The sequence below is a fragment of the Lagopus muta genome, chromosome 3 (genome assembly GCF_023343835.1).
Source record: "Lagopus muta isolate bLagMut1 chromosome 3, bLagMut1 primary, whole genome shotgun sequence".
NCBI lineage: Eukaryota > Metazoa > Chordata > Aves > Galliformes > Phasianidae > Lagopus > Lagopus muta.
This window is the reverse complement of record NC_064435.1, coordinates 64,070,874-64,215,052: the sequence shown is the minus strand read 5'-3', so window position 1 is coordinate 64,215,052 and position 144,179 is coordinate 64,070,874. Positions and strand designations below refer to the sequence as shown.

The following is a 144,179-nucleotide window of genomic DNA, read 5'->3' as shown; positions in this document are numbered from 1 at the left end:
CTTGATGCTTGAGTCTAGCTATCTTTCCAGAAGATCTGTGGCCATTTATCCTTTTCCACAAGCAAGAATACTGAGGGAATACAAGCCAGTTCTACTCTCCTAATTCAGGATTTCCTGAAACAGTGAAGTTTTGTGATGAAGAAATTTTTGGATTTGCCTTCACACAGCATCACTCAATGAAAGACTCTAAGAAATGTCATCAGAACAAGATAAAAATATCAGACAGTTTAAGCTGGATGCAAACAATTTCTTATTACTCACGTATTTTGTTGCAGTAATATGTACCCTAAGTACAACAGATTAATCAGTTCATATCTTTGACAATCCCAGTTTTTCTCAACATTTGTATTTTGTTCCCAACTTTAGTCTCTCTTTCCAGATTCTCAGATTACTCGTTTTAACTCCAAGTCATCATTTCCTCACACTTCATAGCAGGGAAATAAGTACAGAATTGAACCTATGTATTTCTTCTAAGTGTCCATGAATTCATCTCTGCTCTAATTACTTCACAAATGACATCTGGAGTCATCATTCAGTGCAACTGGAATTAAAGCACTGAACAACAAAAGTCTATTAACTATCAAAATAATTATGTCTTTATTTTATGGATAGTTCTGAACAAGGAATTCATGGCTTTTCCAAGACCAAGAGAAAAACAGTGGCAGGGACAGAAATAAAACCCATCTTTCAGATTCCCTTTCCAGTATTATAAAAAGAAGAAAATTCTACTGGAAAAAAAAAAAAAAAAAATGCCCACAACTTACCTTTCAGAGAGCTTGTTTTGACAAGGGATTTGGAAGGAATGTAGAAATAAGAAACTTTTCTGACAGCACTCCTTCACAGAAATGTTGTTTTATTGTTGACAACATTTAAATGAATATTTCCCAAACAAATCTTTCGACATAAAAGCAGCACTGCATAATTGACTGTGAAGCTCCGATTTATGGTAATACTCGCAAAGCATCTGTTTCTCAGAAGAAATTCAAAGATCTTCAACCCAGTCAAATAAAGACCCTTCGAGATGAGTGCTACCTATACCACCTAGTAGCCTATATATATATATATATATATATATATATATATATATATATATATATATATATTCTGATTATACAGGTATTTCATGCTACAATTAAATCGCGATTTCCCTCCTGAAGGGTTCCCAGCTCATTCACTTTGCCTGACCTGGTGGGTCCCACAGCACACCGCATTCATATATTTATTTATTTTTAAGCCCATTCACCCAAAGGCCAAAATTCCACTGACCTGTCCGTCAGTCTCAGGGTCTTTTCTGATAGAGAAGAAACAAAGCAAAAAAAAAAAAAAAAAAAAAAAAAAAAAAAAAAAAAAAAAAAAATCTTCAGCTTGATCTCAACACTAAAAATAAGCCACTAAAATAAGTATTTCAGTTTAATCAGGTCCTAAGTGTATGAAGGTACCCAGTAGGGCTGTTTGGGTTTCATATGGTTTGATTTGACAAAAATAAAATAAAAGGGGGGGGAGGAGGGCATGTGCAAATATCCAGTTATTTATCCTCTATACTTCTGAAGCAGATCAGGTCATTTCTCCCTCCTATAGAGGATGGTGAGAGGACAAATACATTCCCTTTCAGAACTGCAAATTTCTGTAGCTTTCTCAACAGCAACAGCTATCAGGAATTTGACTATCTTGACAGTTGCAGAGAAACAAGAAAAACAGAATGCAGTTTTAAAACACAGTTAAATTGGACCCATTTATTTCAAAATGGAACTTAGCCCCAGGATACAAGAGCAATCCAGAAGTATCTCAGAGAGCAGGATAACAGATAATCTCCAAGACAAGAGAGTTTCACTCAGCTCCCAGAGATCTCTACAAGGTATGACTGCTTTCCACGGTGTCCTTCCAATGATATGGAAATCATCTAAACAGAACACAAAGATGGGAATAACAACAAATGCCTAAGTATCAAGATATTGGACTCCAGATCTTTTTGTCAAATGCCTCAGATCCATCTAAAAGGATCTTAACTTGAAATGTCATTCATTTAATTCATCTCCAAAATAACCCCTACAGCTCTCCTAGGCTAGTTTCCTCCTTCCCTTCCAGCATAACAGACATATTTGCAATCACGACAGAGCTGCATATATATTAGTTAAGCACAAATGTTTATAGCAAGAAGCAAGTCATCCCTTTGCTTGAGGAATGAGCTATGAAAAAATTGTTGGGAAATGACAGTACTGCCAAAATATAGGTCTCTGCACTATAGCTGCATTTGTTATTTCAGAATATACAAACCACATCAGCAAGTTTCAAAAAGCAGAAGCCGCCTTGGCACAAGGTAGTTTTCCCTACTTGCGTGCAGGTACGCTTTCAAGGAAAAGAGATTTGGTGGCAGGGAAATGGATAATAAAAAGCACAAATGCTATCTTCTTCCCCAGCAGCAAGCAAAGTCAAACAGAATCGGGGACAATGAGCAGACTCCTGGGAATGTCATAGGGCACCTTATCAAATCTTGCAGCCTACAATGAAAGCAATAGAAACTGAGGCTAACTATACTTTCTGGAGCTACAAGCAACACAACCCATGGTCCTGACTTCCATACAACAGGTATCTGTGTGGCTGTCAAAAAATTAGCTCCAAAACTTTGCTGGGCACAGATCTCAGCTCCACAATCAGCTATCCTTTCTCTTATTCCAAAACAAAACCAGTGCCTGAAACTCTCAGGCATTTTTATGTGGCTCGGAATAGTGTTGAAAAATTACAGAGCTGGTCAAATATCCAGATAGGAGATCAGTGTAATGCCTCATAAAAACACACCATTACAACTATGGAAGTTCTCCTCAGTGGCTTGCACAACTGAGACTGAGGGCATAATATCAGAACAAAGGGTCTCATTCTTTTCTTTCTGAGGAAATTTTTGTAAGCAAAAAAAAAAAAAAAAAGGTGACCAGTAATGCTTTCTAGTGCAGTGTCTCTGTTAGGTTAGCACATTACCCACAGCAAAGGGAACGCCCGGAATGCCTACAGAACTGCAAGTATTTTTAGCCCTCTTTTAAAAAGCCATTACAATCTTTTCTACTATTCTCTGAAACACAGTTAGTATAGCAATAACAAAACTATCATAAAACCATAGGATAAAATACCTTAGCCTTAAGGGTTGAATTGCATTTTCAGTATTTTTATTTAGAAAGAAAAACAACACTGAGTCAAACCAAAGTTACACTATGGTTTCTATAATGAGATTTCCTTAGCAATCAAAGCCATGAAGCAAAGGTCACCACACTGATATTTCATGAAAGCCTGCATTTAAGGCATTTTGAATACTGTAAAATATATCTGCATTTGTACAAAAGTCTCCCCCAAAACTCCTAATGACACTGTCAGCAGGAGATGGTCAGTCAGTGTTTCTAAGATCTGTGCAATGGTCAAAGCAAATAAAATATGTTGGAAAGCTGAGCCCAAGGGCACTCTCTGAAATGTAGTTTCAATACATCAATATGTACTTTTTCTGTACTATTACTCACATAATCACCAGCACTTTTTCACCATAAGCCTGTTGTTCAGAATTGTTCAAAAATGTCACCGTACTGGTCATTGATGTCAGTTGCTCAAGAGTGATTTATCCAAGTGTTTGGCTGAACAGGTCATCATCCAAATGGTATATAATAAATCAGAAAGCACTTGACAATACTGCTGTTACAATAAGTATCTGAATGCTGGTGTTGCCAAATATGAAAGTTACCAGGCATTTCCGTAACAAAGTCCCATTTTCAGTTACTTGCATCTTTGTCCATCTGTTCAAGATGAAGCTTCCATGCTAGAATTCTGAATTACTTTTGCACCAATTTTTATTTTAACAGTATTTTTTAGCCAGCACAGCTTACCTGTTGCAAGAGCAGGCTGATGTACAAAACATACTCTATCTGTTAAGAAGAATGATGAGAATGCAGGCTGCGAGAAACGAACACTCATGTTTTTGAGAAACCTTCGCAACCTTTGGTGAAGACAGGCTGCACTTAAGGTTGTAAAACACACACCTAGATTAGTTCAAGGGTACAGCTTTAGAAGAACTGCTAGTACTACTGTTTGTTGGATATTATAAGCACAGAATCTGTGTTTACTAATTAAAACAAAAACCCCATGGAATCCTCCAGACAGCTGAGGTATCAAACAGGAGAAAGAATGGAGAGTTTTTAAGAACCCACCGCTAAAACAGAAGCACCATTTAGGCTGACTAATGTAGCAGTTCTGGGCATATTACCAATCCCAAAGATCTTTATATAAACTGACGATCAGCTACAGTCCAAGCGCAAAGTTCATTAGTTTACATCTCAGAAAATAACAGGTGAGTACCTCTGGGAATCAAAGGCTACACCCTAACAAACCTACAACAGCAGGGGAAGTAACTGACAATCTCTGGGAGCTTGGAAGTTGTTTTTTTTTGTTTGTTTGTTTGTTCTTTGTTTTAATCACATGTCAGCTAAAAGTGTTAAAAGTCTACTAGCAGCACTGCTCAGGCACACAAGCATTTCCTTTCCCAACTGCACCAACATCAAAACTGCCATCCCTCACGCAACTACACACGATGATGATAGTGAAGACTTCATCCACCATTAAAAAGAAACAAATATGAGGATGAGATGCAGAAAGGAGCCATCCTCATTCCTCTAGAAAAGTCTGTAACCTAGATACTTAAAAATATTTATTTAAACCATCTTAACGTGATGAATAGCCTCAGACAGCTTACACACCAACATATCGAGAGAAGCCAGCGAACTGTGGCAGGTATGAATGACTCATGCCTGAATTCAGAACTAAACACAAGCTCTGGCACTGTACGGTGTTCACACTGTCATTCACATGCTTAGAAACTGGTTACTTTGAGCAGAGAAGGCTTTTTGTAAACAAACATTAGTGCAAAGACTCAAAACCAGGGAAACACACACTCCAAACATACAAGAAGAACATTATTTGTTGCACTTATGGAATGCAGAATAAATGTGCAACATCTTAAACAGCATGTTAAACAGCAGCAACTGGGAGGGTACTCAAACTGAGGAGATGGTGAGTTGAACACCAACAGAAAGACAAAGACTCCAAAAATAAAAGCAACAATTAAAAAAAAATCAGCACAGTGCCTCTGCAGGTACCAGATCCTGAGGTTGTTTTTAAATAAGAAATTTGGACCAAAAATCATCTGTCTTCCATTCCCTCTACGGAAAACACCAGTGAGCTCACATTTTGGATCAATTGATTAAATGTGCTTCTCCATGTCTAGTAAGAGCACAGATAATTTACAGCAAAACAGAGAGAAAATTCTATACCAGCAGTGAACATGCTTTAGGGTTTCCTTCTCCAAGAAAAGAAAAACAACAACAAAAAATAAATCTTCAGCGTCTTTTTTTGCCCAGAACCATTTTGAGTCATTCTCTGTAGAGCAACACGCATGTCTTACACAGGCAGAGCTTTCTATTCCTGGCTTGATTAACAACCAGTGTCTCTCAGTGACTGCTGAGCTGTTGCTCATGCTGGTTTCTTTTTGCTCTCCAGAAACGTGGAGAAACCTACGCTGAAGACAATACTCCACAAGAACCCACTACTTAATTGCCCAGCTAACTCTCAGTAAAATCCCAAGGCCATGACTGTGCAGCACAAGTCAGCAAACACAAACACATAATTATTTAAATACCAAGTACTGCAACTCACACAAGTCTATACTTCATCTACACAGAAAAATATATATATATATTAAGTTTTGTTGTATTTGTGATGCATTTCTAATAGTCAAGAGGGTAACTTACTGATGGGCATATACCAGAGAAGCACAGTTAGAAAGGTATCTCAAGCCTCAGACATTTATCAGAACTATATTTCAACAACTTAACATAATTCAAAATGGATGTATGTGGGTATGCATCAAAAAAATACTTCCTCCCCTCTCCCCCCGCCCCTTCCCAAACAATACAAAGGATTTTTCAAAGCTAAGCAGCCAGGAGAACTGCATTAGCATCAAACGTGTCTTTTTTTAAACCATATGGGATTTCATAACTATTATCACTAAGTAAAAATATTAATTACAACAGGCCTGGGTCCCCCAGCATGGGAAGGACATGGAGCTCTTGGAGCAGATCCGGAGGAGGGTGGCTAAGATGACTGAAAGTAGATGATCATTGTGGTCCTTTTCCAGCCAGGCCATTCTATGATTCTGCATGATTATGATTCTCTATGATTACCACTTATTTTCCTGTGAACACATTAAGACATTACTCTGTTAGATATCAAGTACTGATATTGCTAACGGGACTGCTGACTGTCCAAGATGATCCCACAAACATGTCAAACATTCTTGCTGTTCCAGTCAAAAGCACTTTAGGAAATGATGCTTCAATTAAAATTTAAGAAAAAGATACTTTCAAGGTAAAATTGCATGTTTGAATAGGTAGCTGGAGGCATCAAACTAGTTGCCTGGGGCTTTTGTGTTCCTCACACTTTATCTAGAAATTGAGTGTATGTGCCCAACAACAGATTATCCTCTATGGCTTAATGTGTATGAACAACGCAAGAACAAAAAGCTATCTAGTTTTGTTTGATTTTGTTGTTGATGGGTTGTTGTTTTTTTTTTTTGTTTGTTTGTTTTTGGTTGTTTGTTTTTTTAGCATCAACACTCCACTTCTATTTAAATACAAGAGAGTAACAAAAAAATCCATGCTATACAATGCTTACCTAGCTGCCATATTTTCACCCGACCACAAAGAAGGAAGTCTGCTTTTCAGTGTTTTCATACCAGCAAGATATCAGCATCATCTCAAATACCACACAAGCTTCAATAACAACATTTTACTGTGTGTTACTGCTTATTGCTAAGCTGTTCTGAAGAGATAGCTGCACAGTATCAGTTGTGCTTAATTTCCCACAAAACATTTTCTCCGGGATCCACTGTTCTCTACAACCACTGTTTGAAGATGCACTTGGTTCCCACAGTCATAAAACAGCTTGGCTTGGAAGGGACTCTTGTAGACCATCTAGTTCCATCCCCCTCCCATTAGCCCAGGTTCCCCAGAGCCATCCAACCTGGCCTTGAACACTTCTGGAGATGGAGCATCCACAGCTATTTTTCCCTTCCCTGTTATGTCACTACACTCCCTGGTAAGGAGTTTCTCCCTATCTTTCTCCAAAATGGGCAACCCCAACCATCAGCCTTTCTTCACAGGAGATGTGTTCCAGCCCTCTGATCATATCTGTAGCTCCTCCACTCCAATGAGTCTGCTTTTCTTATAATTAGGGCCCCAGATCTGAACACAGTACAGCTCACTATGATCTCATAAAGAGTAGAGCATGACTATGACCTCCCTTGCCCTGCTGCTCATAGTTATCTTGATGCAGCCAAGGATACTGTCTTTGTATCAAGTGTTTCATCCACTTGTAACCAAGTCCTCTGCAGGGCTGCTCTCAACCCATTTATTCCTATTCCTGTACACAGGTGCAGGACTTTGTACTCGGCCTTCTTGAACTTCATGAAGTTCACACAGGCCCATCTCTCAAGCCCTGTTCCCAGGTCCCTTTGGATAGCATCCCTTCCCTGTGAAAGGACTACACCACTCAGCTTGCTATCCCATACAAACTTGAGGGTGCACTCAATCCCACTGTCCACAACAAGATATTAAAAAGCACTGGTCCCAGTATGAACCCTTTGAGAAATACCCCTAATTACTGATCTCCTACTTTGATTTGGGCTGTTGACTGCTACTCTTTAAGTGCTGTAATTCCTTTAATTCCTTGTCCATCAAACAATCTACCCATTAAATGGATGTCTTTCCTGTTTAGAGACAAGGATGTTATGTGGGTTTAGGGAGTGATGTTTGGATCCACCCCAGCTGACTGAACCATAATGCATTTTTCACAACCTCTGAAAAAACTGCACATTTGTACTTTACCTGGCTGCTAGAAGTACTGCTCTTGTCCTTCCCTATCACAGTTGATGAGGAAGTTGTAGCACTACAAGACTGGCACAAGTAATTGCTTCTGGAACTTCCTTCTACTTTAATGACTTAGATCCCCACGACTTCTTTTATCACCTCAGTCTCTGGAAAGCATCTAGCAGCAGCTATCCAATGAGCACCATCCTAAGTTTCACAGTTCTTCAATTATTTTATGTCAGACACTCTCCCTACTTCACCAGAATCATGCTGGAAATTCAACAATTAGGCCATCTTGAACTACATCAGCTTACTTCCAACCGGATTTTAAAAAAAAAGTCATGTCACATAGCAGTGTCTTTTCTGCAGACTACAGTCTCCATTTGGAGACTATTTAAATGCCTACGAGGATATCTTAGGCAGTCTCTGGCATGAATGGACAGCCTTACCTACACTTTTAGCCAAGCATTATTTTGGGACTGCGGATTTACTTGTATTTTTAGTGCTAAAGACATGAATGTTAATTCACACTAAGAAACCAGCCACCTCATTATGGAGTATTGCTCCTAGTATATAAGGTTTTCACAAGCATCTGAAAGGATAAGCTTATTTTCCACATTTATTGTGTTTCTCACAGCAGAGATTTTCAACTTAGCTTGAAAAAGACAAACAGCACTTACAGACTGCCTCGTGCAAGCAGGAGATAAATAACTTTTCCTATTATTCTTTAATATGTAACTAAAGAGTAAACAATGACTCCAAAAAAAAAAAATAATAAATAAAAAAAATCAATCTGTGAAAAGACAGCATCTCCCATTAACTGCTCTATTAGTATCACATGCCTCTTTCACTATGACTATTTTTTTTTTTTTTTTTCAAACTCTACCTGTAAAAGAAATGCATTTTCCTGCAAGGATGACAGTCTTGAAGAGGAAGAAGTCTTGAAATAAAAACATCTTTATTAAATCCACAGCAGAGGCAAAGTAATTCTCTACGAATTTGGACCTACTGAGGGAAAAGGTTGAGTGGGGAAATAAAAGTGACAGGTGGGTGGTTGGACTGGATGATCTTAGAGTTCTTTTCCAACCTTGGTGGTTCTATGAAAATGAAATGCTGATTAAGAAAACTGTTGGCAACCTGATCACACAACAGAACAGATTATGTGCAAAAGAGCAGAAAATCTTGCATTCTTTCTCAAGCTTCTCAGATAGCCTTCTATGGAAAATAGTTATTACAATATTGCAGTCCTGTATTAACTGAATATTAAGGCAGGACTACAATATTCCAGTGCTGCAAAAACTAAGGCTAATTCTATAAATTCAACTCTGTTTCTTTGAACATGTCTGTTAGAAGGCAGAATAACCATATGACAATGTACTAAAAACACCATCTTCAGTTCTATAAAAATACAGAGCAGCTTTCCCCACATCTAGCCTAATGTAGCAGCCAGCAGTCCCAGGTGTCTGTCAACTCCTGTCATTCTGCCATGCCTCAGTAATGCCAGCAGTGGAGTTCAGCTCTTCTTGCTTTCTAGATTTTCAAACAGATGTGCAGACAATGGCATTCATTTTCTCTTAGCTTCTAGTCTGACACACTCACTTTACCTTTTGTGCTCTGACATTTTACCTCTGTAATCTCCATCTGTTCCTCCCCTACCTCAGCTATCCATGCCTGTCCTCTTTCTTACTAGGCTGAGAAGCATCTTTGTTTTATTAATGTATACGTCTGACTTAAATGCTCCTCAACACCTGTCTGCCTTTCTCAACTCCTAAATTAAACAACTCCTGACTAACAGTCTGTTTCCTCTGCCAGAAGTTGCACCTTGGCTAAGTAAGAATTTGTCATTTAAAATGAATGCAGTTATATTTCAAAATTACAAATATCCAAACACATTATTATTTCATCTGCTGCTCATTTCTTCTACCCCAAATAGTATTTTTATTTAAGGGAAAAAAAAAAAAGAAAAAAAGAAAAAAAAGAGATACGTTAGAGGTCAGCATTAAACAGGAATAGTGATTTTACAGCTGAGTTCGTAATGCAAAGAGTAATTGCCAATTAAAGCTAAAAGGCTTAGAGAAGTATCAGTCCTAAAGAGAGTAAAATCTTGATCAAACAAGTTTAGATAAGACGAACTATGCTGGCATTAGACCACCTCTTCATTGATTAGCTTTCTCCTTTAGAAATGTCCCATTACAGACTCCAGCTCTACAGATAATATGTCCTTTTTCCCCTTGCTCTTCTATTTTGTAGCAGGGCATGCTGAAACATCAAGCTTGTTAAAGACTTCCATAACATACGTCATCATAAGTCGCATTGCTATGATAGGATAGATTTCTGAAACACAAGAAAAATTACCAAGTTTTCTTCGATGAAGCAGCTAGTAATGCAGGGAGTAATAATGTTTCCACATGCAGTTATGACAAGTAATAGCAGTAAAACGAGGCAAAGAGTTTGATTCTGTACATACAAGACACTTCCCAGTACACTACTAAACATAATATCAAAGCATTAAAAAATTGTACTGAATTGCTAAGCACAAAGGCTTCCCTCACATCTCCTATTAACAGAACATGCTATTGTACTGGTCAGTGACAAAGATTGGCACTTTCCTGTTTAGTTAATCAAAAAAATTGTGAACTATGTGTGACAAAATATTTTTACAACTGACAAATGGTTTGGAAAAGGGGACGATTCACTCATCCTACAGAAGACTAAGGGGCAAACAAAATCAAATTGTTCTGAAGACATTCCTTACAAAAGAAAGCATTATGAAGAAGCTACAGAAATCACAATCACTGAAGACAGCAAGTCAGACGTTTCATAGAAACGTATGAGAACTCTGACTAGTGTCATACAAAGAAGGACAGGCAAGAGCTTTACAAGAGTATGAAAAGCCCTATTCAGTAAAGACAAATCATCTGCAACCACTTATGTTATAGTCATACAATCACAGAACAGCATAAGTTGGAAAGGACAGTAAAAGGCCTATCCAGTCTCACTCCCCTGCCGTGGGCAGGGCTGTCCCTCCACCAGCTCAGCTATCCACGGCCCCGTCCAACCTGGCCTGAGTGCCTCGAGGAATGGGGCACCCACAGCTTCTCTGGGCAGCTGTGCCAGTGCCTCACTGCCCTCTGAGTAAAGAGTTCCTTCCTAACATCCAATCTAAATTTATCCTCCTTTAGTTTAAAGCAATTTCTCCCTTGTCCTGTTATTATCTGTCCAGGATTTGCTGACCAGGATGGAAAAAAACACTGATTCTTTTTCTTTTTAGTCAATACTCAACACCCTCGCATACTCAGTGACAAAACTCCAGGTGCTAGCAGATATCTCCTGGAAAATCATCCTAGGGTTAAATAAATGCACTCTTGCCTGTACACCACACCTTTGTGATTGATATCAGCAGTAAAGAAAATACATAACTGTATAGTGCCACTTTTGAATGCAGTATGATAGTTGCTAATTTCAAGCAGGTCTGAGGAACAATTAGAAGTTGCAAATTTTTATCAACCCCTTTCAAAAATTGCAAAATATTAATATCCCTTGATATTCACTAACCTTTGAATTTTGCAACCTTAAACCCTTGACAGTGCAGCCTATAATGTGCCCATACACCTCTGTTAAATGCAGAAGATCCTGGATCAGTGACTGTCAATGGCTCTCACTTAATGTCCCATGAGATATGGGAAAAGGATAACCTCCACGCAGATACCATAACTTGCCTCTCCCTAACAAACTCCCATTCACTATGGCTAAGCTGTAACAGTGGAAGTCAATGAGTGAGGTTTCCAGAGCAAGACTGAAGCTTTTCCCACAGAAGAACAGCACAAGATAAGGGAGGAGCTGATAGAGCATCCTTCCCAAACTGCAGGGATACTAGAGCCAGCGAAGCACTCTTAAGGAAAAATGTAACTACAGAGCATATACAACTGAGTATCTAGCTGTCAGAGCAGGTGAGGCAGTTCAATATGAGACAAGAACAAATAGACTTGGTGCACCAATCTTTTAGATAAAAAAGTCTAATAAAAGAAAACACTCATTTTTCTGTTGCTGGATTGCCACAAGAACCAGTATGTGGCCAGGTATTTGCTTCTAACAAAAACCTCTTTTGTAGAAAATTCTAGGACTGAAGGTACACTAACTTCTGTTATTAAACTAACCAGCAACTCCAGAATCATTCTGACCTCTTAAGTACAAGGGGCTTCTGCACATTTAAACCCAGATCTATGGACAAAGATAAATACCTTTTAGTCTGCAACCCTTAATACACTCAGGAGAGTCAGCCAGACATTTTGAATTGACCTACAGTGCCCCAAAACACCTACCATCTTTAGGAAACACTGACAAGCACAAAATAGAATACTTTTAAAAGACAGCCATAAGCTTTTCCTTGTAAAAATCCTGTGATTCAACTGAATAAAATCACTGAATGCTAGGTACTATTATATATGACCTGTGTAGATGATGCTGTTATATTAATTAATGCTATACTAGAAGTATGGACATCTGCATTAATATCAACTCAGAGAGTTGCTCAGGCACCAGAGACCTCAAGAACTAATCAGTTCACTGTTTTATCAAAGGCAATTAGCTCTGATGAGAGGCAAAGATATTGGCTCCAAGCAATGCTGTGCTAACAACATCTACTGCTTCCAAGACCTGATGGATTATGTCTGCAGAGAACGGTGATGAGCTGTGTGAATATATAAACTTACCCAGGAAGCACTGCATTGTACAGTACCTGGCGTTTAGGCAGACCTCTGAGGATACTCATCTTTATGATTGTAACTCCCTTCAAAGCAACCACCCACCAAACCTGTGCAAAGACACTGACGAGCAGAAGAATGGAGCTGGCTATAGATTAAAGAAATGGTAAGGAGCTACCAAGAGTCCCCATGGGAATAAGGGTTTGTCTGGTCTTACTTTTCCCTTAAAGTTCCTTACATGCACATGTACATGCATATGCCATCCAATGCTCAGATTTAAACCCAATTTATGGATAATGGCTGCCTATTTTTGGAAGAGCTTTCATCTTTTCTCTGTGCTCTATCGATTAAGAGAAAGACATGAACGTGTAACTTTCTCCTCTTTTCTCCTGCTAGTCAGTAGAATCACAGAATTACCAAGGTTGGAAAAGACCTTACAGATCATCCACATCAACTATCCACCTATCACCAATATTTCCCACTAAACCATGTCAGTCGGTACAACATCTAAATGTTTCTTGAGCACCTCCAGCAACGGTGACTCCATCCCCTCCCTGGGCAGCCTGTTCCTGCGCCTAACCACTCTCTCAGAGTAGCATTTCCTAATGTCCAACCTGAATCTCCCCTGGTGCAACTTGAGATCATTCCCTCTAGTCCTATTGCTGGTTACATGGGAGAACAGGCTGACTTCCACCTCACCACAGCCTCCCTTCAGGTCACTGTAGAGAGTGATAAGGTCTCCTCTGAGCCTCCTCTTCTCCAGGCTGAATCTCAGTTCCCTCAGCAGCTCCCCATAAGGCTTGTGCGCCAGACCTATGACAACTTTGTTGCTTTGCTCTGAACATGCTCTAGTGCCTATCATGTAGGGAGAGACCCAAAACTGAGCACAGCACTCGAGGTGGGGCCTCACCAGTGCTGAATACAGAGGGACGATCACTTCTTTGCTCCTGCTGGCAGCACTGTTTCTATTTCTCTATTTAGCAATTCAGAGACCTAAACTAACTGGATCTATTTCTTCTAACTATGATTGCTAGACTGTATTAACAATGAGTCCTTTTATTGATTTACTGTAACTTTAAATAAATAAATAAAACAGAATGAATGTACTGCACATGAATCTTTGCCTGGAGCAGTAGAAGTTAGGATTCAAAACAAATCTAGAAGAACAGTTTTTAAGAAGTGGGAAGACAAATGGACAGGAAAGTGTAAAAACAAGTCTAAGTCTAAGAAGTCCTCTCTTATTTCCAAAACAAAAAAATAACTTTGATTATATACTCCAAAATAATAAGTTACAGATAATAGACTATTTCCTATAAGGTTTCAGGGTTGTTTGTTTGCTTTGTTTTTAAATTAAATTAAACCAGAAGTACAATAAAAGAGCATTTCCTTCGGTCCTCATTCTGCATTCTCCAAAGACTGAAGTGCCAGGTGGCACTGCCTATAAGGTCAGCAGAAGGGAGCAATATGCATATCTCAGGCTTTAGTAAGACATGCATGATTTGATGCCATATGTTGCTCACAAAACAGCTTTCTGAGTACGGTATTAAGTTCCTTCTTACAACCCCAGATTTCAGTGAGAAAAATGTTGGGTGATCCAGAGCTTTAAATAAAGAACCAAAATTGATTATCATTCTGATATATATATTCATGTATATATGTGAATTAATATCTTGACTCACCACTCTGCTCATTTCTTTTCCTTTACCTCCAGCTGCTCTGTGATGCTCTTTTGAACTTCATGCATCCACTCATTTCTGAAAGTGGAACAAGAGTCCTTGGAAATAAAACTCAAAGGCAAAACTTGGCAACTTAACATAATTTTGCAGATTTCTTCAAATAATGTGTAAAGCAAGAAGGAAAGCCAGTGACTTTTGTATTTCTAAAGGCATCACACCTGACACAAAGCCTCAAGCAGGAACCAGGAATCATTTTCCCCTTGATTGTTTCCTCTGATTATAGCCAAGTAATTTGTAAATGTAGCTTGCAAGAAGAGAAAAAATAAAAACGGAAAAGTTCCTTGCAAAAGCACAGAGCTAACGAAAGCTAACATTCCAATTATTTTCACACTCACACCAGCTCACCAAAAACAAAACAAAACAAACAAAAAAAAAAAAAAAAACCCACCTCTGCTACTGAGTACTCCATATTTGAATGGGAACATGCCACATATCTCCTAAAACTCTTGTTATTCGCCTGCATTGGTTCAAAAACCTCAGCTCTGGATACAAAGCAGACAATTACCCTACAGCAGATACTACAGCAGACATGACAGCTAACATAGTTTATTCCAGAAGTTTCTGCCTGCACAGATCTCTTTTACCTTTGATTATGAGTACCTGGTTGAATATTTCAGACTCAGAAATATCTTCAGCTGCTTCCCTAAAAGCAGCCTTAACAATTTATTCTACCACATCTGTCAGCCATACCAACTAGAACTACCATATTTCCTGCACCCAGCCTTGCAATCACATCTGCTGAAAACAGATGGCTGAACTGAAATCCATAGCTTGGTTTCTGAAGACCACCTAAGGAGTTTTCAAATCCACTCAAGAGAGCTATAAGGGTGTGCACACACAGAGGAGCAGTGGTTATGATGATTAACATCTGTCCCCCTGCCTGTTGCAATATTTCCACCACTGTCATTCCCATTGCCGCTATCCCAGCTGACAAACCAGTGAAAGATTCCTTCATCAGAGCCTTTCAGCATAACCTCTGCAGATCAGATACAGACATGAGCATGTAAGCACCCTCACACTGAGAGTTTATACACACAGTACTCGAATGCAAAATTACATGCTTGTAATATAATGCAAGCAAACTGTCTCTGACGCAGGGAACACCTACATGAATGCAGTAACTTGCTATAGCAAGCTTTTTGTTTGTTATTGAATACAAGGTATATTACATAAATATCTTAAGATTGAACACAGAATATTCCCAGATTCCTTCCACTCTATCAGTTAAAAAGCAAATAAAGAGCTGCAGGCCCTGGCACACCATGGGATATCTAGCCCTGCTAGGAAGCCCAACCGGCGTTCCCACAGGATGCTAACATTACCTTGAAAACTGATTCTGAAACAACAGTGCTGCACTTGAACTAATGCCCCCTCTGTCAAGGAGCAAGGAAGGAAAGAATTTCAGCCCCATATTGCCTTTGCCTACCAGGTTTCAGAAAGCCTGGCATGCATAGAAATATATTTTATGGAACAAGATATATAATAATAAAAGTTATCTTGGTTTTGGTGGGGAGAAGGAATTTATTTATTTATTTTAAATAAACACTTTCCATTTAATCCTTTTGGAAGTTGGTTCATCACACAATAGAAGAGCTTACATGGCCTGAAATCTAAGCCAATAGATCCTTAGACTTCCAGTAGAGGATCTATCAAGACTAACAGAAAAAGCAAAAGAGCCTCCTGATGCTGATAGTACATGACTTGTACACTAATTAATCCCTTTTAAAAAAAAATCAATAGAGATGCAAAATATGGCAGCTACTTCAGGAAATAATATTACATTTACAGATAGTATGTACTCACTTGTGCTGTAAGAAACATCCCATAGCCTTGGAAGAAGTCACAAGTATGATAAGATATTTCACTACTATAACAACAGCATAAGTACTGGTCCTACGAGCATGAAGAGCTCCAGATTCTGCTTCACCTGTGGAGTTTGGCTTCTGCTGCTATCAGACAAACTTCAGGCATTTACCTGTTTTTCTGCACCAGGCATCAAGGGATAAGGAATCTCAACTTCATTTAAACCCACTGTGGCACTGGCATGACCCATATTCCCAGGACAGCAATTCCTTCCCAACTTCCTGAACCTCATCCTCCTGCTGCACAGTCTTAGGAGAACTCAAGATAAGCCATAGTGCTGCCCTAGAGGCTTGAGAATGGCACAGATGAGGAAGACGGACAGGAACACCTATGACCTGACCTACCAAAATTACTAAGCTATTCTTTAATCAACACGCACACAGTAGCAGTCTGGCTTTTGATTACATCAGGCAGAGAGTCATAGAGCCAAATCCATATTGCTCCTGGGACACTGCAGGAACACTCCAGATTGGAACTGATTATCTGTACACGCACAGGACCAGCACTCAGTTTGCATCTTGTGATGCATATGCAGATAGGTATGTGCATGACTCCAAACAACACCTTCTAAATGGTTCTAGGTTTAAGTTTCTCAAAATTACAACTTCAATATTCACACATTCACAAGAGAAGTTTTTATTTCCCCCTCCTTAAAGCAACCAAAGATTGCTGGCCCTCGTACTAGAAAATAAAGGCATAAAAACATGACCCAGGTATATCTCAATATTCAAAATAAAAAGGCGAGTAAGAACAACTTGATTACTAAAGTATTCTGATTTATAGCCTGCTGTATCGTGACTAAGTTTTTCAAATACTGTGTTAACTGAGATTTCCAGTGTAATTATAATCAGTTCTTTATCATTTCCAGAGACAGCAATATTCTCCATGCCAACCTCAAAAAGACAGCTTGCATCACAGATAAACTGCATTAGGATACACTGAAAATCATATCACAGCAGCAATACCGCACAGCATACTTGAGGAGGAAGTATTTTCACCCTTACCAGATACCACTAAAAAGTTGCCAAAGAAAGCAAGAAGAGTCTGCTAGTGCCTTCATAGGTCCTTCAACACTGGTACAACTTCAACCATTAAACAGTTTTAACATCCATTTCTGCACAGAAATAAGATTCAAGTAAGCAGCTCCTCTGCTCTGTCCTCACATCTTTCATTTCTCTGTGACTCTCCATCTTCCCCCATCAAATGATAAGAAGCTCCCACAGAAACTTTTTTAGGTGGGTAAATATCAAGCAGAACACAAGTAAAAAAAATCATATGATAAGCAGTCTTACTGTCTGCCAACTTCCCACCTTCGGGGGGAATGTACAGAAATTCATCTGAGTAATATATATTACAGAAGCTTTCACTACCAGAAACAGTGGAATCAGCATTTTATTTTGTTGGTGAGTTTTGTGTTTACTTTATTTTTTCCAGCTTTCAATTTATTCCTGAGAGGAAACCCTACCAAATGGGGACAAGTTATATATCAAAATTGGCAAGCATTACAACAACCAGCTTTTCATATACCTGACTACTTAACGATGCCTATTCGCCAATGGACAGACAGGAAAAAGCTGAGGATAAGTGATTGCTTATTTGCTGCTTATCACCCTTCCTTATCCTTCATTCTTTGTGTTGATGGCTGCTCAGCAGCTGCCCTGGACATAATGCCACAGTGTTTTCATGAATCTGACAAACGAGGATGTGCAGACAGTGTTGCATAGCAGCAGTGTCGAAGCTCCTTGCTCTCCTCTCTCCCACAGGCGATGAACACATCAATCCTCTAACCTACTTTGCTTTTGCTGGTCTGGCAGCTTGAGTTGGTGTGCTCTCAGTAGGCATTACAACAGCACAGGACTTGTTGAATAACCAGAGAATAATAGTCTGGGAACTCACCCAAGCCTCCTATCCCCTTGCCTCAGGGAAGACCAGATAGATATAAACCACTCATGACAGATTTGTCTTACCTGTTCTAATCAGTCTCCAAAAACAGACTCATGGCTTCCCTAGGCAACTAATCTAGCACTGAGCTATTTTTCTCAGTATTTTTTTCCACCTAAGCCTGGGGAAACATCTCATGCTACAGTGTGATCCCTTTGTTTCTCTCCCAGTCCACCACAGACACAGTGGAAAAGAACAGGCTGTTTTCTTTACACATTCCAGTCTTATCCACACAGACTGAACAAAACCTCTAAGTATCCTTTGCTGGTTATACTGTGGACTCTCCACATTTTTCTCTGGGCTCAGGGACCCAAACAGAAGCCTTTCAAATGCTGATTTGTGAGATTATTATTCATGCATTTAGGATGAGAGGTAGTAGCTTTAAGTTGCACCAGGGGATGTTCAGGATTGGATATTAGGAACCATTTATTCTCAGAAAGAGCAACGAGGCACTGGAACAGGTTGTCAAGAGAGGGCATGGAGTCATCATTTCTTGGAGGTGTTAATGTGCATCCTATCCCTCCTATCCACATGCTCAGAGACTGCAGCACCAGAGCTTAAAGGTACAAAAAAAAAAAAAAAAAAAAAAAAAAGCATTTTCTATTGTTTTGAATAGGTTTGGGATAACTTAGAACCAATAAACATGTTCTAGTTCCTCAGCAGCTACAAATACAGCCATCACGCTGAGCGTGTCAATCCAGCATTCCAGTCAGATCCCTCCCCACACTGACGGATGCATTTCTGACGCTTCAGTTGATGCTTCTAAAAAATGCAGAACATAGCTTTGCTGTGTAAGCTCAGTACCAAGTCCCACACTATTACCAACTTTTCTCATGATGGTCAAAATCTCAAATATCTGGGCATGATCAACTCCTGGATTCCAAGGCACCCCCAGAACACATGCCACATGGAGAACAACTCAGTGAAGTGGCAAGGGGACCACAAAACAACTTAAGGACAGAGGAGAGAGCAGCAGCAGAGGAAGACTGTTTCTCTTTCTAGTGCACTTAACATCAGGATTACTTGCTATGGTAATTGCTGTTATGCATTGCTGGCGATAACAGACATAGATCCCAATTATGGCTTCTATGTTTTGCCTGAGTATTTACTGAATGGGATGCACAACATTTGCCTGCTAGGCAATATTTTTGCCTCCTGTAATCTTAAGGATAATTACAATTTTTTAAAACCTGAAGAACTACTGTATGCACATGCAGGTGGACTTAGCTACTTAAAAAAACAGAAGGCTAAAAAAAAAAAAAAAGGAGATGGTTAAAATCACCTCCTATATTAAAGATTACCTAACATCTTCCTTCTTCATTAGGACCCTGCGAGTTCTTCTGTGCAGGGCTTGCTCTCAATGAATTCTTCCCCCAGTTTGTACTCATATCTGGGATTACCTCGACCTGAATGCACCAACAGTTGGGTGGGGCTGAGGTTCTTTCATCACTGCCCAGTGACAGGACAAGGGGCAACGGGCACAGACTGGAACACAGAAAGCTCTATATAAAAAAAAGAGAGAAAAAAGTTCTTTGAGAGAGACAGAGCCCTGAACAGGCTGCCCAGAGAAGTGGTGAAGACTCCTTCTCTGGAGATATTCAATACCTGCCTGGACCCTTTCCTGAATAACCTACTGCAGGGAACTTGCTTTAGTAGGAGGACAAACTCAATCTGCAGAGGTCCTTTTCAACCCGTACAATCCTGTGATTATGTGTCTGCACAGAATTATATGGATACTTGTATGTTTACATATATGTGAAAGTACATACACAGACAGATACATTTATACAACATACACATAATTAAAATTTAAGTGGAAAAAAGCCAGAAGTAAAAATTAAGGGATAGAAACAGAGGAAATCAGCTCTCTAACAGTGCTAGTAACGTCATAACATAACAAATATCAGGCCATAACTAAAGCTGATAACCAAGGAGTTAATGGTAGTAAGGCATTAAAAGATGCACCTAAGTTCTTGTCATATCAAATGGTCCAACTAGAACATAAAATCGTAAGCAAAGGGAACTGCATCAGCTTTAGCAAAACCTCCTGATTTCTGCCTGCTTGGAGTGGAAATAGCTGAAAAGCAAAGTCCCCAACCAGAGGAGCTGAGCAGGAAGCACAGACTGCGGCTTGCTCCTTCCTGCAGCGAGCAAGCTTAAAGAACTTGCACAGAAACAGCTCACAGTTCCTCCAGCAGCTGCTGCTGCTTATATAGCAATTAAAGAAGAATTTTTAGGGATAAAAATAGGGAAAGAACATTCTCAGGCAATGAAAGAAACACGCTGCAGCAACAACACCGCTTCGTCCAGCCAGAACAACCCAGAATAAGCCAACATAAATACTACAGTTCTGATTTTCAGGTATAGGATTTGAAAGCGGACCTTCTAAATTTCACAGCTAGTCTCAGTTTGCTTGTATGGCAACAGCACTCAGAGACTATTATTTAGCTTTGAGAGGAGACAAACAGACATTATTTAAGAAACGAGACAAAACTTCACTACGCTGTATGTACCTAAAAGCATTAAATGTGGCCAAACTGAAATATAACAGAAGTTGGATACAGATTTAAATTTTAAATTTTTATGTTGAATCCTGTCCAACTCTAGGTTAACATTTTACAAGAGAAGCTCTTAAAAGAGGTTTTCAGAACCTTCCTGAAGTAATAAGACATCGGCTGCAGCTTAATCTTTTATTTTATTGCTTAGATCCTCATTATGCTGCATCAAGAAAAGACTCGTGCTTGATTTTAACTGCAGCATGATGAACAAGCTTTCAAAACTCAGAGTCATTCAAAGGCTAATTGTAAAGTCTTATTTGACTCAACAAAAGATGTCTCAAAACACTCCAAAAAACCAAGCTGCCTAAGTAGGGCTTCCTACAACTTTTATAGAACAGGAAAGTGATTCATTGGATGCGCTTTGTGCCTTCCAGTACGCACATTATTCTCAGCTCTTTAGACAGGTGAAACAAGGAAAACTAAAAATGGAGAAGAGAAATGGTAAATACTAATACACATCTTGCACACCAATTTTGTCCCTTGAACTTCACCACTGACCACTACAGAAATGACAAATGTTGTTTTTAATATAACTGTGTAAATGAAGAGAAACTGGGGGAAAAGGGGGCAAAAAAAAAAAAAATAATATTTTTCTAACATAGGTCACAAGGTTTTAGTTTCAATTACATTTCAGAAGATCATTTCAGTTTCTCAGTAACTAAAAAGAACTGTAGCTTAAATGTTAGTTAAAATGGGCCTTTTAAGGTCAGTTCTCCTCCTCTAGAATTAATCCTAATTTCCATCCTGTGAAAAATCACTAGGAAGAAAGTCATTTCCAAACACTTAAGTATATTTATTGCTCTCATTTCCACGCTAATTATGTAGATTAAGGACTAGAATAAAGCAATTTGGTACATATTCCAAGATGAGTGATGTTATTTGCAATCTACTTCAACTGGAAGATTTATACTGGCACCTTGCCTGCAAACTGCAGCAAACTTGCACATACAACAACAACAAAACAGGAAGTGGTTGCTGTCACCTTCCTAGCACAAGGGCACAGCTTATAGGTGGCACCCACCTCAGGGCACACACCCTGAAATCCAAGTTTGCCTGCAAACTTATGGCTCAGGCTTGCGCTGCCAAACACATGCGATCCTCCAGTTCATCCAACACAGCAAATGCTCACAGTGGAAGATCAGGAAGTTTCTGACTGCAGCAAGAGGTGGAACTTGGTTGGCTGGTGAGGGAATTACACATTTCACTATAATCGAAGCAGCAAAGATCTCAGCACCGTCATTATTATCGCAGATGGAAAGGAAATGAAGTGATTTAGTTTATGCCTGAGGGAAAAAAATAATTAATCAGCTCGATACAGGGGAAAAAAAGAAAAGGATCAAATTCAGTTTAGTGAGATTTACTACTTAGAGTAATTACACTTTTGAGAGCTGAACTCCTGTACAGTGAAGGATCTAAAGGAACCTAATGGAGAACTGAGAAAGAGAAGTTCACATTTCTCCTCTAGAAATGCTCAATATGACTTGAGGCCAGAGACACCCCCAAAATAAAGCAAACAGTGAAATATCTCGTACACCAACAGCTTCTGCCTTAGAGACTATGAGTTTCGCCAGTTATGGACTAAGCATAATATCCTCACAAGTCAGCAAATAGCTAAATAATTCATGATAGCATAAGCAGTTGACTCTGTGTCATTGACAAAGTTACACAATTGCAAAGAGGCAGGATGGACACCTTGAATACACATTGTGATTGCAGGATTCAGGCTTAAACAAATCGGGGAAATGGAAAGCCACTTCAAAGCTAAACCTCGGAGGAAGCATTCCTGGGAAAAAAAAAAAGTAATATTTCTACCATACGTCATGGCAGTACAGCCAAGGAAAAAGCAACCAAAGGTCTATAGTCTGTTTGTTCCTGAATGTAGTTGGAGAGAAAAAGTTATTTTGCATTTAACACACAATTCACTTTGAGAACGATCATTTGAGAAAGCATTAATCAGATCTCTTTCTAGGTACACGCAGGCTACCTAACATTTCATGGTCAATTAACGCATTCTAAAAACCAGGAGGTTCAATAGCAGCTGCTCAATTTTAAATTTGCAACCTTTCCCCTCCTTCACCTAACAGTGTTTCAAAGGCATGCCAGTGTTCAGTACAAAAAAAAAAAAAACAACCACAGTGACCATCAGCAGCAGCTTTCTATAAGTGACTGAAAAACAGACTGAGATCAGAATGTCAGAAAGAGACCATTACCATCCTCTGGTCTTACCTTGTGCTCCTTCACGTGATTAAAACCAAGATGGTTTAGGTACTAAATAATCCCTAATTTGAAGATACGACTGTGGAGGAATTACACATTTCACTATAATTAAAGAAGCAGATATCTGGAGAATTTACTGCATCACAAACAAAAGCTACTCTAAACTGAAAATAAAACAACAGATGGTGAGCAAGACATTAAGAAAGCTGCCTCCTTAAGCTAATGAATTTCACTGGAGATTATCAAAATAAGTGGAGTGGAAAGCATGTCAAAAGCTGAGGAAAATGTAACAATAAATCCAGAGTAAAAACTGAGAGTAGAAACCCTCAATACAACCTCAGCTGAGCGTGAATGCAGTCCCTAATGCATGAAAGAAATATCCCATAGCAAATTGTCTACAACATAAACTGACTGTAAACCCTTTCCCACCATAACCTACAGTGTTCAAAAACAAGAGAAGTAAAAGGAAGAAGAAATCAGTTAAGAAAACAAAATCCACACTGGTCCCCATTTAGTCACAAACACTACACACTGCACATTCCCCACACAACCTACCTGGTGATTATTTGCTGTTTTCTAGAAATAAACATCCATTTACATGGTATCTACTTGGCTGGACAAAGACCTCCTTTTACAAGCCAATGGCCAGTTTGGATCCCACTATTAGTGCTAACGGCTTCTGCCAATTAAGTTGAAATGATGAAAATGGAAAGAACACACAAGCAGGCACAAAGTTAAATCCAACTAAAACCATGTTAGCAATAATCTCTGAGCATTTCACATTGTACATAACCATCGTTCATGTGCTGAAGTACATCTTGCAACCTCTGTGTGTCTTCGCTGCATCTTTTCATCCTCAGAGGATCTTGCCCATCTCCATGCCTGCACACAATTTACACTGGGTGGCAACTGCTGAGCTGCTAACCCAACTCAGATAGGAATTCTTAATGTCAAACAATACCTTTTTCTTAGATAACCTTCACTCATAGAAAAATGTGGAAAGAAGTCTCTGTTTAGAAAGTAGTCTCAACCCTTTCCACACACCCGAAAGTCGCAAAGAGAAATGAACAATCAATGGATTATCATCCTTACTTTGTGCTGATAGCAAACCTCAGGCTGGACGTTAGCAGGAAGTTGAGGTGTTGTTTGGCAGTGCACAAGTGTTGTGACATTGTACTTCAAGGACTGCTTTGTATTAGTAAGCTGACATTCATTTCCTACTCTGCCTATATGATGCCCAGTTTTGTAACCTGAGCCTTATTAATGGAACAGGTCAGGTTTGGTCCCTGCTGCCAAAGCAGGAGGATTTGAATGCAACATATTTTTCATTCCTGGCATTTCAGGGAGGTTAGAAACAGACTTTTAATGTTCATCAAGGAATGATGAATGACATTACTCAGAGGCAGCACTGTGATATAAATTAGCCCAATCTATGATCTAGAAGCCAGGCTGTTTCAAATTAGAAATTGTGACTGTTCATATCACAGCTGTGAATGTCTTACAAGCAGGGAACTATATTCCTTTCAGTTATTTCTGATTCCATCCTTACTGGGAAGTAATAGTGAACTTCCTTAGCAACAAGTAACTGCACCTGGGGAGTAATTCAACTCTTCCTGAGGCAGAAAGAGGGATTCAGTCTATTTCACCCAGGCAGCTAAAAGGCATATAAACTTGAGCTATTTCCAAGCTTCTCTTTATAGCAAAAGGAGACAAAAACAAACAAACAAAAAACCCCACATCATAAAAGTTCTAAGAACAATCACTGAATCATGTTACTTTCAAGGTAACATCAGTGATGACACCACCCAGAAACAAAGAGCCATAAAAGATTTCTTGTGCAAATGCTGCCACTTCAGAGCATCTCAGAGGTTTCCAAAGCACTTTTTCCAACTTTGCTTCAAAGATTCCACTTCGATGACAGCACCAGTTGCTCAAAGCAAGTACTACTTAATTTATCATACTATAAATTATTTTAATCAGACCTTGTATATACGCGTGTGTGTATGAAGTACATCAGAGTCAGTGTGGTGGAGTTACCAACCCTTGAGGTGTTCAAGAAAGGGGTAGACATGGCACTGAGGGACATGGTCTGAGTGGTCACAGATGCGGGTTGATGGTTGAACTAGATGACTGTGGTGGTCTTTCCAACCTTAATGATTCTATGAATTGCAAGGGAAAAAAAAAAAAAAAAAAAATGAAAACCAAAAACAAAAACCTCCTTTTCTTGCACTTTGCTTTAATGATGACTTGCTAATTCATAACATACTTTAAAAAGCATATTATGTTTCAATTTGCTTGTTTCAAAATATTTCAAAAACAGTAAGATACAAAGAATGTGCTACATCAGTACTGCATGTAATTCCTTTGAAGTATTTATTTTGCTACTGTTTCTCTGCAACACAGGAATTGTTCACATTACTAGATCTCCTCAACAGTGCAACCACCTTCCTGAGCCAACCTCTAACTGAGAGTGAAAAAATAAATCAGAGACTAAGTATCTTGGACTTCAGAGAAGCAAAGCAGGATACTTTATGTTACCTGAGAACTTTGAGAACAAAACATCTTTAATTCTGCCAGAATATTTTAATGAAACTAAGCAGGCTCCAGACAACTTCTGCCACATTTTCTCCACTGAGAGTATTTTATCTGTAATCTGTAGCATCCCCATTCTTCAGTTAAAGAAGTTAAGAATCAAGCTTTTGTGACGTTTTTCAGGCATTTTTGAGACACACTCCCTATTAGCTTCCATACTCTGGCAACTACATGAGAATTACTTCTCACTTTATGGTGAGAGGGCTGAAAACCACGAATTTAAAGCTTACATATTTGTGAATATATTTTAAAAAAATCACAAATGTACAGAAGTTGGCTATAGATTTTGGCAAGCTTGAAGAAAGAAAAATTAAATGAATTATCCAAAAAATCATACCAGATAGATGTGCAAAGTCCCCAGAGAAACCAGTTCTCCATTCCATTCTGCTCTTTAAAAAAGTTGTCCCAGGACTGGGACTGAATCTTGCTAATTGGAAAAGCTTGAAGTCCCAGCCAAGGGACCAACAGAAGTAGTAGTCTATAAACATGGTGTGTTTTTAGAGGCAACACCTTGAAAAAAATGATTATAACTCTGTTCTTTCCCTGTCACTCACAGACCATTCAAGAAGTTGCAGTTCAAGCTATTATACCACCCACTGGCATAGTTCTACAACACAGTGAGGAGTACATGCTACAGTTTTGCTTACAGGTGCCTCAGCCAGTTTGTAAGCGCTACTTCAAACAGCATGCAACCGGACAGCACAACTATTACAGCTGTATCTTTGAAAGGTTAAAAAGATGTATCGTAGAATCAGTCAGGAATAATGTTATGGAACCGTCACACTAAGCATAATGTTGTGAAGCTGTCACGCTAGAGAAACAAGTGCTTTCCAATCATAAGAATCAGTTGGAACAGACTCTGGTGAAGAATGTTTATCTCACAGATGCCCCACTCCTCTCCTTGTCTATTTTTGCTTCTCCACTAGCTGCAATAAGACCTCAAGAAAACAAAACCACCCAAACCAACCACAGCCTCTAACAACTGAACATTCACTACACTGATGCAGCACAACTTTTGTTCCGACCGTGCTATGTTTAAATAGCTTAAGTGTGAAAACAACTCCCAAATCTTCCTTCCTGTAATAGCGACCAGCAAGCACTGCCTACACAAATAGTTCTCATAGTCACTACCTGTTCAGCCTGGAGAAAAGAAGGCTCCAGGGAGACCTGAGAGTTGCCTCTCAGTAACTAAAGGGGGGCTGTTAAAAAGAAGGGGACAGTCTCTTTAGCATGGTCTGTTGCGACAGGACAAGGGCAAACTAAAGGAGGAGTGATTTCATTCAGACACAAGGAAGAAATTCTTTATGGTAAGGGTCTCTCCTGTTGGAGAGGTTGATAAGCAGGGATTATTGCAGAAAAGAGAGCTTCATTAGATTCTAGCATGCCAGAGTAATTGCGTAATAAAAACCCAAGCTACATCCATTCAAGTATTCATCTTTGGTCCGATAAAACATATTTAGAGATTATGATTTTTAAAACTAGTTTGCTATATTCTGCATATCCCTTGATGCTGCAGCAAAGTTGATAGAATACTTACCAGCTCCAGAAGCCCTACAACTTTACAGCATTTAAGCAGCAGGTTTACATTGGAAACATCTATTTGTTTTAACAATTTTGACAATAACTGCAAAGAGCTACATTGTTGAAATAGCTACTGAAACTGGTCAACTGATTCCCCAGTACACAACATCAATATTCTTTCATAAACCCGAAGAAAGTCAGGGGATTATGTATTAGGAAATGCAATTCAATCTCCTGCCACCATGTTATTAAATAGCTTCAAAAAAGAACAGTGAAACATGGCACACAAAAGCAATTAACCAGTCCACTCTTTCTGAAAAATTAAGTGTTAGAAGTGGAGAAACTGCTCTCAGCACTTCCAAGTTTTTCCCTAATAGAAGTACTAGCATCAAATAAAGATGGTGAGGGTAAAGCATTCCCCATGCTACTGTACAAAACAGAAACAGATTTCTGGGAATTATGCAGCATATTTGAGTGCAGATGTCAGAAGTACCAAGTCACTAGCGTGACCACTAAAGGAGAGAGTGGGAGCAGAAGCATACCTTTGAAGGAGATGAATCACACACTGGAAGCTGTCTCTTATTACCATGTGCTATAAGAGATGTGACTGAACAGCTCCAACTTACATGTTTGACTTTGAAAATCATCTTTCCCTAGCTTGGCAAACGAACAGACAAAGGAGTGGTATGTGTCTTTTCTCAGAGTATCCATGCTTTGTTCTGCTTCTCAGTTACTCTTCAAATAATTTCGGGTGGGATCCATCTGTCTCTATCTGCTTCAAGATTCCCAGGTTGAGCAAAAGTTAAGCACGTGACCAATTAAAAATGAGATATGCAGGTTTAAGCTGTTCACCTTCAAATCCTTCATAGACAGTGCGATAAAAATATTCAACCAGCATATTTCTTAAAACAAAGGCTGTCCTAATACAAAAATGCAAAATCATCACAGGCCAAATCAGAAAAATTAATTTGGCAGATACTGCTTGGTTCTGGCACATAAGAACTAGAAGTCCTATCCAGACACGTGGAGAAGGAGATGTGAATTGTGATGCAGGCCTATTTTCTTCCTACAGGGTGGATGTAAATATTGAAATATTCAATAGATTGTGGAAAAATCTTACACTAAAAATAATGGATGTTGGCAGCAGGAATCCTCCCTGGCTATGGAAGGTTAAATAAAACCAAATTTGGCTCAGTAGCAAGTCTGGATGATGACTGAGAGAGACCAGAGAGCAACAAATCAGATTAAAAGTAGTGGAGGATTTACACAGCTCAAATACAGGTGGGGTAGATAGAACAGCTGGAAATTATCAGTAAAATTTTCAAAAGCACTTTTGAGCAGACACAGCTTCTTCAGTCATTTGCATGCTTACGTGGCCTCCATAAGAAGCAGCAATTTTAGTTAGAGAAGAGGAGCACCAGATAAAGATGTTCCAAATCAGGTGTAACACAGGTGGTACAAAGCACAGCCTACTTTCTCTGTAGATTAGGCAGATTTTTAAAGAGATATTCTTGAGGAATTGCTGCTGGACCTGAATTAATCCAGTGCTAGAAAGTTTTCAGTCACTCAGATAGTTTATCCTCTTTGAATCTTTCAAAAATAAACTGCAGGGACAATTTCTATTGTGTTTATCTGACATATCAAAGAAAAGAGGAGCCCTAAAGAATTTCAAATTCAGTAAGCATGAAGTTATGCAAGCCAGCAAAATAATGCAGAGAATCCCCTCCCGGAACTCAGAAAACCTCTACAAAACAGACATGACTGCTGAAGACTGGAAACAAGACCAAGACAGCAACTGAGCCTGTGGTGTGTCACTGTCTACCCAAGGAGCAGAAACGTCGCAGCACAACAGGATACTTGTGGGTCTGAGCAGCACTGGGGTGCTTACAGAGATACAGAGGCACAGTAATAATTCTGAATGTGTACCTCAATTGGTCATAAGCAGATTCCTGGAGTGCTGGCTGAGGACTGGTGCTGATGAAAAGGATCCATAACTTAACACAGAAAAGTCATATACCCAAGCAGCCTGAGGGCTAGATTTAATAGTTGTGTGCAAACAGATTAGAGATTGGCTTCCAAAGCAGGGCTTCTAGCAGGATACAGTTTGAGAAGGGACTTAGATTAACCCCAGATCACAACACTGCCCAACATGCTGCCCTTCTGCCACCCTTCGCCAGGCCTCTCCTCTGCACAGTCAGGCATTCATCAGGCATTCATCAGGCACGGACCAGCTCATGAGAGAGCTGGCAAACCTGTGATTACAGTCACGTGAAAATTCACTCCCACTGCCATCTGTGATTTGGTTTCTAGTCAAAACAGGGAGATAATTCTGCACACAGCAACATCACTGACACCACTATGAGAAGGGAAGAAGCAAAAACTCACCAATGCAGTGTCAGGGAGGTGAGCCAAGGGTGACCGCGGTGCAGGCAGCAACCTCACCAAGCAGGGCAGCAGGCCCAGAGCGTCTCACTGGGCAGGCCGAGCCAGGTGCTAACAACAGATTGCACCAAGCAGACCCCAGCACAGCCAGGGAGCAAACCAAGCATGCTTCCTGGCAGCCCAGCCAAAGATGAGACAAAAATAAACCAGCTGTACCTGCAGCATAGCTCAGAAGAGGATCGACTCAGCATAGGTACACTGGGGAAACTTCTGGTGGAGGCCACAGGTGAGGCTGGTTAGGGAAATTAATGACTTGTGGTATACTGAGTGCCCTGACAGGGACTTCTGCAGGAAGAGAAGTTCTGATTCAATGTTCGGTTTTGTTTCTCACTACTCAGACCTATTTTAATTAGGAACATTATATGTTGTGTTTTTTTTTCTCAAGTTGAATATTTTGCCTAAGAAAGTGATTTTGCCATCCTCACTCTAGCTCACGAGCTTTCCCATCTCATTTTCTCCTCCATCCTACTGAGGAGGAGGATAAGGGAGCAGTGGGGCAGACGTTTGGCTACTAGCCAAGGCTAACCCAGCACAGCACCAAAAATCAGTCACATAACCATCCCCAAATGCTTTCCAAATTTATCAGCCCTCTTCCCCCGATCCTACAGTTTGTACAAAAAAAGCTGAAAAAAGTTAGTTTATAGATAAACAGATGGTGGGGGAAAAAAAAAAAACACAACGATTCTGAATTCTCATTCCATTGGAAAATGAAAATTAAGTTGAACAAATGCAATCAATATTTTAATAATAATAATAACTAGTTAATGTAATTTAATGAATATATTAATTAGAATAAAATGAGGCAGTAGAACAGTATGTGTGAGCAAACATCTTTCCTCTCAATCTGTGAGTCCTAACTTCTCTCCTGCAAATGAGATATACCTACTCAGTAAGGCAAAGGAAAAAAAAAAAAAAAAAAAGAAAGAAAATAGAGCTAGAATGACTGTCTTTTGAGAAAGGAGAAAGAAGGCGTTGCAGTGAGCTACCTTTAAATTGCCTCCTTTTTTAAAACAGTAAACCAGCAAATAGGAGAGTTGAGGCCAATGCTGAACTGAGCCTGAAGGGATTATTATTGGGGATTATATAATTATTATTATTTTGTTTTTCTTCCACAAGGGAAACCTTAATCGCTTGCTAAGCATGGTTAAATGGGGAAAGTTTCCATCCAGGCACTCTGGGCCACAGTGCAGAAGAGAATAATCAGTCTGTTAAGTCTTGCTGAGTTCTGTTTCTTCCTCCTGTAAGAGATACTGAAACAAACAGGAGGCACAGTTTCTTTTTGCCAGCTGAAGGTCTTGATCACTACAGAAAGGCTCCCCTTGTGCTCTCTCTCTTTTTAATCAAAGATTCTTGCCTTCTTAGTCATACACTAAGAAAGGAGCATGATTTAGGCTGGAAAAACAGCTTCCACTCAGCACTTACTCTGGTATGGTAGGTTGGAAAGAACAGTTGAAACCCCTTCAGGCTGAGGAAGGAATTTATCCTGGTCACACACACTCTCAGTATGTGTTCAAGCCAATTAGGCTGTAATACAAAGGACATGTATAGGTAGAGTGTCACACTACTCCCACTGCTTTAAAAACGATGTGGTCAAATCCGCTTCTTGTGAACGATTCTCTGTAAGCAAGCATTAACTGAAATCTATTTAATCTGATTAAGCTCCTGGAAGTTGGAAGGATGAATGCACACTTTCTGAACCCTTACTACACTCAGGGGACATCAGTGCTAACAGATTCAGTCTGGTAAGAGCAAAGTTCAAACGCAACTCCAAGTCTCTGCAACTACAACAGCAGTAGGGAGCTACTCACATGGAATGATGCTTGAACTCCTAGTTCTCATGGACTGTGCTTGCTTTTGAGGAGGAACTGACCCTCATAATTCATGCTTCTTTAGCACTGAACTGAATGATCCTGGCCAATTTTCAAGCTGAAAAACAGTTTAACTTCTTTGTGTGGTTTATTAACCAACCTCATTTGCAGATTTACTCGAGTATGGCGATTGTTTATCAAATTTCTTATCTGTCATGTACTCATCCTTCTCCTAGGCAGTTTGACTTCTAATGTTCTTTTAAAAAATGCAGAGTCGCAGAGTCCTCAATCAGAAATTAAATTACACCATGTGTGCATTCATGATAAGCAGCACGCCCACCTGCGTGCAAGAAATCCCAGGGTTAAACAAACAATTCCTTTACTGAAAGAAAAGAAGTAACAACAAAAACTTGGCAAGGCCAAATAATAAATCAGATACTTCAGCAGCAGGACTGACCCCATCCTCTTCCTCAACATCTGCAAGTTGCTGCTAGGCCAGCATTAACAGTTCTTTTTTCCTAATTATATCCTATTAACCAGGCTTGAAAGAGTCTAATTGCAGATAGGTCTGTCCCTCCACTCAGTGGAGCCACATTTTGAAGTACTCCCTATCTCAGAAGAATCAATCACAGCTCTGACACTGAGCAGGGCCTTAAGGATGCCAGTTCTTAGTGATGCCAGTAAAGGCAGCAGGCTAAGGTCTTCAAAGTAACGCCAGACCCCTCATGCTATCCTCTGCTTTAATCAAAGCCCCTTCACTTCAGCTTGTCAATCACAGAGAACACCTTCTTTAGGGTCCCAGGCTTTCCCCTATGCAGAACTATCATTGGCTTTCAACTGTGTGTCCCTAAATTGTGGAAAGGTGCACTCCTTTGGTATTCCCAGCAGTTCTGACTCCCACAGCTGCATTTATCCTCTGCTCAAACTCACAACCAGAATGAGACCAGGATGCATATCCTTCCCTCCTGCTTCCTGGTATCCCTTGAAGGAACTCGCTAGCACAGGCAACAAAGGAGCCACATGCCTTCCAAGACCTCTCCCCCAGTCCCATACAGTGTTTATAGGTCTGTCAGTGGTCAACCTTACACATGTTACAGAAGACAGTCCAGGACACTACGTCTAACATGTCTACTGGCTTGGAAAGAAACTTCATCACACACTTCAGCCTGAGGCAAGAGAGCAGTGCCCTCCTCTTTGGTATGTATGGAAATGACAGAGTTGTACCAACCTTATTTTCTGAGTGAAATAAAGTTTTAACAGGAGTGTACTCAATTCTATCAGAATCTTGAAGGGGATCTGGTCCACCCACTCTGTTCCTAAGGTTGCTCCTTCAGTCTGTACTCATCTAGGAATCTCTCTTGCTCTTGCTCATATTCTCAGCCATGTCTCAGGACAAGTTGCTGGTGAACTAAATATCCCTTTTTTCAGTCAGAACTGAGATGTATAAATGTTCCTAGCTTTGCATTTCTTCAATTCAGGTTAACTTCTCAAGCATGCACGATCAAGTCCTCATTGGTTCAGTAAATTTGATATGGAAATCAAGGACTATAAAAACACAGAAATCCTGGGTAACACAAGACAAAAAAACACAGTGCAGACACTGTGATGTCAGTACATATGTCAGTAGGGTTTACTAGCCTGAGATGTGCACTGAATTCTCTCTTAGATCTAGACAAGCCAGGCTTGTCTGCACCACAGACTAATTCACCTCTCTGGTTTCTAACAAGATCTTCAGCTTATACACAGTAGTAGAAGAGACCCTTAGCTAACATGCCAACCAGACAGCCTACCCAAAGAAAATGAAGAGCTCCCTTTAGTACTTATAGGCAAGAAATTCTGGTAACTGAACAGTTAACCCTGATAGTAACTCTCTAACTAAAATTTGGGGGGACTTCTGCATGGCTAAATATGAATATATAGGTTTTTTGCTTTTTTTTCCCCAGGCTTTCCATTTAAAAAAAATAATTCATTATTTGGACAGCGTTCAGCAGAAATGAGTCTCTGTCTTTAATTAAAATTTAACAAAATACACTCCTCATGCTGGTTGTCTGTACTTCCCTAAACAGTCTCTTTATCCTTCCTAATGAAGTAAACAGCACAGCTACAATTTTCAGGAACAACTGAATATTTTTGTTTTTACCACTAAGCATGCCTTCATGTTCGTTTCCTAGGTTGGAACTAATGTCTGCATCAGGAAAACAACACAGCTTTCCTGTAATAAGGTTAGTAATGCCTGTGATTAATTACTTTCAGCTCTTAATGACTTTCAGCATGAGGTTTCTTTTCCTCTTGCTTCCCTGCCTGAAACATTTGAATTTTTTTCTTGTTCATCTTATGTCAAAAATCACCAGTTTGGTTCTTAATTAAAGCATTCAGTTGTTAAGCCAAATTTGTTCCTTGCCAAGGTGGGACTGGATAATGCTGGCCTGTTACTACATCTTTGTAGTCTTTCCATCTCACACCTTCTAAGAAAGAACTCCCTCACTGCAGACCTTCATACTAGCAGATTTTTGTACTAGGGGTGGTTTTCTCATTTTATCACTTGCTCATTTCGTTATTCCAAGTGCATGGTCTAATCTGCTACCTGACACATCTCAATCCTCTATTCAAATCACTTCAAAAAGGATTCTAAGCAGACTATTCAATTAGCATGGCATGAATGAAAAATAAAAATGAAAGTTTTGTGATCTAGTTATATTCCATGACTACCCTCATTGTATTATCTTCAGTTCTGATTTCATCAACAAATCTGTATTCAATCATTCTGGCCAGAAATATTCTTTGTTGCTGTCATCCCTCCATTAGGTAAATATATATAGATATATAGAATGTATTTTTTTTTAATATATATATAAATAAAAAGCAAGGTATTTGATTGTTCATCAGACAAGAGGCTGCCCAAGACAAGCAGCAGCACACCCAGTTGTGAGAAATGACAATGACACAGGGAAGGGGACTTCACATCGATCAGTGTTTATGAAACAAATGAGAGTTAATTCCTCACTTTTCACTGTACTGGCTCTTTTAAATCAGCACAAATGAATCACTCAATAGTCCCTGTCCTAGCCCATGACTTAAGAGTCACTGCCTGGCTTCTAGCTACCCTTAAGAATGCAAGGGACTGAAACACTGCTTGCCAAAATTCAAACAGATGGGTATCATCTCACAAATTATTTCCTTCTTGCAATCAGCAGCCTCAGAAGATGTAGCACACAGACACTCTGACCTGCTTATCACACAGACAGCTGACTGTCATCTTTCAAGGAGGTTATGATGATCTACCAGATTACACTCTGGCATCAAACTGGAATGTGAAGCTTCACATCTAAATGGCTCCTCGCAACACGGGTTGCAATGGGATCACTAGGAAAAATAAAAGCATGCAGAAATTAAAAAAGGAGGAATTTCTCCCAGGACTAACTGAATTTCTTACAAATATTAATCTATAATTAGAAGATATCAATGTGAATACTCAAAACGAAAACAGAAGGGTTCAGTGCAAAACAAGAAAAAATTCTATTAAATGAGTTGGCTCTTTAGAGAACAGACGCAGTGAAGAAATACACGTGAAATGAGGGAGAATTCATTAAACGCCTGAGACAGGAGAGTCGTCAAGTCTGTACTGTGTTTCTGAGGCTTCGTGTACAAGGTGGAAAAAGCCTCAGTTAATATGAAGTACTGCCAGGGCCTTTCGCCAAATACAACAAACAGTGAAGGCAACAGTGGGAAAATCATTCCTCAACAACAGGATATGTGCAAAATGTCCAGGGCATGATACCAAAAAGCTATGTGTGACCAGGAAAACCACAGGAAGTAAAACAATCTACCTTGCTAGATGGTGCTAAATGTCAGCCTTGACAGAAAGTGAGGGAGAATGGTTATCACTTAAGGGCATGAGAAATCACCTGATTGGCTTTCTCCCAGTACAGGGACCCTACATATCCTAGTGAGTTTCTTCATTTTTGACAGTAATAATTCACAGCAAACTGGCAGAAATGCTGCTTAAGGCATTGCAAAGATCAGGATTAGAGGGGTCCAGTACATATACCAAGTCCAAACCACCAATGCTTTTACTAGAAGGGGTGTAGGACCATGCTGGGGAGCACTGAAGGTAGTGAGAAAGTACAAATGTAGAATGGTACTTTGCTGAGATGATAGCAGTAGTGTGATTAACTTATTTCTTCATTTGTTTATTTAAAACACTTATTTGAATGCCATATGTTTGGACAAAAAACAGCTGCATCACAAAAGTCAGAGAGAGGAAAGAAAAAATAATTTGAAAACTTTGTCATTCATGACAAAAATCAATTGGGATTAACTACATGTTTCTCTCAGAATATGTTCTCTCTGTTTCTAACAATACAGAAATGTGCACCATCACATCCAACAGCCATACACTGACTGGGACAATTCACCATCAGTTTGGGGATACAACAGTGTTTAATATACATTCAAGTCATTTTTTACAAGACAGTTTCCTGTCCACTTGAGTTTGAACCCCAAAATGCTACTTAGAAAGCAAGGATGGCAAAACAGTTTTCAAAAGCTCCTGCTGAATATGCGAAGTAATTTTGGCAGGGAGAGGGGGAGAAGTAGCTCATTCCGAGCTCAGTTTCTGCAACAACTTTGAGAAATCACAGCACAGACAAAACCTTGCTCAAAATAATCTTTGTTTTCCCTCACAGTAAGGTTTTGTGATTTCTATGTTACTGACACCCTGAAGTCAGTAAGGCTTTCAGAAATGAGCTGTTAATGTGTTAACATGTAGGCTACTTCTGTGTCTGCTAAATGACAGAATTTGAAATACATATTTGATTTGTCCAGCTGTAGTTCTCTTGCTGGAAACTTTCTCCAATTGCTGCAAAGCAGAGGAAGTTCTCAGACAGTGGTGAAATACCTCTGATTTTTACTAATACTTGCATTCAGAGGGGAGAGGTCACTCTGTAATGATAAAAATGAGCTATCATCTAGGAAGCCAGCTATGCTGGAATTAGAATTCATGCTCATCCTCTCTGGAACAATCTGATGGCTTTTCTTCTCCTTCATTAGCAGAGAGAGGCTGTGAATGTAAGTATGCAACAGTATAATTTAAACAGCAGATCTGAAGAGGAAGGAGGGTGATAAATGCAAGTAACCGTTATAAAAGATGACTGTAAGGAAGACGCCAGCATTGAGTCCTTTCACTCTTAACATATTTCCCTGAAGAAAAACAATACAAAAATTAATGTTGAAAGAATCTGCAGTTACAGAGGGAAAAAAAAAGTGCCTTTTGGAGTATTTGCTCAAATTTTTCTCTGTCCACACCTAAGGGAGACCTGGGAAAATAACAGTAGACTTTTTCCTGTGTAAATCACTTATTTAGAAACCAGCACAATGTGCCTAGTTAGCAGCCACAACAATATTTAGATGCCATCTCTCTTTCTAATGAGAGCTTTTCCATAAGAAAAAAGACATTTCTGAATTAGGTTTTACTGTGAGCTTGAGACATCTCTGATCTCTTTCGGTGTATAGTAGGCTGCTTACTAGGAGTAAAAAAGATTGCTTTCAAATGGAGAGAATAAAAAGAGTCTGTAAGCAGATCTGAACATAAAATGATGAAGTCCAAGAGGGGATGTACCCTTAAGAAATTCTTGAGGGTCTGCTAAAGAGTCAACATACCTGGCCTCCGCAAACCCTTATCCTTGACATTGGTAGGGAGCTCAGATGCTGCTGGCTCCAGTACAGCATTCTGACATTAAGTCTCACTGTCAGCTATGGGGTTCTCACAGAGCCATTAGAATTTGGCACGAAGCTTGCTAAGCACTGCACCAAAGGCCATCCATCAGCTGTCTTATCAGCAAATGGGTCACAGAGGCTTCTCATTTTGGAAAGAAAAGAATAAAATTGAATTTAAAATGTAATCTGCCACAAGGCTTTTGAGGAAACATCTCTGATCTGCAAATCAGAACTAGAAGGATAGCCCTTAAAAGTTCATCTTCTGCTCTGCTTATTCCCTGAGAGGACAAACTTGTATCTCTGTAATGTCACATTGGCGTGTCCCCATCTGTCACCAGTTTTCAACATCAGCAGTCCAGGTTAACTAAAAGGTGACCTTCTGAGCGTTATTTGAATACATGTTTCAGGTGTGAGTATGTGTCATTTTCTCACTGGAAGAATAACTACTTCCTTCAGAAATACCATGGATACAAAGAACTGAAACATCTACAGTAAGAGTTGAATAGTAATATTTGCATATATACATTTTTAGCATGAATTTAGATATCAGTGTGGTGTTGTCACTGAACAGCTACAGCCTTTTCAACTTCATAGTACTTCTCTGACAAGAAACAGGATCATTGTCTGTACTTCACATGCAAAGAGTTATAGCTAAGCATCTGCCCAAGGTCATGCACAGAGCCTGAGTCAGAGCTGAGAACTGAACTCTGAGCACAAAAATATCCTTTGTCTGTTGAGAGAAAACCCAGAAAATTCATTTTTCTAACTCTCAGTGAAAAACAGGTGTTTCGCTGATGTGGATTTGATAGCCCAGTCTACGCCAGGAATTACAATAAGATTCAGATCCAAGGCAGGACAAATCATGTTCTGCCTGCAGTTGTCAAGGCAACAGCAGCCCGAGGTGTTCTAGCTACAGAGGAGCTCAGTAGCTCCAAATCTCTCCCTTCAGGAAGCACTTCTTGGCTGCTTTATGGCCACTCTGTGACATTCTGACTAATCCTGCTGTGAAGAGACTAGATATGCTCAATTTGCCAAAGAATGGCAGCATCGCTTGAAAATAATTCACAGAACTTACAACACAGCTCGAATATCTGGCATGCTGAAGCCAGGAGTTACACATCCATTTGAACAGCAAAACAAAGGATTGCATTTTTTGGCCAAAATAGCCCTCGGCAGGGCCCTGGGTCCCTTCTATGTATGCAGTGCCACAGAAGGTTTGTGGAGGGGGGGGCTGACAGAAAAACTTCCATTTTAGAATTGGTCCCCTCTCAAGTCAAGAGGGATCAGAGACAGATTTCTTGAGAGTATTATTCAGAGGTGAAGGCAGACTAATGAAATGGAGGAATCAAACAGCAGGTAATGGTGCCGGGATACCAAGAACTGCCATTGACTGCATTTTTCTAACTCTATAGCTCTAAAATTGTTACTGTATATTTCAGTACTTTGAAACTGAGTGCTGTGGCCCTGAGATACTTTGAAGTTTTACTCACCTAAAAGTCATGGGACAATTTGTTAGAGCAGGAGACCTTCAGGTAAGGGTGAGGTCATAAATTGGTAGAAGGGCTGCATCACTAGGTGGTGGCTGAGGTACTCTCTGAAGCCTCCAAGTCTTTCTGTTGCACCTGCATCTCCCTGGTACTAGCAATACCCACTGTGACCCAACCCTCAGCACATCTGCTCAGGAGAACCCCCCACAGGTCTGGACCACAGCACTATGCTCACCTTGCAGCAGGATGAAGCAAGACCAGGGCTAACTGTGGCATGACACAAAATCTGCCCCATCCAAACCACATGGGGCATCTACACCACTGATAGGACAGTTCGCAGGAAACAGGTTTTTAATTCATAAAGGTGCTGTAATCTTGGCACCCATACAGTGATACAGGACTCAGATACTACTGCAGAGCAGCAGTGGTGGTCAAGGTGCACTGTTCCCCTAAAGGAAGTATTATTTTTTTTTAATTGGACGGGGGGGGTTGTTATTTTGTTTCTTTTTAAATTCATTTCTACTAGCACAGATAGCAATAAAAAATTAAAAAAAAAAAAATCAGAAAATATCTTTCAGTTCTGTTTGCACTTATTGTCAAGATAGAATCAATTCTTTGAGCTTTGAAATATGGGTTTTCACACAGTCCAAGAAAACATCTCTGTATTCTGTATTTAAAAAGAAATGATTTTTTTTTTCCTATCAGGTTTAGTATTTTTACAGTTTATTTATAAGATGTTAACGATAGGTGAGATTTAAGCTGACAGTGTCTCTTCAAGTTAAGACTAGTTAATTGTACAGTCTAATAAATGTAAACATTCCCACAAACACGAACTTCTTCACATCTGGACTATCTTAACATGGTTCTCTTTAAGAAAAGGTCATCAGATCTCTTTACAAAGCTGATACAGGAACGGAGAGCCATTCAAAAGCTGGAGCACACTTTGAATCTCATTATTATGATGGAAAGGAACTGGCTTTCCAACCAGCATAGTACATACATATACATACACATACTCCCCATCTATTGCCAGTACAATGGCATTATTGCTAGAAATCAAATTCTTAAAATGGAGATACTGAAGAAGGTTAACGGGCAGACAAGCCCAAAAAACGTGGCTTACAATATATAGCGAGAGCATGAGTGATTAGGCAAAGTTGCTAAAATAAAGTGATTTAAATAAGCCTGAAGTGAAACTTTGTGAAAGAGACAGGAGAGTCCCTTTCAGCTGCTTTAACGTTAAAAAACTCTTTCAGTTGACTGCCATTATCACTTGCAACAATAGTATTGCATTCATCTTTCTTCCATGAATCTTTTGAAGGGAATCAATGCCATTTCTCACAGAGGAAGAAATAGAGATTGGTCATGCGAGGCCAGCATCAACAGTGTAAAGATAGCCCAAGCACCTGGTGACCTCACTCTGTGCTGTCTGCCTGGTACACTCCATGCCCCAGGAAAAAGCAAAGAAGGGGCCTGAATAGCTCAGAGGGGTCATCATTCTCTACATCCTGTCACACAGAGCAGAAAAGCTACATTGCCTGTTACTTCTTGCCAGCTAAATATTGAGTCACTGTCCTTTGTTGTTTAGGTATAAACTGTTCAGGTGACAGTGCCCTTTGGCTAGTCCTAGTGTTTTTGCATGCAGAACCTCCATTCCAGCCTAAACCTTACACACAGCTGTCTATATCAGATTGAGCAGTCTATTTTAACTTTCCAAAAATAAGAGCTCACATCCTTTAAAAACATTGACGTTATTTTCACTGCCAAGGTCTTTCCCTGCCTCCTTGACATCTCTTCCTGCATTGGGATGTAGGATGAAATTCCCTGCTCTTTTGAAGGGACTGGAAACAGCTATAATATACAAGGAGAGGAAGGGAAGTTGCTTCTTGCAGCTCTAAAAGAATGTCCTCCAACTGTCTGTAATTTGTCCTCAGAACTGTCCTTGCTCTTTGCTTCCAGTCCCCTCTGGCTTCAGCAGAGCTTTGCTGGAGAACATCCAGTCATTTACAGGAACAAAAAGTTTAAAAATAAAATAGGAGCTTTGATCAAGTAAAAAATTCAGTGAGGAAGGAAAAAGGGAAACACAAGTAATGACAACTCAGGCGGAAAGCAAAGCAAAAAGCAGATTCATTTTGAGCTGACAGACATTTCTATGCCTGCTTGCAAAGCCAAAACCTTCCCTGGTGCTCCTTCTACTCCCGAAATGTCCTGCAATAGCTGTGAAAAATATGTTTTCTTTTCATCTCTGACTCCTCCAAGTTCGAGTATTCTTTGCTTTTTCATTTGCAAAATGTTTTTCTTTTTGTTGTTTTTTTTTGCAGGAGCTTTCAACTGTACTAAATTGTGCATGCACAGACTCACATCAGAAGTATCAGTTCTTTAATTCCTCTTTACTGTCATCCAATTCTCCCTCTCTGCCCATGTATTTACTTACGTCTTATAATGCAGTAGCCATTTCTAGCTGCTGCTAATGGAGAGATACTTCATTATTTTTCTATTATTAAGGAGATAAATAGGCTGATGTGAGAAGTCTGAGTGCCATCCTCGGAATGTTGGATTGTTTTTGTTGGTTTTTTTTTTTTTTTTAAGATGCACCCAATTTTGCATATTTTGGGTGACACACAGTTGCCTCTCCTAGATTCTGACCATTCTAAGTAACTTCTATGCAAACACCTCATTTACATCTGTAGAAAAAAAAAAAAAAAAAAAAACAAAGATGTCTACTCCATACATGTGGTCAGCATCATTCAAAACATCCAAATATTTCAGTGATCGGGGCATACCCTACAATACAGACAGGGCAAAGACCACAGTGGCTCTGGAGAGTGCACTTCAGCCAGCAATCTGGGTATTCATACAGACCTCAATATGTGGATGCTGCTTAAGCCAAAAAATTTGCAAATGAGTTCTGATCACCTCCTTTTGAGCCATTTACTAGATTTATAGAAAGTAACAGTAAAATCACTGCTACATCAGTGAAACGTATAACTGAACAGGAGGAAGATTTCCCTCTAAAGAACTACAAAACTACAAGGCTGGTGTGACTAATTCTTTTGCTTGATAAACTTTCAGATCGTGTTTCACTACTGAAAGGACAAAAAAGCACAAATAATCCAAAATCAACACGTGGCCCTGGAAATGTCCCTGGGAGGACACCCTTTTTTCAGGTTCAAATATATTATTTCACCCGTGGTGATTGTGGGAAAGCAAAACTGTGGCAAAAATATCAATGAAAACAAATGCAGATGGTGGAAACACAGGTGCTTTTGAGCAAAACTGTTTCCATTTTGATAATTACCTTTATATCCAGAAGCAAACTCTTTTTAATCCACATGCCAATTATATCAAAAGAAGTTGCATGCCGGTTTGCTATTCAGTAATTTACAAAAATGTTCAGCAAAAAAGGTTCAGCCAAAATGTTTATTTTTTTAGAGCTATAATCTAGCGGCGTAGATTAATACTTACTATTTAAAAATGTCTGCATACATATGTATATATGGATGAAAAAATCCGTTATGTCTGTAGAACTCTGTTTTATGAAACCAGAAATGACTACTAGATCATTTACTTCAATCTGCTATGCCATAAAAACCTGTCAAGCCTGCTTCAGCCCGACAACTTACATTTTGCTATGGCACATCTTCCAGTGAGGCATCACAGTCTTTACTTGCAAACTTCAAGAACCTGTCAGCTTGTCCCAATAGCTAATCACTCTCCCTGTTTAAAACACGTGCACTGTTTCTCTTATGAGTTTATCTAGCTTTCAGTTCCACTTATCTTTCAGTTTCAGCCTTTCCTTCTCGTTATGATTCTCCTGCAAGATTAAAGGGCCTTTTCAGAACGCATCATTTTCTTCTTGTAAAATCACTTGCAAACTTCACTCACCTGGTTAACTCTCTGCAATAAAGCTCAGCAAATTAAGTTCTAGTGGTCTCCCATTGGAAGGCATACATTATCATTTTTTGGTCTTGCTTTGAGACTCTATGTTTTCAACATAATTCTTGAAGTGTGCACAGGAGAACCATGTACGCCATAACCTTCCATACGCCAGTGAACTCCCATATACCTTACAAGTTATGAAACCAAGACACTGAACTTGGATTAGCCCAAAGAGCAAGAACTCGCATCAGGATATAAGCACATAGATTGCTCACAGACTTAATTCTCATGTCTTATACATGGTTAAAACTCACGACTTTACTATAGCAGCAACCAGGTAATCTGGTACAAAAACTATTTCCAACATTTGATGGATTTGTATTAAGGACAGGAGCAAAGGAACGATGGAACTAGTGTGCATGACTTTCTTCCTCCTTGCTAAGCTGTCCAACAGAAAAGTGCTACTGTTAGTGAGAGACCAGGTGCACTGGGATGGAGTTCAGGATCAGATTAAAAACAGCAGCCGCTCATTCCAGCCTCCAGTAGGTTACCACACACACAGCCTTCCCCCTCGAGCAGTGCAGCTCCCCAGCAGTTCCCCCATATTCCTACCACTCAAAGAAGCTGGAGACATGCTACCCCTTCTCATTCATCTTCGCACTTAGACCTTGCCAGTGTCACTCATCTGTAGCAGCAGACAACTTCAACATGCAATGAGAACAGACCATTTTCAAGTAGATTTCAGTGGCAGTGATTCAAATCTCACCCTTATCTGGACTTACAGCGCAGATAAAGTCTTTGTCTGTTTTTGTCTTTAATTCATAAGAAACATCTTCACCTTGACTTAAAACTCAAATGTCATAAAAATTTCAAGTATAAGCAAGGAATTAATCAATGAGGAAACCCTGAATTTTCCACTGTATATATAAGTAAGGTGGCCACATAATCTCACTGACTGTCATCATAAAATTCAAGATGAACAATGTAAGACAAATGCACCTATACAGGTGAGTTGTATGCAATCCTTTTTAGTAGCTGCATGCGCCCATCTAAGACCCGGCTATATTCACCTACCATTTCTATTCAGATCTGGTGGCTTTCACAGGAAACTGGAGGGCTGCTGAAGGATGCTTTCTTAACTGAGGGGTATCACAGATTTCCTTCACAGTGAGAGTTAGAGGGTTACAAATGCTGCTGCTTTGTGCTGCACTTCAGAATCCTTGAGCAATCACCCCAGAAAACCACACTGCAAATAACAGTGCTCTAATGCTGGAACAGACAGTATGTCCACTCACAACAGCATTGCTCTCTAGTTATCTTACAGAAATGCTCATACTGAATCAAAATCAGTTGACAGCTAAGAACCTGTGTGCCAGTTACAATATATTAAGTTCTCAAGCTGAGCAACTCTAATTCAGTTTTTAAAAGCTCGGCCAAGATTTCATTCCATATCCAACAAAACAAGAATGTACATAGGCATTAGTTTCTCACCACCTTTTTGCTACAGGCATTCACAGCTTGCATCGGTCTTGCTGGCTGCAGTCCAGGAATTGCTCCTACTGCATAACAACCATACAACTCCTTGGAGGGTTGATATTCAATTTTCTTTCAGCCCACTCTGTTGGATTCTTTACTCACAGCTATGTTAATTGTTGTACAAAATCTGGAATGGATCTTTGCTTCCCTAGATGTCTACCCCCTGCATCTCTCCCGGGTACATGCAAAAAACATGACTGAATCCTGCAATTTAGAAAAAGTTATGAAGTGGGTTGTGGTTTGTGTTCCTTTTGTTGTACATTTGTTTTCGGTTTTGTGGAAGTGCATGTGGCAGCGGTGTGAAAGACATTTGTAACGTCATTAGGTACCTCTTCCCTTTAAAGCAAGAGGGTAAGAGCAAAGAATCTCATGAGTTCACTGCCTATAACCCAGGGATGGGAAAAGCATTCCAGGACAATAACACAGTTCTTCGTAAGGCAGGAGAACCTAAGGCAATTCAACCTTCTGCCAAACATGACAAATATTTCCTCATGGGAATTTAGAGAGGAAGAGGAACAACAGAGAAAAAAAATTGTCACTGAAACATGTTAGTCAGCTTCTAAGAATCAAAAGAGAAGTTACAAAGATAACGTCATGACTGTAATGATGTGTTAGAATGCCTCACTTTCAGTTGAAAGTTTCCCATTAAGACCTGACTCCGGAATGTTCAGGCTTCTTTTGTACTTTTGTACTTTCTGTGTACTTGACTGTACAAGTTTGGTATCATTTCTAATTGTCTACAGGGCTTAGTAATCATAATGCTCAATGAAAGAGAACAACAATTTTCAGAAATATGTTTGAAAATACCTTCCCAAATAACTGCTTCCAACATAAGGAGGAAGCCACATCTTCTTACCCAGTTTACACTACAGACATATAAGGACTTTTGCTGTGAGAATGTCTATAAAGACATTCTCTTGGAATTTACATGAATAAGGGCTTGCATCCTATTCTCCAATAGGGTCTCACAGATTTTCTCACAAACATGCCAAGTGTTCTGTGTATAGATGCAGCTCTAGTCACCACACTACACATTTCTAGAAAGACAATCTACTGCTTATGATACAGTGCTGGCAAACTGGCACTTTGAGCCGAGGTTGAGAGACATGCCCTCTACAGGTCCTCACACATCAGTGAGAGACCCTTTTCTCTTACCGTAATTATGTTAGCTCAATAGAGAGAAGACCAGGACAGCTACCCCAGGAAAAAAAGTGCCATGATCTCCTACATCTAATGGCTATGATTATTCAAGTCCATGATTGAATAAGGATAAGTAGGCTTTCCTTTTTACAGTTTTCAACTGCACAATTTCAATATTTTCAAGAAGTAACTGTTTTTGTCCCTAAGCCATGGCTAATCAGCTCAAAATCAACAGTTTGTGCTTTAACCGTTGGCCAGGATTAAACTAAGGATTAAACTTAATTTTGATTTAGGCCATGGGGTGCCATGTGGGTGCAGTAAACTTTCTGTCTTCTAGATTAGCTCATCACTGCACTTTCCAGTAATTAGCAGACTGAGGAACAGGCCAGATCTACATGGATTATGGAAATTAACCTAATTACAACTTCTAAGAAAATTCCTTAAACTTCCCCTCTCAAGAGGGCATGACTGTGCAATTATGTATGAGAGTTTTTACTCTAGTTAACCTTCCACAGAGTTTAGCTTTACATAGAATCACAGAATTGCTCAGGTTGGAAAAGACCTTAAAGATCATCGAGTCCAACCATGACCTAAGTTATACTACCCTAAGTTCAACAGCCCACTGCTAAATCACGTCCCTGTACTATAAAAAAGAAAAAAGAAAAAAAAAACTATTCATGAACCACTCTTTTTTTTTTTTTTTAAGTATAGAGCCAAAATAGCAGGATAATATTACAGAACACAGGCATTGTTACAAATCACAGATGGACTGAAGCAACAGTAAGATGTATACAAACACCAGTTTGATAGCACAGAAATTTCTATATGCTTGGGATCTCCCTCTTCAGGGCAACACCTGAGAAATGTACAGAAAAGCAATTCCATGACCTCCTATAATGCTCACAATGTCAGTATCTTTAGGTATTTTCCCCAGTGGCACCTGCATCAAGACATCTTTTACCAGCATTACATTAATGCTGTTATATAAAGAGGAGCAGACTGTTGTGTTTGTGAGCATTATGTTTAGAGCAAGATGGATATTATCTTCTGATCTGCATACATTTTCACCTTCATATAGACCTGTACAGTAGTTGACTGCCATATTATCCCAGGAGTATTATGTGGTTAGAGTGGTCACAAACAGTTCTGAGACCCCTCTAATCAGTTTTGGACAGGTTCTTGCGAGACTTAATGAGAAACAAAATAGAGAGTTCGTTTTCTTCAGACTCCTCCAAATAAGAGTTCTCACCACACTACCCAAACTTAAGGTAAAGGCAAGGACTGGCATAATGAACCACCCACTACAGGAAAATATCAGGTTTGAGACCATGTGTATGTGCATAAGTCCATGGGACCTGACAAAATTATAGAATGGCTTGGGTTGGAAGGGGCTATATGTTCATCTCGTTCCAGCCTACTGTGATAGGACCACTCACCAGATCAGGCTGCTCAGGGTCCTGTTCAGTTCAATGGGGCCCAGCTGGGGCATTGAACACCTCCAGGAACAGGGCATACACAACTTCTCTGGACAACCTGTTCCTGTGCTTCATCACTGGAAGAGAGATGCATCCAAGGAACCTAAGGGAGATGGCAGATTAAGTTGCTAAATTGTGTCAATCTGATGAAGTTTCAACTAACTGGAAACAGGGAAGTTTAAGCTCTTATTTTTAAAACTAAAAAGGAAGATTTGGAGAACTACATGCAGTCAGTCTCATCTCTGTACCAGGCAAGATCATGGAGCAGATTGTTCTGGAAATTATGCTAAGGCACATAGAAAACAAAAAGGTGATTGATGATAGCCAACACGGCTCCACCAGGGCAAATTGTGCATGACAAAGTTGGTAGCCTTCTGTGACAGGGTTACAGCATTGTTGGATAAGGAAACAAACTGGTGTCATCTACCTGGACTTGTGCAAAGCATTTGATGCTGATCTGCAAAACATCCATGTCCCCAAACTGAAGACAAAAGGATTTGATTGAAGGACCACCTCGTGGATGAAGAACTGTCTGGGTGGTTGCACCCTGTGAGCCGCAGTCAGAGGCTTGATGTCCAGGTGGAAATCAGTGACAAGTGGCATTCCTTAGGGGTCAGTATTCAGACCAGCATTACCTAACAGCTCTCTTTTTGTATGGATAGCGGGATTGAGGGCATCTTCAGCAAGTTTATCAATAACACCAAGCTAAGTTGCACATTTGGCACACTGGAGCAAAGAGGTGCTAACCAGAGGGACTTGCATAGGATTGAGAAATGGACCATGTGAACACAATGAAGTTCAACACAGCCAAGGGCAAGGCCCTGCACCTTATCTGGGGCAAACCCAAACATGAATATAGTCTGGAAATGAATGGATTAAGAATACCCTTGCAGAGAAGGACTTCAGGATGTAAAGCAGCAGTGTGTGCTTGCAATCCAAAACGCCAGAAGTACCCTGGGCTGTATCAAAAGAACCGTAAGGGAAGAGATGCTCCTTATCTACTTTGCCTTCACGTGAACCCACCTGGAATACTGTGTTCAGTTTTGAGGCCTGCATCATAAGAAAGACATGGAACATCTGGAACATGTCCGAGGAAGTTTATCACGGGGCTGAAGCACCTCTCTTACAAATAAAGTCTGAGAAGGTTGGCATTGTTCAGCCTAGAGAAGGTTCTGGGGAGACCTTGTTGCAGCATTTCAGTACTTAAATTAAGCCTATAGGAAAGTTGCAGAGGGACTCTTATCAGGGATTGCACTGTCAGGACAAGGGGTAATTGTTTTAATTTAAGAGAGTATATTTAGATTAGGTATTAGGAAGGAATCCTTTATTTAGACAGTGGTGAGATGCTAGAACATGTTGCCCAGAGAACTTCTGGTTGCCCCTTTCCTAGTGGTTAAAGGACAGGTTAGATAGGGCTTTGAGTAACCTGGTCTAGAGGAAGGTGTCCCTGGACATGGCAGGGGTTTGGAACTAGATGATCTTTAAGATCCTTTTCAACCCTAAATATTCCATGATAGTATGATATGAAAATCAGAAAATACATTGCCTGGTAAAGATACGCATGAGTACAGCAGGTTCACTTTTCCTGTAAAATCACTGTAAATAGCATGATCCATATCTTCATTTTTTTCTCATAGGTTCAACAGGAGACAGATCTCAGCACAGCAAATATATTCATCCTTCTCTCCAGAAAGTAAGATGCAGTTGGAAAAAGAAAAAAGAAAAAAAAAGAAAAGAAATCCACAGATTGTAAAGAAAATTTTCAAGAACTATCACTTTTTTACCCAAATATTTTTCATCATCCCTAACCATGAGTTAGACTGTCTGCCATCTTATCAGTGATCTTTATTCAGTCTGAAGTATTCTAAGGACTCCAGGAATATATGGTTATTGTTTTGCATTTAGCGTGCATTTTTTATCATTTAAGCTTGAAAACAGAGAAGTTCTATTTTGACCTAGAGGTACAATTTGCTTAGAAATGTTGTAACATGTCAAATACAGACAGCTCTCAGGTAGACATGATTTAGAAGTAAAATTAGGTTCATTTTCTCACTTCTTCAAATGAATGTAAGTACATGAGAAAAATGAACATATTTCAATGACTGACTGGCAAGTGGTTCACTAAGAGTTGTTGTAATTTAACTGCAAAAGCTCAAAGTTAACTCAAATTTAGACGCAATAATTGAGAAAGTAAACAGTATTGATTTTAGCTCAGTATCTTCTTTCCATCAAGGACAGAAAGAAGTGAGTCTTGAAACTTCCTGACTGAATCAATTCAGTGGAACTAGCCTTGAAAGATCTCCTTTCAATCACAATCGCATACTGTTAGTGAGAAAATAATACTATAAAACCAAAGCATATTATAGAAAAAGATGGCCATGTAACATATATTTATTTGTGGAAATAAAAAACCAACACATCACTCATGCAAGCACTTTTCAATAATCACATTTCATCAATCTGTCAGTCCTGTCCAGAAGTGTGTCACAAATACCTCTACAAGTAGCACAAAAGTATCGACAGAAACTGTTTCAGACAACTGATGTCACACATGTTAAATCTGCAAGTCTTATAAACAACCTCTTTAATACATGTACATACCTCTAAATATGAGACAATAATTTATATCCAATTGTGACCTCGGGAGGAGGCCAGTGGTGTCACAGAGCATTATTTCTGTGGCAATCAAGGCTTACAGAAAAGTATGTGAGCAATTTTCTTTTTTAAATAAGAAAAGGTCTTGTTCACCAGGGAAAATAACAATTTTCTAGTAGAACTTCTCAGAGGCAAATCAAAACTAATGGTCCCTGATCATTCCAAAATTTTTGTCTAAATAAAATCCTTCCCTAAGCCAGTGAACCAAATAACTAAGAAACATAAAACAGCTTCTGAGTCACCCATTATGTAATGAAACACAAAAAGGTGAATTTGGTAAAGGTGACATGGAGGAGAAATTATTTGGAGTTTCCAGAAGCTTTACATAATGACCCTCAGGAAATATTTATTTGGAAAAGTCAGTTAAACTACTTTTTGTTAGCTCACAGCAGGAACCAAAAGCTGAAGAGTAACAGAAACCAAACAGACAAGCAACCAACTTCCTCAAGTTGAGCAAAAATCAATGGCAAGTCACACCAGGATATTTTCAGAGACAAGTAGCAGCTCATATGTTTATTAGTGAATCACAAAGAACATTAAACCGAGCTTCTGGACAAGATCAGTATTTTCTTGTAATTTATAACAGCTAGAAAGAAGTTCTGAGAAAATAAAATAAAAAAGTATTTGGGAATCCAGCAGAAAAATGGCAGAAAAAAATTGTGATTTTTTTTGTTGTTCTTACTGGTTGTGGTTTTTGTTGTTGATTTCATTTGAAGTAATTTGAGCATCATCAAAAAAATCAGCACTGTTCCCCCACATTTGCATACATTTGGATGGTTTTTGTTTGTTTGTTTTTTACTATCTCCAAGACAAGACTGTGATGGCAATGGTAAATCAGTAAGACAATTTTGTGGCAGCAGATGAAGATATTAGCCTGGAAACTACTGGATAGCTCCAGGTGGACAAGAACACAACCAAAGCAGTGACAGAACCAAGGACATAAGCAATGAAATGGATGCCATGAAATGTATCTACAAGCCTGAAAATAGTGAACTAACATTCATTGAAACAGTGAAACAGACCATTCAACTAAATAGCACAGGTGGACAAGTACTGTCTTTAACACTTCTGGACTCACTGGATCAGACATGTTGGAAGGGCAGCGAATAAAAGAAAAAGATAGAGCCTGAAGAAGTCTCTCAGCTGAAAGAAAAGCTTCTGACAGGGTACAGTACAAGTCTGAATAGCAGTAACAGTATCTGCCTCATGAGCTGCCAGCATTTCTTTCAGCAGGAAATAAGAATGTTGGGGTGGCAAGAAACATGTCAGGGCACTACAAGTAATTGAGGCAGAGATCAGCAAGACAAAGGCAAATCACTACAATTTGGAGTCCTCTGAGCTGCCAGCAAGTTGAGTAACACCAAACGTGACTTGGAGAGGGAGCAGCAGTTGCAGAAATGAACTGAGCCACCCTGTAGATGTATCACCAAAAAGGTCTGGGGAATCTGGTAACAACCCAAGCTGAAAGCTAAGACAGATCTAAGATTCATAAAGATCTCAAGCAACAGCCAGACCTCGTGAATATATAAACAAATAAGAGTAATGCTGTTATTTTTAGAAGCCTACATGGAACACAGAGAAGCACGTGAGCCATGTTTCAATCTGTATACAGTGATTAATTTGAGGTCTGATCATTATAATTCCTGTATTTTATTAACATTAATGTTGCTTGTTATAATACCCATTATTATCACTGTTTAGGAAAGGAATTCACAGGACTGTGCTTAAAGATCCTCTTTGCAGTGACCTGGAAGCAACCACTATATTATACATATTCCCCAGATATATGTAGGTTGCTCCAAAAGTAATGCCTCCTGTTTACTTCCATGGAAACTACAACAGACACAAAGAGCACAATAACACCATTTGATAGAGAAAATTCTCAGCTACAGAACACTATTTTTCAGCATAGCCACCACCTTTAGCTTTGCATTTTCACCATTGATGAAGACAAGCCTTCTTGCCATGCTTGCAAACATCTGCACCAGAGGAGGTGACCCACTACCACTGTCACCACTGCTGAAATACACCACCCACTGCCTCACCATGCTCACATCCATTGGTTGGTCTCCATTAACATTCAGGAAACACTGATGAATATCAGCAGGTACAATTTTTTTCTGCATAGAAGAGTTTAGTGGCAAACTGTAGCTTCATTTGCACCTCAACTCAAATGCCATTTTGACAGACTACCCTTCTTCTGCCATCTCTCATATGATAACAAAATATAACAGAATATTGGCAGGAAGGTTCAGCCTCAACTGCCACATCACCAACATCCATCTCTGATGTTGTGGGTCAACATAATAAAATAGGAGGCATTACGTACAGAGCAGCCCTCATAGATCAAACATGAACGAGAAAGTAGACGGAATGACATATTTGTAAAAAAAAAAAAAAAAAAAAAAAAAAAAGAGGGAACTATTGCCTAGCATTCACCTAAATTCTCCAGATTCAACTAGTCATTGTTATACATACACTCAGTGTTTACACAGCATGCTACCAAAAACAGGAAGATTTATAAATCATAGGGATGCAGGCTACCTCTACACTTGTGAGAAAATTGGAACTAAAATTCATTTCCATTTTCCACCCTCATATCTAGATGCTTTTTCATCAGAAGGCCACAGGGCATTCCCAAGCTAGCCAAGTATCATTATTCTCATTTTGGAGATGAAAACAAACAAACCCTATGCAGAAAATTATTTCATCAGCATCATGTACCAAGGCAATGGCAAAAATGGAAATTAAGTTAGAGGAATCTTGGGAAACCAACACTGTGTCCACAGAGCTATATGCCATGCTGCCAACTTAAGTGCTTTAAATCATCATTAAAGAAACGTTGGATGGTTTTCCATCCCATGCATCATAAAGTTGGATTCTATTTCCAACTGTCATTACCCAGGTTTCCTAGGTCACTTAAAATATACTTTCAAACTTTTTTTTTTCCTGCTGCTGCTGTTTTCAAAGAAACAGCCATTGCAACATAACCACGAAAATGGTTAGCAATACCTTCCTTAGTAACAGAAGGGACACAACTGCTTTGGTTGGATTTTTCTTCATTGAGTGCCTTTTAGCTTGGATCTGTTCTATTCTGTTTCCATGACTATCTGTATTTGTGTCAACTCTATTACAAAGATCTTGTACCTACCAGATTTTTTTCATTATAAGGTCACAAACTCAATCTGTTTCTGTGAACACAAAGAGCAGTTCAAAAACTGTCCAAGGCCTCACCCATTCTGAGCTGCTGCTGCCTCTGTATAGGTGTATCAAGTGACATTTCACAGCATTCCTCAAGGCAACCAAGTCCTTCTCTTGATCAGAAGTGGAAGGTTCAGGCACTGACTGCACTCCGCTGCAGCTATGATCTTGTACGCAAGGACTAACTCAAACTCCCACCTCCTCCCTTGTTCTCCTTTCTCCATTAGCAGGTCTTAAACATTCTGAGTTGCAGGATATAGTAGCTTTTTGATGGGTCTACAGCATCTACCTTTCTCTCCTCAGCAGCAAGGTAGCTGGATCCTTCCCAGGATTTACTGAAATACCACAGTTTATGACAATTTTTGCTTGGGGCTCAGTATTGGCCCTAGCAGCTGATCTCAATGCAGCCAAGCATTTCTGACAATACTATCTCCTGTAGTTTATAACAAAGAAAACCTTTTAACCTACCACATAAAACAGAACTGCAAAATACAAGATTTTTTTTTAGTAAGGTGTTTTCTAGGTAATTGTCAGTTTATGCTGTTGCCTAAGATATAAAGCAGCTGCTTTTCTAACAAGATGGGTGTTTACAACTATCCCAGACACAGTTTGTAAGCTATTCATGCTCAACTCTACTTTTAAAGTTCTTTGACATTTCTTCTTTCCCTCTCTTTAAAGCACAGAACTGTTGAACTGATTCTGAACAAAGAGTTAATCATCACCTATCCTCCCCCCTTCCCTGAGAAATTCAGAAACCTGGAAAAGTTTACATTCATCATCCTGAAACTTGCTCTGAATTTCATTTTACTCATATCTGCATATCACCTACATTAAAAATACAGGTATCATAAAGGATATAAAGCACCTCTGCAAGTTTTGTCTCAGAAGATAACTCCAAAAAAAAAAAAAATCTGGTATGACATTTCTCCATTTATAAATCCTTTGTCTCTTGCCCTGCATCTGCCTCATTTCTGATCTCCACACCTGTTCACCTTCTCTCCCATCTGCCTGGCATGCTGAAAATAATCACACAGTCTCCTACCACTGCTGCCAACATCACTTCGTCCTTTGAATTTCCTTATCAAAGTGCTTTTGCAATGTATCTAGTGTTAGCTCCTCCTTCAAGGCTCTCCAGTTGCACCAAAATGGTATCAAAACTCATCTTCCAGAAATCTTCTTACACTACGTTCAGGTGTTGCTCACCTCTTTCAACCGTGACTCCTTATCTCCCTGCTGCACCCTCATGCAACGCTCCTACCAAAAATCCAGTTTATCTTCCCTCACATCCCACATACTCAGGCTCTTCAGTCATCTCAATTGGGGTGGGTGTGATCACCACACCTGAACACAATCAGTTTGATGTATTTTTGCTTTGCATTCCAAACACAACAGCACACATGTTCAAGAATAGACAATGCATTTATGCAGCCACAGCTATGTTTTGCATTTGTATTAAAATCAATCTGTGAAAAAAACCCACAACTTTTCATGAAAGACATACTGAGTAGTGATTTGCTTTTCTTCCACAAGCACCTCGTAAAAAAATCCATTTAATTCATCCACAAAAGCTTATCAGGAAATGCTTTGGGATAGTGTTTCGCCCCACATTCTCTTTCAGTACAAGGATGGCACAATTCTTAAGAGCAGGACCAAAGCTGAGAAAAGTCCTTTTGTGCACCTGAAGAGCTACTGCACTTCATAGGTTCAGGACCACGGTTTGTTAGCTTTATTTCCCTCATGAGCATGATTTGTCTTAAGAAATCAATACCAGCTCCATCTCCCTTGCTCCTCAAATTGGAACATCAGATCAGATAGCATTTACATAGCTGCTAGCCAGCACAGTATCTCTTAGCACCAGGCAATAATTAGTATTTCATCACTAACCAAAAACTTCTTTAATTCATTGCCTGCACCTTGGATTCCTCCCTTTCCTCAAAGTTGCTGACCCTCATTTGGAAACAAAGTAATTTGTAGGTTCTGTTGTAACACAAGGTTAGTAAATTACTGTGAAAGGATCACTTACATCACTGCAAGATGAGAGGCAGCTTTGGGCTCAACAGCTTGTGTTAATAGAAACCAAAGCAGCCGAGGGAAGAGGAAAGAGATTTGAGAGTTATACAAGTAATAGTATACACATGTGTATATAAATACATATACACACACACACAATAGTTTTCAAAATATGCAGCAGTGGGGAAAAAAATAAAGCAAGAGAATATGGAGCAGAGGAAATTCCATCATTTTATCCGTCCTTCATCAGCCCCATTATATAATATCTAGTGAAGGGGTATTTATTAATTGGCCTTGAAATGTTCTCAAAGAGCTAACACTGAAAATCTCAACACAAATTTCATTATGGAGATGCAACTTCAACAACTCAAAAATAGGAACAAAAGATTTTCCTTTAAATGCACTGATCTACTCCTTCGCTTCAAAACTCTTTCAAATACAGACTCAGGTTACATAGCAGATAGGTTAAGAGAACGTCACGGTCCCTATAGAGAAACAGTGGGGCTGAAGTAGTCATTGGTGAACATTTGATCAGGCAGCACATAACTCAGTTCCACAGTGGCAACCTGCATTCCTACACTGTAAAACACGCAGACCCATCATTACACTGATTCAGAGAAAAGATTACAAATTGGCAGTTGCATGCACCAGCTTGATTCACCAAAATGGAAAAATGCGCAGATGTTTGATCAACACACGGATGTAATTACTGCTTCAGATTTTTCAGCTACAGATGAAGAAATGATTTCACTCCCCACAGTGCTTGCCGAGACAAAAACACAACACCTACAAAACTAGCTGGACACTGCCCTCCAGTTCTTTGCTCATCCAATAAAGACGATTTTATTATTTTGGATAAATGTACTTGATATTAAAAAGTTTTTTTTATTCATTTCACTGCAAAGAATGCATAAATCATCTGAGTCTTGCTGTCCTTATCTGTAGTGAAAGATGGCAACTGAAAACCAAGATAAAATAGCATATGCCAGGTTGGTTCCCATCTCTCCTGCACCTCAGAGCACTCCTTTGTTAAAATACAGGCTGAATTACATCCTTCCTGCAACTGAAATCTCAAGATGATCATATGCTTATACCATAGCAACTCCATGTTGGCTCTCTTTTACTACACAATTTCTAAGAAGCATTGCCTTCTGGCTTCACGGGGAACACTGCAAGTATGATTTAGAAAAGTGAGAATGACTTTTAGAACATGAAGTAGATGCAGTGGTTTCTTAACTTTTCATCTTTTCTGCTGTTAAAACAAAGGTTATAATGGAAAGTTACAGCATGCAATATTTATACTTCTGTGCTTTATCATGCATGCAAAAGATTTCCTTATCTTTTCCAGAGGTGACACCATAGGGTTCAGACATGCAACCAAGTTACCACGGAGTAGATGAGCACTAAAAATAGCTGGTGGGCATGCTTTAATAGCAGGGTGCAAGGTTAAGGCCACTCTGCTGAAGCAACCTTTATTAAATCAACGTCCCTTGCATTTGCCTCGGGCTGAGAGTACACAGAGAGATGTGCAGAAATGTCAGAACTCAGTCCCATACCTCAGTCCTCAGTTTTGACAGTGTGACTGTCAGACAACTGCTTGTTAACTAGAGTCAGAGATCAAGGAAAAAGGCAAATATCTACAAACCTTCCTCTCCCCCTTAGCAAAGCCATCCAAAGGTTAATAGTGGTAGACCACTCAAAAAGACTGCTTCCTATACCGTATCAGCTACCAAGCAGTTCATGTTTTGTGTCCTTTGAGTCTCTTCATTCTTTTGGCCAAAGACAAGCAAGATGGTAGAAGAGAGCAGTAAAAAGTTACAGAAATGCCTGAAAAAAAACAATGAAAACTTGAACAGTTGTCTGTTCTATTTCATATGAAAGTTGTAGTGTAGATTTTCATAATAATATTTTTACAAAGTCCAGAAATAAAAGATGAATCAAATGCATGTCAACTCTGTTAGATGCTGAAGTAAAGCTTTCAAGTGACCTTTACTTTTAAATGTTAATTATGCATCAGAAATCTTCCAAGTTCTGAATTTCTAGTAAGACCAGGCAAATCAATATAAATACTTTCCCTGAGAAATAACAGCCTTCACAACAGCGTTACTCTGTTGATTGGACTGCATAGTAAATGCTGAAATAATCCACTGGAAGTAGTTTCTCCAGTACCGTTGGTTTAGGAGTTAACCAGTAATTGTATCTGATGAGCACACTGCTCCCAGGATTAAACTCTTTGCTCACACTGAAGATCATGAGATTATTATTGTTTATCAAGCGTCAGTGAAGTACAACTGTAATATATGCAGATACAATACATTTGTCCCAAGGGATTTATGGTACACTTTAGAAAGATAATATGGTTTATCACACCACAGTGAGAAATTAGATAATCTCAGTTCAAATCAGAGCTTTTTCTTGGAGTCACTATTTGTTCTAATGATAGAGACCAGTTTCACAAAGCTAGCTTCCAAAAACCAAAAAGAAACCAAAAGAACTAAAAGAAATACCTTTATTTGCCAAGGCTGTCAGTGGACCCCTATTACACAGAAGCTTTTAGAATAAAGAATATTAAATATATAGGAGAGCTGGAAACTCCTAGCTTGTTTAAACTACTACAATAGTTTATTTTAACCCATTCTTTCTTCCAAATCATCTAATTTCAAGCTAAAGATAGGACGTGTAGCAATGTCTTTACATTAAAATACTTCACTTTGAAAAAATTCAAAGTCTATCTGTTGCTTTGGTTGTAGAGTACATTTTTGACTCCAAGACGTTGGTGCCCCTGGCAGCACCATTCTGTTCAGGAAAAACATACTGCAACTGCAAACCAAGGGCAGCCTTTGGTTAAGGTTACCAGCAAGCAGTTGTATTGGCTGGTAGTGCATATTAGACACAATTCTTAAGAGAATTTTTATGACATTACCTGTTAAATTTTAATTTATTGAAGTCTGCTCATATTTCTCAAATATGTACTTCTGTAAATAATCATGTTGATGCAAAACTACACTTGTTCAAACTAATCTTCACACTAATCATATCCCAAGCCTACCTTTGCTTGCAAATAACTCACATAACTACTCATATTTAATTCCTAATTTATTTTATTTTAGTATAGTCTTCCCCAATACTTATTTCAGCTACTATTCCAGGCTGGTTTGAAGAGGTAGTCTCCAATGAATTTTTGGGTCCTTAATAGGCAAGCGTTCCTCCTTACCATTCACTACATTCCAGAATACCACATTTAACTCTTCCTTTACCTGATCACACAGGTAAATCCAAGTCAAAGTCACCAAGATGAATACAGAAAGTTTAGAGTCTTGAAATTGCTACAGAGTTTGCTTTAGACTGCTGTTTAAAGACAAAATTGTATTCAGGTCACCTCTCCTGCAGTCAAAAGCCACTACAGCAGTATCTGCTAAAACTGCCTGAATTGGTGTCAATACTGTTCCCTTGGCTTACAGAAACATTTGTCTGACAGAATCATCATAAACACACACGAAGCCCAACAGTCCCAGAACAATCCTTACAATATTCCTTACCAGAAATGATTTTTCAGAGAAGAAAAAAATATCTATTTTGATTTTTTTTGCTTTCTGAAACAAGAATACTACTAAGAACATACCTCCACATTCCATTTTTGCCTATTACTGAAGGTAACCCTAAATTTGTATTTTAATCTAGCACAACATGCCAGCAATACTTTCTGTTCGTGGATTTTTTTCAGTTCTTTTTCTTCCTCTGAACCAAAAGCTTCCCAATTCTATCTTCCTAAAAGGAACAACCCAAAACTTTTCATAGGAAATTCTATTGGAAGTTTCTTAACCGATTTTGTTTTTTTCCTCAGAGAGGTGAAAATTCCGCACCAACATTTCAGGTAACTGATGAGGAATATTCAAGTGAAAATTACTGGTTTGATATGAACATTGCTTATTTTCTGAAGTGATCAAGTTCTCTATGAGATGATTACCTTTCTAAGGAACTACATGTCCTAGAAAGAACATTATTATTGGTACAGATGTAAACAACAAATAAAAAACACTGCTTTCACATTTTAATTTATCTAGAACTGTTGAATTAACAAATGTACAATTAGAAGAGCGGTGTGGTTAGGATGGTATTAAACGGGTTTATAATTAAAAAGATTATCATGGTGGAAAGAGACAGGTGAAAAATGAAATGCTCACCCATGTCCTAGTCCGACAGCAGAAAACTCCAAAGGAGGGATCTCCAGAAAGAGATCCTGCCCCAGTGGCAGTCAGCCCTTAAATGGGGTCTATGAGAGGTGCAGCCAGGCTCCACCCCTTCTGGTCACACAGCTGAATTGCCTCCACCCGTGCTCCCACAGCTGACTTAGTGCTTGCCTCAGGTGATCAATCAGATCCCATGACTCAGTTGATGTTCTGGAAACCAAAGAAGCACAAAATGGCTTGGGTTGGAAGGAGCCTCAAAGATCATCCATGGGCAGGACTGCCACCTAGCATCTCAGCACCCAGCCAACCTAGCCTTGAGTATCTCCAGCTTCTCTGGGCAACCTGCTCTGGTGCCTTAACACCCTCACTCTAAAAACAATTCTTCCTAATACCCAATCTAAATCTATGCTTTTATTTTAAAGCTGTTACTCTTGTTCTATCACTACATGCCCTGATGAAAAGTCCTTCTCTGGCTTTTCTGTAGCTCTCCTGTAAGTACTAAAGTGCCTTTATAAGATCTCCTTCTCTTCTCCAGGCTGAAGAACCTCAACTCTCTCCAGCTCTTTGACAGCAAGTTAAACTGAAAACTCTTACAAGTTTTTTCTCTCGTTCTCTTCCAGCAGACAGACAGGCATTCTTTGAGCACTACCCATAGGGTATCTCTGGCGAAGATGTGTTTTACATCCATTTTCCCAAATGCTTGTCATTATTAGGGAAATATTATTTGGCTTAGAACTAAAAGCTGAGGACTCTGTCCTAGAATCAGGTTTCTGACAGAGGCCAACAGGGAATTACTCTTTTCTTATAAATCAGACAATTAAGAGGGTTGCATCCAGCATCTGTTTTATCTATCTGTTAGATATTTGAACACCTGCCTTATACCTGAGTAGATTCGGCACTCTTTTCTGACACAACAGGGTAGGTCTCTTTCCTGTTCACTGCTTCCTCCATCTACAAAAGGGAATATAGCTTCCTTTCTCAGATGAATCCCCCTGTAGTAAATCATTAAGAGTGAGCAGCAGTATCTAGCACTTTCTTTATATCAAACTGCCACCAGAGCAGGGTCTTCCTTCTATGCAGGCTTCATATATGGAAGAAGAGTAAACTGAACTTGTATCCCAGAGGAATATTTAAACCAACAGGATAGCATACAAGAGAAAAAGAAAACAAACATGTAACTGATATTGGCTGTCCTTCCCACTAGAATGGCTCTCTTGGGCTAATAGACCAAATACACACACACAGAGTAAGCCTATTTTGAGTACATACACTTAGAGAGAATCCAAGGAGCAATACCGAGTTACAGACTTGGAAGAGCTCAGGTGCACATCTGTTACTGAGCTGCCTGTGTCTGCCAAGCCATTGGGCTTCTAGGCTCATCCAAGAACAAATTTTGGGAAATACAGAGGTATTAAAACCATCAACTCCTACAAATCTTAGCTGCCTCTTAAAATGATCTCAACAGTGAAACCAGGCATAACAATCCTAATTCGCCTTCCAGATCTGACCTTTAGTCTACACCTCTATTCTGAATCTCTTGCTTGAACATAGACCAATGCACACAATTAACAACCTCCATTGCTTTTCAGTACCTTGTGCATGTCAAACAAAGCAAAGGGTCAACTGCAAAGGAAGAAAGAAATGAAAAATAAAAGAAAATTTAAACAATCCAAGGGTTGGAATGAGAGCCCAAAATTTCAAGCATCTGTCGTGACTTTGAGGAAACCCCGCTGCCACAGCACCATCAGAACCACTAACAGAGCCATAGGTGATGTTTTAGCAGGTAAAAGACGAATACAAACTGCAGCAGGCAACAACAGATGTTCAATAGTTCACAACCATCATGAGCATAACACCATCCTAGAGGAGTTACGAGGGTGCCCACTGTGCCACAAAACAGCACAAGCCCAGATCTGGGATGGCAACGTCTGCTCCCAGATGCTGCTCTCTCCTCAGGGCCCACAGCAACAAGGCCGAAGAGAAACATGGCAGTCAGGGAAAGCAAGGCAGATCCTTGCTGTGTCTCCACTGATGGTCTCATCCCTCCTGCAACACATTGGCTCCTTGTTGGCTGGTCCTGCCTAGTTAATTCAGGTAGCAAAACCTGATGGAAAGTCTTTGCCATCCTGCCCTGGTCCCTTCAGCTGGTGTGTTGCTGGGTTTCTTAGCTTTCGTGGATTATGAAAGAAACAATTGTTTTAAAGACAAAAATTATAAGAAGTCTTGATCCAAATACAGGCAAAGAGTTCATGAAAAAAGTCAGCCTCTTCTGAAAAACAGCACCAACACCTCTGTATCACTTAAAGATGCTGCAGCCAGCGACAGTTTACCCTGTTCTTCTTCTGAACTAGATTTCACAGGGAGAAAAAGAAAAGCCAACAGTTTGTTCCAGTAGGATTTTCCCACATGTTAATTAATTTAATAAATTGACAAATTAAGTTGGCAAAGCTATAAGGTCATCCCTGCGCATCCTATGGCACTAGATTAGACTATTCCTTCACTGATGGGCATTTTATACCTGGAGGAGAGATGGACACTACATGTCAAAATATACTGACTCTAGTAGAAAATGAGGGAGCTCCTACACACGCCAGAAAACTTGACAGCATTTTCCAGAACCACAAGCGACAAATGTTCCTGTTAAGGGAGATCAGGGCATGGCATCGCTTTCTTGAAAACAAGACAAAAAAAGCAGAATGTTTTTCACTCAACATCCCAGATGCTTATTTGGAAAACATAAAAGTCAACAAGCTAACATCAAAGTAAAGCCACACAAAGCTGAAAAATATATCTTTCTTCAGCATGACTCATGAACCCATTTCCACTCCTAAATCCTTAGGTATAGTAAAAGGCCTTTTTGCAACCACCATTTTTATGTTACAATAAAAAGATACAATAAAGGACAAAGACCAGTATGATGCAAGGAACTACAGTGAAATCAAAGGTGTTGATCTCACAGTTCCCGAGACAGCAGGCATTTCTGTAGCTTTGCAGGAAACTACAGATGCTTTTAAGTATATGAGGAGGTTTAACTGAACAAAATTACAGTTTTCAGCAAACATTCCCCATACTGGAGCACTCACAGATTTTTGTGCTAAAGGGATTGCTCTAGCTCTTCTTTTCCATCCTATATAACAGAAGCTATATGTATTTTTCATTCAGAAACTCAGTTGCCCTGGACACAGATTTTAGTTCCTCTGTGATAATTAATATCATAATCAGTGTGACTTTTGCATTTGTTAATTAGTGTTAAAACATGTGCTATAATTACAGTCCAAATTTACTTAGAAATAGAGTCTAGCCCTCTGAAATTGCCATTTTTATACTACTTGAAAAGAAGACTCTTTGTATTTTAAATTTAATTTGTTTCCCTGTAGAACATCATCAACCTACTACCAATAACTCCCCTCCCCCTTTGTCATTTTTGCTTATCTCCAAAGATAGTGCTTTTTAATCGCACATTAGAAGGAAAATTTGCCAAGCCTGAATCATTCATTCCTTTTGCTTCGAAACATTTTCTACCAGCTAACATCCTTTTCAATGCATGAGCCTCTGGTGTAGCTCAATTTTCTCCATTCTCCTGTTAGTGTCAGAGACACGCACCCAATATTCTCATTTTTACATATTCAAAGATTGCATTTGTTTTAACTGTCATCCAACACCAGTTGAACCATCAGGTCAACAAAATCCTTTATAGTCAATCAAAATGGAAGTATTTCCAGAGACAAGACTTCTCGTGTGCATGACGGTTCAGACAACAGGAATATCCTTTAATCAAATGACCATTTCAGTTTAACCAATAATATCTTTCTTGTATTTTATTTAATACAATCACTTACAGTCCACCTATTATAAAAGACAAAAATATAACTGTAGAAATAAGCTGATTTGTCCTGGAAGAAAAGAGCACTTTTGTCCTATGGCCATCCCTATGTTGGATTTTTCCCATCTGGGAGAACTTAACCCCAGAATCCTTTCTTCAAATATTTTTTTTTGTTCCTGAGATGAAGAAAGCAATGGCATTTGAAACTGCAAAGGCAACCCCAATATTCTTGTGATGGTACTGAGAAATTTCCATTTAGCTACTTTAAAAAGACCAGTGCAAGGCAGCTCATTCTGACCCCCAAGTTAAATATATTGGAAGTTTCAGTTGCTAGAGGACATTCATTTACTCTCATAAGAGAGCAGAATGCTTTGAAGGCAAGCTTTTTGCTGCCTGCAAGTCAGGGGAGATGGCAAGCAAAGAGAAAAAATTCACTGCTATCTCTGTAGCTTTATTAGGAATCCATAAGCATCAGGTTCACAACTCCTCAGATAAATTCAGCTAGAAAAACATACAAGAGTTCATCAATTTGCAATAATTGGTAATAATCTGAAGAGAAAATTAAAGTTATTTCATCCTTGAGAAAAACATTTATTTAATTTAAATCTCATAAAGAAATTGGACTTATAGCATACAGGCTGCTCCTGGTCAGGATGTATGGAAAAATGGGAGAACAACCACAGCAATGACTTCAGTGGTACAGCAATGGCATCTCCCTATAGCTATCTATTGGTAGTATTTTATAAAGAAAGAAGTTCTTACATGTCAGTTACAGGCCACGGAGAAATACACAATAAAATATTTGACATTGATGGTGTGGAAGATGCTGTCTCAGTTCTTGAAAGTTTACAGCTAAACCACACTTGATGAAAACCAGCAGTTTGGATTTCAAAAAATGGATTAAAAAAAAGAAAAAAAAGGCCCAAATTCTGTAAAATATTAACTGAAAGATTAAATCTATCTAAATAAAACCTGACATTGCTGCCTCCTGATGGTGCTACATACATTTTATGGCCTCTTGTTCAGTAGGAGCAGGAAGCAATGGTTTTTTTTGTCTGTGTGAATTGAAATGAGCTGAAACGAACTGTCAGAACAAAGAAAAACCGTTGGAATGTTTCATGGAAAGATGGTTTTCTGAGGACCCTTCTTTGAGAGGAATCTGAGTGAAAACTTCATTCGATGCAAATCAAATCTACATTTCCCTTCTTTTAGAGATACAAGGGCTGCTCCGAAAGCAATGCCTCCTATTTTATGATGTTGGTCCACAACGTCAAAGGCAGATGTTGGTGGTATGGCAGTAGGGGTTGAACCTTCTTACCAGCATTCCATTACATGTGGTTGCTGTGTGACAGATGGCAGCAGAGGGGCAGTTGACAAAACGGCGTCTGACATGGAAGTGCGTACGAAGTGAAAGTGTGTCAGTGAATTCTGTCACGTGGAAAAAAATGGTACCCACTGACATTCACCAGTGCTTGCTGAACGTTTGTGGAGAACAGTGGATGTGAGCACGGTGAGGTGCTGGGTTGTGTGTTTCAGCAGTGGCGACTGTGACAGTGAGTCAGCTTCACCAGTGTGAATTTTTACTAGTGTGGCATGCAGGCTCTTGCTCATTGCTGATGAAAAGGAATAGCTAACGATGGCAAATATGTTGAAAAATATGGCAAATATGTTGAAAAACAGTGTTCTGTATATGAGAATTTGCTTTATCAAATAGACTTAATTATACTCTTTGTATCTGCTGTAATTTCCAAGGAAATAAGTAGGAGGCATTACTTTTGGAGCAACCCACATATTTTTTGCCAGAACATTTATGACAAAACTTACAACAGAATTCCATATGGTGCTTCAAGAGGGCTACGTGGTGCTTTTTTCCCCACAACACCAATATCTCATTGTCGCCAAATACTGCAGCGTACCTCCAATCCCAATCAGCAAACAAAATAACAGTGATCCTTTAATTATCAATCAATTATTCTACCACTTTTTTTGAGACCTCTCTTTTTGAGAGGTACAACCTGTATGTGGGCACTTCAGGGGACTGCTATGCCTTGCCACTTGCTGGGTACGTGTTGTATTGATATATAGTCTATGAAGCCTTCATGTCATCATTCTGGTAAAAATCTTACCACAGTTCTGGCCAGCAGAGCTGCCGCTGCCTAACTCTGCCAGTGTAAAGTTCAGCTCTAGAGTTATTGAGGACAGTTCTTTTACTGAAAATCAATGTAGTTAGACTTATCTACCTGGATCAAGTCTCCCTTAGGTAATAATCATAAACCAGACTCTTTGTGGCATCTCAGAGAAGAACTATCTAAACTGCAACAGTTCAGTTTCCCTCGTTGGTAAAGCAGAGAAAGAAGAGAATTACATATAAATACTTCTTTGTCATGATATTCCTTGTTAATCTGGTGATCAGTTACTTTCTTTCAGGTTTCCACAGGAAATGCCCTTAGCTTTTCAATTTATAGTCTCAGATCAGGAGCAGCAAATTTAACTCAACATCACAAAGCTGAATGCCGCAAGAAATTCAGACAAGCCAAAATTACCAAAGGATGTCTTTTCTGAACAAAGCTCGACTACATTCACATCCCTGACAATGAAGACAAACGTGTTACTTCTGAGAACTGAGAAACACAAAGATGCAAGATCAGCACCCTCACCTCTCTCCAGTTCTTAGAGCTGTCAGCAACAGCAGTGACACAAAGAAGATGTGCCCAACAGGGTTACATCAAGGTTTTCCAACAAATGTTTTTTCTCATAAAAAAATAAAATAAAATAAAAAACTTACACAAAAGCCTTAAGTCAGCACAGCCAAAACTAAACGGGAGTTTTCCTAAAACTCGTCAGACAACTTCATCTGAAAGATGCATATCAACCATATCACCAAGGTTTTTTTAATCACAGTGTGCTTTCCTCTGCTATTTATCTTCCTTCATAAACAGATGCAGATGTTTGCCTGTCCAATAGCCTGCTTTACTCACCTCAGGCACGAAGATGAGATTCCAGCTGTGTACCAAGAACACAAATGTGTGCAGTGCTCTAGGTGCTCCAGAAACAAGCAAACAAAAACAATAATACAGGTGTTAGTACACACTTGGACCCCAGTGTTCACCTGCATGCACTGCAAGTGCCTTCAACCTCTGAAAACCAGTTACATTGAAGGAATGAAGGAATCATAGAATGGCTTGAGTTGGAACTTGAGGCTTGAGTTGGAACGAACCTCAAGGTTCATCCAGCTCCAACCTCCCTGCCTCATGCAGGTCCACCAACCTCTCCATTTAATGCTAGACCAGGCTGCCCAGTGCCCCATCCAACTTGGCCTTGAACACCTCCAGGGATGGGGCGTCCAGAACTTCTCTGAGCAGCCTGTTTCAGCATCTCACCACTCTCATAGCAAAGAAGATACATATATATATACATATTCAGAACTTTAGGGAACTGCATCCTCAAATATTCGAGGCCCTCACCATGAAAACAGCGGCAGCATTACATTTTCAAAGATTATCTCATGCAAAGAAACAAAGAACCAGTTGCTGTGACACACAGTGTGAACTTCTTTATGAATTTATGTAGGAAAGTAGTTAGCATGGAGTTCTTTCTAATTTGGATGGAGGAAGAGAGCTACTAACTTTTGACACAAAGCTATGGCAAAGGAATTAAACATCGTTCAATCAAAGGGAAGAATAAACTTAATATTTAATATGCAAGCTCAATTATTTTTACAAGTTATGTTAGGATTACATTACATATTTCAGTCACCTTGTGAAATTTTAAATGGCAGCACGAGACACCAGTTCAGTGGTTTCCCAAACTGTTTTCATTCTTTGTACAATCTTCTTTATTACCATTCACTGTGTGCTTGGATTTATGTCAACCAGACGTAAATACTTGAGTCTCTGGGGTATTTTTTTCTCAGAATGATAATTGCTATTTTTACGAGTGGTAAAGCCAAAAGACTGCAACTGCATTGTGAACAAGGGACTTTAATGTTCTCAAGATGGAAAAATAATCTTACCGACTATCAGCTTTCAGCGCTGCTCAATTGAAAAAACGTAACTGCATTGTGTGCATCACTGAAGTCTTCTAAAAAGGTAAGGGTGAGAACAGTTGAAAGTAATCTTCAGAAAAATTTACCAACATTCAGTAAAACTTGTTCAGTAAAGCAATTGCATGGTTTGGCCTCACTCAGCAGGAAGAGGTAATTCTAATGCCAACTTGAACTCAATGTCAACTAGAAGAGAGTTTTGGGGCAAGGGTTAGAAACCAACTGGTAGTAAAAGCAACTCTTTGGAGCTTCTGGAGCTCTAATGGGAGCTTTAGCTCTCATTAACCTATCTGCTGCAGGTGTCCCTGTTCATTGCAGGAGAGTTGGACTAGAAGATCTTTAAAGGTCCCATCCAACTCAAACCATTCCATGAATCCCTAAGAAACAATGGATTCATCTTTGCTAGTAGCAATCAGCTGCTTGCCACAGATTTCCTGCCACTTTTCAATTAAATGTTATCAGTTTAAACTCTTGGACACAGAAGCTTTTATTCCCTCTTCCCCAGCAATTAATGTTTAATGCTAACCAAATTGCAACAAGCAGAACTGAGGAGACAATGGAGGTGGTAAGGCCCTCTGAGGCTCACACACTCAATGCATGACCTCCTCAAGAGTGTAAGGGGAGTTGTAACAAACACTGTGTAGGCAAAGCTGACTCTGTTCTTAAGTTAAAAGACTAATTAAAAAAAATAAAAATAAATAGGGAATCAGTATGGGCCAAATTAACTACAGTATAAATGATTGTACCAGAGAATCTTAACTTGCATTAACAATCCAATTGAATTCTGCAAGAAATACATCTGTAGTTTGAAAATGATGAGAGCTTCTTACAATGAAACCATTACGTTTTAAATGGTTTCTCTGGTCAAGCTCAACATACATTGATAACATATTTCTTTCAGCACTGTTTCAGCTTTTCTATCTACCTGATCATTCTTTCGTATCATCTAGCTTCCCACACCATAGAGTTAGCAAGTCATATTGCACCTACACCTCCTGATGCACCCTGAGGGAATAGCTAAGACTGAGCAAACCAGTCCCTTCACCAGTGCTAAGGGTGCTGAACATGAGAAAAATCAGTCATTTGCTCTTAATCTGTGCACTAAAACTATTTAAAGAAATAGAGAAAAAAAAAAAAAAGTGAAAACAAAGGAGTTCTTTCAGAAGTGCATGAGCTCTGCACGCTGGGCTACAGGTTTGCAGGTGTGTTTGTCTTACTTCCAACTTACCGAATTCTGAGTATCTTGGAAGCCCTGGTTTTCAAACAGAATAAAGTAACATTAAAAAAAAACATTATTACATTGCTAGCAAAAATCGCCCCAAATCCCTGCCCACACTGAAATAAATAACGTTTGACTCCTTCAGAGAACTAAATATCATTCATCTTTCTTTAAAGAGACATTAACTAAAATGGGCTGTGCTGTATGAGTTACTTGAGGGCAATGAGTCTGGCCACAGCACAGTGAGAAGGCTGAGTGGAACATCAGCCATACCTCTTTCTAAACGAAGAGAGCAGTCATGCAAAAAGGATTTGATCACTTTTGCTTTATAGTCAATAGAATGAGCTAAAATTATGCTCAGACACCAACAATCACTGCCGTTTCACAGAGTAAGCCACAATGAAAGTAACTTGAATTACCTTCAGCTGCCGAACGCAAGCTTACACAGGGTCTGGACACATGGTCACACCACTGCAGGCAGCCAAGCCAACCAGTTAGTGCTGAGGCACACGCCTGACAGTGGGAAAAGTGAAGAAGAAAGGGAAGTATGGAAGGGAAGGAAGTGATGTTCAGTGATGCACTGCCATATCTGTGCTCCACCTAAAGCAAGCCTCAGATTTCACCAGATTAACTGCTTTTGTAGACCAAGGGCTCCATCATTAAAATCCAACTCCGTTTCCTTCAACAGCATTTTATTTCAAAATATATTAAACATTTTGTGTTTACAAAGGACTGCAGTGTGAACACAATATTAAGTTAAAAGCTTCTTATACCAGCTACAAAAAAAAAAAACAAAAAAAACCCCCTTTATTAGGAAGAGGACTGGTGCATACAATCAAAATTAACGAAATTAACGAATTAACCTCTGCAGTCTATACGAGCACTTCTTAACCTTAAACCACATTCTGTGTTCCACCACCAACGGACACAGCGATCATTTTTCCAATACTACACATGCAAAAAACAGGCACTGACCAAAACCAACTATGGTAACATTAGTCACAAACATTAGTTCCATTCTGGAATTGTATCATGTGTACATTTACAGACAAATTTGAGTCAACAGACAGAAGTTATTGCTCCAAATCCACCCAAGTTCTGGTTAGAAATGCACACATCAGAACAACCTGCGCTCTGTAACGCAACAGATCTGCTTCTAGATTGCAGCAGGATCTAGCCAGTCTTTGCACACAATGTCACAAGTTCCTCTGGATTTGGTTTGGTGAAATTTACCAAAGAGAAAAAACAAAACTTCCCTACTCTTCTGACCAAAACATCAAACACTAGTTAACTAATGTGTAGGTAAGCATCTTGTATTAGTAAAGAAAGCTTATTTCCAGCCATCACTGAAACATAGTCTTTATTTTTAAAGGTAACAATCTGAACAACTTGTCTGCTTGCAGAATATACCAGCGATGAAAGTGGAAACTGAAAACACTGAACTATCCAGCCAGCCAAACAACATGAAGTTGTTGTTTCACTGATACTTCCTCACAAAGCGTCAGTCTGAGGCTACGACTGGCAGAAAGGAAGGCAAAAATTTGGATGATGTTTTCCCAAAAGCACAGTCTGGATGGCAGTTCTTAAGCTTAATGAAATTCTGTTCCGCGGCTACTTTTTAGCTTTGTGACGCCTCTTACACTTAATCCACAACAAACCATGAGAAGTGACTACGACTTAAGGTTCTCATTGACAGTCAAGAAGCAAAAAGTGAGGCTAGGAAAGTAAATCAGTATTTTTATTCTAAAATCGTGATGCTGAAAATCTTTCAGATATGTATGCGGATGCCTGAACGCTCAAGCTGCATTTATTAGCTAGCAAATGCATCCTGCTGCAAGCAAATATGCCCTGCTTCTGACTCAAACCTACTTCTGGAATTGCTGCATAATTCTATATTCAAAAAGCAACCTCTAACATTAAAACACCAATTATGTTCGTTTGGACTCATCCATACGCAGAGCACAATAAAGATATTTTCACACAGAGGGTGGTGACACACTGGAACAGGTTGCCCAAGGAGGCTGTGGATGCCCCATCCCTGGAGGCATTCAAGGCCAGGTTGCATGCGGCTCTGGGCAGCCTGATCTGGTGGTTGGCCACCCTGCACATAGCAGGGGGTTGAAACTGGATGATCATTGTGGTCCTTTTCAACCCAGGTCATTCTATGATTCTACGATGCACTTACTTGCCAACTAGCTATTCCTTCCTGAATTGGACATGCTATTTCAGCAGGGGCAGGGAATCTACCCCTAAACTGCATATGTGCAAATTCTTCCAGGACCAGTGATCTCTCAGCAATGGCTCACCAGACAGAAGAGCAGTCGTTCCCAACTTCACATCAACTGCAGCAAAACAGTTCTACTTCATCCCACCAGCATCTGCTTGGCTCCCCTCCAACTTCCTTTAAAGTAAACATTAATTCTAGAAAATGGTGCTTGTTTTCACTACATACAGGTACTGCTTTGTTCTCAGATATCTTTAAAAAGACCCCTCTCCCCCTGCCCCCCCAAAAAAGACAATTTCAGTTCAAGTCCGATTATGAGAAAGATTGCTCCTATTTATATAATGGTGCATATAAATATATACATTTTCAAACCCACATGGAATCCCTGAATATGATCAACACTTCTGTCACTGCTTCTGGTTTCAAAATATCAAGCTCGTTTTCCACATTCCAATTGGTTTTTTTTTTTTTTTTTTTTTTTTTTTTTTTTAAATTTTATTTCCAATTTTCTTACTTAAAAGCTATTTTGGAGATTTTGATCATAAAGCACTAAGGGCTTTTAATAAAAAGGACAGATAAATAGCAACAGGTTAAGGACCCAACCTCCACGAGATTTGTTATTAGGTAAATTTAGTTTTGCAGTAGTGTAAACTAGAAATAAGAAGGGAACTGAGCTGCCAAAGCATGCTTCACCAAAAAGTGTAAGACATAAATAGTAATAAAATTGAAATAAAAGCCCCAGATGGGCTTTTATTTCACTTTGAAAGATGATCTGTGTGTATGATTAAGAGGCACCAGGTTTCAATGAAGAGTATTTATTTGGAAAAGTAATCTTTCCATGCCAAGTTGCAAACTGCAAGGAAAACAACTGCATCTTTAGAACGCCTCTTCCATTATGAAACCTAATGAATGCTAACTCCAATTCCAACAGTTTTCAGCACCTTCTGAAGAAAGCCTGGCTGTTTCCAGAAGCGATTTACATACAGGTAGCACTACATATATTGAGAAAATTAAGCTGATACAATAGGAACACAATGTCTGAATAAAAGCAGTTGTGGAGGCACCTTCTACCGCTGATGCAAAGCCACAGAGTCTCTGTAGAATGCTATTTTCCTATCCTTTGTATGGGTCCACAGGGAAGGCAACACTGTACAGAACTCTGCCACTAGTATTTGGCATCAGTAAGTCAGCTCTGCTACTGCTTTTACAGGGGTACTGGGCTTTTGTATATTTGGACTTCCTGAAAAACACTGAACATTACAGCCAAACACCTATTTCAGAAGTCACTGACAGTCGCTATGTTTAATATTGGAAACAGCACCCAACCTTCCCTTCACAATCAATGCTCTTTTTTGTATTTTATTCAGAATTTGGATTTCCTAACTCAATAACCACTGATGGAATACATGAAAGTACATCTTCCTCTCCAAAGTCTTGAAACAAATCCATACATTCCTTGAAATGAGGCAAGCTTCAAGGTACCTTAGTTGAAACAAACTTACATACCACCGTGTACACGAAGATCAGACTTATTCCAATTACGAGACAAATGGGGATAAATTTGATTTCTAAAAGGGCATACTGTATGTACGTATTGCATATTGTACGACTAGAATAATAAACTTTTTATTTATTTATTTATTTTAAGTCGTTTCAAAATAAGCCATTACTGCTCCCAGCTGGTCACAGCGCACAGCCATCAGTGCACAGTGCTGGAAGTCACTGTCTCGTGCTACAGCTGGCAAAACAAGTGTGTGCCAGATTCTCATCCTTTGCAACTTGCTGTATTGTGCTCAATTAAGCCACTACCTACAGTGACCTGAAGCTAACAAGCTGGGCTGTAAATGGGCACACACGAACTTCTGCAAGTGCTGCTGCAGTACAGTAACGTTCAGCTAAGGTAAAGGAAGGAGAGAAAGGGCTAACTTTGGCACTGTGCAAAAACAGTTAAGCAATTATCACCAGCCCTTTGACACTGTGCTCACTTGCAATGAGCCTGATCAGCTAGCAAAGAATGGTAACAAACATTATCAGTGTACTCTGCAATACCATGACACAGTACCACCCAGGTTTATTACTACAAGCATTCCCTTCTGAACTCTAAATCACTGTCTTTGTTCTAAATTGAATACTAACTATACCAAATACACCTAAGTACCCGCCCCTGGAATGGCTGCTTACAGCAAAGCTAAAGAACATCAACTTCTCACCTACAAGGCATTAAGAAAGAGACTGTCACTGCTAAAGTATGCTTTTTAGTGTACATATATATATACATATATATATACATATATATATATATTTAAATATGTCAGAATTCAGTGAATATTTCCTATCCTAAGAAGGTCTCATTGGAGATTTGCTTTACCATTTTCTTTCCCTTTTGGCAGCATACCGTTGCTGAATTACCAAGTCACACAACTTATTTCTATATCAGACACAGCACGTAGCATGAGGCCCTTAAGCTATATTACCTGAGAAAGACTATACTACAGAAAGTTCTCCTTGGCAAGTCCTTGTTGAATTTGAAACAGGAAGCATCGAGTATGAAGATTCATTTCAAAGGAGGACAAGCTAACAGACTGTGTGAGAATTTCATCCTCCCTACAAAATGATTTCTCTTCAAACTGGGAAAGGAACATTTCAAACCTGCAATGCACATCCTCAGCTGATTTCACTAATTTGCCATTGCCGAAGATAACTGAAGAACTGAAAGTTTTAATCTTTGTAGTAGAGACCCTTGTTTGATCTAACACAAATGATCACACACAAATGGGAGGGAGGAGAGGAAAACTTAAAAACAAGCAAACGAAAGATTGCCTTATGACGACTCTCTACAACGACTATGTTGCCTTAGGATTTGAAAAGGTTGTCTCAGAAATAACTGGGATAAAAAATGCTGGCAATTTAAATGTCTTGACCAGTGAGCAAAGAGAAGCAACAGAAAACCAGAAATACATTAAGAATGCATCTTTCTTGCTAGTAATCTTTAAATGCTCACTAGATGAAGTTAGAATGTGAAGAAAGTATTTCAGTGCAAAATTCTGAACAATAACAACAAGAATAAAGAAGTTTCCCAGGTGTCATGGTGGTCTCATTTAAACTGGTTAGAATGCTGCAGGAATATTTAGGGGCAGCCTCAGGTTGTCATCCTCCTCCTTACCCAGCAACAATTACAAAAATGGATCTTAGTAAAGATGAAGCAATCCACAAACCCAAGGAAATTAAAACACGGGATGGTTACATAATTCAAGCAATCACTCTCCATGTTAAGTTAGTTGGAATTGATCTCTCAGAATTTCAAATATTAAATAGGATGCTTCCATACTTCGAAGAACCACCAACCAGCAGTCAAACCACTAACTCAAGCCCAAGCCTGTCCTCCAAATACATACCTGGAAGTCTGCAAGCCCCAAACCAGCACATGTGAAACCTCACGTTTTGGCATAACATTTCATCACTAAAACCACAGTAGCTAAGTTAGAGAATTATGTTGTGTATCAACAGTTGCATTATGGTAAACAGTAAATGCGAGGCATGCCTGTATTCTGCATTAACCTTGTCAATCAAACTGAATTAAATTCAAGAGAAGTTACTAGAAACTGAAAGGTGGTTCTTTGGTTTAGCACGTGCAACTGCTACTTTGTATGAAGAGCCTCAGTGCATTTGTGGAAGCTTTGACCAAAAAAACTGTCTTCGCAAAAGTATAAAGATCCATTGTGTCAAAATATTTCAACCAACAATACAAAAGGCCTTAAACTTCACCAAACTGGCAGTTTCAGCAGAATTACATATGAAAGAAAAACACTGAAGCAGTTTGTTTCTGTGATCGAGGCAATATACCACTTCAAGAATTTAAGAACTCTGCATAAATCACTAAGATATTTGGCCAGAGGCTTACAAGGAGAAAAACAAAAGCAAAAAAACACAGCCCTACAACATAACAAAATCTCTACTCATTCCCTTTCCTCTTTTGAAATACACTATTTGTTTGAAAAGTAAATGCTACTTGGTCACAGCATTTGAAAACTGATATAAAACAATCCCACTCAAGCTCTTTTTATTATTGGAAGATGTGATAACTGTGCGTTACCTTAGGTTTAAAGTATTTAAGGCCTTTAATCAAAGTTAGCTGATACTGTGACCCCACTGGACAGTGAATTGACATCCGAATATCACCAGATCTGACCAGAAATAAGGGCAAGATTTAAACTACTTAAACAAGTCCTATTTCTAAACGACAAAAATTCACATTTCTCAATTTGTTCATCTACTAATTTCAGGAAGATACTAGAAATACTTGTCTTCAACAACACTAATTTTCAGTGCTCATAAAGGGATAACATTTATTTGTTCTTATGAGTTAGAGATGATGGTCAAAACCTCTAAAGAAATACTTCAAGGAGCAGCAAACAATTGCATTCAATCTTCATTTAACAATGAGTGGTTTACACCTCTGTTGCCATCAGATTAACAGAGAATAAATATTTTGGATTTAGCTTTCTTTAAAAATACTACAAATTAATAACACAAATAACCCAATAAATAAAAGCCAAGTAAGTCATTTCAGCAGATAACAACTTCAGTGGATTTATCTCTCCACTTAGCCATTCTTTTTAAGAAGATAGAAGGTCTACAAAGTGGCTGTGGAACTGTTGGCTGGTACACAAAGCCATGGGAAGTTGACATTCTCTCTCAAAGAGGTGAAGTGCACAGTAATGTAAGGCCAGCAGATGTTCGAGGAGCGGTGTCTCCTAACACTCAAACTATGCATCCCTGTGAACTGCCCCGAGCAGAGCAGTAGAGGGGCAAAAGGCCATGGCTGTTGGGAGCTCAAGAAAGACCAAGTGTGATTCTCTCATCTTGAACAGGTGCAGCATAGCTCCTTCATCATTCAGCAGCCATTTTTGTCTCCTTGGGACTTTCTCTAGCTGACCTGCAAAAAAACCAAAAGGACTCAAATTTGTTGAGTGACTTCAAATGTCTCGTTCCCTATGAATTAAACAGGAAAAAGCCAGACATAAAGTTCTGTATGTACTGCCAGAAGCTCTATGTATAGTGCATGTGGAAAGTCTAGGAACATAACATCCACAAGTCAGAGTGCACAGACAGGCTCATTAGTGTTTTTTTCCTAAATTACCCATATGAAAGATGACAACATTATTCATGTGAATGAAGAAAAGGATTATTGCTCACAAGCATATAATCTCTAAGATATATGTATAATGAGCTAACCTCTGTAATTAAACAAAACAGTAGAGACATTACAATGCCTACTGTCATTAATAATTTTACAACATGATTTCCAACTCTAATTAAATATTCAATGAGGAATTTATTCATCCCATCCCTTAACTGTACAGATTAAAAATACATTTCTATATTCCACATTTGGTAACTTCAATAAAGAGATTTATCAAGACCATACTTTAATGGAATAACGGCATGCTTTGTAGTTTCGTGCAGTCACACAAAGTGCAGTATCTGCAGACAGGTCTCTTTCTCAGACCGATAAGCACTATCTGGTATCCATGAATAATAGTTATGAACAGGGAAACAGGGATGGTCAGTTATTTTCTAGCACAAAGGCAGTGCATGTAATACAAAGCTATTATTGATGAATTCTCTTAAGGAGCCTTCTGTAAGAAGCTCAGAGATATTAAACAAACATTTCAAGTTTACTTATTTTACAGTAAATATTTTTCTAGAATAAAAGCTGATCATTCTCTGAATATTTCCACACATGCGTAGGTGTGCAGATGCACAAATATACACAAACTCATGCTTACATTCCCTACACCAATGTGGGCATACGCTGATCCACTTGAAAACTGCAATATGTAACGTAAGACATTCAACGCTTACTGGTAAATCTGTAGTGGACATGCTGCTTGTGATGGAGTGGGCACTGAATTTGTTGGACTAACCAACATGGCACTATATATGTTGGAGGCAACCACAAGTATACAAAGTAGAATTGGTCCTATGATGGCTCCTTCCAGTCCCAGGTAATATGCTCCACCAGCTACTGCAAGACCCGTCAGGTAAGGATGACCACCTCTGGAATTACAGCACAAGCAGAATAAAGTTAAAACAAGAACGACAAACAACAGCACTACTGACTGCGGATCTGAAATGCAGATTAATCACACCGCTTCATTAAGCTTATAAAGCGATCTACTTATAGATACCCACATTCAGACTAAACTGCTGTTTGAATGACTGCATACATGCCCTAAACTGCATCTTGTACGACATTCACACAACACAACAAACATTATCTTCATTAGTTCCACTCCACGTCCCGTGGGCAGACACCTTCCACTACTACATCAGGTTACCCCAGGCACCATCCAGTCTGACTGTGAACACCTTTGGGGATCTGAAGGAGATAACAGCACAAATATTTCCATTCTGAAAATGGGAAGATGATTCCTTATGAAGACTATTCATGCTTCACAGACAAGAACTCTTACATTTCAAGATAGCTAGCAGTATTTACTATGAGCATTCCTCAGCAGAGACATTAATTTATACAATGATCAGAATATTTAGTCTTTTGAACAAAAGGCAGGGTACATCATTTATGAATCATAGAATGGTCTGGGTTGGAAGGGACCTTAAAGATCATCTGCTTCCATAATACTGCCATGTGCAGAGTTGCCACCCACAAGATCATGCATTGGACCTGGTTGCCCAGGGCCTCATCCAACCTGGCTGTGAACATCTCCAGGATGGGGCATTCACAGTTTCTCTGGTCAACCTGTTCCTGCACCTCATCAACTCTGAGTGAAAAATTTTCCCCAAATATCCAATCTGTATTTTCCCTCTCTGGTTATGACCTCATAAGATCATGATAGAATCTGAGCTGGGAGGGACCTCTAAAGGTCCAAATCCCCTGCAATGAACAAGGACACAGACTAGATCAGGTTGCTCAGAGCTCCGTCCAGCCTGACCCTGCATGTCTCCAAGGACCAGGCATCCACACCTTCCTGGAAAACCTGTTCCAGTGCTTCACTATCCTTACTGTAAAAAACTTCTTCCTTATATCCATTCTAAATCTCCCCCGTTTTAATCTGAAAGCATTTTCCATCATCCTATCACAACAGATCCTACTAAAGAGCCTACACTCTTCTTTCTTATGGCCGCTATCAGGTCTTAGAAAGTGATTTACCACATCATACACACCTATTAATCATGTCTTTCTTGGACCAAATTCAACACACTGGAAGTGTCAAGTAGAATACTTTTTGAGAAGACAGACTCGACCTTAACATCTTATACTTCTCCAGCAGAAGACACACAATTAGTTCATAAACCTTTACAAATTTGGAACAATTTTTTCCAACAGTTGCATCACTTCCAAGTTTTTTTCTGGCTAGTTTGCCAATTCAGACCACATATCACCTGATGAAGTAGGACTGCAATATATATTTAATACATTTGGAAAACCTTGCATAACGTAATTATAGTGATTTCAAATAGAATTAACCCAATTTGCAAGACAGCAGATTTATGTAATGGTAAAATACAATTTTTCTCCACTGTTAGAAAATCTATTCTTGCCACATATATTTTCTGAATGGTGAACAGAGCCTGCAACCCTACAGTCAAAAATTTATTTCAATAAGTAGAAGAATTATTGGCTAGTTAAATAGCTATTGGCCTTAAATTTATCTGTGGTTTGTTGTTGAAAACAAATGTAATTTGATTATACTTCACCTGTTAGCTTTCACTCCTGGAAAATAACTATTGCTACAGTCTATGAAAGATTTTTAATATCGATCTCACTATCATGAGGTTCTCTGTTTAGTTTAACTATACTTAAAGTTATAGGAGAAAAAAAAATAATCAAACTTAATGCTGAACTCAAACATTTAATGTTCTTACTCTACGTTAATTTACTACAATACAAATTAACACAAATGTGTTCCAGCACACAGCCGTACCTGGAGCACGAATTACAGCAAAGACTGGATCAGCACTCACAGTCTGTCAGACAAAGTTCTCAATTCACATAGTTTACTACTAGCCTAGCTCCTGATGACCAAGATGGAAGCAGTGACTTTAAAGAGCACATTTTTTTATCTATAATGTACATGGCTGTGTACACGTCTTGCACATATGAACTCTGTTCGTACCTTTGTCGGGCCTGTAGAACTCCAGCATTTTCTCATTTGAATTCCATGAAGGGATTCATGAGGTATTTCAGCAGCATTACGTGTCAGTTGACATTTCAGCAGCATTTCTAGTACTCTAGATGCAACTGCAGATGTTGACTCTCTGTCTCTATAGTTTGGAATTAGCTTTTCTTTATTCAAAGCTGAAATCAGGAAGCATTCCAAACACCTAGCAAGATGCAGCCAAACACCTAGCAAGATTTTTCCAGAAACCTTCTGTGCTTATCTATCAGAACAGGAAAGCAAAACCAAATGCTGTCTCGCTATCAGCCTCTCCCTGCATTCAGATTTTCAACACATTTAAAGATCAATTGATAATCAACAGATCTTTACGCAGGGGTATAGCGGCACAACATGAAAGCTGGCTTCAAAACAATTCTCTGACAGAGAACAAGCTCAAGACATTTGAAACAACAAATCTGACAGAAAAGAGGCCTGCGAAAGTAATGGCACTTAGGCCAGTTTTACTACGAGATGGTACCACTGCATGTGCTTCAAGGCACTGCTCTGCAGCTTCACAGAGGTAAGTTCAAAGGCATCACTGCTAAGCATTTTTACAGTATGTAAACTTAAAAAGTTTTCAATATACTTACCCTGATATATCTGAATAAATGGCTGTATCTACAAAATAGGTTGGCAGCAGGTGAAAAACCAAGAGCAAAATGGCTTTGCATCCCTCTCCTTGCACAAGCCACAAGTCTAGGACTGCAGGGATGGCTGCCCAGTACGTCCCCAGAAATGGAACTGCTCCAAGGATTGCTGCTAATGCTAAAGAACACAGAAGGAGGAGTGAGAAAAAGACCAGGGAAACATACTTCACAAAAATTCTGACTTTTGCCACACCAGTAGTCTCACTTCTATCAGCTGCTGTAAATAAGATACTGAACAGACAGCACATAAGGCTCTTGTTGTTTTATAACTGTGATTAAGGAAAAAGAACCACATTCAGGAAAATGGAACAATTCCCCATACAGAAGAGCCTTACCAGCTGTCAGTCACAGTTACTTCCAATTAAGAAAAAATTAAAGACACCAATCATTTGCATTTCAAGCTTTTACGTAACCACAGACGTAGCAAATGTGGACAAGAAAGTATACACTGAGAAATTCTTAGTGAAGCACTGTAACTTACCAGACCTCAGACATTACGTCTGTTGTACTGTGAGAAACCAAGCGTAAAACCCCTGACTTCAAGTATTTATATCTGCACATCTTTATGCATGCATACAAGTCTCCACCAGGCATACTGCCTTCTGTTTATACAAATGCTCCCTGTAATCTCAAATTACGTAGTACTGCTGTCATCTTAATTAAATCCAATATGAGTGACTACAGTAGAGAAAAAAGTTTTTTTCTTTCTTTTTAGCCTCATTAGCCAGAATACAAAACAAGATTTTGCAAGTTGCCAAAACAAAAGTAATGATTACGTAAGTATGTCTAACAACAGCCAATATCTTCAGGGTAGCTGGAATTTGTGATACAGCTATTGGCTGCATTTCTTGTTTTGTTTTTTGTTTGTAGGTCCCCTTTTTGTTGCTCTGTACATGAAGGTGCAAGTGGCTTGCTGTTTGGGTTTTTTTAGAGGAACAGAGGGAAAACAGGAACAGAGAGATTTTTCAGTGGAAATTGCGCAGCCATTTTCATAGCTAAAATTTGTGGAGGCTGGTAAAACCAGAGGCTGGTAATGCTGTCAGGAAACAGCACTGAGAATAGAAAGCATGCCTCTACTGAGCATTTCCATGATACCAGTACTTGCTCTGTTTAGGTATCCCAGAAACATAGCACATACAAATTATGGAAAGATCCGGATTAAACAGAATGGAAAAAAATTACAACCAGTAAAAGAAACAGAAGTAAAATATTTTTCTGGGGCTATGCTATGAAGACAGAAAAAAGTATGGCTAAGAGATAAGACAGCAATCAGCGACTGATTAATTTGATCTGTGGTAGTTTAATTCAAACTTGGAGGAATCAGTTAATGATCAGGAGCTCTACAGAATCCCTACATATCACACAAAAGTATTAAACTTGTCACAGTACTTCCTACATCTGTTTGAATAATAAACAGGAAATAAAAATGAAGTTACATACTGAATGGGTATAATAAAGATAAAAATTCGGAGCAGCTACTCACTGAGTTCAGATCATATACTGAGTCCACTGACTCGGCTGTCATGGTTAAAAAAAGCAAAAAATAAAAACCAACCCAATTCTGTAGTCAGAAACTACATTGAGACATTTGCACAAATCAGTAACATTACGGTTGCATACACAACTCCAATTCTGATAGCTGCCAGTTTCTGATAGAACGTTCACTAAAAATAACTTCAGGACTAATCCTGTCAGCAGCATTTAATCCTACTGCTCTTGTACAATAAAATTATATAATGCTATGTATAAATAGATTACAATTGTTCAAATTCTTACCAGATGGTATGAAGACTATGTTAATCCCAAATATTGTGTGAGTCAGCCAAGTGTAGAGTCCATAGAACCCAGCCATTTTGAGGGAAGCATCAAATACACCTCTAAAACAATCACAGAAACTCTGTTAACTCTTATTGGCAGTACCATGCTGGGAACAGTGAAGGTATCTTTACGTGCATCTTTAACTATAAGGCGCTCTGATAAACTGCAAAGCCATCAGTGCCATAAATCACACAACTCAAAATGTATACCTTAGGTCTGTCCTATGAAAAGGACAAACATTCATCATATTTATCAATCATGTCATCTGCAGGAGAAAATAAACAAACAAAAAAACAACATACCAGACAGTTTTTTTTTTACTATACAGCCCGGGTTCCTGGGATAAATTCCTTGAAAAAAGTTGCTCAGGAATCAGAGCACATTCTCTAGAAAAAGTAATCTTTTATCTATGAGAAACAGTACAGTTCTATTTATGAGCTACTTTTTCTTTGTCCTTTTCTATTTCTATCTCTCAATTCATTTTCTTTATCTTCTTGTATTTCTATACCTGCTCACTCTCGTTGGAATAAAACAAAGGACCCAGAAGTGGTACAGGCTGCCTAAGCTCTCACTTTCTTACTCATATACACAGTTTTCCACATGGAAATAACCGAGCACTTGGCATTTATTACTGGTCTTGAGCCTCACCATCTTTATATTCCTAGATTTTAGGCTGCTTACTATGTCACACTACTGAAAAGAAAATAAAAAGCCTTGCGATGTAATTAACTCCTGGTGAACTTACATCCAACTTGCTGGCCACAAAATGAAGTATTCCTCTGTTAAGTATCAGCATAGCTTCATGAGACAGCAAGCAGGCAGCTCAGTGCTGTGTCATTTTTACAGCGCTGGCACATTCACTAAAGTGAAATATTCTGTAACCGAAAACTCAAATATCTCACCATTGTATTATGCTCATTTTTCACTCCTATTGAGAAAGACACTGCCTCTCTTGAAAACACTATTCCAGCTTGGATCTAAGTAACTAAAGTCCCTCTGTTATCTCTAAGTTCCTTCCCTCAAAGAAGTCATAAAAGTTACACAGAATCACAGAATGGCTTGAGTTGGAAGGGACCTCAAGGATCATGAATCTCCAACCCCCCTGCTGCAGGCAGGGCCACCAATCTCCATATCAAATACTAGACCAGGCTGCCCAGGGCTGCATCCAACCTGGCCTTGAACCCCTCCGTTGGAGCATCCAACGGGACATCACTGCCCTAGAGGTGTCACACACATCCTTCCTAGCAGCCACAAATGTAGTTGGCTGATGTTAAGTTCCCATCTTACATTTAACACAACAGAAGTGATGAAGTCAGATCATAAGCTAGAAGATTGTCACTGCACCTTGAGCAAAAACAGTCTGCCTGGGAAACAGCCCCTTCTGGAAACAACCACCCCTAAGAACACAATTTCAATCCTTTGTTGAATTGATAAAACCTTCCCTGCTTCCCAACCACCAAATAGAATCTTCTTTTTCAGCCATCAGCAAGAATTCCAAGATTGGCATCTTTGGGCTGTATTCTCATTATTAGCCCCAGGAACAGTGCATAATTTTTTGCAACTCTTTCCCACCTAAAAGCATGCATAGATTCCCAAGTGAATGCTGAACCAAATTACCTTGTTTAAAATTCATCCACTGGAATTTAGGAGTGCATAATAAGCCCTACAAATCCACATGGTCTTAGAATGTGAGATTCTCTTGATAGACTAACAAGAAACAGCTGCTGTCAGCCATTTTCCCAGCAAAAAAAAAAACAAAGGTGGGAAAAGAAAAAGAAAGCCTTAAGCAATTACTTGAAATAACAGACCCAGTACTTGAAGATGATAGAGAAGAAGTGCTTACGCATTTGTGAGGCCTCAGCAAAGACAGCCAGAATACCTCACAGATTGAAAAAGCTTCAATAACATCACAATGGGAAGTTACACACCTATATGCACATATAATCTGCACGTTTTGACTAGTGAAATACTTCACATTTTAGTCATACACGAAGCAAGCTTCTGGTGTAGTAAGAACTATCAAGGAGAGAAAGATCCCAAAACCCAAAACCACAGAAAGAATGCTCAGTGTGAATTTGCACTAAAAACTCACACTTCAGCTGCTCAAAAGTCTGATTTTTCTGTGTTTTCTGTGACATTTATGCTCCTTCAGAGGCTATCAAAAAATGGCTGGATTGTAAGAGCTCAAAAGATGAACAGTTTCAATGGAGCTTTTGGCCATGGAAAACGCAAGGTAGCTGGTGCGATGAAGTGCAAGCTGAGCTGCACTGATCACGAGACTGCAGCAAAAACACTTCTGGCTGCAGTAAGGATACATTTGTTCCCTTATGCTTTTGTCCAGCCAACCTCCACAGCCCTGTCGTCTCTTAAATCTTAGGTCTGTCCCACAGAAACACCTGCCTGATACAAAGAAGGTTGGTTACGACACGATCACTGAAATCCCTCATTGGTGATGCAAAAGTGTATTCTTTTAATACAGTTTTCCACATTCTTCCAAAAGCAAATCAAGCAACCAAAAAGAAAAAAAAGAGGAAAAAAAAAAAAACAAACACCAAAACAAAACAACAAAGCCAGAAAAATTTGTGTTGTCAGAAGAAAATATTAAATCTAAATATTTAATAGCACTGATGAGAACTCAGATATCAGCACACTGTAATTAAATCCTCAAGTAAATCCTTTTCCTTTCAAACAGGAGTTGTGGCACAAATACATTTCAGTTATTAAATATGCTTTAAGGCTGCCCTTGAAGTATCTCCTTATTTTGCCTGTAAAAACATTTCCTGTAAGGTAGAAGAAGAAACAAGGCCTTAACTTCCATGAGCATGGCTCTAAAATACATTTCACCATACAGGACACAATGCAAAGTCCTGACAGATATCTGAAAAACCTTGAAACAATCAGTCACTTCAGGTTTTCCTCCAGAGACCTCAGAAAAAGAGTGGGCAGTCTCTTATTATTCTAATTACAAATAAACAAATAAACAGGAAAATTATCCCAATGGCCCAAAAGAATTGCTGTGAATTTAACCATGTCAAGGAACAGCTACAGAACTATTCAAAACCAATCCAAGACTAAAACTAATTCTGCCTTTCCATCCAGGCACTTTTTCTGAACTTTTCAGTTCAGGCAAGCTTCATTTTTATCTTCAGATAGATTTTATTCAAGTCTAAATTCCATTTCAGACATGGTTTCTGCTGACATAATCATGCAGTTTGTAGGAAAATTTTACACTGTAAATCCACAACCCACAGATGCAGCAGCAGCGAAATAACTGAAAAGTTAATTCCAGACAACAGCTATGGCTGAACCTGATGTCATTCTGCAACCTTCATTAGTTACTGAAGTTTGTAAACCATTCTGCAAAGATGGGAGGAGCTGTGGTAATTTATGGGCACAGATCACAAATCAAAGTGGACCTGAAAAGGTCACCTTAAAAAAAAATGCAGCTGAAACAATGAAAAAAAATAGCATATTTCAGCAGCAAAAATAAAAAAGAGTGCAGTAAATGGAAATCACCAGTAGCTCTATGTATATATCACATATGTATGTATCTATATCACCAGAGCTAATGATTGCAATAGATTACAAGCAAGTCAATATCACATTAATGCAAAAACAGGAAACACTGTATGACCTGCACATACACTAGGATTGTCTTTGAGACACATCTCTAGTACCAATTTTACTTAGCAATGTCCAGGCATCAGCTCTGAGACTGCTGTCCAGACTGACTTACTAATGCTTCAAGAAAAATGCATGGGTGCAATCTACGGTGAAAAGCAGAAAGAATGATGGGCAGTCCAGAACAGATGATCTCTGAGCAAAGATATCACCAGAGAGGAAAATCTGAGGAAAGGACAAAAGATACCAAAGACAGCTGCAATGATGAAGTAAATGCTGCTTCTTCCCCACTGTGGGTTGGACAAGAAGGAGGATATCTGAACTAGAAAAAGAAACGCTTCAGTTAGATGTTGGTTTAAACTTCTTCACGTGTAAGTCAGGGCTGTCCACCTCTGAGCTTTCAACACCAAGCTAGAGTAAGGTGCTAGCTGCTGTGATACGAGGCACAAATCCACATGCCCATATAATATGTCACAGCAGGTCTGCAATGCATGCTCATGGCTGGCAAGAAGTATTTATCTCTAAAAGGCCATAGTATGTATCTCTCCAGCTAGTACAGTATGGCATCTCTCCAGATCCTTGCATCAAACTAATAAACTAAAAAGAGAAGGCATCACTCAGTGCAGAAGACCTGTGAGGTGCCAGCGGTGAAGTGCAAAGTGAGAGGAGACTGCATTTGATTTCATTCTCCTTCTCTATTTCTTTATGCCTGCCTCCTCCCTCAGTTGCAGAAAAAAAGTGGATCCAACCCTGTGGCTCGGGGGAACTCCAAAGTCTCTTCAAGACTCATGTTTTTCACTGCTATCAGGAACACTAAGAATTGCATTTTGAAGACTCTAGAAATTCACATTCATTTGACCTCAGGGTTATGGCAGCTTAAAACGCTGAACAGAACGTTTACAAACAGCGCATTTTCACTATTTTGCATCTGGGATACCTGTGGCATGCGAGTGCCCAACGCTGAATGAATTTATTACCATCTGTACAAAGAGTAACTTCCTGATGAAACTAGGACAGTAAATAAAGAAATTTTGGTTCTTAGCACCTTTGGGCACACACACAGATCCCTTTCATACATAAAAATAATTCTACGTTTCAGAAATCAGAAAATCCAATTACAGTTCACATCTCATACAGGTACTGCATTTGGATGAGCCGCTCCAGCTACAAGAGTTATCATCTGCCAACACCTACTTTACAAGCACTTCAGGCAACTTAGTGTAAGGCACACTTAGACATAGGTGTTTTTATAGAGTTCTGAAAAGTAGGTAAAACTGGGGGGAAAAAATAAATCAGAGGAACATGAGTCACGCTTCACATTATTGAGATTATAAATGAATTAACTTCTGTCAAGTTGTCAGATGCTTCTGCATAATTGGCCTAAACTTTATTTCACCGAAAAACAAAGGAACTGCTTTTAAATTTCACAAGGGAAAATGAGACCAATGTATGGGTTTAGAGGGGGGCAGGCGTAGAAGTTCTCACAGAATTCTGGTCGTTCATTTTTACTGATTTATTGTAAAGTCCACAGCTTTCCCTTTGCTTCTACTGCAGTTTACGTTACATGTACGCTGGTCTCCTAAAATACACAGGTGAATCCAGGTGCACTTCACAGAGCCTACACGTAAGGCCTGTTCTCCATTAGTTACATGTGAACTGGCTCCCATATGAAGATCTCCAAACTTTTCAAACTTCTGCTGCAATAATCCCAGTTTGAAGGAAACAAGATGAAAGCTCCTGGGATGCAGTGCATGCCTCAAGTCTCAACTCAGAGCATTCTCAGTTTTGACCTCTGAATTCCCTTTTCTCCATCTTCCCAGAGCATTGGAGGAAAGAAGAATGCATGGGTTGAAATGATGAAAATCAGACTTTCTAAAAAGGTTACAGAAAGAATTTGGTAACTTCAGAAGACAGCTATGCTAGTTACTATTATAAGGGACTAAAAGTTGGACAGAAGTGGCATTTGCTTAAGAAAAATGTTTGCAAGAATTAGAGTTTCTCTAAATACCTAACAAAACATATGGCAAGCCATAAAATGGTTTACAGTGATTAGAATACCCCAAGTAAAGAATATTAGAAAAAGTCAAATTCATTCTTGAGTGCCAGGACTGAAAGAAGTCTTTTCACAAAATACTCTTAAGCCCATTTTTGTATCTGTTTAAGGGCTCTGCTCTCTTAGGGAGACAAAAAAATCCTCATTATTTTTCAGCTTCAAATTACACATGAAAACAAGTGGCAAGATAGACTCCAGCTGCGAATAAAGCAGAAGTGGCAGTAAGTGTTTTTTTGACAGAGTTTCATTTCTGGAGCAATATAAATGTGCAAATGATTTTCATAGACAACTCTATGAGATGATTTTAACAATTCTGCTGTTGAAATAAATTTCTCCGTAGGAATGATGCAACATAAAAATAAAAAAGGAGAGGAACTGAATCTAATATAGGGGGTTCTAGACATCCCACTAATCAGATAAAGACATACAGTCTTGAACAAAGCATAGGTCCTTCAGCTTAGGTCTTGGGCCACTGGATGGGAAGTATCAAGGGAATTCCTTGTTCTGCTTTGCTTGAGCATGAAGCTTCCACTTCACCCTGAACACTGTCATCTCAGCCCAGGACTTCTCACAGGTTTACGTTTCCTACTTTCTCCCCACCTCCAGGGAGGGGCTGAGCATAGAGCTGTGTGCTACTGAGCCACCTGCTGGGGTTAAAGCACAACAATCCTGGTGGCACTGAATTCTGTCTGTACTTCTTCAGTTCCCCTTTTTAATTCCATCTTTCAGCGCTGCATAGCATACATTCTTAGCAATTTGCTACTGCTCACTTTGTACACTCCTGTCACAACACCATCTACAGCCATTCTGATTTCTGAGAGACTCTTCTGCTGTTCCCATCTAAGAATGGTTTTACAAGGTGACTTCCTCCTCTTATCTTCACAATAAACAATGCAGCATCATTCAACAAAAGCCCACATAAATCTTGTTACCGCTGTGTACTCTTTGCCTACCCCTCACCAGCCCCAGGCCCTCTGAGCACTTCCAAGTCTTGATGCATGCATGAATCAAACTCTTTTCCCACACCCCACCATTTTTTGGCTTATTTGGAGAAGAGGAGGCGCAGGGGAGACCTCATCACTCTCTAGAACTGCCTGAAAGGGGGTTGTATAGAGGTGAGGGTCAGTCTCTTCTCCCAGGTAACAGTCAGGATGAGAGGTAACAGCCTCACAGTTGTGCCACGGGAGGTTCAGGCTGGCTATTAGGAACAGTTTCTCCTCAGAAAGCACAGTGAGGCAGTGGCACAGGCTGCCCAGGAAGGTGGTGGAGTCACCATCCCTGGAGGTGTTAGAGAACAGTGGAATGTGGCACTGAGGGACAGGGTAGGGATGGATTGGTGGCTGGATGAGATGAACTTAAGAGGTATTTTCCAACCTTAACGATTCTATTTCCATCTGCCAGAGTTTTATCCATTTAGCTAGAATTTCAGTTTTTTCCAAGTACTTTCTCATTTCCAGTGGCCCTCGTTAATTGCTTACCTGCACAGGCTTCCTTTAACCTTACTCAAGCCTTTCTTAGCAGTTAGCACTTGCTGGCACTGCACATTGATTACTCACCCCACAACTTGAAAGAATTTAATCATTTTAGACACCTCTTTTAGCTTCAGAAGTTTAATGCATGAGAGAAATGGCCAACTGGACTCAGTATAAAAAGATCAAGATCAGCTCCAGTCTTATATTAAGACACTTCCTTCTAGTCTGCTCTGATTACTACCATTATGAACTTCTGAATCAGAAGCATTAAAGCAAGTATTCTGACTGCTTATGTAGAGAATAAATAATAGATTAACCTAGTAATTCAACCTAAAATGACAATAAAGCAGAAAGGCAAAAGTTAATGTTAAAAAGTGTCAGGAAATCCTGACAATATACAGCAATTTTAATGCTTTCTTCTTTTCTGTATTACAATGAATTTTTAAGCTAAACAGCAGAAATCTGTCCTAGGCTACAATAATACATACTGCAGCCTTAAATGCAGAGATAAAGAACTATTAAATATGCAAGCACGGAAACCTGCAGTACATTACACCAAAAAAATAATTATCATAGTAGCACTTCACTCCTAGAGATGCCTAATAAAAGTTACAACACGCAAGTAATCTGTTTTTTTGTTTGTTTGTTTTTAATTTCTGGTGTGGAAAAAAAGCAGTGTGCATGTATTACTGTATAGTTAAAATCTGATTACTTTGTGCAAGACAAAATTAAAGGATTAATATCTAAGATGCTATGCAGTTACATTATTCTTAAAGGTTGTGTGCAAATGCAAGAGTTTAAACACACACATACACACACAGTAACAGATTCCCTCTGCTTGCTTATAGATATCTTCAGACTTAAATAGACCGGACAGTCACAGAACCACAAACTACAAAAACACATTAAAATAAATATGTTTGGAGCATTCAGAATACACCATCTGGAAAATGGAAGAAGCAAATGTCAGAATGATGACACTGCCCAATACAAAAAAGGAAGCTCTTCAATATCTAGCCAACGTGCTTGAAAATACAGTATTGCAGCCTGCCCAGTCTAGAAAAAAGAACTGCTTTACTTCTAGTATCAGACTGTACATCTACATAATCCCATGAATTACGCCTAAAACACTGTAAAATTTCTACAGATTATGTGATGCGTTCGGCCCAAATTATGTGTGTAAAATAATTTTTTTACAGTTTTGGATGTGTTTTTGGAAATAAAACAAGTAACAGTTAAGCAGGAGCAAAACGATTCCTTTATTTTTTTCCTTTGTGTTTTTCCTTGAATAATTATTTAAAATCGTGTGTATGTAAAAGAACAGACAGCTGTACTTAATGAGAACAAGCATTAGGAACACATAAAAAGGAAATACAAGAAAAGACATGTAATTTATTTTTATTTCTTGCTTATAGGACAATATTTAAGAGTATTCAAAATTGTGGTATGAGTGAGTCAAAACTCTCAGCAGATAAAAACTGCTATCTATCCCAGTAGGATAATCAGATTATAATTACTGTCAGCTTGTTCTACAAACATACAGAAACAGAACAGCATCTCTTCTGGATTTAAAGATAATATCACTTTCCCCCCCCCCAATAACTCAATGGGTTTCCTTTCCTCCATCAATTTTTTGAGAAATCTGTTACTCCCACAGTTTTAGACAAGGAAATCATTTAGTTAAAGCAGAATCATTTTTAGATCTATTCTCATCCCTTGACACACACCGTTAAGTAGAGCTTATTTCAGTAGGATCCTTTTAATGACAAAACAGATTTTTGCAAGAGATACTCCTGTTACTAAGAAACACAGAACGCATGCAGAAATTCAGTCAAAACACAATCAGTTAACAGTTGGCTTTGAAAAATTACTCCGAAAGACATTATTAATGTTGCAATAAAATAAAGACACTTTAGCTTCTCTAAGCATTAGCATAACATGCTGGAAGATTATTGTTTTCTGTGGGAATTGTATCACCATTTCATTTTCTTCATCATTACTGCCTTGATGCCACAGTAAATAAGCCAGGTACTTTTAAACAGTTACTTTTCTTTTTCTCCTCACTTCTGACCACTCTAGATGTTAAGAAATAGAGTCTTAAGGATTTTAAGCTTCTATTTCAGCTATCCAGGTACACAGGTTATCTTCATATCAAATCTCCCTTTGGCTTTTTGGTAAATTTCAATTAAGAATGCGATTACTTCCGGACTGAAATACTTCCTTCTTTAGAAATGCCTGAGATTTTAAGAAAATTTATTGAGTCCATGAAAAAATCTGATCAAATTTGAAGCGCACATGACAGATGAAGAAAATGAAGCAAATAATGATAACCCTTCTCAAATTGAAAACAGTGCTCATCTTCCTAGTAGTACAAACCAAAATTCTACAAACAAGTATTTCAAGACATCACTCAAAATACTGATCTGGGTTTTAGATCATTTTACGATGTAATTTAGGCCCCACCAAAATTGAAAGCTGCAGAAACTTTAAGCTACAGCCATACCCGTGTGCATGCACTCATGTGAAAGTATCGCACACACTAAATTGCACTGAGGCCGTGACAACATGCAACTTAGTAATGTGCAATATCTCCACCAGAGCAAGCAGAATGGGAGCTTCAGGGAAGAAGGGTATGGTGCATTCAGGAAGAGAACGACATGCTGCTCAGGGAAAGGAAAATGGTTCAGGCAAAGGTGTGCATGCTACTACTTAGGAGACCTGTGAATTGGAGAGTTGCTACTTTAAAATAAAGTCCAGACAGAAGCACCACCTCCTTCTTTCAGGGTTGAAGTTTGAAGGACATAATTTTCCTGCTTACATGGGAGCTGGGTGACTTACAAACTAACTTAATTTTACAGAAGCTTTTTGAGGAAAGTAAATCTCACAATCTGTTATGTGCAGGTAATTTCCTCTAAGCCTCAACACAATTCACTGTCAAACACTGAAAACAAAAATATCTAAATCCAATAAACCAGTCTTATTGGGTCTCACATTCCTAAAGTAAATCATGTTCCTAACTCTGACTGAAAGTGCTGCCAACAGAAACAGTGCACAGCAGCCCAGGGAAGGTCCACCCCTCCCCTCTCCCTCAGGGCTCAGGACACAAGGCATGGCACTTTCACGCTCCAAGGAGAGGCAGGAGAAGGGGACAGCAAAAAAGGGCTCAGCAGCACCTTTACAGACCGCTGGAAGACCTTGCACAGACCAGCTGTGCCTCTGTCTCCTGCTCGTGGGTCACCTGGGTGCTTCATCCTCTAGCTTCTGCCAAATAGAGGGAGCTGCAACACTTGCAGAGAGCTGGGTCAGCAGCAGCAGGGTAATGGCAGACACTCCAGAAACACTGCTGCTACCATCTTGTGGTACATGCATCCCAAACACGGGATGAGGAGGGGGATCAAGGACAGAGCACAGCAGCAGAGGTGGAGGGCTGTCCCTGTGCCTGATGGGCAGCCTTCTTCTGTGGCAAGCCAAATAGCACTAAGGAGCCATCCTGGGAAAAGGGCCTTCAGCCCCTCCAACCATCCTCCTCTTCACACAAAGGGCATCTTTCAGGCCACCCAGCACCATTCCCTCCATCACAGTGGACATCACAGAATTTTCCTAATGTCACAGTAGTCACCACTATCCCATCCTTTGTTTCAGATCCTATAAAAACTCTGTGTCTGTCCCACCACTCACTGAGCTTCCAGGCCACAGGCAATTGCCAGTGATGACTGGAACGAAAAGGACTTGGGGCAGCAACTCCTCACTTTTATACGGGAATGAAGAGAAGTGGTTCCTGGAACAAAAGAGATGGAGGAGGCCCACAGTGGAGGAGGAGGAGGATGAAGAGCACACCTTTGATAAATGGCCAGTGTTGTCACCACTGCTGTGGAGCCCATGGAGATGTATCCGCCTCCAGATGAAGAACCAATGGAAGTAGATTGAGCTCCAGATAAAAAAGCAATAGAGGTGAATCTGTGTCCAAAACAGCCAACCTGACACAATACCAGCATGCCAGGGCTCCCTTTGGTGTGCTTACAGAAGCATCATTAAAAGGTTCAGGTGCCCATCACTATACCATCTGCGTGCAGTCTCCAGACAAATTAGCTGGGCCATCCATTAACATCTGCAGGCTTGCCTGCAGGATAGCTTTCTTCCCCATCCCTGTCTCTCATGAAGAGGTAGCATCTCTTCTGCATGGATTCCCAAGAAGGCAGACAGATGTGAATCTGGCTTCCTCTTGGCAGCTCCAACAGTGACAGGAAGCCTCCCTCACACGCCACTATAGGCCTTGGGTCCTGGAGACAGGGGTGTCTCAGCCTGAAGATAAGAAGGCTACCCAGCGGGTGCTTGAAGATGAAGACAAGACACAAAGGCAGTCCTTGCGCCCAAGGAGTAGCCTTTGTCTCTGTCAAGCAAAACAACACAGAGAAACTATCTTCAGGAAAGGGGCACTCAGACTTTCTAACCCTCTTCCTCCTTCCACACAAAGGGCATCTTTCAAGCCACAAAACACCACTCCCAACAGTTATGTCTTGCCATGTGTGGGGGGTCACTGTCACAATGACCACCACCAAACAACTTCTGTTTTGGGCTCTTATCACCTTCATGCCTACAGCTTGTCCAACATTCATGAGCTTCCAGGCCCCTGGCAATAGCTAATGATAGTCAAAACCAAGAGGACTTGGAGTAACGGCTGCCCACTTTTATGTGGGAACAAGAAGTATCCGTGGAACCAAGGAGTTTGAAGAGGACGATGTGGAAGAAGAAGATGAAGAAGAGAGTCACAGAATCAGAGAATCACCAAGGTTAGAAAAGACCTTCAAGATCATCCACAGTCCAAACATCCACCTATCACCAACAGTACTCACTAAACCACGTCCCTCAACACAAAATCCAAACATTCCTTGAACACCTCCAGGGTTGGTGACTCCACCACCTCCCTGGGCAGCCCATTCCAGTGCTTGACCACTCTTTCAGAAAAGTAGTATTTCCTAACATCCAGTCTAAATCTCCCTGAAGCAAGTCTGAGGCCTTCAAGCAACAGCCAGCTCTGTGACCACTACTGTGGAGTCCCTTCATCTCCAGATGAAGAACCAATGGAAGTAGATTGAGCTCCAGATAAAAAAAGCAATAGAGGTGAATCCGTGTCCAAAACAGCCAACCTGACACAATACCAGCATGCCAGGGCTCCCTTTGGTGTGCTCACAGCAACATCACTAAAAGGCTCAGGTGCCCACCACTATATCATCTGTGTGTAGTCCCCAGACAAATGAGCTGGGCTATCCATTAACACCTTGCAGGCTTGCCTGCAGGATAGCCTCCTTTCCCATCCCTATCTCTCATGAAGAGGTAGCATCTCTTCTGCATGGATTCCCAAGAAAGCAGACAAATGTGAACTTGGCCTCCTTTCAGCAGCTGAGTGTGGGAGACAAGAGGGCCCCACTATAGGCCTTGGGTCCTGGAGGTGGGGGTGTCTCAGCTTGAGGATTACGAGGCTATTCAGTGGATGCTTGAAAACAAGGCCACACTCTCTGTGCAGGCACAGAAAGAACAGCAGCAGATCAGTGAAAAAAGTTAGAACTGTTCCTCTGGAGAAGCAGAGGACTTCAAGTCAGGTAGGACGGAGTGCTAGAGTGCAGCATTAAGGTCTGTTCAAGATGATTCATTAGGAATTCTTTCCTAATGGTAATTTCCAGGAAATAGTATTTCCAGGAAATGGTATTTCCAGGTAATGGTAAACAGAACAGAAAATACGCTCTCCTCTCTTACTTGGTACTTTCTGCACCTGGACTCCTGCATCTCCTTTTGGTCTCCTTGGTACAGGAAATATATTGATGCATGTGACATGAGGACTTTCCAGACGGTGAAAGGCTGGGTATGTGGCATACAGGGCATGCTGAAGGAACGCTTTTGATCAGCATGAAGATGATGAGGCTTAGGAGAGGACCTGATTGCTGACTAAAGCTGACTACTGGAAGATGAAGCTTGAGTCTTCTCAGAGGTGCTCTGTTGTGTAAGGACGAGCGGCACCAGGCCCATGCTGGTATGGCAGATGAAGATTCCCAGCTAAATAAAAGGAAAAAAATGTAACCATGAGGTTGCTCAAACACACAACAGGTGCCCAGAGAGGATGTAGAGAATCTGTCCTTCAAGGTGTTCCAACCGGACTGAACAAGTCCTCAAGCAATCTGATTTGACTAGGGTTGCTTTGAGCAGGAGCCTGGACTGGAGACCTCTAAGAGTCTCTCCAACACTGCTTCTGCATTTTATCTCACAGACTTCCCCTATCTTCACAACTTTTGCAAAATTCTTAGAGATGCATCTTTTTGTCTTTCTACCACTTCCACTACTCAAGCAGGAATTTGGTGCTTGAGGCATTGTGGCAGAAACAGACAGATTCACCATCTTGCTCAAAATAAGCAGGAAAGCTGTTCTTAGCCAAATGATACACAGTTCAATCCGTGTCACTGGACAATTATTACTGTTTTTTGCAAATTCATCACCAAAGGAATTAGAAAAGTAATTCTAAAATCTACAGGTACTTAATAGAAAGATGAAATTGCAACGCACCTCTAAAGAGACATACTGCCATGGAAAAGATCTTGGTTTGATCCGGTGCTTGCTAGGTAATAACTCAAAGCTCAGCGATGCTTCAAGCTATAGAAATTATTTCCTGATTTCCCAGCTTTTCCCTAACCTTAGATTGGAGACAGATAGGAAAGGACACAAAGCAACAGAATTTACAGGAGTATCCCTGGTCCCTCACAGTGGACTAGTTACATGCACTTCTAGCTCTGTGCGTGTGCTATGTCCTGTTGGATAGTGATGGAGCTGAAGAGTTGTTGACTTTTGACTAAATCAGATCAAACACACAAGTATTTTGAGACTGTATTCACATTTGTGTAACGTTATCAGAGCCTAATGAGGAAAACAACTACAAAGGGCTAATTGTTTGGTAATTCATAATACAAATGCAGCCCCTTGTTCCCAACCTACCACCAAGCATTACGTACACATTTGTATGGCTTTTCTACATGACCTGAACAAGCCATTATTAGGATCCTACACCTCTAACAACAACTAATCTTAAAAAGGAAGAAAGGATAGCTGCTACGTTCTAACAAAAGAATAGACCTCCAGTGGCAACTGCTTTTCGCAATGGCAAACAAATCAGTCCTGCAAAAAGGACTTGAGAGTTTTGGAGGATGAATCTGGCTCTATAATTCTAAATTCTGCATGCATCCACACAGAAAACTGCTGGTTACAACCTTCATCTACATACTGAAAATAACATTAAGTATTCAGTGGAATACAAGCTAATCCAGAAGAATTATGAAAAATAATTTGGTAAAACTAAAAAAAAGTTTAAAAAAAAAAAAAAAGGAATAAAAACAAAAATTCTCAGAAGCTCTTCAAATAATTCATATAAGGTATCAAGCACAACCCACTCCAAATGAAAAAATACAAGAGACTGATTCAAGTTACGCTGGTGAACACACAGACTCAGCACCCTCTCAGTTTTTTAAAAATAAAAACACGTGAAAAGTAGCTTCATATCCCACATTCTGCAGACCTTACCTCCCATCACATTATCAATTACTGATGTACACTCTTTCCTGCTCCTTTTCTTTCTGCTTCTCTAACATCTTTTTTTTCTTCCCACCAATTCTCAGCACTGACAAATATCTTTGGTCATCTGTGTAACAGACCCATAACCTTAAATCCCCTTTAATACAATCTTCTTTGCAGAATACCCTCGCCTAGGGAAGTTACAATCTATTTTTTGACAATGTTCCCATCCACCCAGAGACACAGTAAAAAGAACAATTTGTGAGACAAGGAACTTTCAGCTTATAAATCTGCCAACACCTTTCAGAAAAACAGAGATGTTAACCACATGATCAATGAAAACTCAACAGCAGTTTCTCAAGAGAACGGCTGATAATTCTCTGGCAGAATTATTATTTGTTTTTTTCCATGGAGGTCTCTCCAAAAGTAATGCCTCCTATTTATTTCCATGGAAACTACGATGAAGAGCACAGCAACACTATTTGCTAGAGCAAATTCTCAGCTACAAAACACTATTTTTCAACACAGTCACAGTGCATTTTTGCAAGTGACGAGCAAGAGCCTGCTCATAAATATCTGCACGGCCATCTGGAACACGGCTTGTCTTTCATGTCACTGTTACCCCTGCTGAAACACTCCACTAGCCATCTCACTGTGCTCATGTCCACTTTATGGTTTCCATCAATGTTCAGCAATCGTTGATGAATGTCAATGGGCACAATTTTTTTCTACATGAGGAATTCAGTGACGCATCTTTGCTTCATATACACTTCCATGTCAGACGCCATTCTGCTAGACTGCCCCTCTGCTGCCATCTGTCACACAGCAACAAAATATAATGGAATACTGGTGGGAATGTTCAACCTCTACTGCCTTATCACCAACATCTGCCTCTGACATTGTGGGCCAACATAATAAAATAGGAGGTATTGCTTTCGGAGCAGTCCTCATACCTAGGCTGCTCCTTCATTTCAAACTGCTAAAGCACTATCACTGTTCAGCGTCTTACATGATCTAACCTTTAATTGCACAGCATACCTAGAAATAGCTTAACTTCAGTAACAAAAAACAACATTCACTTGTGTGGTACATAATATCATAGAATTGCTCAGGGTGGAAAAGACCTTAAAGATCATCGAGTCCAACCACAACCTAACTGTACTACCCTAACCCTAACAACCCTCCGCTAAATCATGTCCCCGAGCACCACATCCAAATGGTTTTTAAACACATCATCACCTCCCCAGGAGCCTATTCCAGCGCTCAACAACCCCTTCTGTAAAGAAGTTTTCCCTCATATCCAACCTAAACTTACCCTGGCATAACTTGAGGCAGTGAGTTTAATGCATCAATGGTTTAAAGTCTATTCATGTTTTGTATATATAACACTGTGAGAGATAGTTGTATAGAACTTAAAACAGAGACTGTTGGCTTTGTCTAGTCCATCAGTGTTTTGCAAAATGGAGCTATGATATAAAAAATGGATTTACATAAAGTATTTATGCTACTAATGTTAGAATTTCACACTGCTAACAGGTGAAGACTACTGTACCAACTCAAAATTGCTTTCTTGTAAAACCTCTCTGCAGAATACAAAAACACAAAAAATATTTCTTCACTAGTAGTAATAGTTTGTAGTAATTTAGAATGGTAGTAACGTAAGAAGATAACTAAGCATGAAATGATGTGGATGCACTCCACAGGTACAGCAAAATAGTGTTTCAAGTGAGGTAAGGATAATGCTCCCCACTTTTCCACTCTGCTGTAGTTTGGTAGATACAGTGGAGAAGTCTTGAGGAGATTATGAACTGGGTCCCTATCAGACAAAATTGAACTGGAACATGCACACCAGGAGCCAATCTCACACAGTCCAGCTACACATGGGTACTCAGTCCTCAAGATTAGACTAAAAATAGTTGCAAGTAACTCACTCCAAAATGAGCACTGTCCTCTATTTCATCTGTATTACTGTATGAGTCTGCTCATACAGAGCTATACTAGCTGTTAACACCATCACAGCTGCTGTCACCACGCTCACAGATAAGTTTGGACTGTGATGAGTGGATTAGTTTGCTTAATAACATATTAGCATTCACTACAGCATCAACCTCTACATTTTTGTTTCAGGTAAATCCAATCGAACTGCTCTTAACAATCAAGGTGGGAAAATGATCAATGCTAGATTCTTGAAAAGAGGAGATCAGTAACTCGTGTCTTTGAAAAATGAGCTGCTGTAAGTAACAAGTATTTGCAGTTGAACACTTTTTTTTTTCTTAAAGAATTATCCAGAAAGGGCAACAGATCAGGAGCATACCTTATTGCTTCCTCCACAGATTGGCCAACTATATTTGAGGAAGGACCTGGTTGAGACAGAGGCGTCAGGCTTATCACCCACTTCACTGGCTTGTAGTACTCATCACTAGAACTCAATAGGTAGAACAGCGTGGTCAGGAAAATCACCTGCAAAACAAATAGGAGTTGTAAATTGAAAGACAATAAATACTTTAAGAACTACAACATGCACATATTTTTCAGAACAGTGAACTTGACTGAGAAGGTACAAACTACTATTCCACAAGCTTGGAACACAAAGAGCTAGAAGAGTAATTCCACTCCTACTCCAGTAAGGACTTAACTAAACAGCAAACATCTTTTAGCCCTTTTCATCCTCTTCACAAAGTCAAAGTCTAGATCAAACAACCAGATGTTGATCTATATTGATCAACCATCTAGACTGTTTTTGTTTTTCCAGCAAAGACCTATACAGCAGATTACAATATTACTAAATAGTAACACCTATTCTTAAAAACAAACAAAGCCAAATAAACTGAGTTGTTTGGGGAGTTACTGTGTGGCTGGTTATGGGATATAAATTAACCAAAAACCCATAAATAGAACATACACAGTTTTTATTTGGCTGAGTATCCTCTCCTATGAGTTTGAAGATAATTTTGGCAGAAGCCACAGCAGTTGTACTCTTTTAATTTAAAGACCAAACTATACCATGAAATCATATTAGTTCCTGGTATCTCGCAGTTCACAATGTTTTACTTATTTTCCTGTCAGTGGGCTCAGCAACTTCTTCAGCTAAAGAAATATACATAATATACAAAAATACAACCAGCCTGAAATAGAAAACCTGAAACACAAAAAAATCCATTCTACTATATGCCACTGGTAAAGTATGGCTCATATTTGCTTTATCTGCAAGCCTTACTTCTTTTGTCTGTCTCCAAGATTTAAAAAAAAACTCTCACTTTTCTTATTTTCAGCCTACCAGCACGCTGGAATAAATAAAATCCTCATCTTCTCATAAACCAAATTGTCTGACCAACAGAATTCTCTTAACTTTCAACATTTTATTCTGTCTGCAGACATCTCATGCATTTCCTCTGCACTCTCTTTGAACGTGTTCAGTTAAAAAAAAAAATGCAAACAGTATAACGTGCAGTGTTAAGTTACCAGCCTCAACAAATCCATCCGTTTATCATCTCTGTTCCTAATTTATTTCTACTCAGTAAAATGTTATTGTTTTTCCCCTCACCATAACCTTTAACTTGGAAGTCACATTCAACTGTTCACCCAATATAACCTCTTTCCAAAACATCATGTACAGACAGGGACCGTACTTCATCTTCCCGAGTATTTAACTTTGGCCTTGATGATAAATCAATCTATCAACTAAAGCAAGTCACTATTTCAGCCCATTTGATCAGCATACTGTTAATATTGATTTTGAGATCATAAAAAACAAACTGAATCAGGCCCTGATTTAGTGGGAAATAACCGATCACCAGTAACAACATCAGCTATATTTTCTTACAACTGCAAGTAAAACCTAAAACCTGAAACACGTTTCAGCATCCTCAGTAATGCTGTAAACATGGTTGTTTTCTCCTTGGTAAGACATGCCATTTCTCCTGAGCTACTACAGTGTTTTCTTATGTAACTACAAAACTCCCTATCCTGAAGGAGGCACCCAGATATTGGTTAGTCTTCCTTCAGTTGGGACCCGGCAGCAGATCCTCATGGCAGTGAAACTTGCAACAGAAAAAGCCGTGTATTTCTATATGAACAATATCCTCTCATCTTGACACTCACAAAAAGTACACTGAAAAATGGCTCAATTAAATCTTGTTTTATTAGTACAGCTACAGTTAAATTCTTAGAATGCTACGCCTTGAGTGGCTTAGTGCATTCAGGGAATGAGGAAATTAACAGCAGCAGTCAGACAAAGCTTGATTATCTATGATGTGAGAAGAAAACCTAATTTAAGGCAGGCAATGAACAAGAGCTGGAGATCAGTTAAAGTGTCAACAAGCACAGCACCAGTACTGACAGGAAAAGTTATTCTTTCCTAGTGTCCACGAAAGAAACCTGCTTCCTGAAGGAGCAATGGATCACCAATACAGACAGACCCACTTCAACTGCACAACCCAAAGAAGGCATCTGGGATGAACAGCAGTAGAATAAAATTGCGTTAAAGCAAACTAAAAGCTATGAAAAGATAGGAAACTTAACTCAAACCTTTTTAAGACAAGATGCATGTAAAAGCATCAGACAAAATAAAATTAATTTTAGATCAGTTTTTGGTAGATAAATGTACTGGCTTTAGCACAGAAGTACTGAAATGACAAGAAGGAGCAGCCACAGAATATAATTTAACATGAGCAGCTCGCTGACTTTTCTTAAAATGGTTTCAGTAGAACATTCAGCAGTAAAACTGTATGTCCCTCCTCTACCTCTACAGGCATTTGAAAATGTTCACATCTGTTTGACAAGGTCTCTAATATTTTAGGCATATTCTAACCAGAAAGGCTAAGGCCCTCATCCTTCCTGGTGTGACAGAGGGGACACCTGCAACATTACAGAGGAGGAAGCATGACCACTCCGTGCTGGTGAGATAACTATATTGCTCACAGATATGTGTTGCTAGCTACTGTAGATTTGAGTTTAAGTTGCAATTTACGAAGCTGAAAATTTGTGAATTAGAAACCTCATGGGTTGAAGTGAAGAATGAGTGAAATCACATGTTAAGAGTAGTCTATACATAGGGGATTGTATGTTTATATTTTCCTAATAAGCTCATAAAATGAAGCTTATTTTACAGAATATGTTGTCTTGTAAATTTCAGAGATCCGAAAGGGACTGTTACTCAGATTCAGCCCACAACTCAAGTAGAGGAAACTGAGTAGGCTTTAGGGCATCCAGTCTTTAAAAGAGCAGCATATAATGAATATGATAAAAGCCACTGGACAGCTGATGTTAAATTTTGCATCTGAGCAATGACTGCATTAAGATGATCCGCAATTTGAATTTATCCTTTGTCTCAGATACCATTTCCAATGCATCACCACAGGTGAAGCTATAAATGAAGGAAGAAATGAAACACTGCCATGCAATCTTGCTGTTCTCCTCACTAACTAAAGAAGAGGTAATTAGAAAACAACAATAGTGATTCTCTTTAGTTTCAGGCAGTCATTAAATTAAGTCTTGCTGCTATTTGTTCTTTCTTAAATATTGAAAAGAACTCACACAACTGCCTTGAAATATCGTTAAACATTACTTTGATTTTACAACACTGTCTAGAAAGGCCTCCTTTCCTGAACAAGCATCACGACGGTAGTGAAGTTAAACTGGCAAAACATCTGTTTTTGTAACAAACGTTTTTCAGTGTTGAACTAGTAACTAGGACGTGGATTTCAGTGAGGCCTTCAAGATCTGTATTTATTTAGTTAAAATGGAATAAGTTGTAGGTCAGAGTTCTTAATATCACACACTGAGATCAAGATGTTCATAAGCTTTCAGCAAAGTTCCATTTAACCTATTTTTTCCCCTCTTCTAAAGGCATTACTTTGTTTAAGGATATGCTTACAAGAATATGCCATAAGATTTCAGCAGTAATTTTGGGTATAACAAGTTACAGCTCAATATCTACATGGCCAGAAACAAAGAGCTTTCAATGAATAGAACGATGGGAAGACTGCCCTGTCCTCAACATGGAAATTACAGTGTGGATTTAGGGTTCCTTTGCCTAGGATGTTCCCTGAATAACTGATTTGAAGGTTGCAACATCTCAATTCGGTAACGTTAGAGAACGCTTTAGGTTTGATTTTCAATGTTACAGTATGTGCAATTAGGTCCCTTCAGTAAAACCAGTCATATAAACACATAACATAGTACTTACCACTGAAAGCACAAAATTGAGAAGAGCTGTCCCACTATGGAAAAGGATCGTCACCAATGTTGTAACTGTAGTGAACAAGAGGCTCACATTCCGACTCATCACTATCCAGAGAGACTCCAGGATCTAGAAAAAAAGCAAGGAGTGCAAAAATCAAGCACCAGACTGAATTAGTTAACATACAGAATTGCATTCAGAGTCATTCTCCATCAAGTCATACAAAAAAAAAAAAAAAAAAGACATTTATATATTAAAAAAATAAATAAATAAATAAAATAAAATCATCTTCCCTTACCCCCATATTGCAACAGGTAACATTTAACTGGCCAAAGACAAGACCCTAGGTAGATATTTACAAAGTTTTGGGGAATTCTTCTTCCAGTGCTCAAAATAATTTCATCATGTAAAACTGCATAAAATCTAGACTATGTGACATTGTTTACTGTGATCTGTGTCACCACCAATCGAAAGTAGATCGCATCTTGGGAGAGAAAACTCAAAAGCATTTCCAAAGTGGAAATGCTAAAGCACAAAGAAAATCACAAAGTAGAAATGAAGCTGAAGGCAGCTTCAAATCAAGTAATACAATTACTACTTCAATATATTTGTATTAGATGTATGTAAATAAGTTGCATAATTTTCATAATGTCTGGTAGACAACTATACAGGAGATGATTTTGCACAGGGATGCAATAATTAGTCAAGTAGTTATGGAAAACTAATCAATCAATGCAGGACAACCTATTAAATCTTTTAGGGGCTTGGGAAACTGCTTATTAATTACAGATACTACAGAGTAGTTTTGAGATATGCCTTTAAATAAAGGATATCCAGTATAGCCAAATTAGTTTATGTCTGGATGCACATGCAACAAGCTAATTACGTCAGTAACTTCAGGGAATGGATTATCTGGCTGGGAGGTTTTCTTTCAGGATAGTAAACTCCTCAGCATAGGCTATAGCTGTGTAACAGTTTCACTACAAATTTTAAGCTAAGGAGCTCAGAATCTGGAGTAAACAACTGCAATTAATTCAAATGCAGGTATCAGGTGGTTCAATCAATACTGAGAACATTTCTTCTATAAGAACTTTCTTGTTATGTAGAGTCATTCATCAGAGCTGCTGAGCTAAGTTACCACTAGCACATACTTTGAAATATGCACAAATAGTGCCTCTCAGTGATCTTCAGTTTGACCTATGAAAGCAAGGACATGTTTTGAGACTGTATTCATCTGTAGAGTAAGTTCCCCCTAACATAAATTCACAATTACTTATTTCAAAATGTCTCATGAGAAAACAGACACTGCAGACACTTTGCTGAATATGTTATCAAAAAGCACTCAAAAAATCAGCTAACAGTAAAAAAGCAAAACACAAGCCCTTACACTTCTGATTTCACAGTGATGTTTGATTCCTAAACTTCTCTTACTAAAATGAATGCATGGGACTGGAATCATTATGAAGAACAGATGGTATTAGTTATATGCTTATGTAATTACTAGAAGAAAATCTGAGGGACAGAAAATAACGTTACAATATGAGAAAACATTACAATACAAAATTGAGCATCTGAAATTGGATATCAGTCCAACTCGATTTGGAATATACATTTATCAGTCACTGCTAAAGGAACAGACAGAAAAGCCTAACTGAGCTAAAGCTTTCTGTATATGTTTTAATGGAAGGTCTTCTGTCTTCCTGTCTGAGAAATCTCTGAATGAAAAACTGCTGGTAGAATGATGAATACTCTTGTGAAAGAAGCAAGATCAATTTAAGGAGACATGAGCAATTTCTCATATAACATTGAGGGAGTTTTAAGTGATCATTCACAGATTTGGTCAGCAACAATTTGCTTTTTCAAGGTTTCAAATATTACAGAAATGGAGTAAAAGTTACAGATGGAAAAATAAGCAACTGAGAAAGGATTCTCATCTCAGGATACAGTGTGAGGTCAAAAATTTGAGGCGGATGAGAGAACCTACTCTCCCCTAAACTGAGAATAGGACAGAACAAATCCACCCTGGAAATACATCACTGGAAGAACAGTTTAGTACTCTACTGCTTCTACTTAATACTGAAAAAATTCAATGAGTAAACACATCAGGAAACACCCTTGGAAAAACCAAAGCTATTGAGAAAGGAAAATGATGATTTGGAAAAGCTTACCTTTATATTAAATCTTAAGGCAATTTAATGTTTATATGGCAAATTGCTTCAAAATGATAAGATCTACCTACATCAAACTAAAGCTACTAGAGGTACTACAACAAACAAGCACGTTTTGAGGGAAGTACAGAAGTCTTCTGTGCTTTTATCTGATAATCACAGTTCAACTCCTGAATCAGTGCATACTGTTACGGACAAAATGAATGCCACTAATTCCCCTGCACAGGTATACCAGTGATTTAACTGTATGCTTTCAACTCTAATATTAAAGGTTCTTCCACTATGGGAAGTGAAACTTTTTAATTTTATTTTATTTGTTAAGTTTTACACCTAGCAGTTACTCCTCTTTTTCAAGAAGAACACTTCCTATTATTTCCATAAATGGGAAAGAGCTTATCTGCTTATAATTGCAAGATGACATGGTCTAACAGCTGTGTTTTAAAAGAACATACAGTGATCAGTACTACTCTGAAATATTTCAGAAAGTCATGGGACTAGCAAGAGTTATTCTATGGCAAGCTCTAGCCACAGTCTATGCATAGGTACGCATTACATGCGAGCAGTATAAACTTATTCTTTTTAGAAGTGAAGGAAGCCTCCCTATAGCTGCATATTCCTGCTGCACAGCATATAGCTGCACAGTTACCACTTTCAATAGTCTGTGTTTAAAAACAACGTTGAAGCAGTTTCAGGAATTTACATCTTGCTGTATGCTTAAGAATTACAGGTTAACACTAATTTTAAGTGCTCAAAAGCAGAAACATCCTATAGTTTCAATTATAGCCAAGACACTTACAAACCCCTCCAGACTGTAAAGCATAACCAAAACCTAAAGGAAACAAAGAACCTTACTAAACAACAATATCCACAAAAGTGCAAGAAAAAAATCCAAAGAAAAAAAACAAACAGCAAAACAAAAATAAGCTGTCCAAACTATTCTCCAAAAAATCCCCACATCGTTTAAAATATTGATCCTTTCCAGTTCAATATGCTGTTCTATAAACTCACTGCTCCTTTTCTAAGCATCAAGAGAAAGACTGTCACTCTCTCACAAAACACAAATCTGGGAAGCAGTAAGCTTCTGTTGTATCCAAGGATAAGTGAAAACCTTGCCATCAAATACCAGACTTAAGTTAGAACTATGATTATTTTTATCATCGTCAAGACTTAATGGTCTGGACAAATACACATCAGATCTTTATTGATTTTCATTTGAAACAGTGGGACTAATATTTATGCAGTGGATTTTTTTATGAGCTAGCCAGTAAAGAAAATGCTACCCAATAAGGAGTGAAATCAGGATTTAGCATTATACACTAGTGCTGACTGGTTTACAATCTGTCATGACAAATCTATGCGTATGGAGAAAAAGGACAGGTGCCTCCCCACAGATGATTAGTAACGAGTTCATGGACATAAACAGCAAAGCAAGCCAACTGCTGGCATTTTTCCTTTATTTCCAAAACCAAACTTCAAGATAATATAAAGCATACTAGATTGAGAAAAAATTTTAATATTGACCTACCTCAAACTTAAATATTTATTCTCTTTTCACTATTTCTCCATTATTTTAGCCTACTTAGACTACTGATGCACACACACTATGGTTTCTAAGCACAATGAAGCAATGAGGTAAAGGAAATGGCTAGCACCTGTTGCGTAGTTCTGTTTCACTTACTCTTTCTTACCTAAAAGCAACACTGATTTTAAATGATGATTTGCTACACATTTTTGTAACGTTGCTTCAGGTACGTACAGTCAACTTTGAGAAAGAATTCAGCAAATTTTCTGTATTAGCTGAAAAGGTTTCATTACTGTAAAAAGTTCCTCTCAACTTCTTGACTCACTTCTTATTTTTTGAATGATAGAAACTGTAACCATTTAAACAGGAGTTGAAGGAAAACAAGGCACACACACCCATCGCTCAAGACCAACAACTGGCTCAAGGCAAATAATAGCTTAAACTGCATCCACAAAAGATTCAAGTTAGGTATAATTAACACTCTTTCAAAATGGACAAATATTAATCTTTAGATATTTCTCAATTACGAGAAACATAACAATAGTTCAGGTCAAAGATGAACTGTGCCAGGGAATGACAGCACGTTACACGCTTCAGACTTAACATCGTTTGTTAGACAAATGTAGTTGCTTCCCTTCTTTTCACTTCCCATGTTTCTTCTCTTCATAAGGTGAAAAGGTCCAGTGCATTAATCCAGGGACTCATACAGTGTAAAATATTAATTTCATTCCCCACAGAACTTTCATAAAAGAGAAATAAAGTTGCTATCAACCAAACGAATAATAATTTCAGGAAAAAAAGACTGTACAACACTTGCATTTACATATGTATTTTACATATTTGTGTATGCATGTCACAAACTTATTGGTCAATATATTTAATTCATAATCCAGACAGATTACGTATTTAAAACAAATTTAAACACCACCAAATCTACACTTGGCATACATTTCACATAAAAATAACACTGAAGCAAACTAATAGAATCATAGAATCATAGAATCATAGAATCACTAAGGTTGGAAAAGACCTAAAAGATCACCCAGTCCAACCGTTCACCTATTCCCAATAGCTCCCACTAAACCATGTCCCTCAACACAACATCCAGCCTTTCCTTGAACACCCCCAGGGTCGGTGATTCCACCACCTCCCTGGGCAGTCCATTCCAGTGCCTGACCACCCTTTCTGAAAAGTAATACTTCCTCATGTCCAGCCTGAATCATCCCCTGCCGTAGCTTGAAGCCATTCCCTCTGGTCCTATCACTAATGACACGAGAGAAGAGGCCGACCCCCAGCTCACTACAACTCCCTTCAGGAAGTTATAGAGAGCAATGAGGTCTCCCCTGAGCCTCCTCTTCTCCAGGCTGAACATTCCCAGCTCCTTCAGCCTCTCCTCATATGGCCTGTGTTCCAGACCCCTCACCAGCTTTGTTGCCCTCCTTTGAACACGTTCCAGGGCCTCAATATTTTTCTTGCAGTGAGGGGCCCAAATACTCGGCATACTTGGGGCCATACTTGGCATGCAACAAATTCCTAGAACAGACAGATGAAGTAAGAACAATTCCAAACAAATGATCTCTAAGAAACAGAAAAGTAAACTACAGAATATGAAGAATTTAAAGCAACTTGCAGGTGACACAGGTAATACTACAACAATCTCAACTAGGAATAGGTTTGAAGCTCATATCACAGAATCACAGAACCACAGAATCACAGGAGTTGATGATCTCCAAAGATCCCTTCCAAGCCCTACCCCTGTGCTAAAAGCAAGCTCCCTACAGTAGGTTGAGCAGGAAAATGTCTGGGATAACCTGAATAACTCTAGAGAAGGAGATATCAGTGAAGACACTGAAATCAGGAGCTTTTCATCACAATTAATTCTTCCTTATAGTATGAATACTTCCAAAGGAAGACAAAAATTACTGCAAAGGCACTTATAAACTCTACCAGAGTTTCCATGTACCTGCATGCCATATCCTTAGCAAGAGGAGTAGGAATTAAAACAAGACCAAATTGGTAAAAAGGGCAAACAATACCTACCGAAAGAAATGTTTCAATGTTATCATGAACAAATGAAGCAACATCTTGCCAGTCCAGAATATCTCCAAGCCAGCTGTTCTGACGGTTTATGTGCCATTTGTGTCCTTTGTGTCTTCCAGAATGCGTTACATTCTTAAAGAGAGAGACAAAGATATAAAGGTACCATATATTTGAATAATTAAGACAAACATGAAAAGCCAAAGACTAAGAATTTCTTATAACACGTCCTCTGTGTACCTAAACTGTTAGGTATGCTTTAACTGACATCTTCAAAAATCACTGGAACCAAGGAAGTATTTTGCTGTATAACTGGAAAAATAAAAGCTGACAAAAAAACTATAGTTAATTATCTGATGTAATTACAGTTATATTGTACTAATGCATCTCACTTAAACATTAGTGTGACAGCTTGACAAAGACAGTGGTATCTATTTTGCTCTTTAGGAAAGCAGAGAACAAAGAAGTAACAATTTCAGTTACTGCATACATAATTTGCTGATGGCAACACATAACTTCTTCTAGTGCAATCCATAAAGAATAATAAAAGAAGACACAAGAAGAACTATTTTTCTCACATTGTGTCTTCCATTGGAAACATTCACTCATTCAAAAGCTACAAACTAAACCAGAAGTATGTAGGATTTCTTTTGAATACACAGCTTTGTAGCTGCAAAACAACAAAACAACAGGAACTGATCGTAACAGTCATAAATACAGCAGGTAGTTGCTCAGGTGGCTACATCTGAATTATGAAGTAGATTCTGAGCAACAGAACCAAACAAAAAAGCTCACAACTGAACGGGCTAAAAGGAGAGGTTCTCCTTGAAGATGACACTTTAATTGCAGTTGCCATCATCTTCCAAGTGATTTCTTCTTCCATTATTATACATAAGCTCAATAGCAATTAATCTTTTACAACATCTCCAGAACTTTTAAAAATATATACTATTTGCTATCTGCTGATCTTTTATCAAAGTGGAAGTTAATGACTGAATCCACATTTTGTTGGCATCCTCAACTCTACAGCTTTCATGTAAGAATATTACCTTACAGCCTAGAACAGGACTATGCAGGCCTCAGAATAAAGCATAACTATGCTTGTACTAATGGAGAACTTGAAAGCTCCACTGATACACCATTAGATTTGATACAGATGTCTTGCATGCTGGAAATATCATATGGTTTACTAGTTTTCAGTTACTCTGAAAGGCTCCACAAGGTAACTGCAATACTACAGGAGGAAATAGCCAGGAAGTCACCCTAGTTTGACTTGTAAATGGACATGGAGCATGACAGAAGGAGCAAGATTACAAATCAACTCGGGACAGTTACCTGCAGCCCTCAGATGAGTGACAGCCCATCATGCCCCTGCTAACTTAAGGTCTCTAATGTGCAACTAGTAACTGGAGAAAAAAAACCTAAGACCACAAGTAGCATCAATCTACTCCTGCAGATCTTTTTCATGTTTTGATTGCTAGGGAAGCCACTTGCCACTGTGCTCTACTACAGCATTTACAAGATCAAAACCTCATAGTCTCCCCCCAAATAACAATCTGCAGAAAAGAAATAATATAATGTAACTCAGAGATTCAACATACTGATGCAACAATGTACTTCTGTGGCACATGCCCAACTGAACCATACAGAGCCGCTGCACATCTAGTTACAACACCAAAAGCATTAGCATTTGGCTAAATATACAACATCGACTAGTCCTACATTCTTTTCTTCCAGCAAAACCTCATGCTTCCTGTACTGGGGGTCCCAGGCCTAGACACTGTATTCCAGATAAGGTGTCATGAGGGCAGAGCAGAAGGGGACAGTCACAGCCTTTGCCCTGCAGGCCACCTGTCTTCTGATGCAGCCCAAGACACAGTCGGCCTTCCAGACTGTGAGCACACTCTACCAGCTCGTGTCCTTTCACACCAGCCATCTCTTTGCTGCATGACTTTGCTTTTTATTCTGCCAGCATCTGTCCATTCTTCCCCACAGCAGGCAGAGAAGAGAGTGGGAATGAAAGAACAGCTTTTTACTTTCAGTTCTTCTATAGATATAGTTTTCTCTCTTTTACATTTTGCTATTTCAAATGCATCACAGCTAATGAATTGCTTTCTTCTTCCTTTACTGGCAAGAAGCATTGACAACACAAAAATTTAATTTTTATCAACTTTTGAAGATTCAATGTGCAGAATCAGAATTCAGAGAACCCACTACTGGAATGCACAAAAAATGCATTTAAAGAATAACTTTTTCATTTAAAATTCAAATCAATAAAAGATACATAAATCACACAGAATACCAGCTTTTTCCCAACCCCTTAGTATAACAAAAATTCAAAAGAAAGCTCTGAACTAGGAGTGACTAAATATGAATAATGAACAAAGAACGTATTAAATTGCAGGCATAAAAACACGTTGAAGGGCATAATTCTGGATATACTCAAACTTATGCACTTGGGATTTTGCTTTGTTTCTTTGTAAAATCAATTTTGTATCATTATGATATTTACTCAGCAGTTCAAGCTTCTTGCTAATCTTATATGCTTAGCATAATTGTCTCAAGACAGTAAGTGATAGTTTATATAAATATAATTTAAACAAGCTACCCACCTTCACAAACCAACAATGATAAAGCCTGTCCCAAAGCTCCAGCACTTGTTTTTCAATCACAGCGGTGTTGTTCACTTTTTCTCCTAAAATTTTATGAAGCTGAAACATATACAACTCTTATCACACAGGACAGAAGGTAGCTGGCATCTACTGACAAACTCAAAGGTAGACAAATCACACAGAATTATCAGAATAAAGGTATAATCCAATCCCAAATAATTAGAAGACCTGAGTTTCAGTATGGAATATACTCTTGAAATCAATGTGATTCAAAACAAAGATTTTTTTGGTAAAACATTCTGCTACACTAAGCTGAAGGCTTCTTTCTGCACTGAAAAACTAACGCTTAATCCAATTTATCCCTGATCTTACTCAGAGTAAACATTTCAAACTATGTGAGAGGCATGCGATCTTGGCAAATTCTCCTGAAGAATGTTGATTTAAAAGTAAACAAATGAAATATAAATTTACCACATGCAGTCCATGTAGAAATTAGAATACACGTGGTTAAAAAAAAGCACATTTTCTAAAATTGGACAGTTAAAGTCAAATGAAAAATTAGTCATCTTTATTTGATATATTTTCACTGGCAATCTTACTAAAATGAAGATAGATTTTTCAGCTCTTATAAACAGACATTTCTCTAATTAGAAAATCTATTGAAATCACTCCCACCGCCTTCCTTCACTCACAGACTGAAATTAGAAAGAATAGATCTGCTAACAAAACAGTTAATCACATGAAAAACAGGGTCACAGAGAAAAACCATTTTATTTCATTTTTACTTATACAAAATACAGGAGTCCAGAACGTAATTTAAAAAAACAAAAAAAAAAAACCAAGGGAACTGTTTCTCACCTTGTGTGTAATCCATTCTCTGCCATATTGGTACACATTATTTGCTGCTGAGTTGAGCGCCTTCTGAAAAACCTGGGCTTCTGGAAGCCAGCTGTTGTATTTCATTTTTTTTTTAAGAAGAAAACAAAGTTATCTGCTACATATTTTACCCATTTCATTACACCTGAAACATATTACCAATTAACATACAGAAACAACAAAAAATAGCTAAGAACAAATGAATGTATTACAGCTAGAGTACTTTGTTCTTATGTGTCAAAGAGACAATTTTTTGTTAAGCGGAGCACAATTAAACATATCATATGCCATTACATTTGTAATTCACTATGGTACCCACAACCTTAGCTCAATTGCTATCTCAACATTTTCAAGAGAGCCTTATTCATATTTCACCCTTATAATTTTTTCTAGTGTTCTAGTTTTCTGAAAATATTACATGAAGCAGTCTTTTCTAGTTACAAAGACATCCTTCTCAATTATGAGCTGAATGCAAATTGTCAGTTAATGTGACTTCTCTGCAAAAGCAAGATGAATTCACAGGTTACAATACCACTTATTTCTAAGACTCTAGCAAGTTATCTGCTTACAAGAATCTTCGTGTCACTTCCATGTCATGTCACAAATCACAACGTGACTCATGTCACTTTCAAATAACAGACTTATTGAGCTGCCAACATTTCAACAATTCTGAATACAGGGAGTGCATTCCCTAACTTTTTTTCGACATTGTCATTCAATTAGTGATGTTAAAGCCCTTCAAATAAAAAAAACAAAAGGAAAAAAAGAAACGTTTGGGAATCGAAACTGCTGCATTTCTTGAGTTAACTCAATATGGAATCCTTCCTGTGCATATAACTCTTCAGAAATGTTGTCAAATTCCAGTGCAGAACATTTCAGTAACTCATTTCTACACATAATCTACATATTAAGTATCAAGCTCTGAAATCTAAGCTTGTTACATTTGACAGAAGGTGTACTTATTCCTAATGAATTAATATATGGTGTTTTGAATGCTTCTAATTTGGAGGCAGAAACTGCAAGTAAACATCCTAAATAAAATTCTGCTGATTACTCAGCTAATACTCCAGAATCCTCAGCATGTGAGTAAGCTTTGGACTTTCAAACTTCCATTTTCATTACTCCTACTTATTTTCATCCTGTGGCAAAATGGGAAGGCTAAATGATACAGCAGACGTCACAAAGGAATAAACAAATGCATTTAAGTGGTCTCTTTTGACCAAGATTACTTCAGTTTTGCTCAAACGTTATCACAGCATTTCTCAACAACACCATTTTAGTTATATTTTTGAGAATTCCCCTTGCTCCTACAATACAGTTTCTTTCAACCTTATTAAACCATTGTCACTTCTGTGAGAAGGTGCCCTTGACAATGTCAACAATTCTCATCTAGGAGATGATTCTTTTTTCCCCATGAAGTCAAGGTCTGTTTAGCCAAAGCAGAACAAAAGCAAATCTGAATAACCTCCCTTTATTACCTATTCCCTCTCCACTGTTAATCAGTTTGCTCACCACTGCACCCTTATTATTCATCTATGTTCATTTACTTCATAATATTCTCCCTTCCTTAATATTTACCTTGTTTTAGCTGTAATCGTTACGTATATCATATCTAGAGTCTTTCCAGTGTACATAATATCTGCTCTAAATAGGAATATCCTTTCCTAAATGATTCATACCAAACTTTCACTATCCACCACTCTTTCTATCCCTGAACTCTTCTTTGGTTTGACCCAGAAACATTTCTTTCAAACTCAACTCTGTCAAAGGCATTCTGCAGTCAGCTCTCTACATGGAAAATTTAATTCAGCTTTCAGCTCGGTCTTTTAGAGCATTCTTCACCATTACTTTTCTTTTCTGGGCAAAAGTGGAAGAAATTTTGACCACTATTCTCTGTATTATGCAAGTTTTTTTCCTCCAAAATTTTAACTACAGAGGTTTATTCAGCAGTCCTTCTCCACCAAAGTTCAAACAGTTCTCAGATGAGATACCACATGCCTCTCCTGCAGAATAATGGATAAACATTGCTACTTCCTGACACTTCAGCTTCTACATCTGCCTGCAACAGTCACTCCCATTTCTGTTCACCTACAGAATTAAGCTAAAAACAAACAAAAAAAAAAAACAACAAAAAAAAAGGGAAAAGGGAAAAGGGAAAAAACCCTCCCCCCAGAAAAAGAAACAAACAACAGAACAACCAAACTATCTGTAAGAGCACCTGGAAGCTTGTTCATCCACCCTATACTATTCGCTTAACTTCAGCATTCTTACTTTGCCCATTCTGGGTGACTGGCTACTGTCTCATTGATCAAGCTGCTCGTGACTTGAATCATGTGAACACTCTCTTGATGTACCTAAATTAAATACAGAGAGAAGAAATGTCATGTAATGCAAACTCGAACTCTACCTACTTTGAGAGTCTTTTTATTTTTTTTGGACTGGGTGGGGATGGGCTAGTAGCCCGTTTTTGACAGATTGAAAGAGTAATTCTTAAAACTCAGAAGACCCACTGTGAGCCATGAAGTAGCATTAACTCAGAAAAGAAATCAGTGTAATAAACGACAGTCTGTTCTGACAGTTTTGGTCACGCACTGTTTAATTAACAATGGCAAATGGAAATTTAAACCTCATCTCATCAACTGGAAAAATAATACCTGGGGATATTATAGCAAAATAATATCTAACTACAGCTGTGCTGTCAGAGAAGTACTAAAATACGAAACATTTAAGTTTCAGATAGGACTTTCCAAGGTATGGATCAAAGAACCGTAAAAAGTAATGAATGCTCAGTTCTAATATGATCAACCACACTAAGAAGTGCCTCACCAAATTAATTCTTCAATAAGAAAATAAAAGACATCATATATAAATATCTTAATGTTTCTTTTCTGACTGTAAAAAAGCTTTAGGCTGGACTATTTGCACAGCTTTTAAAGCCTTCAATTTTAAGCACTCAATATTATGCAAGTTTACATTTTGGAGAAATGAGACTGACATCAGAATCAATCTGATATTTGTTTCACAGCTCTATTCAGGCAAACCATTCAGTCTCCACTGACTGCGCCAAGTAAGAATACAGCTCCATAAAAAAAAAAAAAAAAAGGGGAGGAAAATAAAAGGAAAAAGCAAAACAGAACAAAACAGAAAATATGGGTGACCTCTTCTGGTGAAAAAAAAGAAAATCAACCACAATTCAAAAATGAATTGCAACGAGCATCTGAATCTCAGCACATTTTAACTTCGAATGGGATACTATGGGGTTATTACAGACAATCACACAAACAGACAAACACACCTTAAGCATTTTACAGATACGGTTTTGATGCAAAGTAAATTCAAAAAAAAGAAAAAAAAAACAAAATAAAATTCTAAGCAGCTCTACGACTGACATGAAAGCTGCAACCAGATGCAAAACAAAACTGTTACATTAATACATAAGCTAACAACTGCACTTCTAGAATGAATTTCAAATCTCCAAATGTCTACAGATTGGTTTTGTTACATATAAATATATAAATAAAAACATGTGCGTTTCTCCTCAGATATCTTGGAATGGTAATAAATTTGACTACAGAACATTTCATTCCTCAATACTTCAAAAGGTTCTTTAAGCTACACAATTTTGCATAAACATCAGTAACTTTCATTCAGCCTTTAAACATGAGCTCTGTGACAATGTTCTTCAGTGCACCGTACCTTTGCAGTAAGGAGCAGGGCTAGGAGAAGGGTTCCTATCACTAGCAAAAATATTATGAAAATGCTGATTATTTTATCTAGCATTTTCTCCAACCACACGATCATCTGTGCAGAAAAAAAAAAAGAAAAAAATCATGGCATATAAACTAATCTCCAATGAAAGCAACGTTAGATGCTATCTGGCAGCACTGTTATCTTTACTTACAACTGGAATGCAAAATTAGGCTCTAATCAAACAGCATTAATGCTCAAGCTTTGAGATGGACAATTAACAAGCAATGTTAGGATGATTAAGGCCATGGTATGACATGTGGTTTTGCAAACAACATTTACACGTTACCACAAGACACAGCAAGCTCTCTGCAATGCAAATAATAATTCAACATTTACTTAGCTGACCTAAAGAGGCTGCATTCACTTCAGCTACCAACCTAGAAACTGACTTTGTTTCCTGTCCTTCACCAACTTGGAAACTTACGGGTACTATTTGCACAGAAGTTAACAAGGCATGCTGTTAAGTATGACCATGACTTTGGAACCTGAATAGCTAGTAGCTATCTAAATGACTACTGAGATATTTCTGCAAATAACCAAACGTTTAAAGCTGCTTATCACCTTCTGAACTTAAGCTGAAGGCTTTCTAAATTACTAAATTTCTAGTCAATTATTCTGTACTGAATATTTTCATCAAATTTCAAACTGGAAAGATTCTCAGTATTATACATGAATCAGATAAAACTACTCATACATGGAACAAGCATGTTTGTTGTTCTGTTGGTTTATAGAAAGGCACATTCTGTACATGTCTACGGGTAACAATGATACCACTTCAGATTAGAAAAATTTTGCTGATGTCATTCAAAACATGAGAACTGCTGAACTACATGATTATTCACAGTGCAAGCTAAGCTTTCTCATACATCAATTGACTATCCACACAAAAAGTTGAGAAAGCTCATGCAAGTATGACTAAGCACATTCTTCTAGATTTTATATATAGTTCAAGTACCAAATTTTATTTTTATTCCATCTGGCATCAAAAAATACAACTGTAAAATCTGAGCTTTAAGAGAACCAAAGTTAATGACAATATGCAGGAGAAGAAAGTATTTCCAAGTGAGTATAAGTTACGTATCCAGAGATTAGGATGATAACTCTTTGCATAGAGTTCTTCCCAAACTACTGAGCTTACCAATGGTTTACATTTGTAAACCACTTCTTCCCTCACTATTTACCCCACTCCTACATAGGAAATCAACAACCAGTAACTACTATGCACTGCTGTATGTCTGAATTTCTTAACACAGAAGTTATACCTCCTGCTTGAAAAGCAACAGAAGCTCATCCTGTAACATTTAAGCAGTTAATACACATAAAGCTTTGAGAGAAAAAAAAAAAAAAGCTTAAAGTTTTTACAACCAATTCCTTGTTTGATCTGAATCACGACAAGGATTACATTCAGCATTTTAGAACTGTTGATAAAAATACTGAAAAAAAGCTGGAAGAAAGCAAACAGGAACTAATGCTGAGCCAGCAAGTTTCTATGGCAAGATCTACATGACCTGTAGAAAGGAATTCTGTAGAACTGGAAGGAATCTGCAAAACCTTACGCCTTGGATATTTTTAACATTTTCCCCCCATTGCTGAAATATCTCTGCCATCAGAAATACCATATGCTGGGGGGAGAGGTTACTTGCCTGTAGCAATAGCGCAACTTTCAAAAAAATTCTGACTAATTTCTACTAGGGGCTGTTAACTCTTTGGAAACAAGACAGAAAACAGGATTTGCTGTGCCCTTCCACATTTCACATGAATTAAGCAAGAGAAGCAAAAATGAAAGCCCCTGTTTTGAAGGTGAGAATCAAAAACTATCCCTGAAAACAATCAATGGCCAGGAAGGGAAAACTTATGGCATGCATTTTAAACTGAAGTTATAGAAAAAGACAATAAAGCTTCCCTTGCTATTCCTTAGTCAAAGTAAAAAATAATTCTTATTTACTTTCTAAGTTAGAGACAAAATCAACTCATTACTTAGTCTCATCTAGAACTCGAACCTGTCTCACTGCTAACATCTCTAGCTGCATGAGAATACCCAACAGGAAGAATCTCATCCAGCAGCATAGGCTGGACTTTCTACGTGTTTTACCACCATAGCGACTACTGGAAGAAGAAAAAGCTCTAAAAAAATCAGGATGAGGACCCTATGAACATCACCAGCAAGGATGATGCTTCTCACTGCAGGTTGGAATTATAATGCCTTTGAAGTGCAGCTGCAACATGTGCGAAGCCTCAATTACTTTTAATCTAGTTAGCAAAGTAATGGCCATGCTGATGCTGCACTAGCATAGACAGCAACCTCAGGCATGCAAGCCCACTTTGTGTTTATTTCTTGGGCAGGTAGCCTATGCAATCTACACGGAAGCCAAGTGCAGCATGCCTATGGGTACCTCAATCACATCTCTCACAGCCTTAAGAAGATCAACATTACACAACTGTTACAAACAAATCAGAGTAGAGATCCAAATTGGATTCAGTATACTCATAATAAAAGCAGATGCACAACATTATCTTAAGGTTATATTTATTCTGTCTCCTTTAATTTGCTTGCTATTAAGCTTCCCTCCCTTCCTCTACATTTACCTGCAACACTTGAGTAGGAAGCGCTCACCCTGGCACACTCACATTAAATAATTCATTGGTACTAGCTTAGCACTGCATGTAAGTTAGAATGCTAAATTCCTGCATGCTTGTACTTACCACTGAATCAGGCCATCCCTTTACATCTCTTCTGTAAATCACAGACATATACACAAATACAAACACACTGACTAAACACTAGTCATCAGCCAGAGATCATGAAGTTCTAAATTCAGTTCTGAGCTTCTTCATCTAAAAATCAGTTAACAACAAGAAGCTGATGCTGCCACAACATCCAAAATTATGCAACGGTAAGCAAAGCCAGGCTCCTAAGCTACAGAAGGTCACACTTTTAAAACCAAACTGAGAGGTTAAAAAGTTGTGATAGACTGACTGCAAAAAGCTATCTTAAATTTTCAAGGTTTTAAAAGAAAAGGCATCAACTTTAAAAACATTTTTTTTAGAATATATCTCAAGGTAGAAATAAGTTTCTAAGCCAAGTTGCACTCTTTTAAAATGCCTCTCAAATATCTTCAAGTACGCCCTGCTTACAACTTTCATATCATGATACAAACCCCATTACAGTGAGCGCAAGAAGACTTCTGATCACGTTTACCAATCAGGAATCACACTATCTAGACAAGTTATGCAGTAAGATCCATAATTTATGAATTCATATTTTAGTGTCCTCAAACTGCACAGCCATCAGAACATTTTTTTAAACCATTTTATGAACTGCACTTCACACACAGTGACGCATACCTGGACATCCATTCCACTTTCATTAACTGTACAAGAAATTACCAACAAGGGTGATTTCTTTCTAAACACTATTTCACCACCTATCAGGATTCTTTTTTTCCCCATACCTTTTTAGACAGCAGACTTGATAACATTTTCCTTTAGTTCAATTAATATTCCATATCATCTTATTAATATCATCCGGTGAGAATAAGGGAAGGTTATAACTCTAATACAACTCACACTAGGCGGAAATGAATCGTATGAATAGCTAAGTTAACACTGGAGAACAATCTAGATGAGCCCACTCATACTTATGTCCCTCCAACAACAACAGTATTTAGTAATTCTAAAGATTCCTGCCATGTACAATGTCACAGAACAAATCATGCTAACCCTACCTATTCTCCACTTTGGGTGGTATCTGCACATTAAACACAATTATACATCATTCTTGTCTGCTAAAGAAAAATTCAAGCAGCTCTTCGACAGCTCTTGGAACAGGAAGAAAAAAAGCTAAGGTTTATCACCAGCAGCCCCAGACAGTCATCACTTCAGACTCTGTCATCTGTGCGATTGTCAGTGGATTATCGGTAACTTATGTTAGCATTCCCAAACATAATTCCCTGCAGAGTAGCAAAAAAGAGAAAGACCCAGAGGAAGTAACTTTTCAAGTGACTGCAGCTGTTCTATGTTGTAAGTCTCCTCCATTCTTTGCCTCTGGTAGAGCATTTTTTTTTAAATTAAGAGGAAAAAAAACAAAACAACCCTCAAGAACCTGATATATTTCTTGTATCTTCTTGTTTTGCTTTTTTCTTTACCTTGACTACAATGCTATCATTACTTGCTCATCATGCACAGAAGTCAACATTATATGCAACACTACAAGACTACAAAGATCTCATCCTATAAAAATATGAAGTCAAACATTAGTTTCAAAATCATCTCCTGGGAACTACATAATCCTCTTCTAAGAAGCTGTATCTGTAGGTTTTTGACCAATAATTCACTTTTCTAATATAAAAAACACCAAAAACTCAGAGTTCAAAGTAATAGCAAGTAAATTATTCTTACAGCATATCAATATTTAAAAAAAAAAAAAAAAAAAGATCCATATGACTGAGTTTTCAAAAAAGCAAGTAAAATTCAGAGACACGAGTAGTGAAAACTGAGCTTTTACTGGTGATTCACTGAACTTAGCAGCCCACCTCAAGCATACAAACAAACCAATCACTTATCCAAATTTTTATGAAGGGTTACGGTACAACGTGTTTATTGATCACAAACCACCTAGAGAGAAGAAACACTGCAAAAACAGGAAGTAAAAGTACAGCTTGAAAACAGCCAAATTATATTAAAAGGCAAAAGAAAATTTGAAATTTGCCCTTTTAGTGGGCAGTTATAACTGAAGCATAAAACAAGCAACTCTACCCTCTTGTTTACAAACACAGAAACCCTCCCACATACACAATCCTAGCTCAATGATTAAATACTTGTGATTAAACATACTGAATTCATTATAACTGCTCAACCTACACACTACTTGCAGCATCACTCCTCATCTGTCATCCAGCAGATGTCAGCTATCTAACTACCTTCAATTGTTTAAAAGAACCTTGTGGAGGATTGTCTAAGTGCCCTTCATGGCCTACATGATCTACTATTCTGCTCTATTTGTTTTCATTATCACTTACAACAAAGGTATTTCAGGTACCTTTCACAATGTGCAAGGTAGATCTACGGTTTCTTCTTCAGTTGTTACTAAATAGAATTGATAAGTGGTTGATCAAAAATTAAAAGTGTTTATAAACCAAGAAAGCGCTCTGATTAGCCCAGTAGTACTGAAGTGATAAGTAAGGACAGAAGTTACTGCTGAGAGCGTAACTCATTTCTACACATGGTACTTAATCTTTTTCCTCTCTCTCAATTACCTAGTTTTCATGTTTTATCACATTCTAAATTTTCCTTGCCACAACTCTAGAGTTCTTCACGTACACATCCAACAATGACACTGCCCAGGTCTCAGACATATCACCACACTGAGTTTCCTAGATTTCAGTCACACCTGAGGCCAAACACAGACTGATTCAGTTCCAATTTTTCTTGGGTTGATGGTTCCCCAAAGAGCAATAGTCCACTGGGACTGATCAAGATGAACCACGTCTACCGAGGAGTAAATTTCATATATAACACATGACATACTTTTATAAGCCAAACACACACTAATATTTTAGCTATACCAACGTTTTTGTTGTTTTTGTGTGTTGGTTTTTTTCCCCTCTAACTAGCAATCAGTTCTCTTCAGAGTGTCATTGGATTCAGCAGGTACTCTCATTTCACTTGTGCTACACTATCACTGAATATACAGGCCAGTTTGGCACTTCAAAGGGAAACATTAATAGCATAGACCAAAACCAGGCAATGCATTGTGTGCAAGCATCTATTTTCCTAGCTTCAAGACTGCACTTCAAGCCCTAACCCTCACCACTCCCACATTAATTCATGTAACTAATGCTTTCCCTGAGCAGAGAACAGATGTCTAGTCAGGGAATTAACTCATTTTGTCAAGCATACAAGTCAGGAGTAGGAGTAGATCAACCATTTTGAAATACAAGTGCTACTAAATCAAACTACCACTTGAAAAGCTAACGCAATATTCTGTTGTACAAAATGTGTAACTATATGCATTTACTTTAGTAGAAGACAAGAGATCAGGTATAATTATATGACCTTCCGTAGCTTATGTCAAGAGCTGGAAAATTAACACTTGGGAGAGAAAACTAAGAAGCAAAGCATGTTAAGGAGTGTTCATGCTGCAAAAAACCTCCCCAAAACCGCAGAACTGATTAGTTGGAATCACAATTTTGCTGTTTATTTACCTTCTTATTAAGCCAGTGCCACAGCTTGTCAGTGGCAGAGGGAGATGGAAGAAAAGGGAAAAAAAAGACAAGAACACAGTGGAAAATTATTGAAAAATGCAGTAATAGAGGGAGGGTAAAGCAATGAGAGGCAGGCAGTCACCCACAGAATGAGAATGAAATTGTTTCAGACACAAAATCAACTTGTAATAGGAAGAAAAGAGCATAAGAACTTTAACAGTAAAACATATTCTTGCATTCAGCATGCATTTTTTTTTTTTAAACAAAGGGAGATATAACAAGTAAAAACAAACAATGATATTAACAGAGCCATCAGCATAACCTGGTAATTATTCTGAATGTTAACATTTCAGATTTCAGAATAGGATTTGCACTCCAAGAAGGACATGTTACTGAAACACCAAAATTTAACATGAGATACTTAATGATAACATTTATATTCCCACCCAGGCAGTTTCATTTGTTATAACACCAGTAATAATAGCGATGTTTTGAAATATTTTTTTAGTTCCACATTTGTTTTATTACAACTTTCACATTCAATGTCTCAATGGAAAGAAATCTGACATACACACAAAAACAAACTGTAGATGAAATCAACGTATGGCCTTCATTTAATTCCATCAGTTGCACAAAAGGCTCTTCATCTCTTAACAGACCATTTCCTCTCCTGTAGAACTGTGCTGTTTTAATTATTTTTTATCTTTTACTAATACGCACACAAAGTACTCAAGTACACTCACTTAAGGTCTAGTTTCTACCGGACTATACTCTTAACTCTTGCTATTAGTAATCAGCAGCATAACAACAAAGTGAAAAGCTTTAAGGCTTTTTTTTTTTTTTTTTACTCATCAATTACTCATCTGTGTGAGAAGTTAAGACAAAATAAGTTAGGTTTGCTCCTCCTTGAACACAAGAAAGGTTATTAATTAATCCAGAGTGAGTTTTCAACAACTGCCTGAACTTGCATTAGCTCCCAATGAAAACAAAACATTCCTAATTTAAAAAAAAAAAAAAAACCAACAAACAACAGAAAACAACACTCAATGTTAATTAATTTTTTATCAGAAGCAAGATTTACAAGGAAATATGAACACCAGGAAATCTGAAAACAAAAGACATCACAAAGCACCCAGTTGTTTTCCTCTGTAGTTGTATGGCTTTAGTATGCTCAAAGAAAGCAGAACAGTAGTGGAAAAAGGGACAGCAAAGCTTCAAAAGCTTCATACTGATAATGTATAATTTCTTTCTATTTTCCTTCTTCACCTACAGCATAATTTATAGCAAAGGTTAGAGCTCTAGTCTCAGACAGAGCTTTTAGCAGAATGTTTTGTTTTATTTACAAAATGTATGCCTCCTGTAATTAGTTGATCAATACATTAACAAGGACATATTGCACACTAAAAATAACAATTGTTTTATTAATTAACATTTAAGAGAAAATCTGGGGGGCTCTACATGCATATTATCTTACCAATATCTATATTTCAGCAGTTCTATAAGTAGGACTACATTTAAGAATAGGTTATTAAGCTTAAAATTAACATTCTGGTCATTCAAAACAAATCAGGCTTCAGTAACTTTTCCAGTTACTTACTGGAAAACCATTTATACAATATCTTATATGTCTATGAAACTAATTTCTAGGATAACAAACGCACTGGTAGAGATTCTGTCTGGCTTCTTCTTGCTTTAACTGTATGCTACAGTTCGTACCTGGGGAACCAAACCTCGATTTTATTCAAAGTCCAAACACCTTACTGAAGTCCTCCAGTTATAAAATTCTAGTATGCTCTATCTAGAAGCCCTGTGCAATAATCATGTGATTTGCTGGTCTATCAGAAAGGATGCATGCAACAGTATATCAAAAATAGAGAAGTGAGTGCACATCCTCTGATTATGCTGCCTAACTACCCAGAGAATTCAATGAAGCAAAACTTTTTCTTTTTTCTTTTTTTTTCTTTTTTCAATTTTATCAGACTGAAGCAAACTATTAGTTCCTGACTGTTATTGAGAACATGCACGATTCTACTGAGTTGCAAGGTGAATAAACAGATGACAGCAGAAACTTTTTCTCCTCCTCCTTTCTCCAGCAAACCCCTACATTTGAATCACTGAGTTCATCAGCTCCAGGGGCCAAATCTATAACTAAGGACTAATGAATACAGTAATAACACTGTTTCTATAGTCCATATTTAAACCAGATCTGCATGTATGGGCACATCCTGACCTCTTGTTTAGAATGAAAATAAAAAACAATGCCCAACTTATCTCTGATAAGATCTTCTCTTCAATTCATATTTTGTCTGCGTTGCCAATAAGATAACCAGGAGCTGATGAGCAATGAACAAGAACAGCCTGTCTTTTTAAAAACAAACAAACAAACAACTTTATTTTAGTTAAGAAATAGATCTAACCCTACTGGCATTGCTGCCCAAATTCTTGGAGACAGGATGCATTCTTGATCCCATGTGGCACAGAACAAGCATATCCAGCAGAACTTAAAGATTACGAAAGCATTAGTGTGACAAACACTGAAAGCCCACACATAACTCCAGTCACTCATGAGACAAGTGAATCACAACAGGCACAAACAAGGACAATACAATCATGCAGAATATCAAATGCATTTCTTTTAATGGCTAAAAGAGCTTGGATTGTTTTAACGTACAGCACAGACACAAAAGTATGACTGTTAGCTAAAAAACAAGGGAGGGAAGATGAAGTAGTGTATTTTGTCCAAACTGTTCATTTGCTTAGACAAGAACAATATGAGTATAAACTGACCTTCAGACATTTAAGCTGAAGAGTGGGAAGTTCTGGTGCACATTAGGACAAAAACCCTACCTTTTTCAAGGAAAAAAAGGCTTAATAGAATTAGGAAACATCCTTTATCATGTAGATCTGTGATACGAAACACTAAACTCAACAACACAGGAAATACAATACATTACTATTCTGACAATACAGTACTATTCTGTCTAGACAGCCTTCTTACTTTCAAAGTAAAGGCTTTTAGTAAAAATCTTCGTACACTGTAAACTTTTTTCCTCTTTAACATGTTACATTTTCCCACTGTCTTCTGAAAACCCCTTCAACTTGTTCATAGCTGTATTTTGAAAAGGCTTTCCTTTTTCTATTTATTCCTCAACTCCATGGAACTATTATTTATTTCCTACACCCATTAACTCTTTCGTTGACCTATTGGCATCCATTTATCCATTAGATCTGGGCTCAAATGTCTCCTTTTCTTGTAGGAATTCAGAGGTATTTACTTACAGGGTGCAGACCTTATGTTACTGAAATTCTGACATAACAGCTTTTTCTAAAGCAAGAATAATTCAACACAACTGTCACAGAAAGTACTTAAAATTCTTAAAAACTAGCAAAACTTACAAACAAAATAATTCATCAGGTTAAGTGAAAACTTATAATTCTGAAAGGAGGAGCCTTCATAAGTTTTCTGAGCTTTCTGACTTTGCCATTTGCAATGCACATGGGGACGCATTTTGAAGGGGATGAGGGGAACTGAGAGGATCTCAGAAGTCTTACTCCACAGGTCTTCCCAAGTATTTTATCTATCATATTTCTTCTCCTACAAAAGAAAGCCTCCATTCTTTACCATACCACCATGTTCAACAACTTCTTGTCCATGTGGTTAGTATAAACAATTACATTCAAGCTATCTCAGACCCTTCAGTCTGCACAACAGAAGAAGAAACATTTCATCTTTCACTTCCAAGCTCAGTAAGTTTAACTTCAAAATCTTTGCAACCAGATAAGGAGACTGAACTTAAGAAGTTTGCAGGACTCAGATAAGGAATCTTCTGAAGCTAACTCAACTTTCGTAAGTGACTTCTGTCAGGCTCTGCGTACACTGAACAAAAGTTAAACACTTCAGTGTGAATGGTGATAGAAGAGACAAGGTCTAAATTACACTGTAAGACAAATATACTTTTACACGACAGACATTTCTATTAGTGACAGATGTTCATTTTGGAGTTAAAGCGCCTCAGCAAACAGTTAACATAGAACAAAACAGATTTTTCAGTTGCTTAAGAAAGTAAGCAGAAATACCTTACTGTCAAGCTTCAGCATGACTCTTCCAAGCCCTCTGATGGGACGCGGTGCAAGAGCTTCCTGACGTTCTTTCACAAAGTTTTCAACAAGTTGCCACCAACTTTTGCAACGTTTTGCCATGAAACTCAGAACTCCAAAATGAACGACGAGTTTTTTAAGTGCCCAAGCTGCAACCACAAGAAGGAAATAAAAGGATTAGTGATTTTCAGAGGAGCACCACAAAACTATGCGAGTATGGAAGATCTACAAAAAAGAAAGAAAAGGTTTTATTTTGCATTAGAAACCACCTTGAGAATTTTGAAGTGATTTTACTACTAATCTCCTCATTCACTTAACAGACACACTTATCTACACTGAATTCAAACTGCACAAGAACAGAAGTGCCCATGCACTGCATAATTAGGCATCTAACATTTCAGCAAGGCCTAAGATAAGCAGGTGCCAATCTGTGATTCCAGTACAGTGGGTTTATCATATGTTCATATGTACATACACAGCACAGATATCATGCTTAGAACTTATTAAAAGATTATATGTAAGAGAAGTTCTTCACTCATTCCTCGAGTTCCAGGCCTTCTATTCTGCTAAACCTACCTCTTCTATCAAGAGACTGACAACAGATCACAAAGTGAGTATACAAACCTTCAACTGAAATACAACTACTGATGATTTTTGCTTTTAAACATTTAAAACATTATCTTGAGATCAGCTCTGTATCTTGGTTTGAAGATCATCACAAAAAGCTTCAGAAAAATCTACACTGCTCCTCAAAACTAGATAAAAGAAATAGGTCACAGAATGGTTTGGGTTGGAGGGGACCTTTAAGATCATCTAGTTCCAGCCCCCTGCAACAGGCAGGGACACCTCCCACTAGACCAGGTTGCTCACAGCACCATCCAGCCTGGCTTTCAATGCTTCCAGGGAGGGGGCATCCACAGCTGCTCCGGGCAACCTGCTCCAGTGCCTCACCACCCTCACAGTATTTTCTCCTAATATCTACCCTCTGCCACTTTAAAATCATTTCCCCTTGCTCTTTGCTGCCTGCCCTTCTAAAAAGTCCCTCTCCAGCTTTCTTGCAGGCCCCCTTCAAGTACTGGAAGGCCACTATAAAGCCCACTCAGAGCCTTCTCCAGGCTGAAGAGCCCCAGCTCCCTCAGCCTGCCCTTGCAGGAGACATGCTCCACCCCTCTGATTACTTTCATGGCCCTCCTCCGGACCCACTCAATGAACAACTCTTCCCTTTCCTTTTGAAAAGAAGCGTTTTGCTATCACAGATAGCTTCTCTCCGATATTCCTAACGTGGATCCACTGTACTTAACAACATTAGAAGTCTAGCATTATAGTTAAGGAAAAAAAACACACAGGTATCTGTTTACCTCCAATAAGATACTGCCCAGAAACTTCCACATAAGTTTTTTTCTAAGATATCTCTGTTCTCCTTGCTTACTGAGTATTTACTCAAAAACTAGTAAAAAAAATCACGATAAAGAATGTGAAAGCAAAGAAAGAATGCCACATACAAAACTTTCCTCAGAAACTAATGGGCCTTTAATACCCTGATTTTTTTTTTGCCACATTTTTTTTTATTCAACCTCTGTAATACAACTGATTTTACTGGAGTATCAGTGAGAACATACAAGTTGCTAAAAACATAACATGATCCTATATATCATATTTACTGCAGTATTTGATACTGAACTCCCCATCACTATATTCAAACACAGTTTTAAATAAGATTTTCTTTCTCCAAATTAGATGCATTACTTACTGCCACACTTCCGTACTACAACAATCCTCCCGTCATGCAAAACACTCCTTACGCTTCTACTTGGAGATATCCAAAATGACATCTGTGGCCCCAAAGGCAAACTTCTAACACCCACAGTGCATTTATCAAGGTTCCACAAAAGCCTATTACTTTAAAGCAATTCAGGTATATGAAGAGCTCACTCAACAATTCACTGAGATTTGGTTTGCTTGCCTCTGGCACCATCATGTGGCAAATACAGGATTTAGCCTCTTAAATTAAATAATCTAGTAAGCTTTCTTACAGAGATCATCAGGTGAACAAACAGGAGAAAAGCGCAAGTGCCAACCTGCAGCACTTAACTTGTAGGTTGAAGCTTTGTATGACAGAATGCCACTGATGGTAAATACACTGATAGCAAACCAGGGAAAGTTTGCATTTTCAAGAAGCAAGTGACACATTTGAAACGGCGTTCTAAACTTTTGCTGTTATTTAAACACAAACATTTGAACAGTATCTTTTAAAGTAACTGACTGCACACTTTCTGCAAATGGGATATCAGCAAGTCTAACAGTGAATCACACAGCTGAAATTACAGTAGGATAAAGAGTCGAGAGAAAAAGTGAAATATATATTTGACAGAACAAGCAAGCAAATGAAAGACCTTAAGGCAAGACAATACCAGGCTGACATCACTGAGCAAATGCTACAGAGTGTTCCACAATTTGGTTTATTGCTTAGCTTTTCAATTCAAAAGTCATCCTTTCACCTTATCATTTTGTGGAATAATTACTTTCTGTCCTCTACATCAAGCAATTTTAAGAGCATCTCATTCCACTGAATGAAAAATTATTTCAAGGAAAAACATTAATGGTTGCAAGATATTACTAATAATCTAAATCCTGTTTCACATGCATCCTTTCTACTAGTGTGAGTTATGCTATCAAAAGTAACCCCTTCGAACTTCAAGATTTGTTGTTGATGACGTTTGTTTTTAAACACGCTAGAAGCAATCTCCTCCAGGTCTCTGAATTTAAGTATATTTATCAGCCTTAAACTTGGAAAGTTGCAGGAAAACTTGCTTTATATGCCCTGCTATTTTCCACTACTATGTATTTTTAATACCACTTCTCTTTTATTAAACTGGGTTTATTCTCATCTGCTTTCTCACACTTGATGTGATCCACTGGTATAATTTCAGCTCTGTTCATCATTATACTGCCTTCTCATAACATTTTTGTGGTGATAGAGTTACATTCATTGTCTACAGCTAAGAAAAAGCACTTACTGCCCAGTGTTTCTCATAAGACAGCAGGTCACAAAACATTCTCAAAATTAATTTCTATTTTGGCTTGAGTTTATTGCTCAGGTAGCTGATTTAACCTTAGGGACTGGCAACAGCAGTATTCATCCATTTCAATTACAGATTCGCACTCTCATCTAAATTTGTCTGGATCAAACTTACAACCAACCACCGTTGTCTGCCTAACTGCAAAATTATTGTGCCCATTTTCCCCTCCCACACAAGCAGTTATTTCCAACTATTACACCACCCTTGAGATTTTTAGGAAACTGGAGAGTCTATAATGTCTTTGTGTACCAGGTATCAGAGTGGCCTTCACAGAAAGAGACCAGAGAAGAGTACAAGGTGGTTCTAGCCAGCTCCTCAACAGGCCTAGAGCAGACCACAGCTGAGCCAAATGTGCTGCCTCCATGAAAGCGTTTTTAAGAAAGAGCAGAAAATGCTAGAGGAGAGGAGGAAGGAACATAGAAGAGAACAGGGAGGAAATGAACAGAGAGGAGGAAGGAACAAGAAGGGCAGAGGAGCAGAAGTGCCCCATTAGAGAGCAGGTGCACCAGAGGGACTGCGGTGCTAGCCTACATGCCTCAGTGGGGGCAACACAGCCTACGGATAAGCCTACACTGAAGCACAGGGAAAGAGTAAGCAGCTTTGTGGTACTTTTGCTGCTTGCTGGACCCACCCACAAAACATGGAAAAGGGGTAAATAGTATTAGATGCATTAAAAATGCTGATAGTTAATGTTTAGAGAAAAGCCAAAAGAAATCAGGGAACTCACTTTGTTTACAGTTGGGGAAAGGACAATTCAGATTTACAACAGGCCAGACTTATTTCTAGAGTTCCTATCTTCCCTATCTACCCTCCAAGAAAGGCTACTGGAGTGGCATTCAGCTTATAAATCACTTCCTCAGACCGCTATCAAATATTCCATTCTTCTTGATATATAACAGAACAGATGCACAGATGTGAAGTGACAAAGCCAACTAGCCCGAGAGCTAGAATTAGAATCAAATTTATCTTGTGATTTGTTCACAGAATTTAGCAACATATTTTTAATGGAAATTAAAATAGATGTATGAGCTGTACTTCAACAGTGAATAACAGCAAAAATATTTTCTGTGAATACGTACAGAAACATTAAAGAGAGGACATCAAAAGGAAGAAAACAAAAGTACTCCAAACCAAAAGCATTCCTACAATCTAAGGTGTGGCACTAAATTGTTCCAGGTAACGTACATAGTAACAACACGGCAACAGACAGCCCACATTAATCCTATTAGAAACTACAGTTCATAGATAACATTGATGTTTTTGAACTCTGAACACCTGAAAACAGAAAGTCATTAAAAAACTTTAAATTTTAAAAAGCTGTATAAGCCTATAGACCTTTTCTTTTACTTCACTTTACACAAAGTCTACAGCTATCCAAAGTCATCATTTAAAAAAACACGCACAGTAATTATATTACTACCTGCAAAAGGCACTGGCAATAGCTGCACAATCCATAAATTTAGCCAGATCTGGACAATAACAATTGCCCACACAAGTGTAACGAAGTAAACATCACTAGTCTTCTTTTTTTTAAGAAAAGAACCAATCTCAGGTCTTTGTCTGTTCCCAGAAGAGGACGCAGAGGAGAAAGATGATGAAGCTTGTGGAGGTGGATCACCTTCTGTGGCAGCTAAAACAAACAAAAGCAAAGAAGTGGAAGTTATCACATTAATCTCCACCGCAGAACAGAATATTGCTCCCTACGGCCAGCTTATCCAGTTGATGATTTTGTGTTGTTGCTATTTTTATTTCCTTGTAATTTCACTAGATGACAGGAACGGCTTTCACACCGATCTGTGACTTGAAAAGCTAGAACAGGGCTGCATAGGCTTTCCCAAATCACGCATCACCATGTCAGACAGTACAGGGAGGAACAGAAAAGAGATGCTACAGCCTCTAAGAGGCCTCTTATTGCCACACATTAATTGCAAGCTAGATGTACTTTAGCAAATAACCACAAAACTCTGGAAACCTCAGGAAAACAGAAATTTTTGTATTAATTTTTTCAAGGACTCCTTTAAAAGAAACTCCTTTAAACAAAATGCACAAACAAAATGAGAATCTTAAAGAGTGTCTTCAGGTTCTGTAAAACCTTATTAAATGCAGTCCATAATGTCTTTGTAGATGAGAAGATAGGAAACTGTATTTGTCCTTTTTCTATTGTGAAGGGAAAGAACAGCAGCATTCACATGCCAAAAAATACAAAACAGGCTAACTGCCTCAATAACAAAAAACAGAACAAAACAAAGAAAAAAAAAAAAAAAAAAAAAAAGACACCTTTGTGAAACCGCTGTAGTTTGCTTCCAGCTAAGAGGGAACTTAACAATTTGAAAACAGAAAAGAAGTTCTCTTTAAGAGGAAAAGAAATTAAAACTAACGCGTAAGTTAAAAAAGAAAAAAAAAAACAGCAATAAAGAAAACCACAACTATTTACACTATAGATCTGTGGGAGACTGACTCTTAACTGTATGTTCAAAATCCAGGCAAAAAAACACCACCCACTTCCAAAATTAAATGTAAGAAAGAGCAATAAAAGAAGGCTGCCACACAATGCTCCATTCTGAAATTTCAGGATATGCCCATGGTGTTCTGTGCTTATTTTCATAATAGTCTTGTAAAATGTAGAAATAAAGATGAGAAAAGAGTAAATTGTCCACAGTCATTTCCATATTTAAAAAACAAGTTTGCTTTCAAGTACAGTTTACACTGACATATTTAAAATTTGGAAGGGTGTTTGTTTCAACAACAGATTTCTGAAGAGATTGCTCTACATCAACTGTTTTTTACCCAACTGCTGAAGTAACTTCTTAGCTTCACAAAAGGCACTCTTTAGACATTCTTAACATAACATGCTCAAAGGATTCTCTCTTGCACACTCACTATGTTTCCTCCTCTTCACAATTCCCTCATTACAGAGGATATAAAGAACATCCTGTGTTCAAGTAGACCACTCAGACACAACCAATTTCAAGCAGATGCTTTGGAAGCTTATATTCTGTCAAGTTGAATAACCTGTTTCACAGGAAACTGATGAAACCTTTCGGTTGTCAGGTCTCCATAATAGCTTATTTTTCAAGTATCCCACGCCATTCCATAAAGGCGTATTCAGAAAAATGATGGTAAAGCTCAAAAGCAGTGATGGATATCTGAACATCCTCTTTGCAACATTTTGAAGCCATTTCTTATAGACTTCTATTGTTGCAAGTGAAACGTCATGACTCAAGCTACATCCTCAAGTAAACTCACTAAAGGAAAGACATTCATCATGCCAGCTGAAAAAGACAGTGAAGTCTTTTTGTCACTGTGATGTACAGAAATTTTATTCTTCTCTGCCTGTACCTGCTCCAGTTATATCTTGTAACAGACAACAAATCAAAGAGAAGAGTAAACAAAGTAAATAAAATAATAAAGGCAAGGAAAAAATGTCCTCATTCTGAAAATAAAATTTGCTGGTTAGGTTTTCAAGATGCACAGACAGCCACATAGTGTAACTTGAAAGCTGTTTTTATATATCGCCTTCTTAGCATTTTTTTTTCAAAACAGATAAATCACTTTGATGAAGTACAAATGTGCTATTTTGTTACAAATGAAAAACAGAGGGCCTACTTTGAAATTTGTTCTTTATTCCCCCTAATTTCATGCTGTCAGAGCAAATTTAAATGTCTTCTTACAGAGAATTCAGTCACCTGAGGGTTGTGAGGAACGTTCACTACTGAATTCATCTTCTGTCACGGAAATTGCCATGGCAATTGTTGAAGCAGCAATTGAAATCATCTGACCAGGAAGCTCTGCCCCTGTAAAATATATGCGTATGTAATTTAAGAAAAAAGAAAAACAAAAAACTCAAGTCTTAAGATGCTTTACGTGTTTCTTGATATCCATTGAAGCTTTCAAATAAAACAAATTATACTAACAGATAACTGCTAGTTTTTAATATGTCTTATCTATAGTCAATGTTATCAAACACGAATGAATGCTATTAATTTTAGTACTACAACTGGAGGCAAAACACAAAAGCAGTTATTTACACTTCCCTTGCTAGAGAGCTGCTACTGACGAAGTCATTTGCAGTTGCTGACAGTTCAGCTAATCTAAAAATCTCTACAGCAGATAGTTTTACTAACCAAGATGATGATGACGTTCAGGAAAGCAGTAACAGCAAAACAGGAAAGAAGTTTCCTAAAGCAGCCATACAACTATTACTGGATAGGAACAGATGACATTTCTTTATATCCAAAATTGATTTGCAACAGGAGAAAGTTATTTTTTCTCGAAGTCTAAACACAAACCATAAAACACACATTAACCAGAAACAATTAGATAGGAGAAGCTTGCTGGATGGAGTTGTCTCAATTTCTCTCACACACAGTATTACAAGAGCTATTAAACCCACACTGATCCCTTCCTTCAAGATTAGCCTTTGATTCCCTTTTTCCTGGGCTTTCTTTATGCTTGAGGCTTTATATAGGATTCTCTAGTGTTAAATTACAGAAATATATTCTCAGCTGTAGTTAAGGGGGATGGAGCTTGATAACGAGTCGCTACTTTGCTATGACAAGGAAACTATCCATTTCAAAGATTTTCTGTAAAAAACTGAAGATTCACTTCCGTCCACATAAACCACCTTGTTATAAATGTGCTAAAATCTTCCAGTAAATTCCTCCAATCGACATGATATTGAATTTACAGTAATATAATCCCTGTTCTCAACTTCACAGAGATAGAGATTCACTTCTTACCAGAAGATTCCTTTCCATTCTGCTGGTCATGCAACATGCCTACAGTCATCAGAACAACTATAACCAGGAACACAGGAATTCTCCAGCAGCCTGCCACAGAAGCTGAAAAAGATGGCATTTTTAAACAACAAAAATTAGACTATTAATAATCACTACATTTAGGAAAACCAAGGTAAGCACCCCACTAACGAAGAAAAAACTAGGCAGAAACTGTCATAAAACAATGACAGTTAAAACAAATAAAACATGATTCTTGCATTCCCATGGAGGAATAAGAAAAGCAGGTGAGCAAGTTTCTCTATTAATAAGCCAAGCTGTTACCATGCTGTGACTCTAAACTATGCTGATACATCTAAAATTACATTAAGATATACATGAAGTAAAAACATTTTAGAAATCAGAGGCAAACCAAATGCCCCTTCCTAAAAAGAAATGGATCTATTTTAGATCTCTAGAGTGGTTATTAAGCAGTGCCTTCTTGGGTTTCAACTTTTCATCTAGTATTTCCAGAAAATACAAGACTACAAAACATAAGCTAATGCAAAATTGCTACCTGCAGCTACAAACCTCAGCAAAGCATGTCTATGTGTTCATCACAATCCCTGAAACTTGCTGCTAAAGCAAAGTAAATCACGAATACGTTCTGAAATCCTTCATCATTATAGTCTTTTATTATTTGCTCAACACTGTCACCATAAACTCATATGATAATGTAATCTGACATTCTTAAACATGTAAAATCAATTACTACAGTCATATTCTATCATAATCTTATATTTGCATCACAGATTACACAGACTACAGAGAAATTTGCTACTTTTGATATAGACTTGCTTAATGACTGCTGACACAGATGGGCTTTCTTGCTTCTAGTACTACTATTAAATGTATTTTACATATGGACACATTAGAAAAATAATTTGTTACTCACCTAAGTGAAAGAGCAGCATGATCCACACAGGGACAGAGACTGCTTTCAGGTAACGCTCGGTGCTTATATTCCACTTGAATGAAACCATCAACAGGTAACCAACTACCAACGTCCATATCTGTAAGAAAAAGACACACAGGTATGTACGCATACACACAGTACAGCTGTAAATGTGCACACACACTTCTAGCTGCTGTAGTGAGCAGCTTGATGTCAGGTTCCAATTCTGAAATGTAGGCTTCTTAAAGAAGGATCAAGCACAGGACTTCAGCCCGCATGCAAGAGGAGTGCAAAGTCGGTACTAAGTGAAAGGAGATAAGGCCACACATGCCTTTGGCCTGACATCAGTACGGTCTGAACGTGAGAGGGAATACACTCTTTGCTTGACAGAAACTCTGAAGGAGGTTATCCAGCAGAATCCAAGCACCTGCTCTGGAACTACTAGGGAAAGATCAGAGTCTAAATGCACAGGACCAGAAGCAGCACCAGTGAGGCTTTAGGGGACACAGAGCCAGCAGAGCACCACTCAGTCCACCACAACTTGCCAGCTTCTGTGCTCCAGCTCAAAGAAATAACAGGGCTTTATATCAAAGACTGCCATTAGGAAGGACAAAAAAACAAGCAAACAAAAAAAACGCTTCTCCCCAGCAGCTTTCGTTCACAGAAGTCATGACTTTAAAACTCGTCACATGAAATTTTATCAAAACTCATTTTACTGAAGCCATAAAATGGTTCTGCAGTAAAAAATTAAGTACCACTACTTCGGTTATGCTACTTGTAAAAAGCAGGTATAAATCTGCTTATCAGATTAATGACGTGAGAGAGAGAATTCTATAATTAAATCTTGAAGAATTTAAGCTTGAAAATGATGAAAAGAAGAAAGCAGAAACCATAAAAGGCTGCAGGAGATAGCTGATGCGCAGTAGAAAGATGAAATAAGTATGAAAACCTGCAGAAAGTTTCCATAATGCGTTCTCCTTAAATATACCTCATATGTGTGAGATACTTCTGCCTCAAATTCAACAAACATTCTCTGACTCCCTATCCATAACCGGCTAAGAAAACCTTTGAATTCCCATTCATAAATCCCAACAAAGCTTGAACAGAGCTGCTATTAACTGCATTTGCTGAATCAGACTTCACTGCAAAAGCTAAGAATGCACTGGCAGAGGCAGAGAACAAGCAATTAGGCAGAAAAGCAGAACACAGTGAATGAATGAGCATTCACCTCTATTCTGCTTTATGACACGGAAGAGGCAGACCCTCAGTGAAGGAGTCTGTGTGACTATTCCAACAAAGACTAAAGCCTAAAACTTATTAAAAGTCCTAGGCATGAAGATTTGAAATAAATAAATAAATAAATAAATCAGGTTTGACCCACAGCAGCATGCTAAAGGCAATACAGCTTTCAATCAAATTCATCCAGAAGTCATATTGCAGCACAACTGCAAGAGATAACTCAGTTCCAAGACAACGCCCTTCTCCTAAATGCCAGCCACACAACATCTGTGTGCACACGCCACTGGAGACAATTTTTAACTTTTAGTGACAAATTACCAACAACAGACACGCTAAGTTCAATCAATTAGATTTTCTAATGAAAAATAAACCAAGAGTGGGAGGCCAGATATGAGCCTATGGTTAACAGCCAACAAACCAAAACATGCTCCACTGCCTCTGGCTGGTTCAAGAGGTTTCACCTCAGTGATACCATGGTGCGATCAACTCACCATCAGTTTACCTTACAGCGAAGCACCTCTCAAAACTCAGCAGTGCTTCCCTACGCTACAAGGGGCACACTGAATGGGAACTACCCCAGCCTCCTTCCAACAATTCATGGCTGAAAGCAGCTGACAGAGCAAATTAACTTACATTAACAAAGAACAGGATTTTATCCCTTTCTAACTTGGCAACAGCTTAGCTCTGATTTTTGGAATTTTTTGTTTCTTTAACTCTTTAAGTGCCTTCGTTATATAATTTTTCCCTCCTTTTTTTTTTTTTTTTTTTTTTTTTCCCCCCAAATGGTCTCTAAACATTTTGGCTATGAGAACAGTAACATGACCATTGCAACAACTGTCTCCATGGAAATGAAGAATAACAGACACTGTGCTTTCACTGAAATTAAGTTTAACTGTGGATACACAAGCCACCCTAACCCACAATGCACACAGATGTGATTTATGCAGGCACAGTTAAGCAGGTAACTAATGCACACTCTTCAGATACTGCAAAATACAGTAGCTACCGTTAACTGTTTATTAAACAGAAGTCAGTCATAGATGCCTTTCACCATCTACTCTGCATTTCAAATGCTTATTCAATCTCAATATTTACACTAATGAACAACTCCCATATATCAGCATTTAAAAGCTTTCCCTCTTCCTTCATTTATTCTCAATGTCTGAGCAGACAGAGACCTCCTTCCTCAAATCTTTCTTGCCTTTTCCAGCATCTTTGCTAAATGAACAAAAAAGTTGCTTTGCTTTCAGACATATTAAAACCAAACATATAAATAAGCTGTATACTTCTCAGAACAAACAGTTCTATTACTGCAGAGCATTTTCTGTTATTTCAGCATCCACTTTTGGGTTGCAGCAGTAACTTTCAAACAGCAGATCTTTAGTTGCCTAAGCAAGTCCGAGGGGCTTCACTTCTCTTTTAATCGCCACCTGGAGTCAAAACTACACCATATAAAGGCTGCAGCTTTTACATTAAGCATCTCCTTTGGCGTTTTGATTTCTCTTTTTAATCTTATTGTCAGAAAGCATAAGATTTATTAGCACATTTCAACCAATGTTAGCAAAAGACTGTTTTCAGTTCCAGTTAAAGATGGAAGAACTTAAAAATACGAGAAATGGGTTTGGCTCTGGCATCTGTTTTCAATGAGAATGAGCTCTCTTTCTCCTCAACTCTATACAATAAATTCCACTATTTATTTACACAGCGCACTCTTGGTATCAGCAGGTTAATCTTTAAGGGAGAGGCTTTACAACTGAGCTCATTTAATACTTCACTGCTAGTGAAAGCAGCACTTCCCTTCTCTCCTACTGATGGAGATGCAGCCTCACCTCTCCTAGAGACCATACGATCATTACTTACTTTCAAAATCAAATTATAAATCAACGGGGGGATGTTTCCAAGCAAGCTGTCTCGAGTATATGCATATCTAGATTTCATACAAATCCCTATAAAAACAAGGGAATTTCATCATTTTAGGCTTTTGCAATCATCAGCAGTCATTCCCCACGCACTGAGTCTTCTCAGGCACTCCATGCTTGTTTCGCAAACTTTAAAGCAGTGTTACACCAGATGATGCCAGCCAAAAAAAGAGATCTTGTGACATTATTTCTAACCTCTTCCTCCTCCCTGGCAAAGGAATGAATGATGGCAAAAGCTGAGCAGAAAAGTACATTCTTAAAAATTGAATCCATGTAAGGCATTACACGCGTCAATAAAAGCCAACTCTCTGTCATGACAAACATCACAATGTTTTCTTCATCTAATTGAAAATGTTTTTCTGAACAAAAAAAAAAAGATAACAAGGTAAGTGAGGAATTATGGACCCATCATTTTTATTCCAGTTTTCAGAACTAAAATTGCCCCTTTCAGCCCAAACCATTCTGTGATAACAATGGATATTTTAAATATTACCTAAGCAAGTAAATGACATTGTGATTTTTTCTAAAAAAGTGCAAGCAAGTGTACACCTGTGTTATTTATTCCCTGTACTACCCTCACAGGAATGGAAATTTGCATCTTTTCTGCTTCTAGAACCTCCAGTTATGATATATAACCATTTAAATACATTGGATTTTAACATGCCATGACTTTTAAACCAGATGAAGCAGAAGCCTGGTGCTCAGCAAAATTCCAACTTTCTGAGGTGACTCAACTAGGAACTTACAGTTGGAATTCTGAGTCAGGAAGGAACTGACCTTCAAATCAATACTGTCCCGCACGAGTTAAAAGCATTTTTCATGTCTTCTGCAACATTTCCTGTGTCATGAATGTAAGGAAATACACTACACTAAGATACAGAAATCTGCAGCTCTGGGTGCTAACACTTCCCTCCTACAATTCACGTTTCCTATTTCAGTGGAAAAATTACTTATGAGAATCTTTGATAATAAAAAGCTATTCAGGAATCAAACTTTTTCCCCAGATAGTGTCTCGTGATGCCACTGTAAACCAAAGATGGAGCTTTGATTTATGTTAACTTCTTCTTGTTTTATTCCACAGAGCGCAACTAAAGTTGGTCAGCTCTATACCAACATTCCTTTCAGAAGTGGAATAAAATAAATACTATTGTGTTCAAATAATAAATACAAAGAAATATCCATCCTTACGTGGCGTTCATCACTAGGCTCAAGACTTGCATCAGCTTCAGGCCTGTAAATCACTTCAGGCATGTAAATCTAAACAGACTAATATGTCTTTTCAGAATAGGCAAGTCTTGGAACATTCTCCCAAAGCTGAGGTGGATATGGAGGAAAAGGTGGAAAACACTATGAACAGCCTAGTTTTTTCCTGCTCCTCTCTATCTTGTTTTAAATAGGACACTACAAAGTTATCTCTACCATGTTTTGATAACAAACCTGAACTTTGGTTTTGGTAGCACGCATTTACAGTCACTTCCTGACTGGCTGACTTTACAGGTTGTCACACCAAAATACCAAAAGGATGATTACAAACGGCAAAAAGAATACTTCAAAAATCAGAACTGCATTTTTCTCACTTATAGTTATGCCAACTATTCTAGTCAGATTTAACCCTCTCCTCTGCTAAAAGAGAAATTGCCCAGTAGGTGAACTCTGCAAAATACAGACGCTCTTTCTTCTCTGCAAGTGATCCCCAACAGCACTACAGAAGCAGAACATTATAGATGCCTGCAACCCCAAATGTTTGTCAGGAAGCACATTTGAGTATTTCAGTCTGACACGGATGCCTTAAGGACTGCTGACACCTAGTGCCAGCACAGTGGTGTTAGCCCTGGTGGATGCCTTTGACAGTTCCTTGACAGACAGAACTAGAGAATCGACAGGCTAAGACATACAGCACCTTCTTAGGCAATACGCCGTCCAACGTACTGGTCACAGAAAACCTTATTTCCAGATTTACCCAGCACTGTAGTGAGGAAAGGACCAATTAGGTCCTCTTACTGCATGCTACTAGCATAAAATGAGTTGTACCCAGTGTGTTCAGATACAGCCCAGCTAACAGTTTCAGACACCTACAGTTACACACACACAGAAGACAGACAAGACATATTTCTGAACCTCATCAATAACTTACGACAAACCACAGAAAAAAGATTAGCCATAGGACAAAGATCTTGACAGCCCCGTAACCAAATTCACCCTGGAGAATCCTGGCCATTATTACCACATCGGATTTAATTTACTCAGAAGATAAACGTCAGAGTCGATGCAGAAGGGCTGTAAAATTCATTTCATCCGCTGGGATGTTTATGGGAAACTAAGCATTTTCTAAATAAACACAAGCATTTGACTCCCAGTGATAGATAAATAAATAAATAAATAGAACCAAAAGCATTTCCTGTACAGCACTGCAACTGCAGAACGTCAGGATAAAGTAACTTGAATTTTGAATTGTCGTCACAGAGCAGAAAAATTTTTTGTGCCTTAGTATAGAGCTGGATACAAGATCCCTCTTACAAAGCTACAGGGGACACAGCAGTCCAAGATTAGTCTTTAAACAGTGCGAGAACTCTGAGGGCAACTATTGAAATTGGTGTAGCATATAAACAGGTATACATGAGTATATATATAGATATATATATGTATATAAACACAGCATCATCAGTCTGCTACGGAACAAACTCCTCCCTGTTTCAAAAAACATACAGGAAAATTTTGTTCTTCCTATTAGGTTACTTGATGTTCACGTAGAGCACATATCCTCTACATAACAGGCCCATCAGTCTCCTCTATTTCTCAAGCAAGCTTTTTCAAAGAAGGTGCATTAACTGTACAGCGAAAAAGGAAAGGAGATGGTGGGAAAGTGACGCTTATAGACTAGCCTAAGATCCTGGGCTTATTCTCCAAAAGCAGGATTTTACAACTACTTAAAGAATGGAGCCTATCATGATGGGATCTAGGATTCCCAACTCAAATTGCAGAAGTGACAAAGAAATACCAGACAGGAATGCAACCATTTCTCAATCTTCATTCATCAACACTGTGAATGGCTTTTCCAGATTTGAGGACAACAGCACTAGAAATCTCTGCAGTGTACTGGTGCCAAGATGCAGTTTTCTATGTCGCTATCACATGCTACTCCTGCATTTGGAGAACACTGTTCTGGAAATAAGAAATTTCATCTCTGTATCATGGCTTAGTAGGTATCATACTTTTAGAACACTAAATGATACCCAAATAAACCATAATTTTCTCAGTGAAATTCTAACAACAGACACTTCTCACTCCCCTAGTACAGCAGAGGGAACCAGAAAGGTAGGAGAGAACAGTGGACGTTCATCCTCTCTGCAACTAGCAGGGGCAGCCAGGTGGTGCAAAGCTCCCAATGAAAATAACTTTACACCTTTGCTGGACAGAATTGCATGTGCCTGGAGCACAAACAATCACAGTTTGTAAGATAAAAGCTGCCATAAACAACTGCACACTGCCACCCAGATGCAGCTCTCACTGTCAAAACCAGCCACACTGCAACAGGCATTACTGTATCTTTTTTAAGCTTTTACTAAATTATTTATACATTATGTTTCTGGCAAAAAAAAAAAAAAAAAAAAAAAAAGTGTTCCCAACTGGATAAGAGAAAAAAAAATTATTTCTTCTATATTAAGTTGTTGTGTACTGAAGTATTTCCAAACACGGAAATCTGGATTGGCTTAGCAGGCTGCTAAAATTAAGGGCAAAAAATGAGATGACCATCCCTTTTGCTTATCACAGAGTATCTACTAACAAATTTTCATGCACAATAATATAGAGAAAGAACCATTCAAATCCCAGAGAACAATGGAGCAAACTGACTTGCAATATGCAAAACTCCTGTGTAGCTAGCAAGCAGGCCATGCACATGCAAACATGGTCCTGTGATCCAACATGGAAACGAAAACTGGAATAGGAAAACACTACAAAATGTATAGAAGATGCCTGGCTGAGCAGAGGAAATTTACAAAGGGGAGTGCTGGGGTTCTCTCTTGTACAGTGTCTCAGTAAGAGAAGCAGACAGTGCCACACCTCCACGTTTCTACAGCACCTCCAGGAACAGTGACTCCACCACCTCCCTGGGCAGCCTGTTTCAATGCCTCACCACTCCTGCAAATGTATGTTTCTTAATTACCCAACTTGAACCTCCTCTGGCACAACTTAAAGCCATCACCTTGAGTCCTATCACTAGCTAGCTTAGCTGGCTAACTGGTTTGCTTAAGGAAGACCACACATAGCTCTTCTGACACGAACCCCGTGTCCTCCCAAGGAACTTGAAGCTTTATAAGTTCTGGGAACTTCTTTTTTCTTCCCAATTAAAATCTTACAGTACTTCATCAAACAGATGTCACTTCAGAAGCACCAGCACAAAGCAGAAGAATCAGATGCAGCCGAACAAGCCTGTAGAGAGCAGGCACAGCCATGGGGTAGTGCACTACTTAACTTCTTGCAGCCTTCCCACATCAGCCATCGTTACAGTGTGATTAACCAAGTCCAAATAAGGGACTGGACTTAGCCAAGTCACACAGCCTAGCAACAACACATCTACATAAGACGTTTGCCAACCCAGAGGGAAATCTGAAGCTTAGCAAGGCAATGGCACAGCAACTAACCAAAACTTCCAGTCAGTACTGACAAGTCATGCTTGTGTTCCTTCACCACTTCACCGCAGGTAAATGGAAACGCTCGTAACTCGTCTCCTTATAAAAAAGAGAACGCCTGCCTATCCTGCCTACTCAGTCTTAACCACACTCATGAGGACTGAACACATCTCCCCGACACTTTCCAGCACACGACGATAATTCGGAGCAGAAAGCCACGCGCATCCCTTCCTCCCATTTTCACACGCTCTCCAACACCACAAACGCACTGGTGTAAGCGGCTCAAACCAGCCGGCGGGACACCTGGCAGCACACACGCGCCCGCCTTACGGCTCCCGCGACCTCCGCCGCGCAACAAGTGAGATGGCGCCGGGCCGCGCCCAGCCCCGCCGCCGCCCCTTCCTCCTTCCCTGCGGCCCCGCACTCACCCACTGGCTGCTGAAGTAGTCCAGCCCCTGGCAGATGAGGCGGGCGGCCTGGGCCAGCAGTACCTGCACGCCCAGGGAGCTGCCCAGGCAGTACAGCCCGTAAAGCAGCGGCCCGCCGGCGCCCAGCAGCAGCAGGAGCCGCCGGCGTCGCAGCACCTGCTCGCCCAGCGCCTCCACGCCGTAGTTGGCGAAGCAGAGAGGCAGCAGCAGCGCGGCCAGCAGCACGGGCGTGCGGGAGCGCTGCAGGCGGCCCAGCCAGCGGCGGCCCAGCGCCGTCAGCGAGCTCTTGAAGGGGTGCAGGAAGGTGCCGCACAGCACGGCCCACAGCAGCGGCCGCAGGAAGGCCTCCAGAATGAAGTAGACCAGCACGGCGGCCCCGCAACACAGCCCCGCGAACAGCAGCGCGCCCGTGTTGTAGAAGGCCTGCTTGATCGGCTTCTCCAGCCGCGGCAGCGACATCCCCGCCGCCCCGGCCGGGCCGCCCAGCGGCAGCCGCGGCGCAACCGGCGCCGCGCCCTCCGCCCCGCCGGGGCAGCCGCCCGGCCGCCGCCCCGCCGCCGGAGAGCCCGGAGGGGCCGCCGCGGACTCTCCGCCGTCAGCCATGGCGCCCGCCCCGCGGCTCCGCTCCGGCCGCCGGTGCCAGGGGGCGAGGCCGCCGCGGGAGGCGAGGGCGCGGCGAGGCGGCGGGGCCTCTAGTGCCGCCGCGCGGCTCCGGGCCCGGGCGGGGAAGGGAGTTGCCGGCGGGGAAGGGTGCCGGGAAATGTAGTTTTCCTACGGAGGAGCCCGCGGCCGCGCCCCACCGAAACGCGGCCTGACAGAGCGGCGAGGCGAAGGGGAGGGCGGGAGCCCGGAGCGCCTTCTTTCCCTCTTGGGAAATCGCCGGGCGAGGGCTGAGGCTGCCCGGCTCGGCCGCGGCTGTTAATGAAGAATCAGAGAGGAGTGAGATGCAGTGCAGCCCAGCACACCTGGGCTCGGCAACTTGTCCTCGGCCCGTGTCCTGCAGCTCCCTCGCAGCTCCGTTAAGCTCTCTTCCATTCCCAACATTGCACGCTCTGGGAGCAGGTAATGCTTCACAGTGCAGTGTCATAGCAAAGGTGGAGAGCAAGACAGGTCAGAGCTATTAGAGAACTGTTCTTACCTGAGACCGCTCTAGCAGCAGGCTGTTTCACTGTCATCTGTGCTTTTACTGAACATTAAACTCACCAGAAGTAGTAATGAGGGGATGTTTAGACGTGACATTTGTGATTTTGTGTTGCATATCATTTTATTTATTTGTGAATAATATAAGGAGGAACTATTTCCCTTCATCAGTCATACACCAGACAATACATGAGGTGCCAGCTAGTGTTGTAGAGACAGTCTAAATGCCTCTATTAATGTGATTGATCTGAAGGAGCCTTTTTGAGGGCAGGGATCCACTACTTTTGTAGCAGGTAGATGTTGTCCAGCTGCTTTCCTATCACAGCTTTGAGCAACCTTCAGCAGGTACTGACCCTATTGGCAGTGCCACCACAAAGCCTCTGTAGCAATCCTCCTGAAAGTGAAATGCAGCAAGGTCCCAGGCTGGAACAAGTCAGGATTTGCTCAAAATGCAACAGTCACAGAAACAAAGGAAAGGATCTGCTTACCTTTAAAAGGCCTCAAGGTGTTCAGGGATCTCCAGCAAGATCCCTGCCTCCACTGCCAACACTTAAATGAGGTCTGAGAAGGGGTGGATCCTGGTTTCACCCCTTCCTGTCACTCAGATGCATTGCATGCACCTGAACTCCTCTGGATTGGCCCTGCCTTCTCACCAGGTGCTCAATCACTGCTTCAAGATTTTACTTCACATTTCCACTACACCTCTAAAACATAGAGTTTGCATGCTTCTGAGTGTATGAAAAGTGCATGCCAACTGGAATTTGATTTTGTTCTAGACTTTTTAGGATTTGCATACAAATGTAATGTTATGTAACATGATGATAGATTTGCAACCATCAGGACTTTGGAATGTTTCTTGTGCAATGCAGGCTGCAATTACCTTGAGAACAATTGTTTTTAACTCATAAAATGGAAATACATCTGATCATAACCCAGTTTTGAAAGGCAAAGCAATATAAAGAATCACAGAATCATAAAGATTGCAAAAGACCATTAAGATCATCTAGCCCAACCACCAACCCGTCCTCACCATGTCCACACATCATGTCCTTCAGTGCCACATCCATGCAGTTCTTGAATGCCTCCAGGGACAGTGACTGTACCCCCTCCCTGTCCAGCCTGTGCCAATGCCTCACAACTTTTTCTGAGTTGCTGTTTTTACTGATATCCAACCTGACAGCAGACTATTGCAGAAACCTACCTGTGTCATCAGCCAGGGGAGGAAAGTCGGGGCTTTTTCCACACTTCATGTAACTATACTGCATTTTACAGCTGCAGGTGGGGCAAGGCCTGCTAGTTTCCCAGAGCTTTTGGCTTTGTGTTCCTACTCTTCCATGCCACAAAGGCTTTGCTGCCAGTTACATATCCGTTACTGCTTACAGAGGTCCCTCTTGGCTCATGCAGC

At 39.0% G+C, this 144,179-nt stretch overlaps 1 protein-coding gene and 1 long non-coding RNA gene across 4 annotated transcripts; both read right to left on the bottom strand.

The window, feature by feature from the left end:
• Positions 1-74,288: 74,288 nt before the first annotated feature.
• TMEM245 (transmembrane protein 245) lies at positions 74,289-142,237 on the bottom strand. 3 transcript variants are annotated; one of them, XM_048938824.1, is made up of 18 exons: positions 141,635-142,237; positions 133,418-133,535; positions 132,487-132,588; positions 131,434-131,541; positions 129,168-129,377; positions 124,647-124,816; positions 120,570-120,593; positions 114,313-114,417; positions 112,888-112,970; positions 110,599-110,689; positions 109,741-109,839; positions 107,132-107,263; positions 101,408-101,530; positions 97,535-97,680; positions 80,479-80,579; positions 78,646-78,820; positions 75,738-75,932; positions 74,289-74,808 (listed from the first exon to the last, which is right to left on the bottom strand). In XM_048938824.1, the coding sequence occupies exons 1-18, from the start codon at positions 142,235-142,237 to the stop codon at positions 74,763-74,765; spliced, it is 2,631 nt and encodes an 876-aa protein (XP_048794781.1). In that variant the 3' UTR covers positions 74,289-74,762. The 3 variants fall into 3 exon arrangements, with proteins under 3 accessions (XP_048794781.1, XP_048794783.1, XP_048794784.1); XM_048938826.1 differs by lacking the exon at positions 120,570-120,593 and having other exon boundaries at positions 141,635-142,105; XM_048938827.1 differs by lacking the exons at positions 74,289-74,808; positions 75,738-75,932; positions 78,646-78,820; positions 80,479-80,579 and adding an exon at positions 89,254-93,717 and having other exon boundaries at positions 141,635-142,105.
• A 262-nt stretch (positions 142,238-142,499) lies between these two features.
• On the bottom strand, positions 142,500-143,286 carry LOC125690467 (uncharacterized). The gene is made up of 3 exons (XR_007375689.1): positions 143,263-143,286; positions 142,838-143,168; positions 142,500-142,702 (listed from the first exon to the last, which is right to left on the bottom strand). It is a non-coding gene; the product is annotated as an uncharacterized LOC125690467 (long non-coding RNA).
• Positions 143,287-144,179: the final 893 nt, after the last annotated feature.

What these genes read in the sequence shown, in the direction of transcription:
- TMEM245 (XM_048938824.1), bottom strand. Translation starts at nt 142,237, where the DNA reads ATGGCTGACGGCGGAGAGTCCGCGGCGGCCCCTCCGGGCTCTCCGGCG. An exon ending in TGCTGAAGCTTGACAGTAAG is followed by an intron (nt 120,594 to 124,646) that starts GTATTTCTGCTT and finishes GCCACTGACAAG; the next exon opens with CTGTGGCACTGGCTTAATAA. An exon ending in ATTTATTCAGATATATCAGG is followed by an intron (nt 75,933 to 78,645) that starts GTAAGTATATTG and finishes CTGTAATTCCAG; the next exon opens with AGGTGGTCATCCTTACCTGA.